The sequence below is a fragment of the Nesoenas mayeri genome (genome assembly GCF_963082525.1).
Source record: "Nesoenas mayeri genome assembly, chromosome: 3".
Taxonomy (NCBI): Eukaryota; Metazoa; Chordata; class Aves; order Columbiformes; family Columbidae; genus Nesoenas; species Nesoenas mayeri.
In genome coordinates this window covers 34,044,632-34,188,810 of record NC_137544.1, presented here as the reverse complement: position 1 = coordinate 34,188,810, position 144,179 = coordinate 34,044,632, and the positions used below count along the sequence as shown (strand labels likewise).

Sequence of the window (144,179 nt, the reverse complement as noted above, 5' to 3'; positions counted from 1 at the left end):
TATAGTGTGTGGCTCGGGGTGAGGCAGTGTGTGAAATACTCTGACTTTTGCAGTGGGGAAGCTAAACCATACTAATGACCACTTCTCTCTTTAAAATCTTTAACCTACATGAATTATCTACAGTCCTAGCTTTCTTTGCAGAATCCTTGATTACATTTCTGGTTATCATGAGTCCTCCATCCTGCATATCTCTTAGCCAAGTAAATTTATTTTGTTTAAAAGAAAGAGGTAGCAACAACCACAAGGAAATAAAATTGCCACTTTGTTACCAGACTGCTGATCGTGAGGACTTGGCAAGAGGAAAATTAAGAACCTGCATAACCAGAAAGGCTGAACAATGGTTTTCCCTTGCTATATCAGAAAAAAATTATCAGAATTATTTTGAGGACAGTGTTAAAATCAGTAAGAAACAGAAAGAAAATGAAGGACAAAATTTAAGCACCTCAAATAGTGCTTCTGCTTTGTTTTTGTTTTCTGTCCTTTGTATTGACTACCATTTTCATTAATGTGAGACAGCAGTAGCTAGGACACTTATTGAAGACTGCTCAGGGGATCTTTAAATTTATGTTTGCAAGAACAGAAAATTGAAGCAAATGAAATATGGTTTGTATGAGAGATATTCTGGATGGAAATAAACACATATTGTATTCCCAGTACCTAGGTGACTCAGTTACATTTAAAGACATAGAGAAAAGAGATCCATAATGCAAGGAAATAAGAAACAGAAGCCAAAGGAGAAAAAAGGAAAAGAAATAACCTCAAAATCTGATACCGTTCCATGCCTACCATCAGTTTATTTAGCTTTACAAATGACAATTTTGACCTGATTGTTAACTTTCCCAACAATTTGAAATGTGTGTCATAGTTTTTCTGTAGTTGTATAAACTGCCAATAAATCAAGAAACTATGTCAAGGCAAATTGCTGCATTTGTATTAGGTAGTTTATTTCACTTGCTTTAGTCCAAATAACTTTCGAGTATGCTGACATGAAATATAAATTTAATTTACAGTCTTTTGCATTTCTAATGAATGGGAAATCTTAAACAGGGTGCAACAGTTTTAAATATTTATAAAAACTCATAGGATTGTGAAGATATTGAATATCATAATTTGCCTCATACATAAGCATGACAGTAAAAAGATAGGGAAAAAAGTAAAAGACTCCTACCTCAGGGCTTTATTACTAAAGGCTGTCTGAAAGCAGTTTTAATATCAGACAAAAAACAATTTATCAGAAAGGCACCTGTAAGTTTTTGGAAGTGAGGACATGCAGGCAACAAAGGATCTACAAGCTCAGGCTGTCTGCAGGGACCCCACATTACATCTCAGACTCACAGCTAAGAGCTGGGTGCCTGAGGGTCTCCTGGAGAAGAGTGAGCTCTGGGCATCTACTTTTCAGAGAACTGTGGTCTGGGACATAAAGTTGCACCTCAAGGGCTGCTCATTGCCCAAATCAGGGCAATTAAAGTGGCAATGTTTTGTTCATGCCCTAAAAAACAAACCACTCCTGACTGTCCACCTGGAACTGTGCTGGACTAACTTCTCCTTGAGCTTTGCTTTGGACAGTTTTCTATCAGCTGTGCTATATGCAGTTTCTGGTTGTAATGACAGCCCTGGAGTGGGTATGACTTGAGTTATTTACATATGCTTGTATGTTTGTGTGTATATAGTTCATGACTTCTGCATAGCTTTGCCATGAGACCACCTTTAAGCATCTTGCTCCCAATTGCCTGGTGAAGACCTGCTTTTGTTGAGGTGGGCTCTTTGGAAAACGGTGGTGGCTTTTGATCTCAGCAGACTGCTGGGATGCTCTGGTATCAGTATTCAAAGTAGCAAAAAAACCCCCAATTTGAATAATAGGAAACTGCAGTGAACCAGATGAGTGAAGAGATTTTACTTCCTCTCTCCCTTAGAAGCAAGGTTAGAAATGGTGCAAATGGGCACTCTCCTCAGGAGCCAGTACTGTTGTTATCTCAGGAACAGACCTGTTACCTGACATCTTAGGGAAATATTAAAGCTGAACAATATATTGTGTTTGTTTGTTTGTTTGTTTGTTTTTTCCCTCCCTTTATGACAGAATCTGCAAATAGCAAGGTTTTGTACCCTAAACAGTATACTCTTAGGGAAAATAAGCAATTTTGATTTGGAGCTGACCATACTTCCAGAATGTGAGCGTAGTCAAATCACATAGGCTGATTACTTCCCCCTGCTACACTTGGTAGGCATGGAGACATTCCCAAGCATTTAAGTACATTCACTATATTATTAATTTAAGTAGTAATACCATTTTCTCCAGTTGTAGGGTGACTTTGTTAGGGAAATATTGGAGAAGCAGGCTGCCCGACATCCTTCTTATCTTTTCAGTGGAAAGCAATTCTCAATTCCTTTAAATCTTTTGGAAAAACTAAATTACAATTCTCCTGGCTCCCTTCTTTAAGAGATGAGAGGCTGATTTGGGCATTAAGGGTGAAATGACAGCTTCATGCAGCCTAATAGGAATGAGAAGAGGAACAGAATATGTTTGGGTCCTCTTTCTGTATCTTGTGCTGAACTCAGTGAATAGATGTCTGTATAGACCAGTGAGATACTCCTGCATCCCACTAACATCTGCTAACGTGCCTGGTTCCTATGCTCAGTCTAATGCTTTGTGAATTCAGGAACTAGTGAAAATCAACAAAAATAAATAAATTTAAAAAAAAAGGGGGGGGGGGGGTGCAGTTACACTTTTACCCTTACTTAACAATAGTAATAATAATACAAGACTGACTGCTCTGAGTCAGATCAATGGTGCACCTAGTCCAGTACCCAACAGTAAATGTCATTTTACCTGTGTAAGACCAAAGGAGGAGTACAATTATAGTGTCTTTATGTACTAGGGTACTGAAACGAAATTTAGTAAAAAGAATGGCTAAAGATGATTCAAACTTCTGTTCTGCATCTCACAATGTTGCTAATGTGCAAGTACAGTGAAGGCACAGTCAAAAAACCCAAGGAAGTGGACTGAAACAGACATAAGAAATAGGCCTTCAGCTAGTGATAAAAAGCAAATCAGTGCTCCCTTCCCCCCAAAAAACCCCACAAAACAAAACAAACAAAAAAATCTCCTGTCAACTAAACACAAAAAACCATAAATAAACCCCAAACAAACCATACAACAACAACAAAAAAGACAACCAAAACCAGACAATGAACCAACCAATCAAAAAAACCCCAACAAAACAAACCCAACAAAACCCCAAACACCGAAGACAAAGAAATCCAAATCAGAAAAGGTCATTTATATGACAAATCCAAGGAACAATTGGTATTTCTTAAGACCAGGATTCCCATCAATATTATACCTCCAAGATACAAGTTCCCTAGACTTCTTGACAAAAGAAGAGCAAGAGAAGAAGTGTTAAGAGCTTGTTTTCTCATTGATGACACAATTATCAATTGTTTTATTCAGCTCTTAACTTACCTAAGGCAGTTAAACATGATATAAGAGTACAGAAGATGTTGCAGCGCGCAGGAACATGTCTCAGGATGAGGAGGAGAGAGAGGAGGCACTTGGAACTATGTTTTTCCTCTAACAGATCTTGTTGTAGTTCAGTAACAACTGGGAGTTCCATGTTTTGTAGCATTACTTGTGGGCTAAGAAGAAAAATAGTAAAAGGCAAGGACGTGTTTACCACTAGTCCATTAGTGAGCTGCAGCACTGGTTACACACTGCCTGACTGAGCCCGGGGCAACATAAAAATAATTAACCATTGTGTTCAGAACCAGGGCATGGCCGATGCAGGTTGGGGTCAGGGGTCTGCCCAGGGTAGGCATGAAACACTCAAAATCACTCCAGGGAAGCTCTAGATCCCCAAACATCTGTCTCATCCCTTTGGGGATTTGTTAAGCCTTTGCTAACTTTAAATACAATGCCTAGAAAAAAAAAAATAGGCAAGATTATATTTTCTTTTATCCTGGCAGTATGGCAACTGACCCAGCAGGACCATAAAAAGCCAGCTAAATAAACAGAAATGCTGCTGCCAGTCTAACATGTTTAGAGATTTTAATTGCAAGTAAAAAAAACAGTACAAACCGTTACACGAGCAGTGGAGTTTGGCTGACAGAAATAAAAGGAAAATTTATCACCTGGCATAACATTTAAAGGAGGACAGAGATAACAAACGTTTTTCTTCATGTTCTTTACCACCACATCATTGATCTGTTCCAAAAATAGTGAACAATATGAATCTTTTACAATATCATTGCTGTGGCTTCTTTCTCAGTGGAAACTTAACTTGAGGTTTCTGAAGAGAAGCCAATATATGACCTGAAGCATTTCTGTGCTTTGCCATTTTTTATCAGTCTTCACAAACAGAGCTTTTAAACTTCAGCAATGTGAAGTATCACTCAGATATCCAATTTGTCACTCAACAAATAAAAATGACACAGAAGAACACAATGCAGTACTCAAAAAGTCTACATCTTAAAGTTGATTCAATATAGTCCTCCACAATATAAAATTCTTCTGCAATTAAAGAGAAAAATGGACCGTATCTAGAAATCAGGGGCACAGAGTGTACCGTCCACATTTCACCTGGGCAGGAAAATGGTAGATTATACTCCTCATGATAAAATTTAAAATATATGCAAGAAGTTCAGAGATACTTCCATAGACTCATCTTTTTACTTTTTTTTTTTTTTAAATACAATCTTATCACATTTAGTTTTAAATGACATAATTTTTAGTTGAAAAATACATGAAAAAGAAGAGAAACGAAATGCAATAGGACACCACTGTCTTGTGATAAGAGCTGTCACATATGAGAAAAAGACACTGCACAGACCAGAATATCAACAACCTAAACTCACAAGCAAGCCTCCAGTTGAAAAATTTTGTTTGCATTTACAATAATTTCTCATTCTTTTCCTCAATTTGTCTATGGGACAGTATTTTTGACTTGTCCATATGGAGTATAATGACACTGAGATACTTGTTAAAAAATAAGTGTGAGAAATCAAGTTTGAGTTAATAAAATGAAAACTTTGAATTTATAAAGTTCACTTCTGGTTAAATGCAAAGTACCTACCACATTCTTCAGTCTCTGGAGTCTCTGCAAGGCCTATTTCTGCACAGCGCTATGGTAGTCCAGACCAATTTAAATGAATGCAGTGAGCGTAGCAGTCCTTGGGCTACCTCGCCGAGCATCTCTGTGTTTCTCTGCCAAGAAAAACCTCACTTGAGAGGGCTGTGTGGTTTGGCACTATACAAATTTGAGTAGCTGCTTGTGGGCAGCAAACTGAAGCCAGCAACACATTTGTCTTGGAAAAATAATGTTTCCCTGGACATGTGAACTCAGAAAACACGATTGTTATGACCCCGGATTTCACTGCTTGCAGATGAGCAGCATTTCACTGCTGCAGACCTGTTAGCCAGGGGAAACGTGACTTTTAAGCAACTTGGTGCCTTATACAATTTGTATTGTGTTTGGGTGTCTTGCAGACTGCAAGACCTGGTCAGAGTTTTCTTGCAATTTGGGCAGAACAATTTGTTTACAAAGCCACTAAAGCTGCTTTCACTTCACACCAATCCATTGCCTTTTTAAAACATAATGCCCTGGGAGTTGTGCAAGCTCATATTTGCAGTCTTTTGCATACTTACTCCAAGAGAATGGATTATTTTCAGTTCCTTTTGCATTTTTCATTCTCATCTGTCTCTGTTTTTTCCCTCTGAAGGTTTTGTAGGCATATGTAACTACAGAAAAAGAAGTCAGTAGCTGAACTTTTAGGAAGACAAAAGTAATTCACAAGCCAGTACTGATGAATCACATTATTTTTTATTTATTCATTCCCCTTACTGGTCAGTAAAAGTTTCCTTTGGAATCAGGTGCTTGTCTGTGGCCTGATAATGTCTCCTGGGTTTTTGGAGCACTGTGGTGTCTCTGTCATTGACAGAACTGTCCTTCAGTGCTTCCTCACCAGGTTTCTTTTCCATCCTTTGAGGCAAATCAGCACAGTTCAATTCCATTTTAAACAGAGGAACTGGTTAACATCAGAAGAGAATCTGCCATGCTCCATTTTAGCTTCCTGGAAAACAGCTAGTAATTCAAGTCTTTCTTGCCTAGCAATCAGCAGAGACAGCCATATAAGCACTTCTTCAATTAGATGCAAACACACGCTCAAAAGTTTAAAGTCCACTGAAAAAATGACTATGAGAACAGACTTCAGAATAATAATCCTTACACTAAAGTACATAATGGTGCTGACATATGTATTCAAAGACCATTTCTGCATAAGAACAATAACTACTCAGACTGCCAGTGTAGAAAATGAATTGGACAAGATTTTGTTATTGAGTAGTGACAATTTTTTTTTTTTTCTTTTATGTCTTAAATAGCATATACTGGCTAGAACCATCATTAAAAACACGCATTTTTGAAAACCCTTAAGCCACTATTTCTAGTTATTCTCCTTGAAGATGTACTAGCTGGTAACATAGGAACTTTCATCATATATCAATTAGTTAGTGAAAGAGAAGTACTGCACATGCTAATTTACTGTTTTCATTAAATGCAGCTGATGAGCCTAATGAAATGAATATTACATCTCAGTGGATACTCAGACTCAAAGGCAAAAAGGTACCTGCAGCTACAGGAATTTTCCACACTGAATTTTGAAAGAAAAAGTAGTTCATATGGCTGATGCACTCACACACAAATCCACAGGAAATTTCCATTAAAAAATATTTAATTTCTTAAAAGGATTTATATTTGGGAGGGATACACTTTGCTTTATTGAACAGAATAAAAATACTGTGTTTCTGCTAAATTTTTCATGTACTGCTTTGTATCACTTATCCCAGAGCCTTGCTAATCACAAGGCTTTGAATTTCTCAGTTCCCACTGCCCCTGCTGTCAGGCTGTTCATTATGCAGCCATTGACAGGAAGACAACATAATGTCACAAGACATGAAAATCATACAGATTTCCCAGAAAAGGGAAACAGGAGGGCAAATACACTTCTCTTTGCTTATCACTTTTGCTTCCAGTCTGCAGGAATTAAACAGTGATGTCTGCAAAAGGACTTGAGAACTTCACTGGTATTTAAGTGGGACCTGCATACTTCGCCTAAATGGTGAATCCCCGGTGCTGTAGACTCACCTCATGGGCTCCTGAAAGCCAATGGCTGTCTGTGTTTTCAGAATAATACAACAATAAGGAATCCTTTCAACCTTTATTACTTATTTAAAATCCAACCTATTGAAATATATTTTCCTTTGTCACCTTAAGAGGCAGAGTGGTATCAGATGGAAATATATGCAGATAAGGTAATTGGTACCCAAATCCTTCTTAGCAGGTGGCCTTACGAGAAAACTTGAGTCAGGTAAGTGAGAAGGGAAGGGAAAGAATGTTAAAAAAGATAGAAATCTAAGAAAAATCTCCTTACTGCCTAACATAAGAGACAAGAGGACACATGGAAGAGGTGAATACCAGAGAGGATGGAGGAGGTTCCCAGCTCAATTTGAGGTAATACATGATTCTTGATTGCACATGAGAAATTCCAAGCTGTCACCAAAAAATCCAAACCCTTTATCCTAAAGGCAATGGTAAGATGGAGCAGCTTTGCCTAAGAGTACTAAGAGCCAGTCCAGGGAAATGAAGCTTTTACCTACAACTAATTCTTGCTTGTCAGCGATCTTCAGTGGAGACACGATTCAGACTGTTTCTGACCTATTTGAGGCATGTGCTGTAAACTGTTAGGGCTGCATGTCATCACCAGCATCTCTCCTTATCTGCACGAACGTGATCTGCAGAGGAGTCTGTATGAAAGACAGCAGCTCTGCTTCTTAACTAATGTAAATTAGTGTAGCTTCATTATCTTTATAGAGCTGTGACAAAAGTATATCAGCTGAAGATCTGGCTTATTCTGCCTTGTTCTGCTTCAAGAGAACACACTGTTTATCTCCATTTTAATGCAAAACACCCTATTAAAGCCTTCATTTTGACACACGTGGGCCGTATGAGTGAGAGAGAAAGTGGGTAAGGTTCCCAACAGTTGGCAACAAGATCCTCAACTAATGAGTAAAAAATCTGAATCACGATCCTGCTTTTTGGATGATGAGTATTTCTAGTCATTGATGTCAGTAACGCAGGTCTTGGAGAGAGGCTTGTCTGGGTAGGAGGTGTTATAGATTCTGAGCCCATCTCTGAATGACCACACAGAGAGACTCAAGCATTTAGGTCAAAGCTTTGGCCTAGACTGAGATGAGCTGCACAGCTACACCAGTTTAATACAGTGTCATGCGTTGCTGTGTAGCCGCAATATCATTCCATCCTCCTCCTGACCCACACACCTCTGCCTGTAAAGCAGGATGCTTTGCCATGAGCTAAGCTAAAAGGGTGGGCTTGGGAAATGTATTCCCAAGTGGGACCCATGTGGTGTCATGGCAACCATCAGAAAGGTTCAAAATGACAATACAACACACCAAGCCAAGTCCCTGGAAGTCCAGTGAGAAGAGTTGTGTGGTATAGTGTTCCCCCAAGGCAGTTAATTTGCCTGTGAGCCTTATACAACACACAGACGTCCCATCCTGTGCTCAGTGTTTTGTTGTAGAGACCAGGCTGGGCTGGTATGCACTGAACTAACATGCCAAGTGCCCTGGGTAAACTACCAAAAGTTTTCTTACATCTTCAGATTCCTACATACCTTTCACACATTGGCTTCAAACTCTTTTCACTTTTGAAGGAAACACTCCCTAAATTCTCCTCTCAGAACAGCTCTCAGCCCTTTCTGCTTGGGAGAGGTAATCTGCCACACCGACAGTTCACCTTTGGCATGATTTAATGTCAGCCAGCAAATAAACACCATACTGTCACTCGCTCATTCCCCTTCAGTGGCATGGGTGAGAGAATCAGAAAAGTAAAAGTGTGAAAACTCATGGGTTGAGATAAAGTTTAACAGGTAAAGCAAAAGCTGTGCACACAAGCAAAGCAAAACAAGGAATTAATTCACTACTTCTCATTGGCAGGCAGGTGTTCAGCCATCTCCAGGAAAGCCAGGCTCCATCTTGTATAATGATTACTTGGGGAAACAAAAAACATCATTCTGAAAGTTCCCATCTTCCTTCTTTTTCCCCCAGCTTTATATACAGAGAATGATGTCATGCAGTACGAAATATCTCTCTGGTCAGTTGGGATCAGTTGTCTCAGCTGTGTCTCCTTCCAGCTTTTGGTGCACCACCAGTCTACTCACTGGCTGTGTTAGGAGCCAAAAAGGCTTTGACTCAGTGTAAGCACTGTTCAGCAATAACTGAAACATCACTGTATTATCAACACTGTCTTCAGCACAAATCCAAAACATAGCCTTATGCTAGCTTCTATGAAGAAAATTAACTCTATCCAGCCAAAACCAGTACAACGTTGCAGTCCCTCCTGTGCATTTGCTGAGCCTACAGCATCATCACACTTATTTACTCCATGGGCATGGTGAAGACAAAGCAGATCTAAGAGTCAGGCTTCCCCTCTTCCAGTTTAAACAAACATTTGTTGTCCAGTGTGTTGTTTAATGTAAAAACAAACAAAAAACAATCCAAAACAAAAACACAACAAAACCCTCAGCAACAACAACCAAAACAAACCAACCAAGCAAATCCCTGCACAACCACCACCACCAAAAAACAAAAAACCAAACCCCCCCCCCCCAACTTTACAGGAAGGGTCACTTCAGGTTTACATTTTCTTCTGGAATAGTGTCAGGGAGGGTATTCCCAATGGGGCATAAATAAATGTACAGCTGGCTCAGGTGGTCTTAAATGCCCAATGCAGCCCCTTCTGTTGGGTCTGTTGTAAGCCTTAGCATGAGAACCAGCAAAACACACAGAGAAACCATCTCTTCCCCCATTGCAGAAAGCCAGGCAACAACTAATAATGCAGCACTGACACTGCATGAAGACTGAGTAAGGTTTCAATTGAGTAAAGCCTATGCTAGGATTTCAAACATCCCACACTACAGAAGGATCCAGGAATCTTGCAAAAATGACACCACCAAGTTGATCTTTTTCAGCTGTTTTTAAGCTCCCTTTCCTTATCTCCATTTTAAAGGCCAATTTCTTTATTAACATGTAAAAGCATATTTGCAAAGCTCTTATGTCTATGTCCTATTTAAGAAAACAGCTGATGGTTTGCACAGCTGATTCACAGGTTGCTGCCATTTGCAATATTCCAAATATCAATTCTCATTCAAGAAGACATATAAGAAACATAAATATATGACTAAGTGACATAAGACATTTTATACCAAAATAGTAGCATTTTCTGGATGATCTCAAACTCGATAGAAATATATACATCTAAAAGAGATTAATGTCAGCATTCTGCAGAAATGGGGACCATTGAAATATACCTGAAAGAAAATTACACACTCTACATTTGGACAAAATAATATGTATTCATTTCAGGCATTACTAATAATCTAAAATTAGGCTGTAGCCTAAGTGAATCAAATTGGAAACAGAAAATATTTCCAGTAAAACAAAAAATATTTTTGAGGTAGCCAACATGTGCAATAGAAGATTTCCTTCCAATAAAATAAATTAGTAGCAAAAATGCAGCAGAAATTTTCACAACAAGTCTCTGTAAACAGAAGAAAACAACAATTTGCTGTTCCATAGCAAAAGAAAATTCTACCAGATAGATTATCCTCAAATCTGTTGGAATCCCGTATGCTTTGTTTCGGCCCCTCAAAATGAATGACAGTATGTCATTAAGAACACACCTTCATTTGCTGAAGAAATCACAACAACAACAAAGCTGAAATAACAGTGAGCATAGCAAATATCCATATATATCTTATTTGCTTGTTCACAAACACCTCTGGAAAAGCCTCATCCACAAAAATGAAAGTATGAGGAAAAAAAGTGTTTTCTCCCCTTTATTGCATTAATGTCTGAACTTGAATTAAAGGAGATGGGTCAAACAGAGTGGCAAAATACGACAGTAACACAAAGCATAAACACAAACAAAACTAAGGTGTGCACATATTTCATTATCTCATGTACTTTGGTCTTGTACGGAAGAGCCTGGAGAAGTATGGCTGGAAGACAACCCAAATGGGCATTTGCCTGTTCTGTGGTTACTCTGGAGAGATGCTTTTCCAGCTTTTTCAGAAACATTTCAACTCCATGAGACCTGCAGCCCTTCAGGCAGCTTGTTCCAGTGGTTCACTGCATCCAGGTCCTGTTCACCACCTTGGGCTCAGAGACCACTTTATTGTCTTTCTTGAAGCAGCCTCACATACCTGCAGACCATTATCACATGTCCTATAGTCCTTTCCTACTTGGACTAAACAGTCTTCAGTTCTTTTGGTCTGTCCTTACAGACACATTCGTTAAATTTCTTATTGTTCCTTCTGCTCTTCTTTGAAGATTGTTTAGTGCAAATTGTTCATGGAAATTCTACTGAAAACCTGCAGCAGGGGCCTTGGCATTACTAAGCAGAACCAAAGAATTTGTTTGTGTGCTGGTTGTACTTACAGGTTTATCTACCCCAGAATGGTATTTCCCTTTTTTTCCAGTACCACGGACAGCTCAGGATCCCTTATAATGCCCAGATACTCCCTAGGGACCTGCTCTGTAGAAGAGAATGAAATATTTTAGTTGGAAGGACCTACAATGATCATCCAGTCCAACTGCCTGATCAAAAGTTAATGTATGTTGTTAAGGGCATTGTCCAAATGCCTCTTAAACACTGACAGCCTTGGGTCATCGACCATCTTTCTAGGAAACCTGGTCCAGTTTTTGACCACCCTTTTGGTATAGAAATGCTTCCTAATGTCCAGTATAAACCTCCCTGGTGCAGCTTTGAACCATTTCCATGCATCCTGTGACTAGATACCAGAGAGAAGAGACCAGCACTTCCCTTTCCACTTCCCATCCTCAGAAAGCTGTAAAGAGCAATGAGGTTGCCCCTCAGTCTCCTTTTCTCCAAACTAGACAAGCCCAAAGTCATCAGCCACTCTTCACAGGACATTCCTTCCAGGCCTTTCAACAGCTATGTCGCACTCCTCTGGACACAGACATGGACCTTCACATCCTTCTTAAGTTGTGCAGCCCAGAACTGCACACAGTACTCGAGCTGAGGCTGCACTAGTGCTGAATACAGTGAGATAATCACCTTTTCTGAGTGTCTGGTTCTGCTGTGTTTGATGCACTCCAGGATGTGGTTTGCCATCTTGGCTGCCAGGGCACACACAGCTGACTCATGTTGAGCTGCTGTCAACCAGCACCCCCAGATTCCTTACTGCAGGGCTGCTCTTCAGCTACTGCTGTCCCAATTTGTACTTGAGTCTAGTGTTACTCTACCCCAGATGCCAAATCCAGCTTTTGTTCTTGTTAAATTTCATGCCATTAATATTTGCCAATAATAATTGCCATTAATAATTAATAATAGTTTCTGCTGCTCCCTATCAGTTCACTTGATTATTCCTGCCTATACGTAGCACTTTGCAGTTGTCCCTATTGAATGTGCATTTTTTTTCTGATTAGTTCTCAATTTTCAACTCTTTTATATCTTGCAGCATAACTGTAGTACTTCTGCCTTTTTAGTATAAACACCCTATCCTTCACCTAGACCACCAGTGAAAACAGACTGGAATAGAGTGAATACAAAGACCTGAAGAACTGCATAAAAATATCTTCCCCTTTTGTCAAGAAACCACTGAAGAGTATTTCTTGCACATGATTTTGCTTTCAGGTTGGGGTTGTTTCCTCTAATCCAGGGGTGTCAAACTCATTTTCTCCAGGGACCACATGAACCTCACGGTTGCCTTCAAAGGGCTGAATGTAATTTTAGGACTATATAAATGTAACTACTCCTACATTAGTCCTAAAATTACATTCAGCCCTTGAAGGCAACCACAAGGTTAATGTGGCCCCTGGTGAAAATGAATTTGACATCCTTGGTCTAAACTATGATTCTGTAAGCTGTTTTGCAAATATCGTGTTAAACATTGTGAAAAGCCTTCCTAAGAACCAAGGTATACAATATTCACGGCTCCCATTCTAACCACAAATACCACTATCTCACTGTAAAGAGAATTACTTGGTTTTGTCAAGAGCAAGTTACATGTTAAGGGAGGTGGTGGTAACTTATCTCACTATAATTTTCCAGTTACTTATGAATAGGTTGCTGTATTATTTGTTCCATAGTTTTTATGGGTATTAAAGTTACACTGAGTGAGACATAGCTCTCTTGCTTCTCTTTTCACCTTTGTTCCCCTTAAAGAAAACAAGGGGAAGCTATAATGATGTTATCTATTGATGGTATTTCATCCATACTTTGTGAATTCCCAGAGGAATTCTGAGACCTTTTTAGCCAGTGCTTTTTCTATCAAAGAATGAAGTTTATCAGGTCTGGGAGAGCCAAAAATATGTTATTTATTTAAGTATCTTGTTTACTTCTGAGGCAGATTGTTTATTGCTGGTATTAAATTTGCTAATCTCTCATTCTTGCTGACTTTTCTACTGAAGACTGAAAGGTAACACTGTCTGCCTTGCTTAATAGTTAATTTAAAAAACTAAACTGTCTACAACACTTTTTATCTTTTGTAAAATGTAGTGATGGCAAATATTTCCTGAAGTTCAATTAGAAATTCAGTTTACAAAAATTCAATACTACTCATAATTGGAAAAGGTTCAGACATGCAATAGAATGTATAATTGTCTATTGTATTTCCCTTAAATCCTAGTTAACCTCTTGCTGCTTCTAAATTAGAACAAAAGCAGAGACATATAAAATGAGAGTAACCTCAGAATATCAATATAAATTGACTGAAACATGTTGTTGAGGATGCAACTTGCATGTTAAAATTACCACTTCAGTTGTTATACAGAACTTGAAAGAGAGAGATTAATTCAATAATGGTCAAGAATTTTCATCTTCTTAAATTGTTATTAAATATGCTGTTATTAAATTTTATGGAAATCTTTACTAATTATAAACAGGACTGAAAATACTGCTATGCAGATACAATTTCAGTGATAGTGAACATAGGAAAGACAAAATGATGGCTTTTCTTGCCAAAGTTGCACCGGAAAAGGGGAACTTTGACACCTTTTTGTCAGTAGAAAGTTATTAAACCTGAGGGAGAAAGCCCTAGATAAAACAAGCTTTCTGATCTGGCAGCTTCTAAAAGACAATTCACAGTTGATCTGACTCACATACTAAATAAATACAGTAGATGATTAACTCAAAGAGTAATTGCTTTTTTAAGTCTTATTTTTGAAAGAACTAACACTCCCAGATCTAAATTAAAAAGTGCTTTTAGAACTATGCAAGTTGAAAATGCTCTTTCACATTTTATGACATGGTATCCTGCTTCTCTATTTTTTACCAAGAACTCTAGAGGTAACTATTTCATATTTAGCAGAAACAGGGGAAACAGGCTACAGCTGTACAAACACTTCATCTTTTTCTCTGAAGATTTTGGGTGGTTAGTGTTAGCACTAGCTGAAAATGGCATAAAACTATTGAGGGAGAGAGAGAGAGTAGCTCCAGTTCCTCACTTTGAAGTGTCATATAAACCAGTGATGGATGAATTGCTGCAGTTACATGTCTTACACGATATTAGGTGTGAGGACTGTGGGGCTCCACAGCAGTTTGTTGAGGCACCTGCAAGGCCTCTGCATCCATCTGGATGGAAATCAGTCACCGAACAAATACTGTCCCCAGAAAACAAACAGAATGCTATCCTGCAACATTACATTATTCCTACGCTTAATACGTCAAGAGGTAAAAACAATAAGGCATGACAAAGCGCAGCACTTTAAGGAGAGTTGCAGTATGAGGGGATCTTGATAGTCAAGGTCAGCAAAGTGGAATAAAAACTTTTAAGGACACTTCACATATTCATTGAAGCTGGAAGGCTGGAGCTGCTCTACTTGCAGCCCTTGTCAAAGCTTACACTGACTGCAGTGAGCTCAGAATTAGAGTTGAAGGCCCCAGTTGAACAGAACACTCAGCCAAATCCTTAAGTGTTTTGTTGACAAGGGCTAGACTGAAGGATGTGCTTAACGTGCAGGTGCCAGTGCTCATAGAAACTAAATTGAAAATGCATATCCCACAAGGACTGCAGTGCAAAGTTTCACATTTGCTTTCTGACAGCAGTTCTGCTGGTAGAACCTTCCTGCACATGGTTTGCAGAAGGGCAATGCAAGCAGTGGTGTGATTGTGACAGGACCAATGGTGTATCATTTAAATAAGTACATAAAGCTACTTAGAATTTGCTGTGCCTACAACCCCAATTGAGAGGTATTCAATGGAATACTGGCATTGTGTGGCAAGATGAAAATGCTGTAAGTTGACTCATCCTTTTTCATTGCAGAAGCACAGAATGCTAAGGATTGGAAGGGACCTCAAGAGATCATGTAGTTCAATCCCCCTGCCGGAGCAGGAACACTTGGATGAGGCTACACAGGAATGTGTCCGGGAGGGTTTTGAATGTCTCCAGAGTAGGAGACTCCACAACCCCCCTGGGCAGCCTGTTCCAGTGTTCTGTTACCCTTACTGAGAAGAATTTTCTTCTCAAATTTAAGTGGAACCTCTTGTGTTCCAATTTGAACCCATTACCCCTTGTCCTACCATTGGTTGTCACCGAAATACAGAGCATCCTGTAGTGCAAGAAAGTGATCCTTGTCCTCAGTTTATAAACAGAGTTTGATTATGAGGAACAGATAGTTAGAAAAGGTCCTGTTTGACATAAGAGACCTGGAAGGAAAATTGATGTTAACTACGCCTCAGAAGCACAAAAGCACGTGGGCCATCTTAGCATATGGAAGGCTGTTTCAGATTCCTTATGTTCTGTATGACATGAATTGACCCAAAGGCACAACCAAGGATATGTGTTCTTAGGATGCTTAACATGCAAAGTCGACAAAAGTAAGCAGTGGTCACTTTCCTAATAATGTATAGGGCTTCTAAATAGTCACTTCTCAGTAGCCATTGGCTAAAATACAGAAAGGGTCCAGGGAGCTACAGTCAAAGGAATGTCTCCACCACCACTTGAGAACACATCTGGAATATTGTGTCCAGTTCTGGGCCCCTCAGTTCAAGAAGGACAGGGAACTGCTGGAGAGGGTCCAGCATAGGGCAACGAAGATGATGAAGGGAGTGGAGCATCTCCCTTATGAGGAAAGGCTGAGGGAGCTGGGTCTCTTTAGTTTGGAGAAGAGGAGACTAAGGGGGGACCTTATTAATGTTTATAAATATATAAAGGGTGAGTGTCATGAGGATGGAGCCAGGCTCTTCTTGGTGGCAAACAATGATAGGACAAGGGGTAATGGGATCAAGCTGGAACACAAGAGGTTCCACTTAAATTTGAGAAAAAACTTCTTCTCAGTAAGGGTAACAGAGCACTGGAACAGGCTGCCCAGGGAGATTGTGGAGTCTCCTTCTCTGGAGACATTCAAAACCTGCCTGGACATGTTCCTGTGCGACCTCATCTAGGTGTTCCTGCTCCAGCAGGGGGATTGGACTAGATGATCTTTTGAGGTCCCTTCCAGTCCCAAACAAACTGTGATACTGTGATACTGTGTAATACCTACATCACTGCACTGCAATCGGCCACCCTACTCTTTCCTTGCCTCTCTTCGCTCTCTTAAACACACAAACACAGAGCAAATCTTGGTCTCAGCATTGGCCCAAGTTGAACAAGAGAGATGTTTTCACCCAAGAGCTGGCACTGCTCAGGGTGTTAAACCACAGTCCTGGAAAGAAGGGAATTGCCTAAGACTGTTAAAGTCTAATCAAGTGGAAACCAATCTTTTCCATGGTGAGGACTCCAGCCATTAGTTTGTTATATAAAATATTGGCATCACACTACACTTGTTCTAGCACCATGTATAAGACTGAAAAGGACTTTTGTAATGGAAATGCAAAATTAAGAGGCAATTTTTAGCATCATCGTTTTTCAGCTAAGTACCAGGATTATCACATACCTTGAAGGAATTACTTTCAAGAAAGCAGCTGCCAGTAGAGGAAATCTAATAGTGCCTTAACTTGGAAGACACATGATGCCTTTCTGCACCTTGAGGGCAGTACAAGTGGTTTGAATTCATTTTTTTGTACCCATTAATTTATCTTAGATCAAAGAAGTCAGCTAGTAATATGCCTTTTGGTGCTATGTAGCAATTTCTGTATTTTTCTACTATTAGACATGATGCTATACTTAGAAAAAATACAATATATACCCTACTGATACTATAAACCTGGTGAGCCCTGATAAGAAGTATTATTGTTTCCTGTTTTTTGTCTTGGAAAGAATGAAAAGTCATTTCACATTCCTTTCTTGAAGGAATACATTTATTTCAAACCTTGAAAATACCAATTCAGAAAGAAATATTTTCACTTCAGGCTATATTCTTTAATCTGTGATGAAGTGATAAGACAGACACACACAAGTTAATATATTTGATTGTAATTAAGTCAATATTAATTTTTCAGAACTCTTGTTTAGTGACAGTACAGCTTCAACCTCACATCATGATGATAGTAAGGCAGTATATAAGCTGCCAGCAAGTTATCTTTGAAGGATTACCTATGAGAAACCAAGCTGAGGTTAAAGATCAGTATGTAGTTCCAAATTTCATCTCTCAGCTTTCTAATTTGAGTTGGGCATGGTTCTATTATTTCTCATCAGGTCTTCGCAGTAATCTCCAAAGAGCAAGCATGCCAAATTACACAGTATGACATGGCATTACTGCTGATCTAAAGATACATCAATAATAAAAGTGCAAAATAAAGTTGCCAAAGAAATGTGGCCTTCTTAGTTTTCACCACGTGATCAGTCTCCTACATAACAAATATAAACAGACCTCAAAAAGGTATGCCTTCCTGCCCCACTTAAAGTGGAGGTATTTTTCATTGTCCCCCTTCATTTTGTGATCTGATGAGCTAAATTCAAGTCATCTGAGTTAGAGTTAAAGCAGACATTGTTCTGTTAGGGGCTGACAGCCTCTTCCTTACTTTCCTGGGAGATGTATCATCATAGTGTCCAGTCTTGCCTCTTTTAAACAAAAGGTTTTTCAAGCTTTGCTTTTTAATGTAGAGACAATCCCAGTTTCATGGAAAGGTTTTAAAAGCCCTAAATGAAACAAAATCCATGTGTGAAACTTCATTACTGGCACCAAACTGAACTGCTATGAGATGGACTATTGGCTGCAGTTACTATCTTGGATCAAGCTAGTCTAATTGGAGAAAATAAGGATAAGTACTGCCAAGAAAAAGTTCATATTTGAACTGTTTTTTAACAGTTTTGTCCATCTTTAAAAGTTATTGGCATGATTGGGGTGTTTGGTATAACAAAAAAACAGTATGGATGGCTATAAAACACAGTTCAAAAGATACAACAATATAAAGCACCTTCAAAGGAGATATGAAAGGCAGAAAATCAAATTAGATGCTTATTTTTGTGTTTATCTAGGTGTTCACTAACCTACCTGAATGAGCCTGTCTGGAGTACTTGTGCAGTTGATTCAGGTTTGCCTCAGCTGCTGCTGTCAGCAGCACCAATTACAGGGATGTTTGTTTTGCTCCTACTCAACAAAACCACGATGAAGTGTAGTCTGATATGCCTCCACAACTGAAGTTGCTCATGTTTTGCTACAGTGAAATTAACAGTGTGCTTCAGCTTCTGTGAGCTGTAAGATGCATTTACCATAATAAATTTCTGATTAGATGGTCATGCATGATTAGCAAGGGTAAAGTCTGAAATATCAAACAGGGAAGGTAGTGGAGACACTTCCTTGGGAGGTGTATTTTATGTTGCTTTGTGTTAACAATTATATCCTCAGTATTTACACACCTAGTTTATCTCTACAGCTTTAATTAAACCTTTAATCTCAGTACTATTACTCAATTTCCATCTTAACCCATACTTCGTTTCTGGAAGGTTGAATGAGGACAAGGACACTGCATGGCAGCTACTTGATTCGCTTATGGCAGTGTCCTCAAAGCCATCATTTGAGACAGCCTGGTTCTTTAGTTCTTTAGTTCTTTAGCTGCCAAAAGTAGGTTTTGGCTTTTTTTTTTTTTAGAATTTGGAGACAGGCCAAACATTTGTAGAGATTCTACTGTGAGGTGGCATAGCTCTGTGGGCTGTTATCAGAAGAGCAGCTTCCTGTAGCTGCTAACACACCCATTTGTAACAGAAAATGTCCTTGCCTTCAGCTAAATCATACAGCATTGCACATTGGGAGTAAAGACAAGCCTGATGGACTTGTGCAGAAGAAGAAGAAAAAAAAGAAGAAGTAATGGAAGGAGTATTTATAGAGGATGATTTAACTTCATTTGCTTCCAAACACAAGAAAATAAGACAAGCTTATCTTGTTGGTAAAGCTAGGTCAGGGGACAATTCAGACGCTTGTCCCTGCTCAGCCTGCACCAGCACTCTGAGTGCTGGGCTGAATTAACCACGGCTTCAGTAGGAGGCTGTGGGATGCAGGGATGGAGCCTGCCTGCTGCTCACACAGTGGGATGCAGCTGCTTGGGCTGCCAACCCCCCTGCACAAATCTTCATTGGGCACTGAGATGCTCTAATGTGGGCAAAGCTCAGCCTGTTTGTAGCTAAGGTAACTCTATGGCTAGAGCTAACCTATGTGGTAATGTGGTGAGGCATTGCTATAGCTTGGAAACAAGTCAGTGGAAACCAGGAAACACAGCAGGACCAAGTGGACATTGTAGAATGCTGTAAGGACTGGGAGGGAGCCAAAGAAATGCATACTGCCCATGAATAGGCATGTTCCCCCAAATCACCAAATCAACAGGCTACACAAGACTTGAGGAATTTCAAAGGAGTAGAAAAGGTGGCAAGCCCTTGCTAGAAAGCTAACAAAGAGCAAAAGGCAGATGCACTTTTCAGACATTAAAACCTCTAGTGAAACTGTGGTGGTAAGTTCTCCATTTTCCCACAAATCTGAAATTTTAGAGGACGTAGCCGAAATGCAAACCTACACACAGCTCGGCTACAGAGAATTTTTTATCAGTTCCAGCTCTAGCAGAAAAATTTCAAAAAACACTCACAAGGAAATACTCTAAGCTGTAAGAATCAAGGATGTCATTCAAAAAGTCTCTCACCGCCAGCTCTGATGATTATCTTTTTGAGACAGGGGCAAAACACCATGGGAGCTGCTAGGGACAAAGTGTCAGGAAAGACAAAGACCTTCAGGAGAAGTTAGAGCAGGTGGATGGACTTTAAAACCATTTTCTTTCTGTTGAGGTTTAACCCAAGCTAGCAATCACAACCACGATAGCTGCTTGCTCACTCCCCCACTGCCTGCTGCAGTTACTTATTTTAATGCAGTATGTTGAAGGGATCTCCAAGCTTTACTTCTCCCTGTCACATATGTGTGACATCATTTGAGAAGAGGAGTCTGCGAGGTCTAACACCTCTGTTTTGAACTACAGCTACAACAGACCTGAAGAATCATCTCTGTTCCCACACCGTTTTGGTTATGCTGCACACCAGGTCTCCAAGGGTGATCTGAACATTTGCTTTGCCATCCAGAAAAGGAAATTATTCTCATATACAGTTTTCTTGAAAACAAAAAGAGTGGTAGAGGTGTATTGGTGAAAAATAGTTAGGAGGGATATTTTGAATGCTGATAGCTTTCAGTGAAATAGAAACCTGACAGTTCCTTTTTGGTAAATTATAGAAATCATAAAATAGTTCAGGTTGAAAGGGACCCTCAGAGACATCCAGTGTAGGTCCCAGGTGAAAATAAGTTTCATTTTAGTGTTTGATGAGGTTGTTCAAGGCCTTGTTGAGCTTGGAAAATATCTGGGGGTGTAGACACCGCAGTGTCCCTGAGCAATGTGCTCCAGTGTTTAGGCAACCCTTCTGTGAATTTTTTCCTGATATTTATCTGGAATTTGGTTGCCTTTTGTCCTTTCTTTGTGAACATCTGAGTAAGGAACACCTGCATCTGCAGGTCCTTTTCTGCAGAGCTGTTCACCAACAAGATAGTTCCCAGCCTGTACTGTTACATGGGGTTGTTCAGTCCCAAGAGAAGAACTTTGCATTTGTGTTTGCTGAGCATCATGGTGTTCCCATTGGCCAGTTTCTTACTCTGTTCAAATACCTCTGAATCACAGCTCTGTCCTACAGCACATTGAACTCTTCTGAGTTGAACACTCTGGTGTCATGCATCAAATGGATGAAGTTCTACTCCTTGCTGCTGTTCAGGTCAGTAATAAAGATGTTTGACAGTGCAATCTCCAGGACTGACCCTGTCAGGAATACTACTATCGGCTATCCATTAGGTTTCAATCCCTTGCCCACAACTCTTTGTGGCAATGGTCCAAGAAGTTTTTCACAAAACTTGTAATCCACAACTCCTCAGTTGGGCTGCAAAGAAGCTGTAGAAGACTATCAAAGTCTTGCTAAAGTACGGTAAAATGACATTCACTGCTTTCTCTTCATCCACTGTACTGGTCATTTAATTACTGGTGTCAACAAGGTTGGTTACATGTAAACTGCCCTTTTTAGATCTGATCAGGCAGTTCCGAGTTGTCTTGTCTTTCATTTGCCTGGAAACAGCTTTCAGAAGGATTTGCTCTGTAATCTTCCAATGGACTGATGTGAGGCTGAATTTTCTGTGGTTCTTTGGACTCACACTTTCCCTTTTTGAAGATGGACATAACATTTGCCTTTTTTGAGGTCCTGGGGATATCTTCTGATTGCCATGATAGAAAATGGTCTCTTGATGGCTGCTCCATCAGCATCCACAGATGCATCCTAACTTGTCATTTCTTTTGACTAAGAGAAGTGACCTGGCTAAAAGTGCTGTTGCCACACTCATTACAGTTTTTCTAGACTACACTGAACATTCATAATAGTTTTCAGGATCTGGTACAGAATCTTGCAAAATCTGTCACTATAGGAATGAAAAAAATTCCTGACTGGAATGTCAAGTGTTGAACTGACAGGTTTTTATGCATTAAGAGCAAGCTCAAGTATGGATTACTATCAACTTCTCCTGAAGAAATTGAAATCTTAGTCTTTAGTCTGCTGTTTTCCTTTCACATGTCATAACTATCAAATTTAGTAAACCTAGTTCATAAAAGTGGGACACAAAGGACAGCTAGAGTTACCCTAGAGACATACAGCAGAGACACGAGCTGGAAATGTGAGGCAAAAACCAAAAGTTGCAGGGGGTGATTTAATCATCTACTAAGATGTTACACTGACGAAGGAACATGCAGTGGTGAAAAATAAACAAAAAGTAGGAATGTATAAGACCAAATATAAGTAAAGTTACCAACTTGGAAACAAGTGATCTGCTTCTACCTATCAAGACCTGGGTGCAAAGATGAAGTGGGAAATCTGTCCTGACGATACTTTACGACATTCTTTTTTAAGAACATATAATCCCTCCAACATTATGCTTCCAGTAGGCACACACCAATTCTGAAGAAAAAAAGCAAGCAAAGTGGAAAAAAACATTCTCATTTTGTCAAGTGAAATTGAATCTTTGTCCAATTTGCCATCTTAACAGTTTGTTGGAGAGTGACTCCAGTATGAACTAGAGCAGGAAATTTGCTTGAGATATGTGGTCTCAGCATCTAACTTCCACTTTTGGTACTGGTTTTCTTTTTTTTTTTTTTCCCTTCATTGATTGGTTTTGGTGGGTTTTTGTGGTTTGTTTGTCTTTTTTTTTTTCTTATTTAAAAAAACAAGGTAGTCATCTGGAGACTAATTAACATTGCCATAGATGATAACTTAAGACCCAATACATAGAACATCTCTTTTGCTCATTGCACACAGGAAGAATTCAATATCTTGAGGGGACTGTGGCTGGGTTATGGAAGACTGTACCCTTTGTTAGCTGAGGGGAAATTTTCCCCTTTGCAATGGGGTTTTCCAAATACACTAAAGTACTGCAAATGAAAAAAAAAAAAAGACCTCCTCAGTCCTGCACACAAACTGACAAGGCTACTGCACACATACAAGCTTTCTGAGAACAAACTTGGGAAGAGTCTGTCTCAGCAGATGCACAGAGAGACACAACCTCTGGTTAGGCACAGGGTCTGAAGAGGCAGCTATCAGGCACTGAAGAGCAACCTCAGACTTTCTATTCTGTGTTAGCCACAGACCCTTACCCAGTAACACAAGCTAATTAATTTGCCTGACAATTATTAGTCATCCAGATTCCCTTTTCACACAGTATCACAGTATGTTTGGGATTGGAAGGGACCTCAAAAGATCATCTAGTCCAATCCTCCTGCTGGAGCAGGAACGCCTAGGTGAGGTCGCACAGGAACATGTCCAGGTGGGTTTTGAATGTTTCCAGCGAAGGAGACTCCACAACCCCCCTGGGCAGCCTGTTCCAGTGCTCCATCACCCTCACTGAGAAGAAGTTTCTTCTCAAATTTAAGTGGAACCTCTTGTGTTCCAGCTTGATCCCATTACCCCTTGTCCTATCATTGTTTGCCACCGAGAAGAGCCTGGCTCTATCCTCATGGCTTTTCTTTTGAAGCAGGATGACATCAGCACAGTTTAAATAAGTCAGTTCTAAAAATTTTCTTAAAACAGAAGAGGACTTCAGCTGCTGTGAAAACAATAGGTCATAAGTCAGAGAAGACAATGAACTTCATAGGAGGGAAGCCCAAATGAAATCAACACTCAGTTCAGTCTTGTGAAAAGACAAATAAGTCATTGAGCTAAGCAGATCCAACATTAACAGATGTCATTCTTTGCCTCTGATGGGAATTGTGTATTTACAGGTCTGACTTGGGTTCAGAGTGTCTGTTAGGATGAATGCAACAATCAAAAAGGGTATTGCATGACTGTGTTACAGAGCAGACAGCTCAAAACACCTTGGTCACCTCAGCACTTGGATGTCATGCTTGAAAGGGAATTCAGTACTTTTTCCTCTCTTTTTATGGCTTCCTACAGAATAACAAAAACTGCTTTATAGCATAGCACCCTAACTAGCTTTGGAGATTGATTAAATGCTTTATTACTATGTCAGCTATTAATTCGTCTCAGGTTTACCCATTCCTTTAAATGTTTCAAGTCAATAGAGATTATCTACCAGAAATCTACCAACAAATAAAGGGAAACCTGGACTCCCATCCTCACAAACATAAATACCTTATTAGAAACAGAAGCTAGGCAAACATCTCAGGTGGAATCCATTTTACCTAATCTAGACATTCAAATTAGTAGTTATGTAAGACTGCCAGAATTTCCATCCTCTGTTGTCAGTAGAAAGAAATAACAAGCAAAAACACATGTAAAACACACTAGACAAATTCCCTTTAGAGGTGCTCATTAACTAGTCATCTAGAAAACCTAGGATGACCAGAAAACTAAATGTTGTCTCAGGATATGAATCCCAGCCATAAAGGAGAAGACAACCACTGAGCAGTGCACTCTAATTATAGAGATCTTCTCTGTATTGCATACCTGAGACTGCTCTTTGTATTTGTGAGAGCTTAGCTGCAAAGAGAAGGAGGTTTCAACATCCTCCATGATTAGGATATTGAAGGATGTGTGGGACTGCAATGGAAATGGAGATTATTTCAGACAAAGATCTATTCTGGAGCTAGCAGCACTCAATGCTAAGTTATTTTTTGGAGGTGAATGGCAAAATTGGGCCTTTGTTCTTGCACGGGGCAGGTACCTTTCCTTGCCTACAGCCTGCTGCTTGTACAGGTTTGTCAAGTAACAGACATAAGAAAAAAGGGTCTCCTGAAACCAGTGAGTTTGTACCAGAGGACAAGAAAAGTAACATATAGAGATACCTTTATGAGACAGAGAAGGGACAAAGCAGCTGAAATTCCCCAGGGTTTTGCTTTGGGCATTGCTCATACTAAGAGACAGCAGTCACCTCTCCAGTGCAGCACCACAGTCATGCTCAGTCCCACCAGAAACATGGAAGGAACTTTTTGCACAGGTCCAACTTCTGAAACAGGATTCAAGATGTTCACCAGGGAGAAGACACTTTCTAAACTAGCTCATTCCTCCTCATTATCTTCAAAAGGTCTGGTCAAGATGATAAGCAAGATCATCCTCTGAAGTGAGCCAGCCTTGAAGTCTGTCAGCTTCCAGCTCCCTCCAGGCTGGTGAGGGCTGACATTTAGGAATTTAATATAAATGAGAGCCATTTACTGTCTCATAGGGAGATGCAGGCTGGTCTTTTCCACGGTAACTTAAACACTGGTAAGCACTGATAATTTTGTGCCTTTAACTTCATGTCCAGAACCCACTGACAGCTAAACTGTATCCCATCCTCAGAATTAGCACACAAAAGACAAACTATACTCAATCCCAGGGATGCCTCTAAGAATACTACACCAAGTAATCCTCCAGTTGTACAGGAGCCTCAGCAGCCACTGTCACAACATTCACTTTCCCGATCTCTGCAGCTACCTCCCGCATCTCCTGGCTTGTCCTGGCCCTTGTTTCCCTTTGCAAATGGCTGACAGGCCGTAACAAAATTGGTGCTGTTTGATCAGAACAGGGGTGTCAACTCATTTTCATGGGGGCCACATCAGCCTGCTCCTGCATTTATACGGGCCTAAAATTACATTCGGCCCTTTGAAGGCAACCGCGAGACTGATGTGGCCCCCAGTAAAAATGAGTTTGACATCCCTGGATTAGAATGTAGCTATAGAAACAGAGGATCATTTCACTTGTCAGTAGGCTGTAATTTAGAAATAAAGCTAGTAGCGTGGTCTGTACCAACCAACCAACTGACCAAACCCCCCAAAAACCAAACAAAAAAACCAAAACAAAAACAACCACAAAAAACCCCAGCACCACCATTAACAGAAAAAAGCCACCAATAATGCTGATCGGACAGTATTAACGCATTCTTTTCATACACTCTTTTGCTATTAAGCATGCTAATTTATTGTAAAATTATAATTTAAAACCTGGGCTCACACTGACCAAATTACATTCAAAACCCAGGAAAAAGACACCACACAAATTTCACAGTATCACAGTATGTTCTGGATTGGAAGGGACCTCAAAAGATCATCTAGTCCAATCCCCCTGCTGGAGCAGGAACGCCTAAGTGAGGTTGCACAGGAACATGTCCAGGTGGGTCTTGAATGTCTCCAGAGAAGGAGACTCCACAACCCCCCTGGGCAGCCTGTTCCAGTGCTCTGTTACCCTTACTGAGAAGAAGTTTTTTCTCAAAGAAGAAGAAGAAGTTTTTTCTCAATTTCTATCTAAATTATTGGTATTGTTTTCATGGCATCCAAGAAACAAAATTTGTAAAGAAAAGGTAAGAAAATAATTAATTTTTAACACCTCAAAGTAAATACTTAACCTTTACACACATGATTTTACAAAAACAGATCATGCTATCAAATTTTGAACTTGAATAAGTGCCAATTCTCTGTCTAGATGACACCAGCAAGTTGTTTACCATGCTTGCTTTAAAAAAAATGTTTTAACATCTATTTGAAATAGACAAAAAAGTAATAAATTTCAAGATTAAGTTTCCATCAGAAGTTACAAGGCTTGAATGCTTTGCAGAAATCACATTCCCTCTTAATCTCTTGCTTTCCATTACAGCATTTTCAGATTGTTCCCTTTTTTTTTTTTTTTTAACAAAACATGAAGAAACCCACTGGTGCCACCAGGAAACCAGCAGGAAAGGAATTTCCCTGGTTGCTACAAGAAATGCACACTAAGATCAGAAGCCAAAGTCTAAAACAAAACTGCAAACCATTTTTAATAGTAATAACTAATTGTTGCAGTTCTACTCCAACATACAAATGACATTGGCCATTTAACACAACTTTGCTTCTGACTCAGAAGCTCAGCTATGAGACCAGTTGGTTATAACACCCAACAATTGCAATGTAATGCAATTTCGGGAAATATCAGGCAATTTCTCTCCAGCCAAGAAGCCCATCATGTATCCCACCTCAAGCTGTGCTTGCGAGATCCCCTGTAAACAGAATTTAGCCTGGGGCATATCTGCATCCAAAAGGCTGTGCAGACATCTGAAGCTTAGTGATACAGGCGTGCTGTCCTAGTGGGGTTCAGCTGTCACACAGACTTAAGTGGGGCTGTGAAGCCTGTCATGTGCAGTGAAATGACTTCAGCACAACATAGGAACATTTTCAGTGCCACTATTGTGAGCAAGCACTGATTTATATTACTTTTCTTTTTTTTTACCCAGGTAATTCATCCATTTGAATTACTATTTCGTTCTAAGAAAGCAGGCACTTGTTCATGGTGAACAAGGGTGACAGAATACAAGTTTTTTTCTAATAATGCTGAAGTGAAAGGACTTAAGCATCTTTTTGAAGCTAAAATGGTTACTCATTAATTCAATATAGCTCTTTTAGTACACTGCATTTTTTCTGTTTGTTTATTTTTTGAAATGATAGACCACATATTAAAACTCAGAAGATTTTTAGGAACAGGTTAGAGAAACATTTTTCACAAGCTATCGGCTGAGCTTGCACCAGTGGCATCATATGACATTTGGGGAATCCTTTCAAAGCAACATCTTTTTATAAATGTACTTTGCAATTTGGCACATTTTAAATTCTTCTAGTCCTTACAAAGGATGTAGTAAAATGACTATAATCCATAAGATTACATTACAGCAACATAGGCCAGAATGTTACAAGACAATGAAACCAATAAACATGGTCTATTAGAAAAAATAGAGCTGGCCTAACAGTACAAGGAGACATTTGAATGAATAATATGATTTTGCTTTTCCTTCCAGGAAGAGTGGAATGATTAAGATGGTGTAAATTCCTTAAATATGTCAGAAAGTAAAAGGGGAAAATAAAAAAGAGTAAACAAATCCCAGAGATTTTCTAGGAAGCTACTAGAACCTTCATAATCTAAATGTAGAATGCAGTCCTGCAGTTCATTTTTGTACATAACTTGTCATACTATGTTTCTTCTCAGTTGTGTATTAATTCTCCACTATTTTGTGGATGCATCTCTTCAAGAAGGAGACAGACTACCTTAGTGCATTTCCCTGGATCCCTGCCAGATCATCTCAACCTCATCTCAGGTCTTCAGGTCAAAAACCCCATACATCAATACTACTTCTGGTCCATGGCCTGATCGTGTCTAAAATGCAAGTTTCAATTGAATGAATAATGAATTAACCTTTAGGCAGCTTCTCCTTGTTCAGGAATCAGAGCTTTGATCTTGGACTGTAGATACGTGAAACCAAAAAATCCAGTCACAATTTCTTTACAATATTTTTAGATGCTTTTATTCTCACTGGAGGACATTTTATATCCTTCTTCAAAATGACACACTGGCTATTTCTTTCAGCCGGGACACAAGATGTCTTGAGAGTCTTCTACAAGCCAAGATGGCTCACAATCACAAGTATTGGGTCACAATTTAAAAAATTTTATTTAGAGCTTCTTGATAAACAACATCAAATCTGATGGTCTAATCTCTAATCTGGTGACAAAACAGCTAGAAAAGATTCATACCCTGTATGATGCTTTCAATGACAGCTTGCAATAGTTGAGCACAACTTGCGACTTGAAACCACCTCTATATTGCCTTTAATTTCCTCTTGTTTGTGTCAAATCAACAGTAACATGCTTTAAAATAGTTCCCTAATAACTAGTTGATAGAAACTTAAGTGAAAGTGTCCAATTGTCCCTTTTGATCAAGATCAGAATAAAACATCATACCTGTAAGTTCTCAGATAAGAAAACTGGGATCAGAATGACTTGCAATCATTAACAAAACAATAAATAGGCTAACCAAGCTGACAGAAAAAAGACTATGAGGGAGGGAAAGAGGAAACATGTCTCAGTGACAGTCCTTCACATAAACAATATCTGGTTTGACCAAGACCCTCTGGGATGCTCTCTGCCATGTGCAAGGCCAATTATCCTTACATCTTCCTAACCATTGCTTCATGACTATTCATGTGAGAGCACAAAATATTTATGTAAGCATCATGTTTTTCAAGTCTTGTTACATGATTTTTGGTCCACAGAATCCTTTGTAGGCTGCATAAACTCTGTGTGCAAGAAAGCTTTAGCAGGAATTGGAGTTTGCATGCAGCTATACAATATATGCTCCTCTTCTTCCTTACAAACAGTCAGAACTATTTGCACTCTTTCCCATAACACCTTTGATGAATTTAGATGACAAACACCACCAAATGGTGCATTTCAATAATAGATTGATTGCTTCATTTAAAGGGATACTGAACTGGTTCCTCACCTGGTGAAAGTCATGTTACTATCTGGCACATGGTTAACAAATCCTAGAATATAACGTACAAATCCCCTTAATATAAACAAGCAGTGCAGGTGTGCATATAAAGTGTGTACAACTAATTTTTTAATGTAGTATCTTTAATAAGCAGCATTCTTTTTTTACTGGGTCACTCCAGCTGAAAAGCCTAACAATGAGAAGCACTTCTAATACTTTTGTATGTATCTATGACAAAGGCTGAAACTCAATATTAAACACATGCCTTGCTGTTATTTTATTTTTCCTCTTGGTAATATACATGCTGGGTTACAGGGAAAATGAAATTTAAGGTTAAAAAAAAAAATGTCATCTACAACTCTACTGCCCAAACACTTCCACTTTTAACCACATGACTCCATTTTATCAAATGTTCTTTCATTCCTATTTTAAAAAAGATTTTAACTGCTAATATTATTCTAGTTTGATTATGACACATTGTCTGAAAATGCTGATTGGTGTGCTAGAGATTTAACTGTCAGAGGGAGGGTATAGTTGATATTTTATCAGTTTAATCAAGGAGGAGCCTACTCCATTTCAAAAGCAAACATTTATGTCCCAAAAAAACTGAAGGACTTGGATTTTTAATTGACACTGTGTAAGACTTATACCAGTATTTGCAACATGATCATTCTGAATTCACCAAGTAAATTAGTCTTTTTGCTAACATCCATTCTTTCCATCTAAACATCGACTTGCCTGTTAGCTGATCTTATTTTTTAGAGAAATGACATTGTACAAAGAATATAATAACTTTCTTCTGTCAACCCGTCTCTATTAATATGAATAACCAATGACAACTCATTATACTCAGTACAGGAAACACACTTTGTATTTTATTTGCCTGGACTCCTTGTAGCAGTGTGGTACAGATGCTCCTTTAGAATTACCCAGCTGTGGCTGTTACATGGTCAGATGCTGTTTGCTTGGTATTATCAGTATTAACACACACAGCTGGTATTCCTCCTACTCTGTAATGGGCTTTTTTGATGTACACCATATGCCAATTAACATCTCATAAATTACCTTGTTATTGTCAATCTGTATTCACCATTTGGACTTAATCTTTTAATATTATACATTCCCAGCAAAGAGGGTTTGGGTCGGCAGAGCCACTCTGCTGTGATTACATCTGGTGGACCCTGTAGAATGGTGCTGCTTCCAGAAAGGAGTGGCTGCCATAGCTGCCATGATAACCATTGTGGTCTCAGGCAATGAATTTCCTAGTTCTTTCAGTTTTAAAAGGCATAAAAGACACAACTCTACCCTGTCTACTGTAACCTCTAAACTGGTGGTTAAGATAATCTTATGAAGGACTACAGCCAGGAATATGGGGGCTAAGAATAATACTGAACCCAAGGCTTCTTTCTTTGAATATTCAGCATTTTGAATGTGCATAAGAAGTAGGCAACACCACCATATAGCTATCCTTCAAAAGAAAAGTCAAAACCTTGCACCACTGTTAATAAATATTCATAGACACACCCTGAGGAGATGGCTACTCACAGGATAACCAGACCAGGGAGAAGGGCCTCTGCATAGGTGTTTGTAAGTAGCCTGCTCTGGAACATCAAGGTGGGACTTTGACAACTTCAATCCTCTTCCAGCCCTCCTGGATGGCCAGTTTAAAACAACCTCTTGCTCTGTGCTTTAGCCATTTGGGTCTCATTCTGACATGCAAGACAGTTCTCACACAATGAGGAACAAAATCCAAATTACAGCATTACAGTATCTAAACATAGCACATCAATATTTAAGTACTTTATTGGGTTCGTTCCTAATTTAGAGACAACTGGCCTAAAGAGAACTGATTCTACTTCTGGTATAATGCTATCAGCTTCCACAGAAAACAGCTGTTCCATTTTATTCCAGTCATCTCCAAATTTTTCCTAAATAGCTATGTAATTCCTAGATCCTTTTGTCATCTCATATCAGATGTTGGTGAATGAAGAAACAGCTGTGATGGCTAGTTGTCTTTGCATTTAGCACGTACACCAGACGTCGAGAAAACACTCTCTTTAACATGCAATGCAAAAGATAATGCAAATTACTAGTGCTGCTGAGGCTGCAAAAACTCTTAGTGACTAGTACACTGGAGAGTGGTGGTATAAAGGGGTTGGACAAATTAAACCCCCTGGGGGAAAATCTGGATTCCTGTTTTGTTCCAATTATTCTGCCTGAAACTTCAAAGAGAAGAAAAAGGAACCCTCAGACTCCACAATCAGTCAAGATAGAGTTATTTAGTTTAGCATAAGGGTGCTTGGAGTCTTGCAAGTGCTGGTGTAGAACAGCTGTCATATACCTGAGGGGTCCCTTCTCACTTCCTTAAAAAACAGGAACACAGGTTCAAGACCCTGTTCAAGTTGTGGATCCCAAAGCAATGAATGAGGCAGGAGGGTGGGTCTTTCAGTTTTTTAGCTGCATTTCCCTCTTTGTTTTATGTAGTTGTGCTCTCCTGTAACTCTTGGTGACTCCACACCCCACCTGCCTCAATTTTAAAAGTATATTCCCCTTGCACTGCATATGTGATCTAGCTATCTAAATCTAGATCTGTTTTGAGTGGCGAGAATGCATGGAAACAATACTGTTTTAATGTCATATTTTATAGGCTGATGTACTCTGTTATATCTTCTTCCCCACTAAGCTCTGCTCTTGTTTGTGCTTCTCAGATGGACGAACTAGAGGGCTAGTGAGTCAGCATCTTGATTAGACTGAATCTCAGACTCTGACTTTTTTCTCAGAGACCTGAAAAGGAAAACTTTGAGAGGCTTTCATAGCTAACAAATGCTTTTCCTTCATATCATTTTCACTGTGAGGAAGCCTATCCCCACCCTTGAAACCCTACTACAATTCATTCCTGCATTCCTATTGTCTGCTTTAACTGTCTCCTTGAACACTTTCAGACTTAAAGTCCTTCTCATCTTGACTGTTGCACGTCCTCTCTTAAAGCCTTCCAAGTACACCGCATGTCAAGTGGCATATATTCTATAATCCATAAGCTTCACCTTATCAATCACTTCCCTTAGCCTTTGTGTTATTTTTAAATGAAATTAAAACTTTTCCTCCTTCTCTTAAGGATCCCCAGTAGACTCTCTCACCTCTCTTCTACATTCTCCTCCATGCTTATTCTACACATCTGATCTTGGACTCCCCTCCATCTGTCCTACTTGCCCCATACTGTATATCCTGAAGACTTTCTTCCTATGTAAACCTCTGGTTTAGATTAGAAAACTGCTTTACAATTTAACCTTTGACAGTGAAACAAATTTTACTTTCCCTTTTGTGTTTTTTCATGCAAGTCCCCTCTCACTAAGCTCATTCCTGAAAGTTTCCGCTGTCAACTCAGAAGCTATTAAATTCCATCCTCTATTCTGCTCTTTGCTGTATCCATATACTGCTGGAACATTTCTGCTGGCATAAGAGTCCTACGCAGCACACTAATGTGCGTTGCTGTATGCATACAACACAAGGGCATGATGAGAAAAAAAGTCCATAACAAAACACGTACTTCTTTCTTATTGCTCAGATAATTTTGTCTGATTTTCTCTTCCGCATTAGCCAGAGTGAAAAATGTCTACATATTTCTGCAGAAAAAAAAAAAGCTACAGTGTTTTCATACCCAGAAAGTGTACTTCTCTGCAGCAACCCTTTCTTTTTACAGAAGTGCAATCTGTTTACTTTATTAGGCTTCCACAATATACTACATGGTGTACCCAGTATTGTTTTAGAACTCACCAGAGAGCCAATGTGAAAGTCCTTTGGCTCCAATGACTATTTCTTAACCCATTTCCCCCTTTATTGAGAGTTTTAGTGAGAGTTTGGGATATGCAATAAACATAAAGTGGGTCTTTCACAGCACAGCGATTTTGCACCTTAAAAATCTGGCTGAACTGGTAAACATAATTCAGTAAGCTCTTGTGCATGTACATTTCACTGTAACTTGCATGCATGCATCATTATTGAATCTCAGTATTTTCATTACCACATAGGGCAATATTTCTCTTATTAAACCATGTCTTTTTATGATTTAGAATACAAAATAAGCACCATTTATATATTTGTTGACTCCTGTGAAGACAGAATTAAAATAAAAAGCAGAGAAAATATTATCCAAGGAAACTGAGCTGTAATAGCTCTATTGTAGAAAGTACTTTAGTGTTAAGGTCTGTGGTATAAAGGACGAATAGATTTCAGTGGCATTTTAAAATATAAAATTGTTTATCCTGTGGGACGGTTCTTTTTTATTATTTCATCTTTGATTTTGTTTTAAGGATAGAATAAGAATGGTGAGAGATAATTACTGCCCAAGTGCTCTGCTTTTGTGAAATTAGTATCTGACTGCGTTTCTCTCTTGGGTGTCAATTCATTATTGTGTCACATAGGGACAAAATACCCCAGCTCAGACAAATATTAGACTCATTTAAGCCACGTATAATCAACTGCCTCCTGTGACTAACTAGTGGTCTTTGGAGATGTTTTCCGGAACAGTCCATTCAGAGCCACTGCAAAACCTCTGTAAGCATAGATTAGAGGGAAAAAATAATAAAAAAAAAAAATCAACATCAGGTTTTTTGACAGTAACAGCAGATGCCATGTAGGGCAGGGCAGCCCAATTCAAGGGGTGGTGGCAGAGTAGCTCTTGCTGACTCAGCAGCAGGGGTTCAAACCAAGCTGGCAGGCTGAGCTGCCTGCTGCCTCCTTGGCCAGAGACAGCTCATCTCACAGCAGGGGCAGCAGGAAGGTGCACGCACGGACCATCAGATTAGTGCACAACAACCTGAAACCTCTGTTTCTTCTACTATCAAACAGTTGGTTCTTTACATCTTTTTCTTGGCTCAGAAGATGGTAACTGGTAGTGGTGATTTGCTGCAGCTTCTGGTGCTTGACAAGCTGTGGATGAGTTTGTAGCCAGTTGTGAGAGAGCTACTGCTTCTTCATGTTCAATATAGGCTACAACCACCTCTATTTTTCTCTTCCTACAAATTGCTGCAGCACTACCATCTCCACTACCTCCAAAATTATCCCTTCTTAATTTTTAAACCACAACTTCCACAGAGGCATTAATGATAGCTGGGAAACAGAAAACGACATATATGCTGACTCCATGGCACTGAATCACAAACAAAACACAAACTTACCTAAACAGGAGCATTTAAAGTTTGAGAATACAGGTACCTACATGATGCATGCAGTCGGTACATAACTAAGACTATTGAAATGGGTTTTCAGTGATTATGAATTCCTAAAGAATCCTACTAAAAGTTTTGAAACAAAGACATAACACTCACTTGCTTTCCTTTGTAAAGTTGATCATATTTTATCTTTGCCATTTTATATTAGACATCTTACATCAAAAAGGCAAACTGATACAGTTTGTGATGAGGCAGAAAAGTTAAATGAAATTAAATGAAAAAACCAATTTTCCCTATTGAAAGCCCCATAATTAACATAATGGAGATAATGAAGTACATGGATTTTTTTTTCAATTATAGTACACTGTTGGAATGTAACAAAGGCAGAGATATCTAGGAGTGCTGCCAAGATTCTGCATTGTATGAAAATTGTTGTTGGTTTTGTTTGTTTGTTTTTATTACTTCCCCTTCCTCCCATAGTATTCAACTTATTTATTGAACAGCAAGGCAGTTTTCCAGGTGAGAAGAGTACTAGGTACATACTTACTATAAGACTGTAGATGATATTGTCATTAGCCATGAATTCACTTCTGAAGCAAAACAACTTAAGCTACTTGTCAGGTATGAGTCTGTCCAATTCTGAACTTGTAGGCTGCTGCAATTTGTGACAATAGTCACAAAAACTGTGGCTCTTGCAAGGAACATGAATAAAAGCTTAATCAATATTTTTGTTTTCAATGTTTTTTAACATTCACACTTACGTGAAGTGTAATTTAAAGATTTTGTGCTTTTGTTTCTTATTTCAATGAATTCACCAACAGAATGGCTTCCTTGTAAAATGCTAACACCATTTTGGCAATATTCTAAAGCACTTCATGAGTAATATTTTATAGAATAATTAGAAAAGCCTGTTTGTTCTACAAAACCTTTTTACTGCAGAAGGAAGGCAAATTGGTTAAGGTTTTGTGATTGCTGCCATTAAGCTTTTTCCTGTCAAAATAAATCCTGCTAAAGAAAATACGTCGGTCTTTCAATGCGGACAAGTTGTGCTTCAATAATCACAACACATCCCAAGTGGCACATGATGGAAATGTTCGGAACCAAAAATTACCCAAACTTTTTGAAGATTACCATTTTCGCTAGGTTTACTACATAAAAGATTAAGTAGTAAAATGATGTTGATAGGTGTATTTTTCTAAGACTCGTAAGAAAAAGGTTTTTGAAAGAGGCTTTTCTTACTTCAGACTGAATTTTCAGAACCTATTTCAATATTATCAAGAAAAATAAAAATCCCACACTGCTTAGCCAGTGGAGGATCTGATTCCCAGCAATGACAAAAAAGGGAAAGTTAGAATTTAGGAATGAACACATATGCTGATTATTACTGCTACATCAATAATCTTTAAATCTTACATTTATATCCTATTTTTAAATTCAGATGTTCATTTTGGTACCTGAAAGGAAAAAAAAAAAAAAATTATCTTTCTTTTATGAGTTTAACCACATAAAGTAATTTCAAACCTAGTTTAGTAAGAGCAAATTTATGCAATTTAAATACAGTTTAAACCATGTGATCTGTTGCAAGCTTTTGAAGTTATATGTGTGTTTATGTAAAAATTATTCCAAATCCCTCAACTATCACACTATTAGAGAAACTTAATGCCTTACAGTGTCTCCAGGGAACACTTAGTTATTGCCTCCAACTAAATAACCATACTTATTCTTACAGAATACCCTGTACCAGTACACTCCTTCCTTTCCCAGGGCATGATTTTTTGTCTCAGCCTACTGAAGGTCTTTGTTTTCAATTAGATGGGCATTTGTGGTCTCTACTATTAATATTCTTTTGTATTTTCTGAGGCCCTTGACAAGTTGCAGTGATGCGTTTCCTCTTTATGCACACCTTGCTGACTGGTAGTGAGAAAGGCAGGGTTGCCCCTTCTTAGCCTTCATGATCAGAGCTCTGCTTAAAATACATCTTCACCAGATGGTAAGAGAAGACAAGATATACTTCTCATTTCTTATTTCACACAGAACATGAAATATATTGTTACTACTATTTTAATTACATGCTGTATGGGGATATAGCAGAAGATTTGGCGAGGAGATTAGTTAAATGTAAATACGCTCAAGTGACTTGCACCAGTCTGTAGAAAAAGCACATAGATCACACTAATTGTTTTACTGACCTTGTGTGCTTGATGAGTAGAACCTCTGTGTTAGATAACATAGGCCTGTGAGAAACTCTAGGCACCTTATCACTATGTCTGAGATTCCTGCTTGGTTGTGAGAAAGAGCGGGAGGCTGCGCCTGCCTGAAGCCTTGAAATACAGGAGAGCTCAGCAGGCCCACTGATCTTCCAGCAGGGCTGAACTGACCAGCACCTGTGTCCCCACTGGTGTCACCTCTGCCTGGGAGCTCAGGTGTGGCTTTGGAGATCCCCCAGTAGAGAGGTAACTAAAATAAAACTTGCTCTTTGCAATGCATTCGTGGCCTCTGGCTTTTCTTGTGACGTGCCTGCATACGTGTACACACATGCCCTCCTATAACAGGTTATAACCAACCAAAGAAAACACCTACAAAAATTCCCAGTACTTTAGATTCCCATATTTTTTCATAAATATCTTGGAGAATAATTGAAATATTACCAAGAAAATAGCAAGGCTGAAAAAGACTATACAATTGATACAAGAGTAAAGGATCAAGGCACACACTAAAATAAAATTGTGATCTCTCATTTATACCAAAATTCTATTGCACGCATAATTTCATGAAAATCCTATTTAATCTCACTGTATTTTTATGCATTCAGTAAATCTATCATGGAAAGGCAATAAATCTGAACATTTTACCTGAATATTTCCAGTAAACTGGTCACATATAGTCAAGAGTAATATACTTAGACATCATCGCAGAATTGTTTCAATGCTCAATATTGTGTCAGGCCAGGTCTCCAAATTAATTTGTTTTCTTAGAGGTAAAACGTATATAGTTCAGAGTTTCTCAAAGAGTGTAAACAAGCAAATATGCTTGCATAATGGCAAGAAAAATGTAGTTAGTGTATTTATCAGTTTGGACTCCCATGATGTTTCTTTAAAGTAAAAACCACATCTATTGACAACAGCTCTTTCCAAATTAACACCATTGCAAAATGGTAATTAGGAACAGCATTATCTTTTTTGAACTCTGTGTAGTAAAAGAAGCATAGCTATGTGCAATCCAAATAAGCCACCAATGGCTGGGCAAAAGAAAATTACATTGGACTAAAAGGATTTCCACTGAAGCTTGCTCTCTAGATCAGTCTTATTTGGAGGCTGGACTAGATAACATTTAAAGGTCCCTTCCAACCCAAGCTATTCTATGATTATTTAAGAATAAAAGTATTTTCCATAGATAATGGAAGATGATAATGAAATCAGTGGACAACAGGCACAAAGTTAGAAAGCATCGTCAAAACAGAATAATGTGCTAAAATGAGTAGAACAAAGGAGGTCATAAACTTGGGAACAATGTGTTAAAAATTGAGCTAATCAGCTGAAAGCCACAGAGCCGTGATATGTTAAAGGAGTTTGAATCTATCATATGATAAATGCCTTTTCACAATAACTTTCTGTTGGTGTTTAGATGATGTTCAGATAGGTTGAGACCAGGATATTCATAGGCAATGGCTTTCTTGCTAAATTTGAAGGACAGTCCAAATGTTAAGTGTCTTACTTCCACAGCTTCCTCAAGACACCCCACACATTATCACAGGTCACTCAGAGGACACTGGAAGACCCTGACTGACACAGAGCCATGCTCTCTCTGCTTTGTATTTAACCATCTTCCACTCAACACATGATTCTTTCTTATTTGTTTTTCATTACTGACTGTATAGCTCATTTTGAGGGGACAAAAGTAGTAATTCAGAAAAATGGCTTAAGTAAGTGAAGTTATTTGCCAAGTTATTGACAATCTTGGAGTTAATGATGTAATTTGAAAGATCAATTTTCTTCTCTGTGTAGGGATTATGATTAAAGAAAGTGAATAACAATAACAATGACTGAGGCTAAATTACTGTAAATTGTTCAGCTAATTAAAAATAAACAATATACCAAATCAAAGACTGACAATTTGCTCCTGAATTTTGAAATTAAAGTGACTGAATTAGTACAGAGCCTGACATATGAAAAACATAAGTATTTTTTTTTTAAATAAAAACCCACTCATTCATAGAGATTTTAGCAGAAGATGTATAAAATCCATTACTTCAGAAAACACAAAAGTCAAAAACCTGTCCATCCATCTTCTTCCTACCCAATAACTAATGCCCTGTCTGCCACTATGGCCTTGACTTAACAGCTGAAAAATCTGACTGTTCATTCTTAATGCAGCTCTTTGACTCAGGCTGTTAACCCAAAAGGGCAATGCAGTAGATTTTGCTGATTGCAGAGAAATAATGAGATTGAAGTAGTTTACCTTCATTCAAATCCTAAAGTCCCACTGTGACTGAGTTTTTCTCTCACCAAAATTAACAGTTGACTTTAAAGTAGAGGTAGCTATTGAAAAATTAACAAATCCAGCAACATATCTTTCATCTTAACTGATTTAAACAACAGTCTAAAATAAATTTCAAATAAATGAAAAAGGGAGTGGAGGAAGTGTTCAGGACAAGTAGATATTTGATGCCTGAGACCCTAGTTGAGCAGTGTTGTTCTTGACAGGCTTTATTAGGCACAAATGGGAGGAAGACTTCAAGGCCAAGCCAGGAGTGGAACCAATAGAGGCAGAGAACACAGGAGCTACATGCTCAAGCACAAGCAAAGTCCAAGAAAATAAGAAAAGAAGGCACCAGCCTAAAGACCAGTTCAAGAGAGGATTCAGAGACTGAGATGAAGGTTGGCCAACTTTCTAACAGTCTACATGCTACCAGGAAAGAGGTTCCATCAAAAAATAGACATGACTGCTTGAACAGGACCCAGGGATACACTGTCTGAAATAGCACCAGACAGCTTCATAGATGTGGGTAGTAAATTTACTGAGCAATTTACTGTGATTATTGCTCAGGGATTGGCACTTTAAATTATAACCTCACTCAGACTGCCTTCTATTAGTCTATCAAAATCATTGCTCCCTTAAATCAGGCTCAAGAGATACATTACCAGTGGTGCAGTCCACAGAGATGCATGTGGCCCCACTGTGAGTGCATTAATGACTCACTCAAGCACAATTCAGTTTTTATCTTTAAAGTGTCTGTAAGGAAAAGCACAGAAGTGCATAAGAACATAAATATGCTGAATAACCTTTTTTTTTATATCTTTGAGTCATTGCCTGTAGTGGGGGACACACTGTGGATGACTGGAAACTTGTTCCTGACATATAGGGCTCAGAGTCCAACCAAAAGAACCCCAGGAAGTACAGGCACAAGCTAGCCTGTGCTTATTGGTTACCCAAGGCACTGAGATACTATAATGCACAAGGTTAAAGGCAGCAGGTTAGTGTGTGTCAGTAACAGAAACACTACTGATGCCTGTGTCATGACCACCTATAACTATGTCTTGATGGAGACAGGGTGTGTATTGAATTCCAGACAGCACTGAGGATAGTCTCCATTCTGGTAGTCTCATATTGGACCTTGACACAACTCATTTATCCAGTTTAAGAGTCCCTAGCAGGAGATAATAATACATTTAGGTTTCCCAGCTACCAGTGGAAACAACCTTGGGGACTGTTTCCTGTGGTGAAAACCAAACCCCTTTCGAAGTGTCGAAGAACAAGTTCACTTTTGGGATATGACATTCTTGGTAGAACATAGATAGACTAGTTCTCTGAATTAGATATATCTCAGAAACTCCAGGAAACTACTATGTCTTGAAGACAGATTACAAATGACAGAACTCAAATCTTTTCTCCATTCCTGGTGATGCTATTAAAAGTAGAAAGACACTTAAAAATTAAATACAGTGTTGACATTTCCAGGGGCTTGAAAAATGTGCTCTCAGACTCCCTTATGTCATGAGAAAAATCCCAGAAGGGTGAAGGCTGTGATACAGCAAAAGAAAACATATATAATGCAGTCTCAGGCCATGGGATTCATGAACCAATGGGAGCATGTCTAAAAAGCCCTTGCTATTGGACTGCCCAGAGAAACAGAAGTGATGGCGATCTTCTGGTAAAAGGTCATTAAAGGGGCTCTCAGGACCTGGAACTTTGCTCATGCCCAAATAGATGACATATTCCAGAAAAGGAGCTGAAGACTTCAAGCCTTTAGCACTTTTCGGTCAGAGGACAGCTTCAGGACCTGCTTGCGCAGCAATTTTTTGAGTTTAGTCTAATTTTTCCAAGATATTCTTTGGCAAAAAGAACACATAACATGGTCACTATGTTCAGCCACTATAGACGGAGATTGGTTGTTGATGACAATGTGACACACAAAAACATAAGGTAATGAAACTTTCATGGCCAAAGCAAAACAGTAAGTGATGAAAGAAAAGCTATACTGACAAGAACACAAGTGCTGATATAAAAAATTTCATCTATCCTGAGCCACTGCTGTCAAGAGGAAATGAGAATCACCATACATTTTTGCATTATGGTCTTCCACAGAGCATTAAAGACAGGAGTATTCAAGAAAAACCTATAAATACCATGAATGTGAACAAACCTCGTGAACAAACCTTGCAAACAAACTGTCTATAACAGTTTGGCATATGCATATCCAGAAATTCAATGATTCTGGAGTGTCCACCTCACAGAACTTAAAATGACAGAAAATATCAGAAAATTGGATTTATTTTTTTTTATTATTATTATTCTGAACATGGATTAATCCATCGTATTTTCCCTCTGGACATTAACTCCTAAACTCAAATAATTTCTAAGTTTAAAAATCTGCAATAATTTTATTATTCTGACAGCTACTGTTACAATTGCTCTTCTAACTCTGGCTTATTGCTGTGTTAAACTTCATTTAAATTGAGAATTATTTATGGTAGAAACTTATCTTTTTATTATTTTGTAAATGCCACGTTCACCTGTAACACAGTCTAGTAAGAGATGACAATATAATTGAGGAGAATGAATGAGCTTTCTGAGTAAAGCAGTGTAGAAGTCTGTTACTCAAGCTATTAAGACTGCGCCAAAGCCACTGCATCCCATAATGCTCCCACCTAGTGCAGGAAAAAACATTTATAAACTGGAGTTGTGGAGGCCACCAAGATGCTCAGGGTTGGAGCACCTGTCCAGTGAGGGGCAAGTTGTTCACCCTGGCTTTGGAGGGGACCTAACGTTCTCCAGTGCCTACAGGGAGATTACCAGGGGGCCAGAGGCAGACTCTCCACAAATATACAAAGAAAGAAGATGAGAGACAACAGGTATAAGCAGAAACAAAAGAGATTAAGACCAAGTAAGGAGAAATGTTGTCAGCATGAGGTCAAACAAACAGCAGAGCATGCTGCTCAGAGAGGTCATGCAGTCTCTGCCCTTGGAGTTTTTAAAAACTCAACTAGATAAATCACCAAGCAACCTGATTTGTCCTCCTACTTGATTCTGCTTTGAGCAAGAGGTTGAACTGGACCTTTTGAGGTCCTTTCTAACTAGAATTTTCCTAGAGCTCTGAAAACCATACAGACGCCTTCTGGAGATTGACTAAAAGTCTGAGAAAGCAAGGAAATGTCACAACATAGCATTGAATACACAAGTTTAGCACGTACTACTTTTTTTACTTAACTAAAACCTAGTATATTTACTACTTATGCATGAAGTGGCATTTAAAACTGTCAGCCACCTATATGGGCTCCAATAGGTTTTCTGAGCTCTTATTTTTATTGCAGAGAAGGCTAGAAAAACAAAAGCTGAGCACACAGAAAGGCCCCACTCATAAACAACTCCATGGACATCTCATTTGTCCCTTAATCTGCCCTTCATTGCTGGCCAATTGCATTTTTCTTTATGTTTAACAAGCTCTACTTGCAAGGGTAAACAAGTTTCCTCCTAATGATGTTCTGATGGAAGAAACATAACTGCACACCATAAAATCTTAGTAGCTATTTAAATTGCTCCACAAATTATCTTTAAGTGCTGTGCATGATTTATAGTAGAAAACCATTCCTCCTTCAAACAACTAAATAGAGCTGACTGGGAACTTCCAAGAAAACATCTTTTTGGTAGAAAAATATCCACCTGAAAGATAAGTCCTTATTTCAGGGAAGGCTTAATTAAAAGAAAATAAATTTTGCTGGGAAAGGTTTTGGGTAGGAGTTTTAATCAGATATAATATACTAGTTTAATTAGATCATAATCACAGCAAGAATACTGAGGCTGTGAGAGGCAGAGAGACAGCTGATTTGTAAGCTAAGGCAGACAAAGTGACAGAGACAGGTTCAAGATCTTGCCTCATCCAGACTGCAGAAGAGTAAAAAGCTTGAGCTTGGATCTAGGTGAGAGATCTATCCTGGTTGAATCTTTACTTTTTCTACTGTACTGGAAAGAATTTAATGTAAAAGACTTATTAAAAAAAAAAAAAAAAAAAAGGCAGTAAATTATTTTTTTGTTTGCTGATGAGCCCTTTCTCCAAATAATATTTATATTGAAACAATAAGTAAACACATATACTTGCACAGTTACAGCAGTTCGCACACCCCTGATTACCTCAGCATTTTATAACAGTAAATGAAGTGGCAATTTCAGGGCAGAGCAGCATCATTTTTAGACAGATTACTGCTGAAACTAGAAATATGAGAAGATTAACATTTTAGAAAGTGAAAGCTGTTTCTCTACATTAATTAGGCCATAATTTATTGAGTAGGAAATAGAAAACAGTGAGGTATTAGAAAAAGCTTTTAGAAAGAGATAAACTTTGTAGCTGTTACATCAGAGGATTATATTCTGATATAATTACAGCTTATTTATTTAGAGAGTTGTATATTAACAGGTTCCAATTCATTAATAAATAACATTTGTTTCTATAGACTTAGTTGTTGATGTGTCTAAAAAACTTTGAGCTGTACTTAACGGAAGCTGATCTGCTGAATGAAATCCTTAATTATTAGTACTTTATTGAGACACTTATAGTCTAAAGCTTTTTTTGAACGCAAAATACTGAAACAATTTGCTCTATATTTAAGTTGGATATAATTCTCTGAATGACACAAGTTAACTGGGATGTAAGAAACACTGACAGAGTTTTAGCTGGACATATACAAATGCTAAACCAAAAAAGATCCAAGAGATAATAGGAAGTCTAGTAATTCAAGTAAACTATGCAAACTGTATGGATGTGAGAATAAAGATTTATAGACACAAGATCAGTAATAAGTAGTATTGAAAAATCAAACTTAGATCCTTTTTTGCTGTTCTCTGCCTCACTTAGGACACAGTGACATTAGAAACCCTTCAAGTTTCAAACTGGAGACAAAGAGAAAATGACAACATATTTCAAGCAGAACTGAACAACAGCTGCTTGTAAGATTTAAAACAAAGGTAAAGTAGCAATTCAAATAATAGAAGTTTCAGTTGCTATGGCATATCAATAGCAATGTATGGTTGCATGATTTATGTACAAAATTATGGCATGTTAAAGAAATGTTTAAAATAAAAGTAATTATACAAGGAAAAATACAAGGAAAAATATGAAGTATATGTATAAATACATACGCTTATATATTTAAAAACAGAAATAAAGCAAATATATAATGTAAAAATGGAATTCTGAGGTAGGATTCAAGTAGGAAAAAAAAGGAATATGCAAAGTTTCAGAGTTTATATTTTGTGCAAAATATATATTCTCAGAGTTTCATTACAACTCTGAATTAAAGCAAATTTTGATATGTCAGCACTTTCAATCCACTCCATATTATTCTCATGCTTTACATATATTTTCTTTGAAATTGTTCACAAGTCAATTTAGTGTGCTCGTACATTTGTATTCATAAGTTATAGACTTTCTGTATTAGAGGAGGATTGTCCCTAAACTGCAAACAATCTGAAGCCTTCAATGTGTAAAAGTGGGTACTGGGTGCAGCTGGCCTCAATTTTTAGAAAGTAAAATGTAAGTTTCAAAACCTGCTTGTTTCTAAATAATAAGAATCTTATGAAGTTAGTGGGTTTTGAACAAAAAAAAAAGTCATGTAAAAAACAGATAAAAATAGAAATCGAATGACTGAAAACAAAGTTCTAATAAAAGTAAAAATACAATAGCTCCATTACAAGAAATATAGACTACTAACTCTAATGAATTCGCCTTTTACTCTCAACATTTGTAAATTACAATATCCTTCTTCTGATTTCATTCTAAGATATCAGCACTGTGAGATTAATCTTTAAAATGTTTTAAAATCTCCAGTAACATAACATTCACAATAATCACAGTTCTAAAATAATTGCTAATTAGCTTACTGAAACTGAAAAAGAAAAGCTTACTTTTACTACTTACTTTTTTCGTATTATGTTTATTTATCTTCTGGATTTCTTATACATGACTGAGTGAATCCATCTTCCCTTTCAACCCACTCTCTCCTTTAGTATTTCAGCTGTAGCTGTTTCAGGAGGCAGTCTTTATTGAAAAACAGTTATCTTCTATTGTAACATTTAAAATTATCACAGAATTTTTTATAAAAGTTTCTTTTTTCCATAGTGTACTTGGAAGTCGTATTCCCACTACAGCTGTACTTTTGAAGGTCGAAATTAGATTTGCTTCTTTTTTCTGAGTTATTTCCCCTCTCTGAGTCTTAATTCACTTACTGTCAGCTGCTCCCACGCACAGTTACTATTTCCTTCAGGATCCTAAACACTGGAGTTGATGGAAGTAGAAGATCAGTGGTGCTATCACAGATTTAAACAGGTGCTGGAGATGGAACCTGAATGCATAACAGCACCCCTGGCTTTGATGATCCCCTTCCCAAGACTGGCTCATTCTCCTCTGTCTTGGGGACGTTATACTGACTGTTATTTAAATTTTCCCTCCGAAGTTTCCCCTGGGCTCATCCCTGCTACAACTTAAGTAAGTGACGTCTGCACTACCTTAGAAACCTGAGAATTTTGCCTGCTCCAGAGAGCCAGTGTACCAGGGCAGAGAAGTTAAATCACCTAGTGCTGAAATGCCAGAATGGTCTTTGTTACCCCTTTGGCACTGGTCGTCTAACACTCCCCATGTGATTTCCTACAGCTCAGCCTGAGTGCTGGCACAAGCCAGGGACCATCCCTCAGGAGCTGCTTTGGACATGGCAACCCTAGCTAGAAGACAACAAGAATTTAAGTTGGCTTGATGGCCAGAGGAAGGCCACTGGTAGTGTGGGTAGTACAGATGCAACCTTTGAGTATTGGGCCTCACCAGGGTGGCACACATCTCACACGTCTCAGAACAGGAGCGGCAGCAGGCAGCACAGCAGGCAGGGAGTCATCTAAAGCCAACATGCTTAGCAAGGTCCTACTCACTGTTAGTCACTGTGAGAGTGACAAGAAGGATGTGTCCTAAAGGTAATGCTTTACGCAAAATGACAGAAAACTCCTTGGGAGCCACTGATTATATATTTTCTGAAAACAGTTGTCCAAAAACCTTTCTTTGAAAGTTTGAGCAAGGATCACTGATTTTCCACAGCTGGGTGAGGTACCTACCCAGATGCTGCATAAGAAGAAAGAACAAACAACCTTACTACTGCCTTCTGGGGCCACCTTTCAAAACAAGGTACTTGCAAATGTGTTTTCTGAGAAGTCATACAGTTCACATTAGCTTAGGATAATTCTTTCCACCAATGTGGTGAAGAGAGCAAACTATATAGGTATCTACCACATGAAGAAGATGAGGAAGGGGGAAAGAGAGAGAGAAAATAAGTACACAGAGAGGAAAGGAGAACCCAGGAATCAGTAGGGTTGCAGAAACACTTCTCTTTTGCCTGATTGTAGCTGAACTGACTGAAAAGGTCACCTCTCAAAATTACTTCCAGCTGCTCATGATTGCCATTTCCTGGGATCACGATGGCCTACTGAACTGCTCTTGTTCACACCCGAAATCCATCTCAGTTGAAATGAGCTACTATAAAGAGCACATTTGTGCTAGACTGACCCATTTTAGCTGAAACACTTATTTCAGTGTGATCAGAGACCAGTTAGAAGAGTTTAGCCACTTCTTCCACTGGAAAAAAAAAAATATTAATATCTAAATCTTAATGCACAAAAAACCCCCAGTAGTGTTAGTGGACTTCAGTGCCTAATGCATCCAGCACAATGCATGGTGTTTTTGTACAAGGAGCTGCAACACGCACAAGGAAGGCTGCAATCATACAAAGCAGAACAGCTACAGTCACAGCTGGAATTACTACTCTCCAAGCATAATCATATTGTCAGAAAGTGATTGTCAAATCAGCTCACAGGTTATCAACACAAATAATGCTGTCTGGGAAGACTGAATCATAAGAGACAGTCAGGAGGGTTAAATGAAAGCAAATGGAAAATATAAGGTCTGACCATGGACACAGAATATTAAATGGACATATTCCTGTTTATCAACACTTTGTACCACATTGCCAAGGCAATGTGTAAAATGATCAGGCATTCATCAGTCTGGAAATTAGTAAGATATTTGCTCACTTACTTATAATTTCTAATCTTCCTTTAAACTGTTGCTGACATGAATTCTGTCACTGAGTCTAAAAGTAGATTTAATGGTTTGGTTATGATAAGCATTTTCTTCAAAATTTATTACATCTTAAAATAATCCAGCCAGAATAAATATAGAACAAAAGAGGAAAACTATGTAGTTATCTTCATCAGTGTCGTCTATAAGGCTTTTGTCTTTTCTCCTCTTCAGAGTAGGAGTGCTATGGGAGCTTAGGGCTCATGCCTCTGCTTTTCTGTTAATCCATGCATCCTGAAGCTAAAATAAAATAACAAACCAGAAGCAGGAACAAAAAAATCCTCACCCTAAGTTACCCTGAGTAAAGAATGTAAAATCTCTTTGTTACGTCTGTGTGCTTGCAGCAACCAAAATAAAGGTGAAATGACTTGCAGAAATACAATAAGATAAGAAAATCTCAGGAATATTTCATTTTAAATGTGATCACACAATTTCAGTACTTCAGCCTTCTCATTAATTGCCAAACAGGTGTGGATAAACTTCCACTATATATGGTCTCCCTAACCAAAGCTGAAGATATGAGGGAAGGTATTACTAGTTAGAGTAGACGTGATATCTGTGTGCAGTCTGGTCACAGAATGCAACAAAGCCTTTCAGCTGTCAACATTTTCCCCTCTTAAAAATGAAAACCCTTAGTTTATTTCAAAATAACCACAAGGGCACTTTGTGTGGAACAGGATCATTAACTTGGCAGTGAAATGACTTGAGTGTAATATGCCTCTAGTACCCTTTTCAACTTTACTAGAAACTAATGAGTGAAAAAAACAGAAAGTGTCAAAAATAATTCCAGTGATATACCTGACTGGCTTGTATTTCTTTAACTTAGGTGTTTCAATTATTGCCTTAAGTGATTTTCATACTACAGCATAAATTATTTTAAGCAGATTTTCTTTCTCATTTGAAGCAAAAAGCTAGAAATGCCAAACAGAATCCTAAAGTCCATAGTCAGTTTACTTTTTACAGTTTTGGATGTCAATTTTGGTTTATATAATCATTAAGAGGAAAAAAAACCAAAGTAGAGTAGGCTGCTCAAGAACACACATTAATATCACACAGAAATGTCTGCAACAATACATTAGTCCAACAAGGAATTTGGAGTCAAGTGCTAACCACATGGAACAGGCTTTCTTTGTGCTTCTATTAGCTTCTAATACACAAGTAGACTTTTAAAGGATCAAATAGTACAATCTGTTTTCTGAATAGTAGAGCAAAACTCTGCAACAAAAACCTGCAAAAGAATCTGTTCTCTTATATTCTAATGGTTGTAGACTGACATTTAAGGTGTTACATATTTTTTTATAAATTCTCTCTACTCAGGAGAGCCTTTTACAAAAACACAAGAAGAGAAAAACAAGGTCTCCTTTGAAATAAAAGGTTTGTTTGTTGGCCTTCAAGGGTAAGTGATAATTAAAAGGAAAAATTGACAGCAAATGGGATTTTAGTAATCTCCATTGCCCAGTTACAAGGTGTTCTTTTAAATTTTTTACAAACCCACATAAAAAACTGCAACTGGCCCTGTACTTCGGAAGCAGACTATGCTTAGTGTTTTTAAGAAGACCTGTAGGGAACTGCCGTGCCAAGCGCTCTAGTGCCAGCCCTGGTGATCCAAACCACTTAGAGCAGCACACACCAGCGGTACGTGGTGCTGAGAACACGGCACTGCGCTGTGTGAATGATTTTCCCACCGCTGCTGGTAGCTCCAGCCTAATGCAAGAACCTTGCAAGGTATGACTTGGTCCTGCTGCTTGGACCATTAAAAGGATGACACACTGTTGAAGGTTTTAGAGAATTTCAATGGAGTTTGCACTTTTGGGGAGGTCTCATCAGAGTTTGTCTTTTTGTCTCCTTGATTTTCTCATTTATTTTTTTCTTTTTATTTTTTTCCTTGTATTCTGAGGACAATACAGCCTCAGAGTAAGTTCAGTGTGGAATTGGAACCGTTTTTAGGAAAGGCAACTAAAATAAATTGAAAAGTTAGCTGAAAGACTCCCCATTACCTGCAAGGCCTGAATAACCTTGATTTTTATTGGGCTTATTACCAGATGAGTAATGAGTACCAGTGAGGTACCAGTGAGGCATCCTGGTATTCTGTAAAACTCAGTGTCTGAGAACAGGTACTGAGAGTCCCCCTGTGGAAAGAGTTAATCCTGTCCTTCCTTTCTTCCCTCTCTCCCCCAAAAAAGGGGTTCAAAGTAGGTAGTCTCTAAGAAAGATAGTAAGCTGCAAGATTAATCTTTCATTCTTTCTTCTTCTGGCTCAAGGCATATTTCCTCATCTGTGGTGTGAAAGAAAATGCCCAGAATACCCAGTGGCCAAAAGTAACAACTTGCCAGAGGAAAACACAGTGAAGGGCTGTGAAGGTCAGAAATGCCCTGGTAACTTCCTCAGGTAACAAAAGAACCAGTACACAAGTGTGTTTAAAGCTTTTTGAGGATGCAAACCCTTCTTGTCAATTCTTTATGTCAAAAAATAATAGAAAACCAGGCTGATACAGTTTTTACTTGCATTCATCAGAAACATGAGGTAAATGCTTCACTAAATCAATGGAGTTCATTTATGTCAAATGAAAACAGATTGGGGTCTGTATTTCCCTTGTAATAATACCCTTGTTTTCAGTGTTTTATCTTCTTTCAGTACATAATAGTCATTTATAGGAGTTCCAAATTCTGTTGTTTTCTTCAGAGTTTTTCCTTCATAATATTCTTCTGACTGTACAAACTTGGCTGAATGTATCAGAGAGCATATTTACAAAATTTGTAGGTGCCATCATGCTGGGGACAGATACTCTTGAGGACAGAGTCAAATTTCAGTCTTCATAAGTGGGAAAGAAGGTATTCAAAGAACATAACTAAATTCAATAATGGAGACAGCAAAAAGCTGTGCTTTGACAGAGGAAACACTAGACATAGCAGCTGACAGGAGAAATGACCAAAACTCCTTGGAGTAACCACCATCAGTGCTAAAATCTGCAGTGCACATTTTCTCAGGCTGTTGTGATGGGGAAAAGGCTGGTGTGCTGCTCATGAAGCCTCACAAGCTGAGGAGTTGTATTCTGTAAGGTGCCAGGACTGACCTTCATCAAGTCACTTGTATCTCTGGCAACCTCAGGAGTCAGAAAGAAGACGGCCCTTTTGAACAACCCCAAAGACCTTGCCTTGGAACTATTTCTGTTCACTGGAGGATTTTCCTGGATGGCAGAGACTGTTTGCTCAAGTATAATATAAAAGAATTGTCTCAAACATGAGCTCAAGCCTAGTGAGCAGGTGGTATGCAAACACTGTTCTTCTCAAGGATGAGCCTCTCTTTAGTGTAACTATTTAATGGGCATAACCCTGAAGAATTTAAGATGAATTTGAAATCAGCAAGTTTAGAAGAAACCATGTTGCTTAATTAAAGCAAGGATGAAACCTAACTTTGCTTGTTCAGTTAAAGAAACAGGTGCAGACTAAGTAACTTTACTTATAAGAAAAAAGGAAAAACTAAAAGGAAACACAATTAAGGAGGGTGAAACAATTTATATAAGGAGGAGGTGATTTAAAGGAGATCTAAGTGAGGCACACCATCTGGAGGAAGATGCGAAAACTCAAATCAAGGCAATTAAGAATTGCAGAACAGAAAAAGACCCTTTCTGGCATGTGACAGAAGAAAAAAGCACAAAGCAGGAAAGTTACAAGTATGTAGCTGGGCAAAATGCCCCTGAACTCTAAAGGGAAATGTACACATACGGAAAGCTGCTCACCAAATGAAAACAAAAACTGAAGGAAAACCTAAAATTTCATCCTTTGCTTTCCCTGGTTTTGTGCTTAGCATTATGAATAATTAAAAATATTTTAAGCTTGCCCCTTTCTCATAATGAAACTGAAGCAGAGTAAGATGCTAATGTTAATGTAGACCTTCGATTGTTATCTGACTGTAGTACTTAACTACCTCTCGAGCATACCACTAAAATCTGCATAGGGACACTAAGGTATGGAAGAGATTTTTAAGGGGTATAGAATCATAGCATGGAATCATAGATCATTATATGATTCTATGATTCCAGTCTATGATCTCTCCACACATTCTGTCTCATTTTGTCACCCAGGCATACGATCTTCGCACACTCCTCTCACCCAGCACCCCCAGCAGTAGGAAAGGTTCCTGCCTCATACTTCTCCCCAGCCCATTTTTTTTAGGCTGAGCTGCTTCTCCCCTTGTTGCAGGATGCTGAAGATAAGGAGGTACTACTGTGCAAGAGCTACAAGAGGTTCTGCATGTAAATACTGTGGTTTTCATACCCTTACTCAGAAGTCACTGCTATTTTACCTCGCAGACCAGGAGAAATGCAGCATTCTCTTGTGGTCTGGAGTTCTGGAGAACATCCTGCACTTCTGTGGTATGAAACAAGTTATGAGTAGGGCTATCCACCTCCAAGAAGGTAATTTTGTTTTGGTCCACTTAGTTGTCCCTGCAGGTCAGACATACTAATGGGACTAATAAAAAAGCAGAAGCCGTAAGATTATTTTTGTTTGATGAAACAGTCATTCTAAGTGCTCTGTTCCCATACCAGCAAGAGATCTAAAGACTAAATTGCCTTGTCTAGATCAATAAAATATGAACATATATTAATCATCCTTAAGACTATGGATTTCTTAAAACAGGCTAAGCTGAACTGAATTTCAGATAAAATTATTTCATACAAATCTGATGTTAATTCTGAAATTTCAAACCTAAATTTTTGGAAATGCAAAGATAATTACATTACTGATGACTTTCAAAGTGATTTATATCATGGCATTACACAGGTGGTTTTCAATCAAATTAAGGATTTACAAAGGATGAAACTTTTAGTGATGGCAGACGCAGAAAACGAATTTGATGCTTTATTTGCCTGAATCTTAAAAGAGGTCTCCTAGGCCTTTCTGCTTAGTGAAGGTGTTACAGAGTAACTATTAGGAATAGCTGAAGATCAAGTTTGAGTTTTTCTTTGCAAGACTTCAGGCCATATATGTCCCTGGAATCAGGTGGTCTACAACAATGGGTGCTGACAGAATTGGCAAATGTCCTTGCAAAGCAAGGATAGGATGTGTCTGGACGGATGAAAACTCATGTGGGTAAAAGTGATTTGCTGGTGAAGCTCACACTGTAGTGGGTAATGGGTTGTACTTTACCTAGGTGCCTGTCACAAGTGGAGTAATCCCAGGCAGCTATCCTGGGATGTGCCCTGACACCAAATTGGGGTTCCTGGTCAATATGCTTGAGGGCAAGGCTGTCATTAGAGGGACCAATGCAGGCTGGAAGAATGGGCTGACAGAGACAATGAAATTCAGGAAGGGCAAGTGCAAAGCGTTCAGCCTGGGAAGGAAGACCCCCTTGCAGGGATACAGGCTGGGAGTGCCTGGCTGGGGAGCAGCTCTGTGGTCAAAGCCCTGGGGGGCCCTGACGGGCTGCGAGCTGAACATGAGCCTGCAGTGGCTCTGACAGCAGTGAGGGCCCACAGCGTCTGGGCTGTGTCGGCAGGAGCACTGGCCTAGGGGAGGGATCACTCCCCTATACTCAGCCCTCGTTATTCTGCACCTAGGCTATTGCTGCCCATTTTGGGCCTCCAGTAAAAAGGTGTTGATAAACCGAAGTGTGTTCAACAGGGGCCACCCAGATGGCTGGGGTTGCAGCATCTGCACTGTGAGGTAGGTTGAGTGAGCCGGGCTTGTTCAGCCTGGGAAACAGATGGCTTCAGGGGGACCCAACAGCAGCTTCTAGTGCCTATGGGGAAGGTACCAAGGAGACAAAGCCAGGCTCCTGGTGGTGGGAGGACTAAAGGCACTGAGCATAGCATGAAACAAGAGAGGTTCAGACTGTATATAAGGAAAACTTTATCACCATGAGCAAGGAGCAGAGCAGGTTATCCAGACAAGTTGTCTAGGTCTCTGTCACTGAAAGTTTTCAATACCTGACTGAATATTGAACCAACAACAGACAACTTGGTTTGACCCCACCGCTAACCTTGCTTTGAGCAGGAGGTTGAACTTGAGGTCCCCTCCAACCTGAATTCCCCTACGATCTTGTGAATGACAGCTAAATGTTGCACCACAGTAAACGATGAAGGGTTACTCTGTATCAGCTAACAATGCGTGGATAACTGAAAGAAAAAAATAAAGGTTACAGGTCTGAAACACGGTAAAATTTCACTTCCACGTTTACCAACATATACAACCATAACTACCTCAAAAAAAAAAAAAAAATCAGTAAATCACAAACAGATTATAAAAATATTCCAAATTAAGTTTACAAAAATATTCTGAGACAGTTCCCTTCAAAATCCCACCCATGTAAAATCCTTTAGTGAATAGAACAATCACTGCAGCATTAGAACAAAAATTTATTTTCCCCATAATTTTTGTATTCTCATAAAGAGAAACATTCTACCATAAAAATATTTTTAAAATATATGGAGACAGGTGCGAAACAGTCACCTGGGAAGCTAAGAATGTGGCAGAGTAACAAAATACAAAATCATAAACTGTTATTATGCTACTAATTAATAAGTACTACTAATTCAACAGTATAAATATATAACTCAACCATATGTGTGTGCATATATACATATATATAAAAGGCTGAACAATTTGCATTTGCAGAACATCAGCATTTTGCCAAAATCTAAAGTACATATACTATTTACAAAAAGGAAATCAGCAAGACAAAAGACAGACGCTGGAACTGTTACTTCTAAAACTGAGGTGAAACACTCCAGGGAGTAACGACAGGTCAGATCAAGTGTTGTTCTAGTGTTTCCTATTCTGTAGGTCTACGACGTGCTAAGGTCAGCACATGAGACTTTGAGATTATTCTTCTGACACTTTCTCTGCATCTGGGACTCATCTTTGGAGGCCAGCCATGTAAAAGTTGGGTGTCAACATACATATTTAGTAAGTACTTTAAGATTTAGTTGAAGTCCAAGCTGCAGGAAGATTTCTTCCAACTGGGTCACAAATCCTCACCTGTAACAGGTAACTCCAGAGACTGGCTCAGTCATCCTGTTTTATTTCAAAACTGAAGACAGAGACATTTACTCAAGTTATATCTAACAGTCATTGGTCAAGGGCAGAAATTGTCTGAAGAGCATGAACTTACACCTAGGATTTCCTACTCCTAAAAACAGAGAAGCTATCACAAGGGTGGGATTTAGTTCTCACATTAAGAAACTTAAATATACGTTCTTGTCAGTGAGCTACCCAAGCTCCTGCTGTCATCACCACTTGATTCAGTTGCCTAAGCAGACACATTTGGTCACAGTGCCACTATAGATGCTCCAGGCTATCAGAGGCATCTACACAAAGAGAAAAAATGTGACACAGGAATTAGAGAAGATTTGCAGTCCTTTGGGTCAACAGATGTAGATCCTGCCCAAAACATAAGGGTACTTCGTGTTTCATAGTTTAGGCATCCCAGCTGCACGGAGACATCTAAATGCACGTCTACCTCTTCGCATCTTCATCTTGAGGTGAGTCCCATCATGGTGAAAAATCTCTTCAAGAAACACAAGACAATGATATATCTAGTAACTATTTCGGTTGCAGAGGTTATTGCTCCCACCAAATCTGAGATACGGTCACTAACACGGTTCAGCTGCGCTATTTAATTTTTCACTGAAGTGGATAAGGAGAGACCAGGTGACCAGTTAAGAGCATTTTTGCAGAGAGGCCAGTTAGTGTGTGTCTAAATTGCTGCAATGGCATCAGAAGGGGAACCCTCTCTGCCCCAGAACTTTCAAGGCTGCCTGACAAACTGTTTCAAATCTCTGTCAGAGTGTAAGTACCATCTCTGGACACAACCTCCCTCTCTCTGTATGCTGTGAAAAAGACTTCAAAAGTCGTATCTCAAGTCAGCAGTTACTTCAAAACTTATCAAGGATGCATGTGTTTCCCAAAACACCCATTGCTATAGAGCTTACTGGTGAGAAAATGCTACAATTTGCAAATAAGAAAATATGTGTCCTTTTGTGCCTAAGTTGCTTTACTAATAACAAAAATATTTTTTGCCAATAGATCAGCAAATATGCAGTGGTGTGCAATCTAGTGTTGAAACTTTTCTTTAGAACAGGAGTCATGAAACAATACACAATTTTGCCATTATGCAGATTTCAGTATCCTCCTGTGTTTTGTGTCTTTTCTTTAAAAAACGCTTCTGAAATAATTTTTGGTTTTGAAAATTAAAATTATCATTTAGATACCAATCAGTTTTGTTTATTCCTTTCCTTATTTTTTTTTTGTAATCATGCTTTCAGTGCTGCAGAGGGAGGTGGAAGAACTGATACTCTACCTTAAAGAAACAAACACATAAGGAAAGCAGTAACAAAAAGGGCACAGTAGTTCCTCAGTGGCTACCAAAATTACATACTTATTTAACTTTATTTTCTTTAATTTGGCTAAACTTATCTGATATTCTAATGTAAATACTCAGGAACACTTGTTTTGCAAATCAGAAATTTCTGTTGAAAGAAAGTTTGCTACAAGAAGGCACTAAACAAATGTTACCTTATGACATATCAAGTACAAAGTTTAAGAAACAGAACAGTGGCCAGTGTGTAAATAAGTATAATAATCACTTTTTGGGGAGCCAAAGTAACTTGTTTTGTAAATATTAATATATTTTACATATATAGAAAAACAAAGGTTTATCTGAAATAAATGCATTCAAATGAACAAGACAAATTATTTAGAGTATTAAAAAAGTTGTGTTTCAGAGAATTTTTCTGACAAAAATTGATCTGATGAAACAAATGCAAGAGGAAGGAAAAGCACTAATGCCAAAAATATTTAATACTTATGGTGGATATGCACTGCTAAGAGACACAATAAAACTCAAATTATGGTTATCTATTAGGAAAAATGCCATTCATCATAATAGTTACCCTCTAAATTTATCAAAGACTGTAGATTAGTTAAGGTATTATTGGACTCACATTTTAAAGGCCTTTTACGTTTAATATTTCTGTTAAAATATGTTACATTAATTATTATACAAATATAATTCCACCGCATAGAAATAAAAATTTAAAAATCAAATAATACATAAATATACAGAGGGGATTTTATCAATATTCATTAATTTTGAACAGAGTTTAAAGTACTCATTAAAGGAGTTAAATTTATTCAGATTAGATCTTCAAAACCATTAGTCAGCTCAGACTAAATTAGGCCTACTCAGCCTACTCTGCCTACCCTTAAGCATACATGAGTAAAGCCAAGCAGTATACAACTTTCTTGCATTCATTGTAAAACTGAGCAACAGACTTTATTTTGCTCAGGTAACAATAGTTTCTGGTTTAATAAAGAGTTAAGTCTGTCCTATAAGAATTTGTAGTGATAAGTTACCAAGTTTAAAAATAAACATTTTATTTCCGCCCACCAGCCATTGTCTCTAAAGCACACAGAAGCTATACAGCTCTAAAAGGACAGACATTAGTTTCCTAACTTGGAAGCTCTACACACATCTTGACTTCAAAAGTCATAGCATTAATTTTAAATAGTACCTGAAACAACTTTCTTTGTTGCCATTTTCACTGTGTATGCAAGCGCCAACATATTGGTTTACATTATGAGAAACGGGATTTATTCAAAATGGCACCTGGATTATTACATTTTTTCCTATATAAATTGCATTATCATTGAAACTGCTGTATAGCATAGTAGTTTAAAGTAAATGCTTTCCAATAATAACAATCTTCCTGCCTGGCTCAAAATTTTTCCAATGCAATCCCACAACAAATACACTGCTAAAAAGTAGGCTGCTTGTTTTAATCAATTTGTATTTGAGCTGAGTTCAAAAGAACACTCACTCTCCATAAATATAAAGAAAACAACGGGAATTCATCTGAGAGGTGAAGAATAATTTGATCAAGGTTCCTCAGAAATTTGACTTTTTCTTCTCCATCATAGTCTGAGCTTGAAATGTTACTTTCTTCTGTCTCATTTTGAAGAAGTTGTTCCAGCATCATACACAAAGGAAAAATGTTCTCATATTGGGTAATGTCATACATGGCCTGGATCTGGGAATAAAGAAAAATTGACAGGTAAGCACAGTGTGAAACTGTTTCTACAGCCACCATCCCAGATGACATGTTACAAAATAACATTAAACTGTGCAGTAGTGGTTATATAATCAGAATGGCTATATGCTCACCATGATTACTTCTAAGAAACGTTTCCCTTTTTGTGATAACAGCCAAATAACTAACTCATACTACCAAATGAAAAGTCAACACAACCTCCTGTTCATGAGTTAGAGGGTTTTTTTCTACCTAATTATCCATAGGCTGTGACATACAACAATGATCTACAGATAAATAACAACAACAGCTTTGTTTGTTTTAGGCATATAATTTAAATCAGTGGGTTTCTGTTTTCTGAGAAATAAAATAAACACGTAAAAGAATATTTTTTTTACTCTCAGACAGTAATCTATTCAAGTGACATCTCTAGAAAGCAAATAAAAAGTCCAAGTTATCAATCTCCATGGAAAATACACGAGCTAGTACCACATATCTGAGTCAGTTAAAAAGTGGAAGAGTCATTTTGTGAAATAAGGTCAGTGACCAAATTAGAAATGCATTAAAAGCCTTACCGCTTTATCTAATATAAATTTACATGTCCTGTGTTCAGAAACTGCAATTTCAAACCAAAGCTTTCAGAACCTCTGCCATACGTAGGGAATAACTGATAAGATAAAAAATTCTGTGTCTTCCTTAACAGCAAAATCTACCAATAACATGAGATTACCTTGTTCTGAAAAAGGCTGCAATTACAGTAGCTAGATGATCACAACTAAAAGGTAAAATCATAGCTGCTATAAAATTAATTATATCTTTTAGGAAATGGACTAATACCTCTAGTGAGCCTAAACAAGTGTGTATGCCTGCGGTACAAAGCCAGATGGGTCTTGGCTTTGACATGGGTCTATGAATCAGTATCAAATCACTTTACTCACCCTAAACCTTATACCGCTAGACTTCCAAAGAGTGATATTTATTACATCATAGTTGTTTTTACATTGTAAGTAATTTTTGATTCCACTAGAATCTAACAAAAAGACAGCACTTTACCTTCCTCAGGTAAGGCTGCTACTATCAGCTGCTCAGGGACTGCTCACTTTGCCTGAGTGAGCCAGAAGATCTTAAACCTAAAATCTGTGTTGAGGCTCCCCAGGGCAATGCCTTTCAGGTAACCTCCCACCTCAGGGACACTATAGCCATCCTATTGCAAAGCCTCAATGTAGCAAAGTCATTTTGCTGAGTTTTCTAGATATCTTGAAAATTAGGTTGATTGCTGACAAATATGGTCACTAGTCTTGCATGATCTAGTTCCATCTCTCTGAAATCTGGTAAGAAAAACCTGCAGTTCAAAAGCTGCTGCCAAGAATTTGATAGACATTCATATCACAACAGACAGCAAAAAATATGAAAAGACAATTAAAAGTATACAAATACTTAATAAGTCAAATTATACCATATTGTATAATTAGGGAAAACCTTATTCTAAAGCTGAGGTTAGCAAGACAGTCTGGTTCTTCAAATACCAATCATCTGACTCTAGGACAACCTATTTTGATTATTTTGACTATTAGTGAATGCTGGTGAGAGAAATGTGTTTATTTTGCTTATTTGACTAAATTACAGCTTTCTAAGTTGAGAAAAAAACTAGTATTAATGATTACCTGAATTTCTAGGGAATAGATGATTTCAAAGGCCAATAAAGTCTGCTCTTGAGACTTTCACAGAATCACAGAATGTTAGGGATTGGAAGGGACCTCAAAATATCATCTAGTCCAATCCCCCTGCTGGAGCAGGGACACCTAGATGAGGCTACACAGGAAGGTGTCCAGGTGGGTTTTGAATGTCTCCAGTGAAGGGAGACTCCACAACCCCCCTGGGCAGCCTGTTCCAGTGTTCTGTTACCCTCACTGAGAAGAATTTTCTTCTCAAATTGAAGTGGAACCTCTTGTGTTCCAATTTGAACCCATTACCCCTTGTCCTACCGTTGGTTGTAACCGAGAAGAGCCTGGCTCCATCCTCGTGACACTCACCCTTTATATATTTGTAAACATTAATAAGGTCACCCCTCAGTCTCCTCTTCTCTAAGCTAAAGAGACCCAGCTCCCTCAGCCTTTCCTCATAAGGGAGATGCTCCACTCCTTTAATCATTTTTCAGTGAAGGAGTCATCTGACCAAACACAGGCATCAACAAGCTTAGATTGTTATCCTTGGTTTCTGTTTTAGTCAACAGAGGGAAGCAGGGGGTGGGACTCAATTGCTTGAATGTAGCTATGTATATATATTTTGTATGTCCAAGGTTACCCAAGGCACATGCATGAGTAGAGCTTTACATCAGAGTCAGCATCTGTAATCCAGCGTGGTATTAGATATCTGAGTTTTGGTGACGGAGTAGGTCCCAGGGTCTTTCAGGATGTAATTCGTCGCATTCTAAACTAGACCCTCAGAAGTAACATCTTGAAACTCTTCACTGTGATTAAGCATGATTGTGCCCAGAAAAATGACTATGAAGAAACATAAATTGAAGTTTTATGCTTTTAGTTCCTGTAATTTGGATATTAGAAGTACAATGCTACAAGCAAAAACCTTTGTTTGATTCCTAAGTGTCGACCTTGTAAATTCACTCAGATCTTCGTTTTGCATGAGGAATCAATAGAAAATGTTTTAGAAAGGCAAATTATGCCATTTCACTAATCCCCCTAACCTCAGGCTCTTCCAAGCAGTTAAGCAACTGTGTTACTTTCAGTAGGTCTTGAAAAGTGCCACTAATTGCAATTTAGTAAACTATCAAATTGATTATGGATAATAGAGACCACAAGCTAACTAATTCTCTTTCCTCTGCAAATACTACTGCACTAAAGGAAAATTATTTTAGCCACACAGAACTGACTTTGAACAGAAAGGGTAAGTCTGATGGAAAGGAGGAAGTATTTTTTTTGAGCTAATCGCTTTTCAGGAGACAAATGCACTCTGCAATATTGTTTTATAAAACCAGGAAAACAAAAATCAGTCCAGAACATTTTGTAACTTAAGGCTTGTTAAACTTTCCAACCCATTGAATAATCTGAACAAAACCTGTCTCCATTTCTTTTGTTAGATGTCTTTTGTAGACTAATTGCAATTACTAGCAATGCAAATTTATGACACAAAATTTCTGGAGACATACCTTTATTGTTACCTAATAGTGCAGTCAGATAACAGACCTATTCATCTTGCTCACCAGTGTGTAGACTATAATTCCAGAATAGATTAGTACCAGCTTTAAATAACTTCAAGACTAACTCTGTTTTTCAGAAAGAATTCTAAGATAATTACTCTTTTTACAAATCAGATGGGTGTGCAATACATATTTTGGACATTATTTTTTTGTGGGATCAGTCCTTGTCTGTTGGAGAGGGTCTGGAGAAGATCATAGGGCTGGAACAGCTCTCCTATGAGGACAGGCTGAGAGAGTTGGGGTTGTTCAGCCTGGAGAAGAGAAGGCTCAGAGGAGACCTTATTGTGGCCATTCAGTACTTAAAAGGAGCCTGTAAGAAAGATGGGGCCAGACTTTTTAGCAGGGCATATTATGACAAGATAAGGTGTAATGGTTTTAAACTAAAGGAGGGAAGATTCAGGCTATGTGAGGAAGAAATTTTTTACAACAAGGATGTTGAAACACTTGCACAGGTTACCGAGAGGTGGTAGATTCCATCCCTGGAGACATTCCAAGCCAGGCTGGATGGGGCTCTGAGTAACCTGATGTAGTTGAAGATGTCCCTGCCCATTGCAGGGGGTTGGACTAGATGACCTCTGAAGGTCCCTTGCAACCCAAACTATTCTGTGGTTCTATGATTCTTGACGATTCTTCCTCACCAAGTATTTGGAAATATGTTTCTTAGCAGTAAGATGCATTTTGCAGACACCTCAGTTTCAAATTTATCTTTTGAGATTATTTTCCTATTATGATTTCTCAATCCAAACAAACTTTTCAAAGTTAAATGCTTTTAAAAGAATGGTTAGTGATACAAGATCGAGGTTTACACAAGATGGAAAAACAAGGGGACAAGGATCTCCTGGCTGGATTTGATGATCTGCTAATCAGAAGTTACATATTTACATCTCCAGAATGCAGGAAGTGGCAAAGCTTTTCACTGAAATGAATTTTCCAAGCTTCTCCTGCATTGCAGGATGACCACCTGGAATAGCTCACATATTTACTACTTAATCTGAAAGAAGAGAAGAAGTTCTCTGTCTTCTTTACAATGCTGTCCTAAAAATCAGTACTAATATGTTAGAGGAAACTGCTCAGAAATGTAGGCAGCAATGACAGAGCGCTAAAAAGCCACCTGTGTGCCAGGTCCCTGGGACTTCATTATACCGACTCTTTGCAAAGCAACAGATCAGACAGCCCTGGACAAATTCCCAAGCCACTGCTGTCTTAGCAGACAGATTTAGAGTTGGAGTCTTCAGCAATTATGGACAAAAATTAGGGATCTGAAAACACAGAACTGAAGTAACCTTCACAGAATGGTGGATGTCACTTCTGAAGGTTATTCAACCAGACTGAGAAAAAACTCAAGTGATATTCTAAGTGCAACTTTTTGCACTTAGTGCAATTTTGCACTTAAGAGTATTTTTGTTTTCATATCTTAGTGGTGTGTGCACATTTATATAATTTATTCAAATGCTCTCAACAACAGCAATATAAAGCAAGAACGGGAGAACAAATATTAGCTTGGAATAAATTCTCTACAATTCTTAAGCCATTTACTAGCTGCAATGTGTATTTCTAGTGGTGTACTTTGTTTAGGCTGGAAATTTCACATGCAAAAGACAGACGCTTGCTTCTAAGTAGAGGCAAAAAACTTTTATTTCTTTTATGTCTAAAAGAACCTACAGAATGGAGACAATCCTTTACTAGTGCAAATACACATTAAGATGAAATGAAAGAGAGTATGTTCATGGCAACTAGTATTTGTTCCCATGCAAGACAGATGTTTCTGCAGGCTATAGCTGAAGCATCAGCAACACCTGTATGCTTTCTGGAATAAGTCAGAAACAGCTCTAACTGGGGAAATCTGCTTTTTGGTTTAGAACGGAATGTCGAAATGCTGAAATTTCTGACAAAAATAATTAAAATTAATCTAGAAGCACCATTATGTTTGATTAATGACAAAAAGCTTTCCTCCCTACAATTCAGTTAACAACTGTTTAGGCTTTTTAATCCTATGAAGATAAAAAGTTTAAATGTATATTGCAATAAATAATTATACATAACACATATATGCTATATAAAATACTGACATATTTATATTATTTGAATCAAACAAACTGGAAAGATGAGTGTTTATACACCCATGCTTTTTAGAAAGGGATAAATTTGACATCTCTAGAAGATATATCAAGTCTATAAATGGAAAGATATTTGATAGCATCACTTTTTAGAAAAAGGTTTCTAATTCATCATAATGGAAACTAAGAAAGAAGTGATTGGCTGAAAACTCCACCAACAAGGGATCAGCATTTAGTAAATTCTGTATGTTTGCAGTTTCTGTTTGTAAAGCTAAAAAAACCCCTATGTTTTCAGTAAAATCAACTCTGTTGTACTCTGTGTGTCCAATCTGAGTCAGAGGTTAAAGGAAGTATATTTCAAGATGACTGAATTGTTTCCTCAGGTGATAATACATCCTCTCTTTTTATGAACAAAGAAGATTAATTCTCACAGGCACTCCTGTTTTTGCCCCTTCATTTTTCCTTTGAGAAATCCCTAACCAGTCTACTCGTTGCTGTTCATGTCCTAAATACAATACAAATAGCTTTTTAGAGTGTGTCTTGTAGAGTTGGATAACAGGCATTTTACTTCAAAGTAACAAGGAAAGTCTTTTAACTGGATGTTTCCTAAATGTGGAAATAACCTCTGTGTGGATCATTAAAATTTACAAACCCAACAATACTCATTGCTTAAGAAACCACACAGTAGGATAAAAGATGTTATCTCTAATTGCTGTTTAGTGTTTAAATAACATGCTGATAAGCATCTCTAAAATATTTAAGGCAGGCATGCATGAAATACTTTAGCAGAAATCGTTTTGTTCTGATTTTAATACTATTAAGTTAAAAGGTAATTAGCTTACAAATTGCCATGACTCAGGATTCAGCTTTTAGGTGATTAGCATTTCTCTTTAATTGCTTTTTGTTTTGTGATTTTGAAATGCATATTCCCCTAACATTCCTCCCAATTATCATAATCCTCATTAACCACATCCATATTCACCTGCCAAGAAAGTTCAAACTGATTTACACCCCCTTTCAGTATCTAAAGCAAAATTCACACCACTTACAACTCCTTATTTAAATTTATACCACCCCCCAAAAAAAAATTTCAAGGTATTTTGATCTTTTATTCAATGACATCAGAAAAATCTAGTTGTGTCATCTTTATTCATACTATCACTTTCTTCTCAAGCAGCTCCCTAAAATTCAATGATTCTGCAAACAGATCAAGACCAAGCATGCCTGCAGAAAGGGGCAAGGAATTACTAACATTTCAGAGAAGTTAAGTTCCAGAGGAGGGACCATCAGTTAAACTCTTAGAACAAACAAATCTGCAGCTCCAGCATATGCAGTGACCACAGTTCCGAGCAACGTTTGGCCAACAGCACTTTGGATGTCCTGAGCAGCCTCATAGCAGGGAGGTTGCAGAAGCAACAGTAAGAATCTTGTGAAAACGATGTCTGCCAAGATGCCAATTCGGCATACCCTGGAAAATACTTTTGATAGCGAAGAGAATGAGTGCTTTAAATTCTGTCACCCAAGGGGAAGATGCTTATCCCTGAGACACCTGTGCATCGTGCCTCTTCCACATATTATTTAGCAGGGTCATCTGTTACGAGATCTTAATATGACACACGGAATTACAAGAAATTCCCAAGTCATTTTAAGCAATATTACTCTTATCTAGCAATATGATTCCCACAGTATACTGTAAGAAATTAAATATAGTGGCAGTAGAGCATTCAAGTTTCCATTTTGGAGTAAGAATCATAACAACTGCCTTGAAAACAACATAAGAAAGACACAGAAAGCTTTAAAAAATAAATTCTACTCCCCGTTATCCTGTTAAAGGGAGAGAAAATATGAGCCACTAAGAAATCTCATTTGGAGAGAACAACTGAAAAATGAATGTATGAACCTTCTTGGAATAATGGGAATTTATCAGCATATTTTACTCCAATCTATGAGGCATCATTTTCAACTATCACTACTGTCATATATGTTATTTTTGAAATCTATTCTACTATTAAAAAAAAAAATCAAGTCTTAAAAGCTGAAGGCTTCCTCTCCGCCCCCCCGAAAAAAATCTGAAATAAAGATTATGAAAGTATCGTACTATGGTCCTTTCAAATCAAATGGGCTACTTAAGCATATTTCTAGTTAAAAAAAAAGAGTAAAGTTCTAGACCAGACAGTGGCATGCAAATTCACTTCAGGGAAACCAGGGAAAGAAACAAACAAAAATGATTAACAATTTAACAAATCTTTTTCAGTTTTGAACACTTCAGTATTAGAGAAAGTGTGTTTGTTGGTTTTTTTTTTTTGTTACTTCCATTCCTGTAAACTCACAGGAAAACAGAACTGTAGGAGAGGAAAGAGGCTTGTCAATTCAACTCTGAAGCAAATTCCCCTGGTTTCAGCTCCCTCGAATGTGTGCTTCCCTCCAAAATGGTGTCTTACATACAATTCACAATGACTTTTGACTCCAATCAGTCATCAAAACCTGACAACAGACTGTACTGCATTGTTCTGCCTCACTTTCCACCCCATCTTCAGAGTCCTTTTGGGACTTCTATTTCTCTATCCATGTTCTGTTTAGTTTTCAGGGAGTCAAAGGGTGGGAGACAGATGATAATACAGAAGTGGTTATGAATAAGCTGCTAATTACTAGTGGAAAGCGAGACAATGACAAAGACTAAGGCTCCAGCACATAAACATCCAGATTTTATAACTAGAAGGTCAAGTATCACACCAAAGTTATTCTAACACATCAAAAAAGTCAAAAAAGGAGGAAGAATATAAACCTGTCAACCCATCATTTTCCCCATTTAGTAGCTGCTGCCCATAAGAAAAACAAGGAGTAGGACAGAAAGGAGCTCTCACATTCTTTTTTCAAGTGCTGTTTAAAGTGGTAAGGAAGGTCCTCCTGACCAAAAACCCTACGGTGCTTTGATTGTAGCTGATGTTTGAACGGGTCTTCCTAGACAGAACTTGGTTCTGTTCACAGGCAGATTTGTCTGTCCTTCAGGGTTTCCACTCAGTTCCCTGGGTCAGCCTTACACACAGCAACCTTCTGTTTTTGGCAAAAATGTGAAAGGTAACACATTCATAACATCACTTCATTGTCTGATGTGTGTTTCTTTCGTTTACCACAAGCAAGTGTAGGAGTACCATATGCAATAACTGTATCATTACAATAATAGACGTTGTTTGTTGACATAAGAAATGTCATAAACTATACAGCAATTCCAGTAATCTAAGCGAGTCTTGAAAGTAAATATCACACATATAACATTTTTATAGCTAAAGAATGACACTAAGTTATTAAAATTAAGTTTTGAGAAAAAACAACAATAAAAAGTCCTCTATTAATTAAAATCACATCAGAAAGCAATGGATTGCTGAAACATACAGCTATATTAGTTTCAAATGATTTACTGACAGAAGTTTCCATATCTTCAGAAAACACACAGAAGTACTGAAAATAAACAGCAATCATTTTACTTAAATGGCTGTAAAAAACACAATCCTGACAGTAATGCAAGATACATCTTTATTAGTACTTAATCATGATTAATTCATTTTATAAAAGAAGCTTTTGAATATGCTTTTCAAATCATAAGGCATTTTTTTCCCTGAAAGTATGATAACCTTGCCTCACATTCAGCTTGACTTCCTAAAATCATCTCTTCCAATACTAGGGATTGAAAGCATCAAACGAAACTAGCAGGTGGCAGATGCCTGGTCTGAAATCAAATCAAAGTAGTAGGTTATCACACAACATGGATTTAAACTGCTTGCCACAGGATACTGTGAAAGCTCAACACATGCATGGGGTGAAAAGAAACAGCCATATGACAGTGATATCCACTGACACACATGTAAAACATCACCTTCCACCTTACAGCAAATTGCTGGAGACTGGGGGAATGTTCCTGGAAACTTCTCCAAACTCTTCCCTGAACCTCTGTTTTAACAACTGCCAGAAGCAGAATATTTGACCTCTGGTCCAACAGCATGGCCATTCTTGCCTTCTATCTCCAAGTCCACTTTGGTGCCCTGACCACTACGACCATTACATTCCTTCAGAGAAGAAAATGCCCATCCCTTTCCCAGGCAAACTAAAGCTTGTTTTTAGATCTGGAAGCCAGCTCTATACACACCACAAACTACTTCAGTTTCAGAGACTTCAGTCCTTCCCATAAAGCCAGAGAATCCACCACTCCAGGTTCAGAATCACAGAGAAATCTACGGAGTTTTGGACAAACTGAAAACGCATTATGTACTCAAAGCTTGTGTTTATCTGCTGCAAAAGAAAAGAGAAAATCGATGAAAAATAAGACACAATACAAATATCTAAAAAAGAGCAAGAGGAGTGATCCCAGGCACTGTCCTATGTGAGGAAAAGGACAAAGCTTGTTGGAACACAAGCCTAAGATTTGTAAGAAAAAAAGTAACATCTGCTTTCTGAATCACTTTCATCCAATAAATCAAACTCCCTGTATACTTTTCATAAAAAAGAAAGGATAATGCTAAAGAAGATAGGTTTCCTTCTTGTTCCTCTTCCATAGAGGCTGAATATTGTATAACTGTTCAAGGCAGTGTTCAACCAAACCAACCATTGCCTTTGGTTTAGAAAGCAGTGTTATTTTTATCTACTCATCCTTCCTCTTGCTTTGGAAAAAACCCTACATTTTATTGTACAGAAAAAATCTTTAGGAAAATATTTATATTGCATATTAACATAATGTTGCCACAAGCCAGTTGCCTAAAATGGGTATTTCCCTTAGCTATTACTATGAAACAAGACAGCAAAATATGGTGTTTCTATTACTTTAACATCTGCCTAAAACATATCAAAACTTCATATAAGTTAGACAAGATAGACAAGTAGTGCTACTTTCTTATTTAATTAATTTAAAACTATGTGGACTATGTATGTAGAAGAAATCTTGAGTGGATTAACAGAATTTAAGAACATGATAATGTTGTTTATTCAGCTTAAATATGTGAGAAATTACAGAAGCAAAATACTTAATTGAAAATCACACAAAATATAAATTACGTGACATGGTTTAACCCCAGCGAGCAACTAAGCATCACACAGCTGCTCACGCACTCCCCCTAGAATGGGATAGGGGCAAGAATCAGGAGAGTCAAAGTGAGAAAACAGGTGGGTTGAGATAAAAACAGTTTAAAAAGTAAAGCAAAAGTCACACACACAAGCAAAGCAAACCAAAGAATTTATTCACTGCTTCCCATGCAGCCATCTCCAGGAAAGCCGGGCTCCATCACACATAATGGTTACTTGGGAATACAAACTCCATCACTCTGAATGTCCTCCCTTTCCTCCTTCACCCAGTTTTATATGCTGAGTGTGACAGCATATGGTATGGAATATCCCTGGGGTCAGTTGGGGTCAGCTGTCTCACCTGTGTCTCCTTCCAGCTTCTTGTGCACCCCCAGCCTACTCACTAGTGGGGTGTTGTGAGGTGCAGAAAAGGCCTTGACTCAGTGTAAGCACTGCTCAGCAATAACTAAAACATCCCTGTGTTATCAACACTGTTTCCAGCACAAATCCAAAACATAGCCCCATACTAGCTACTATGAAGAGAATTAACTCTGTCCCAAACAAAATCAGAACACACTGAAGTCATAAGTACACCACAGTGTATCTAAAAGTTTATATACGTGCTGTAAAGCTTGATTTTGGAAGCAATTAGTCCTTTGACTAAAACATGACAAAACAGAAAATGGAACAGATTGCTTCCTACAATTTTTTTAGGCTTTACAGAAACTAAACGAGTATGTCTGTGAGAAAATACGGTTTCTCTTTCAAATTTTACTCCTCCATTTATTTTCCACTATACTCTTCTGGAAAACCCCAAACCAGTAGTTTTAGACATTTTCAATTTTTTTTTTTTTTTCTTTTTTCTTTCCTTCAAATGCTCCAGCAGCACAGTAGTGTAAAGACAGGTTTTTAAGAGCATCAGAGCAGCAGTTTAGAGCTTGTGAGTGTCACAATGAAACCAGTGATGGAAAGCAGTGATATACAGATCAAGATTAGCTCTCTAAAATCCATCATGCCAGGAGATACTCTAAAGACAGGTACATTTAGAAAGATCCTTTTGAAACCAAAAATCATCTGCAGCTTGTGTGAAAATCGCAGCATCCTGGAAAAACACAAAAAAGCAAAGTAAACTTGAAAGAGATTAAACTATAAACTTGCCATCAGAAGCCAACTAGATTTTCTTCCAATTTTTGAAGCAGGAAAGGTAGAAATATACAGGAAGGATTATGTACAAGAAAACGCTTATAGTTCTAAAAGCTATGATCATCTGTTCATGGAAGAATCACTGAAGAAAGATCTGTGATCTGAGCATTTTTATTATTTAGTGAAACATACCAGGTCATACCAAGCAAATGCAAGTCCAAGGGCTTCCTATACTTAAATCTGGGATAGCTTGACTCCCACTCAAGTAGTTTGGGCAAAGTCCTCTGCTATGCAAGTCATAGTCCGTGCATGGCCAAACTTGGCATCTGGATTGTTCTGAAAATCTCAAGTGCGTCAGCTGGCAATGGCACAACCGTTCTTAACTATAGGAATAGATTTTTGATAGTGCATAAGTAAGCCAGACTTTGGATGTATAGCACCACAATTTTCAGCAAGCACGCAGTCATTTACAACAGGTCTCACTCCTTGTGCTACCAGGATGACATAGAGCAATGATGAATCTGGAAACGTCAGGGTTTGAAATGACCTGGAAGAAAGCTGAAGAAAATTTACGAAGACAAGCACGTGATTTTTCACTCCTTGGTACCATTTCTTATGCCAAACCTTCAACACAGCTCAGTAAGACCACCTAGAATTGATAAGTAGTGGAGAAGTATAGACTCATTTAACCTTCATAGAATCTGTTTGAAAGATAATGTTCTGCAGTTGAGTTGGATATGTAAGAGGTGGGTACCCTAGCAAAAGTACAGATCATTTTATCAAATGGTTGTGCTAAGCCAAAGACCTAAGAACAACAAAGCTAAAAATGACCAGAAGTGCACTCTATTGCACTGAGTTCTCCCAAAAGGAGACTATTGCACCCAAACTACAGTGATCTCAAAGAAGTTTAAAGCAACTAAGTTTGAAGCAGAAGCATCAATTCAAGAAACAATTAGAAATAACAGCCCAATTGGAGTTCAAAGTACATTCAAAGTCAAAAAGATTGGAAAAAAGCCCAATGAAACAGCATTTGCATCGAGAAACCTAAAATACAGTGTTTTAGGCAAATGATTGAGGTGTCTTGTAGACCTCTTACACTATGCTGACATTAATATACCTGCAGGGACCCATATGGGACCCTGATGACAGTAAGCTGAAGTTTCCAGAAACAGATTGTAAGTCACAGGAACACAGTATGATAGCTGCATAAAAATAACGTCATGGTATCAGAAAACACAAACTAGACAGTGAACAGCAGACAACTGGAGCAACAAAACAGTGTGTTGGTCTGCGATATCACTGGAAGTCAAGAACATACTTGCACTTGATGGAACTGAATTTTGTAGAAAAAGAATTGAAATCCACTTTTCAACTAAGGTCGTTACATCCCCTAATGGCCTGAACCAGCCATAATATTAGGTGAATTACATCTGAAAACCTCTCCTTAGTCTTCCTTAGCAGTTACAACCTGCTCTCCCATCCATTTTCCCTGCTGTCCCCTCTTCTCCATCCTTATGTCTCTTCCTTTTTTCCCCTCACTCATCGCAAGAAAACAGAAAGTAAGATAAAGTTTCCCAGTGGTATGATCATGTTCTGGGTCATGAGTGAAACCACAAGAATCTTAAATACACAGGAGGTTGCTTTCATCAATCACCACAAACTATTTTGCTCTTGATGTCTCTGAATTCTGAATCTGAACAAAATACAACTTTTAAAATTTGATTTGGGCTTCCCACAAGAACATGGTGTTGAGAAAAAATAGATAAATAATAAGAAAAATCAAAGAGTAGAAAATAATGAAATCTGTAACCAAAGGAAAAGATACAAATCTCTTTACATTCTTTACAAAATTATGGATGTTTTGAAGGGGACTGGAACAGCAGAATTTAAAACACTGCAAGCTGCTTCTATAGAAGGATGCAATTAGAATATTATACTTACCTAAACAATTTCAGAGCTTAATACAGTTTTAAGAAGGTTACAGAAAACAGTCCCTAATCCACACCACCATTAAGACAGCACATGACCTTTTGTGTAAAACAAGTAGCACTGTACTAAAAGGATTAAGGAAAACGACATTCAGAGCAGATTCTCAGCGATGATTCTGTTTTTCTGCAGGCATCACAGTACTTGCTGATTACTAAATGAGCACACAGTATGCAAAATGTCAGATTTCCTGTGCAATCAGTATGCGGTGTTAGATATAGTATGATATTTATTAAAAATTTGTCCTACAAAGACTAGAAAAATTCCAGCATTTCAGAGGATGGCTAGACTTTCAGACGGATAGCTAAGTTTCAGTTTGAGACAGATTTTTTGTTTGTTTGTTTGTTTTAATTAAATAGTCTAGAACAAGAAATAAAGCATCTTCCTAATTGTGGACCAGAGGTAATAATTCAAAATATCTGCTACTCCACAATAAGCACAAGGCTATTTACAATCAGCTAATTCTATGTAATAATTATCAGTAGGCAATACATGCACGAACATAGCAACCTTTCTTTAGGTGCCGTTAGTAAGCACAATAGTATTCCTCTTTTCTCTTTGCTACTTTAAACAGATATAATGCTGTATATCTAATGCAATTTAACATAATTGCCTAATTTGCTAGGCAGGATTAAAACCACTGTGAAAGAGATTAAAACATCTTATTAACAAATCATACTGAATACACAGGCCACTCAGATCTTCAAAATAATTTCAGATGAGTGCAGGAAATAACTAACAAATGACAGGAAATCATTATGGATTGACTCATTAAAAGAAAAGGAAAGTAACAAAATCAAATCCTATCAAAATTAAGGTGCAGAGATCCTCTTTGTTATGCTGTAACTGACTGCCAGCCAGTTTCTAGTTATTAGAAGGTCTAACCTATCTGGCATAATAATCATAACATTACTAACCAGTGAAAGATATCAGCTACAAAAGAAAAGAAGATTCATTTTAATGCTCAAACTTACCTTATTAGAATAATGTCACTATCCTGAATCTGAGCTTTTGTACGTTCCATTGCTATCAGTGCTACTGTAGAGAACATGTACACTACACTAGAGGGAAAACTTCTAGGATAATACAGCAAATAAGAACAAGAGCACTGCTACAGTCTAATGGCTTTAAGGCAGCCATGCAATACATTCCTTCAAGTTTCCCTGATGACAGCAAATTAGCCAAAAAGGAACTCATGCTGTGACTGTTTCTGCTATTGAATTTAACTCATTTAAATAAAATTTGGGTTCTCCTATACTATATCAGCACAGAGCCATTGTTTTAGAAAAAGTTTTTAAGGTTTGCAGTCTGCAAACACTTAATTTCCCATTTGGTTTTGTTACAGGATGATCTCTCTTCCTTAATACTATGTATTTTATGCAGAACTTAGAATTTTTATAGGCAGCTTGATAACTAGCTGGAGAAACTGATGATGCAAATAAGTGTAACTTATTTGTAATTCTACTGTCATGCTTCCAGGTGCTATCTACAGAACTTTACTGTTTTATATTTTCATCCATCACCTAGTTCACATTCAGTAACAGAAGTGCCTCTCCCCACCCCCCAATCCAAACCACATGAAAAGTCAACCAATTTGTGTTTGGTTTCTGTTGTTGTTGGTTTGGTTTTGGTTTTTGTTTGTTTGTGGCTTTGTTTGTTTGTTTTTAATTTATCTATTCATTAGATAGGCTGAAACTCGAGAATTTTATAATGACTTTGCCAGACCTAAAATGGCCTTATTAACAGAAATATTCTGGCCAACATCTGATGACAATGGCTGTATTCTCCAAAAGGATGTACAGGGATCTTATGAGCAAATCACCCAAACTGAATGACTGTCTCAAAGACCTCAAGGATCAACCTGGGAAAAAAATGTAGACTCCTCCCAGAAGCAAACCGAGTATACACATGCTCAACTGTGAAATAATCTCTCGTATGACTTTCATGAATATGACAACTAACTTTTTGGAAGGCTGAGTTGCAGTTTTAGCCAAGTCTCTAAGGAGTATTTGAAGTGTGTTGCTTCTCCCATTCACACACTTAGTAAACAACTGAAAAGAGGAAGGATGTTTGAGAGAGTAAGAGGCAGAATCCACACACTTGTGAGAGGTCAGAATTCAAAAAAGCAAGTCAGTTGTGGCATCATGAGGAGCATCACAAGTCTGAAGACAAAGCAGCTTCTATATACTGCCAAATTCCCAAGCCACCTGATCTAAACTGAGATGGGATAAAAGAACTGAAGCAATTCCAAGGGTAATTCTCCTGATAAACTATGATCTTTGAATATCAAAAATGATAGTGATGCCAGACCAAGTATATGCATCTTCTGCAGGTGTTGAAACACGAGATTGAAGACTTCCTCCTGGATAAAGTCAATGGCTTTTGCTGCTTTTCTTTGGCTTTATTAGAGCTAACTGACAAAGTTACTAACAGTAGCAGTTGTACAAAGCTTTGTGAATTTCTTCCTAATATTGATAAAAGGTAGTAGAACTTGAAAAGGCAGCTTTCTGTGTTCTTCACTCATCAGTTGGCAATCATCATTGTTTGAAACAAACATCTTTTATTTCACAGTTCTCTTTGAACTTCATACTGCTTGACTTAAAACACAGCCTTACTGTCAATCAAAAGTGCACAACAGCCAAAAAGGAGAAATATATTCACCTATTATCAAGACTGTAATTGTAGGGAGAGTCAGACCACATTTGTACCAGAAAAAAAATAACAGATCAGGTGGGTAACTCTTAAAATATTTTTATGGAAGTAATCCACATGCATTGTTCCTAAAATTTGAAGGTTATTCTACTCATGTCTGGTCTTCCCATCCTTGCTACCAGGTGCCCCATTTTCCTTCTAAAAAACTAAAACAGCTTTGGAAACACTCAAAAACACTGAGTGAGGGTTTTCAAGAAGCAATTGCAGTTTTTGAATTTTTTAGCACATTTAGGACTCCTTGTATAAATTGCAGCATGTTCTAATGACATTTTCTGAGAACAAGATAAAGGTTAGAATCACAGTATTTCCCCAATCTACTCTTCTTACTCACCCTTTAGGATCCATCAGATGTGGATCCTCAGAGAAGCACGAAGTATTGGCTGAAAATTACTGCCTCAGAGAAAAACACATCTGAAGTGGGAGCAATAGGCCAAAGCAAAAGAGTAAAGTGGAGAAGAAAAAAGATTACAGAGAATTAGCTCATATGACAAGAATTTTCATGGAATATCCCACATAGAGAGGGTAGCTAGAAAGTTTCCATGCAGGATCTGAAGATCAGGGAAGAAAATATACTAGGTATTACCTTTGAACAAATGTGTGTCTTTCTCAGAGGCAAGTTTTTCTTTACCTTCAAATTTCAATGCCATCTAGTTCTTTCATAATGATAAAGGGTAGAAAAATACTTAGTTTATCTTTTTTTGTATCATACACTGGTTTATACTTCTGTTGTAATTTTGATTTGTTTCCTCTTTAAATCACAGTCTTTCTCTCAGAATAAATGACTTCATAAGTTTCTACATCTGTTGGTTTTATCCAAACCCCTTCTATTCTGTTATCTATTTTCTGAGAAGACATTATGACATGACCAAATCTGCTACAACTCATCACCTATATCTTGACAGGTTTATCTCATAATCCTAATAATACTTTAGAACAGTTGCTCTGCATGGAAATAATAGCTAAGAATCTATTTTCTGTACTTGATAAATGATGTGAAATTAAATTTAAAGAACTCACTCTTAAGGGTTAAACAAAATAATCATTCCTTACAATTATGAATAAAAATTACACTAACTGCAATCTTCAAAATTTAGATCTACAATAGGCAGCACCAGCTTGCTACACTAATTGATGAAAGAATAATGACAAAATACTCAGAGTGATTTTTAATTTGCTGCTCTTGCATGCAGTATGATTAATCTTAGGATTTAAAACTGTACTTAATTGCATATTAAGAGATGGCAATATGTGCAACTAGGTTTTCTTAATACCACTGCATGTCATATTCCATATTGAAAACAATCTACACTGGCTCACCTATAAAATGAACTCATAACAAAGGCCTACTTTATGCAAACTACCACATTAATATTCTACTGAGACTGCAATTGCCATTCTACTATTTTTTATAATATTCATGTTTGTAAGCAGTTTTGAATAGCAGTCAATGACTTGTTCTTTTGGAATGCCACCCTTGCATTTTATATTACAAACCTTTGAGAAGACAGTCACTGACTGGGGGGAAAAATTCCAGAGGAACACAGGTACATTTTTTAGGTGTATTTTGACTTTGTGCAAGTCTTTTTGAAAAAGTTAACTAATTCAACTACAGCGATTATGCCAGTAGCTGCAGTATTTGCTACAGACAATCACGTTCAGAATCGCTTTAGGAAGATGCAGCATGATAGTAGCAACACTAAACATACTGACACAGATGCTTAAAAGACTAATGCAAATCTGATAGCCTATTGTCAGGAGGAACTCTGGATGTTAATGGTGTGTGTAAGTAAACAAAAGGAAAGATGAGTAAATGTAATACAAATATAAATGACCTATAAGCATAAGGGTAATACTTAAATGTAGCTTTGATGTGAAACAGTGATTTAGCAAGACTGGAAAAACATAATGTGTCAGACAAGAGTCACCCTATGCTGCTAATCCTTGTATGTTGTCCAAGTGTTGTGGAAAGTGACACAAGTGACAAGTGTTTTCTATGAATCACATTCCCTGTTTAGTCCCAAACTGTTTTTGATGTGCTTGTTAATCAAATGTGAATATTATATAAGCGGTATTTCAAGTAGTATAATAGAGAATTTAGTAAGCTGTGAAGAACACTGCAATCTGTTAGTCTAAATCACTGATTAGGCTGTACATATCTATAATTTCCCAAGAAAGTAATTCCCTGTGAGAAAATGGAATATCAGAAGCAATGGTACACACTGACTTCATTTAAAAGGACATATGCAAATCTCCTTCCCATTTCCAACTTGACATAAAAGATTCAGGTGCTTAAACTAAGGAAACCACTTTGGGTTTATAAATTGCAACCCTACAGGTAAGTTGCACAAAAAAATAAAATTTAAGAAAAAACAATGTATTTAACTTTTCCTACTTCTTAGAATAGCTATCTCCCACCCATTGTATCCAATTGCTGTCAAGTCTATTCTGAAATATTCACCTCTTTCCCAGCACTGTACCAGGAGCTTGCTAAAAGATTTCACACTGGGAACTAGGCACAAATTGTGTGGTTTTTTTCAGTTATGTCCCTCTGTGAATTAGCACTTAGTCTTACAGTTCATAGAATTTATGTTTGTTTGTTTGTTTTTTTAAATCAAGAACATACAAGATAAAATTATAAATATTTTAAAACCGTAAGATTAATAGTAGTTTAGCTGTAAACATAATCAAAACTAAGAAGCTCTGAAACTAGGAAAATCAACGTCTTAGAGCAAATCATGCAGTGAAATGACAGGGAACATTTATTAAAAATGCAAAGTTGACAGAGCTGCAAAAAGCTGTGAGAAAAGCAGCAAAACCTGGCTGACAGCAAAATGCCAAATGGACAGTGACAGTGACTCATCAGCCCACCCTGAAAAAAGAATTCCAAGTTCTTGGTGATCATATATCTGAAAGTATTAAATAATGTAGTATGATGATTTTACAGAGCCTTCAATTTTAAATCTAGAGGGGACCACAAAGACCACACTGCTTGATTTGAAAGTTCAAATAAAAAAATCATGTATTTTTCCCAGAAAATTAATTTAATTGTCTTTCAGAAAGATAAATAGCTTTATCTTAAAGATGATAAACTATGAATGCCATTATTTTTCCTTGTAAGCTGAATTTTTTAAGTATCAGCATTACAAAGTATGCTGATGTAAAAATGAACCCATTAGAAGAAAATGTGAAAGCACTGATTAAACATTAAATAATCTATATGTAGGGAACAGAAGAGGAGGCAACTAATGGCACCGAAAGTAAGGTAAGGTAAAAAACTATAGCACAAGTAAATTATGACAAAAGCTAAAGGGATCACAAAATATAGGTAGTAGAGGTAAAGAAAAAAAGTAATAACTTTAAAATGTGTTAGGAAAAAAGTAAAACCACAGAAAATTAGTAGTTATGCAAAGCAGTTATGAAAAGAAACCAGAAATAGTCAAGAGTGGTTTCTCCTCCAATTCTAAAGTGGAAGAAGAAAAGGACATTTCTATTCCATATGATATTGTGACCGGAACTGAAAAAGTGGAGACATGAAACATCATCTGCAATAGCCTAACACTTTATTAAGAGAAGGTATCAAGTTCTTTCCAGGGAACCTTTGTAGTATTTCTCACAATTAATATATGTCAAGACCCATATTAAAATATCAAACGTGTATATTAAGCCCTAGATTACTGCTTAGAAGATCTATTTCAACACGATATTTCATTTGCCAAAAAGGCAATGGGGCCTGTCTGCTATGGAATTTCCTTTACGCTTGTACAGTTATTAATTAACTGGAGCACAGTTCTGTCCTCTATGTTCATGCTGAATATTACAGAAACACAAAGTTTCCTGTTCAAAAAGTGTTGTGTTCAATACAAACATAACATTTAATAGTTTGGACTGCAAATAAGGCGTATCAAAGGAAGGAGACCTTTCTTCTACACCACAAAGATCTTGGCACCAACAGATATTTGATTAAATCACAAAATCATAGTTTAATTTTTATAGTTAATTAATTTTAAAATAACATGAAGAAGGGAAAAGTAAAATTTATTATTATGGCTAATCATTTCAGGGACTATAATTATTTCTAAAATAGTATTTGTAAGATGTCAATTTATTTTAAGTATCACAGTTCACTGCCTATGTTCCTGAGTACAATTGGCAGCTAATAAAACTCATCTATGTTTTATTTATTAACTTAGCAGAGAGACGTGCACTTACTAGATTTCACATTAATTGCAGTATTTCCCTACAGCAACAAAGCCCTTAAGGTCTTGTTAGAAATATGTCAACTGCAACTGGCTGCCTATATCTGAGTTCGTTTTTCAGATGCAACGCTTTTACATTTAACTATTCAGGTTTCTGAAAAAAAAATAGTTTTTCATTTGCCAATGACAGAAACAGTTACAATTTGATAAGAAATGTTTTCATTGCTGCTCTTGCAGACCATTAATATACCACAAGGACAATTAAATCAATATGCCTCAACACGGAAAAAAAATCCCGTGCTGTCCCACAGGACCCGAGACTCATGGGGTGCCAAGCTCATACAGAAAAGCAAGACCCACCCCCCCCACACCCTGTTGCTTTGCCTGTCACCAGAAAGAACAAAAGATTTGCCCTGGTATGTATGAAATGTATTTTTCATCTTTGGTATGGTTAGTACAGCTTATTTTGGCTACATCTTTTGGGGTGTTACATTCAAACCATAAATTTTCTTCCCCATTCCAACACTGTCAAGAAGGAATAAATCTGAATTGCTGGACCAGTTCAAATACCTTATTGTTTGTAACCTGATAATCCCTAAAAATCTCCACTCAATTTCTTCTTTGAATTTCTTCAGCTGCAATTTAAAACTGTTCAAACACGAGGAATCAAAGAAAGCAAATACAGATGACATGAAAGTTATTGCAAAATAGTAGAGACAACTTACACTATTAAGGTTTGTTCTTCTCTCTTTAAACAAGACATTTGTATCTGTTACTGAATATGTATTACTGTAACTGTTGCCTTTTTAAAAGAATCATAACAGAAGTGGCCCATAAGTTTGAAAATGCAAACACAGTACTTCAGGTCTGCTAAATATGGTACTTACTCCCTGTGAATAAAGAGACAGATGTAGAGAACCATATTTCAGAGCATCATGTAGGAGAGACAAGCATGGCAGACATCACTGATAAGTGCAAGTAGCATTATTTAAGAGTTCACGTTTCACAAACAACATTTGATCAAATCATGCCTTACATGCAGTCACAATTACTGAATACAAAACATGGATTGTGTGAAGTAGAAGAAAAAATTATAAATCCTAGATAATAGGAAACTCAATTATACTTGTGTAAACAAAATCTCAATTCTCGTTTTAAACACTTCTTCAATTACTTTAAAAGTACCCAAACAAGTACTGAAATTCAGCACTCGTATAATACTATCATATTTTATGTCCAAAGGTTTAATGCAATTTGACTGAAAAATTGAGTCCTCTAGCCATTCCAACAGGCTCTGGATGTGTTTTTTGAGTTAAAACAGGACTAGCAGCACACAGAATGCTATCAGACCACAACACATTCAAGACTGGATAATTCCAAACTACCTTAACTGATAATGAAAATTTCGGAGTATTCTAGGCCTTTATAATGCTTCTTTCAAATGAGTTCTAGTAAAAATGTTGTTTCCACCAGATTTTTTTTTTCAAATATTTTAATAAATACATAATTAATAACAAGAAACCACAATATTTAGTTAATACTATCAATTCAGGTTGATTCAACATGAAACCAGTTGCTTGAACAATTGCTTACTCTTCATTCATAATTTACCGAGCTTACTATGTATCTTTACATATAGCACTATAGAACCTTATGCAGCTGTACTACCATTTTGTCTTATTCTATCAGGCTTGATCAGGACTTCTTTTTTTCTTAAACTATTACTTAATTCTAGGCAATAAAGTTCAGATAGAGGGCAAAAAATCACAAGCTATTATTAAATAAGGAAGAGAAGAATAATTGTAAAAAATGAAGAGAATCAATAACAGCTTTCAGTACCTCTGGAAAAATTTATTGCCTGTACAGAAAGGAGCTTGAACTAAATGACTCCATCTGACCTCAGAATCTATGAATCAGTAATATAATTTTACTTTCAAATGCATTTAAAATTGTTTGCAGGGAAGTTAAGATGTATGTTCTAAAATTGAAATGTATGCTAAAATACATTTTGAAGAACAGCTCTTATGATAAATAGAAATATTTAAAAATGAGCAAAAGGGCTCTTGAATATTATTAATTTTGTCATTAGCATAAACCAACCCAGAACTATACATATTATTTGAAATGCTATTCAAGTGAATACAGCTGTAAGCAACTCATTATTCATATCCTTATACAAATGTACAGCACCACTGTAATGGAGCACAATTCTGTAAGTTCTTGATCAAAGGTGCAGTCCAGTCTTCAGCTGCATTTTTCTCTCACTTTCCAAGACCTCTCTTAAAATTATCATTTTCTCCATCTTTATAGATAAAATATATTATACACAGGTGTTACAGTGAATACTGACTATAAGCAGGGACATCAAAAGTAATCTGCCTAAGAAATATAGAATTCACAGGACTCCAAATGCGAAAACCCCAAGAGGCTTCCTCTGACGCAAACCAGTCACTTCTGCGCAAAACACCACCCATTAGAAATCCCTGCCAGGACACATCTAATCTACATTCTGAATTTTTATTACTTCCTGAAGAAGAGAGTTTTAACCTTCTGCACTTTGAAATCTTGACTGTGGAACGTGTTAGTAATTTTCTAAAATGAGTTGAATTTTGTAAATTTTCTGTAAAACCTCTTTCCTGACCTACCAGCATTAATTATTAAATCCTCATTATGCCAATCCCACAAAACTAGCATCTGCACATTTAATTAAAATAGCACTTCAATTTCTTCCAAAACTCAGGAGCAGAATAAAACTGCAGTGGAGTTTTGCCTCCTTCTTCCTTCCTTGAACATAATTATCGATGTTAATAGAATATATAAATAGGAGAGTAGATTTATGGCTGAAAAAGTTCATTAAGTGTTCTAGTCTCAGTGTTCACCCTGAGACTTTAGGTCGGTCACCCCAAAAGATGCTCATCATGAACACACCTGAATATCTTAATTAAAAGAAGTTTGATATGTAACATTGATCACCAAATACATTTATTCTTGTTCACTCCAGGAGTCAGAAGGACTACTCCTTGCACAACAACTTTTCATGGTTTGGAAAGCTATTACAACTGCTCTTCCCTCTCACTCCTCTCTTTTCTATATTATTTTATGGAAACTCAAATTTTGTCAACAATATCTTAAAACATATTGAACATGCACACAAAGAATCCCATGCAAATTCCCTACCAGACATGAAAATGCCCTATAATATGACTTGCTGTTGTTTTAAATAGATCAAAAACTTTACAAACAAAAACAAAACAAAAATTACCAATAAACATTATTTCTAGTAAACATTATATATTCGTGAAATTTTGATCTACTGGCTCTCTATAGCACAACATGCCTAGTTATATACTACCATACTTGTAATGAATGTTGGCCAACATTCCACACTCCCCATCATAAAGCACCTTTTACAGTTTGGTCTTTTTGGCAACACTATTTAAGGATAATGGACACATTTTGAAACAATATTATTAAGTCTTCCATAATTTCAAAAGTTACATATTTAAGATGACTAGTATAGCAAATATATAGATAGATGACTACATTTTAAAGATGCCATATAGCAAATAACAATACTACTATGTAAAAAAGAGAATTCTGTAAGAAGTTTAATCTCTATGTGCCCTTCTAAAAACATTATGGGAGCAGAAACTCTCATCCTTTTCATTAAACCATGCACAAGGAAAGTCTTAGCAGCTTTATACTTTCCCTTAACGTTAATTTCCTCCACTTTTTCTACAGTGGTATCTACATTCCAGAAAAACAGACTGGCATAGTTTAGAAGGAACTGCCTTTCATATAATTAATTCATTTTATAGGTGTAAACTGCTGATTCATTAAACTCATACACTAATCAAAGCACACCTTCTTCTAAGCTAAGTAGTGCTGAACGACTCTTGAGCAACCACCGTGTAGAATGAACTAGCGGGACATATTGCAAAGGCTGTCAGAGGATTCATTAGCAGAATCAGGAAACACTGAGGAAAATCAGGTGTATGATTCAGACTATGTTCTTTAATATTGCATATTAATTGTCTCATTTATTTTATATAGTTTCTTAATGTACTACTAGCCACCTGCTTTTTATTAGGAATGGCAATTTTAAATTAATACAACGACATTATAAGCATAATTTGACAATCTGATGCCTACAGTTTTAATTATGTGATCACTTGCTATGGTTGTGGGTGTGGGTTTTTTTTTTTGCAAGGGTACTTGCTTCTGTTATTGTAGAGGATGGATGATGCTGAATTAGAAGAAAAAGTATTCAGTACTTTTTCTATCCTTGTTATATGCCTGGACTTAAAATGTGTAGCATTCAGTTTCTGCTCTGAATACAGAATTATTACTACTTTTTTTTTTTTTTAAATGACAATCATTGCTGTAATTCTACGCATACTACCAATATCAGTTTAAGTTCACAATCACTTCTAGAGAAAGGTTATGCTTTCATCCTTTTACAAAAGAATCTTTTAACAATTAAAGTAGCCACTCATACCAATCTTGGCTGACTAGGATATGATCTTACAATGCCCGCGTTATACAGAACTGCATAATTCAAAGCACAGCTCCCACTGGCTTCTGTGAAAGCTGTGGATGTTATGCCTTTCTCTTTAAACTTGTACACGTGAACTCACAGAAGCAAAAATAAAATGAAAAGTACATACAAAAATGGTGAGGCAGACATCTACAGAAAAAGGTTTCAGTCTGCGCGGTTGACATTTGCCAAAATTTACAAACAAATGAAAACAAGCTCTTATGACAAAAACCACTAATATTCAACATCTACCTGATCTACAATGCGGGTGAATTTTGTTGTATGAAAGTTGTTTCTTTTGTCTTGTTACTGAGACAGGTAAGTATTCTTTTCATAGGATATATCTGAAAATTTATTCTGTTTTCACCAGACGGTAAAATACCATCTTCCAACAATCTATTTACTTGACAGAAGCTCAACGCACTACTCACATTTTGCTGTCCATTTTGGAAATGCCAACTGGAATCGTACACCATTTACTTTTGCAAATAAAAAAACCAAAACAGTAAATATCTAGAATTACTTCTTATTTTTAATGAGAAAGAGTCTTCAATCTTAAAAGCTCCTTGTCTCCTTTAGCCCCAGATGTCTGGTGCTGCCTCCTCCTGGCTTCTCAGCTAAGAGTCTGTGAAAGACAGACAGGAATTGATAGGTAACCAGGGCTGCCAGAAGTAAAAGGAAGATACCTGTGATGAGGTTGAGGTGACTGGAAGGGAGGTGTGATAACATCAATGATCTAGCAGTAATACAATGGTACCAGACAGAAAAGACTTGACAATGAGAATTTGAGGTATCTGGATGGACACAGAAGTGAGGTTAAACACAGTGGAGGAACCACCATGCTGATGACACTCTTGCTAGTGGCAAGAACTACTCTAGATGTAAAACAAGTTCCCAGTAATCCTTGGTGGTTTCCCCATTCCCTCTGCATTGCTAAACCAGCAGTACTGTACCTGCCCCAGCAGCAGAAGGAACGTATGATCTCTAACATGAGTGGACACAAAGGTTTGTCAAGCTTCCCAACTAATCTACACATCCTGATATAAAACAAAACAGGTCCTAAAATACCCACATACTAAGGTTTCTAGAGAAATAATTTTGCTTTCTAGTTCAACGCACCTACTAAAGCAGGTTCACCTAGAGCAGATCGCACAAAAATGCATCCAGGCAGGTTTTGAATGCTCAGGTTTCCTTGCTCAAGTTATTAAAGACCCTTCTTAAAAATCAGACAAGTTCTAAATGACAACAATTTTTAGGACAGCAACCCATCAGCATCTCTATTTCGTTCATTAAAATAATAAAAGAATAACAACAGCAAAGATATGGAATGTACTTGAATATACTTTATTCTAGCTCTTATTTATGGTCCTTCTGAAATATCTTTTATCTCTGCAAGACTAATGGCTAACTTAGTAGGTAATGGCCTATCCTCCAGAACAGAGCTCAGCCTCTGTTTCACCTTCTTACGCGTTATGTCTATGCAAAGGTTTTCTAGAGGGTGTTCAAGAAAAATAAGGAGTTTCAGAGCATGTCTCAATACTCACCTTATGTTCCCACAAACTCTGTGGGCTTCCTTATGAATTAGTGTCTTCATATAATGATGATAATCGTCATCTTCACTGGTTTGTAACTCCGAGACCATTACTGAAGCTCCTATAAACTTTCCTGAAGAGGGTTACTCCTTGGTACGTAGAGAAGTGACTTGCCTCTATAGGACTTAACACTTCTCTCAGGAACTCAACTAATTTGCAACTATAATCTCACCTATTGCTTGAAAATTTATGAAAATCAAAAAGCTAGATTGCCACCTTGAGCATCAGGAGAGCAGACTTTGGTCTCTTCAGGAATTTATTTGTGAAAATCGAACATGCTATGGCCCTCGAGAGAAGGGTCTGGGAGAGTTCGTTGATTTTCAAGGATCACCTCCTTCAAGCTCAAGAACAGTTTACTTAATGTACAGAGATACAAAAGTGTTGGGAGGCCTGCATGGATGAACAAGGACCTCCTGGCAAAAATAAAAAGGAAGGCTACAACAGGCTCAGGTCAATTGGGAGGAAGCACTTCTCAAGTTGACTCTGCCAAGGAATGTGAAGTGCATCAAGACAGATTTCTACAGGTATATGAGCAGCAAAATGAAGATGAGGAAAAATGTGGCAAGGAAACTGATGACAAAGAACACAGTGCTCTCCTTGCCTTGATCTTTACTGGTAAAACCAGCCTTGCCAAATCCCATGTCCCTGAGACCAGTGGAAAAGTCTGGCATAAGAAACACTTACAAGCAATGGAGAAAAATCAGGTTAAAGAAACTGGAAACACAGAAGTCCATGGGACCTGGCAGCATGCATCTGTGACTGCTGAGGAAGCTGGCCAATGTCATGGCCAGGACACTCAATCATCTTTGGACACTCATGGCAATCAGGAGAGGTTCCTGAGGACTGGAAGAAAACAGAAGTGACTCTGTCTTCAAGAAGGAGCACACAGGGGAATACAGGTACTCACCATAGATTTACAGGCTTGGTAAGTGGACAGTGAGGTGAACTGATATCCGCCTGAACTGCTGGTCTCAGAGTGTTGTGATCAGAGGTATAAAAGCCATCTGGAGGCCACTCACTGAGGGGGCACCCCAGGGGCTGACACTGGCACCAGTACTGTTGAACAACTTCATGAACAGCCTGGACAATGAGAGTTTTGTATCATCTCTAAACTCAGCAAGTTTGGAGATGATACAAAAACAGGAGGAGTGATGGACACACCACAGGTTTGTACTACCATTCAGATGGACCTTAACAGGCTGGAAAAACTTGCCAAAAGGAATCTTGAGTTGCCACAAAGGGAGATGCAAAATCTTACCCCTGGGGAGGAATAACCCTATGCACAGTACAGGCCGGTGGCTGACAGCTGCAAGGCAACTGGGCGGAGAAGAATCTGGGGGCCCTGGAAGATAGCAAGCTGAACAGGAATCGACACTGAGTCCTTGTGATGAAGGTGGCCAACTGTATCCTTGGCTGCCTGAGGGGAAGTGTTGTTGCCAGGAAACTGAGGGAGGTGATCCCTCCCATCTGGTCAGCACTACTTTTTTTTTAAGACAATACACCTAGAGGTTTAATTGTGCTTTACCAACTCAGTTCAGGGATTGACAGATGCCAGGAAATTCAAAATATGCAACCTAAGTCTTCAAAGGCCGCACTGTAATTATGCAGCCTGGGATGTCATTGTTTTCAAAAAAGCAGAAATGCACACACACTTTTTTTTTTTTCCCTTCTATATTTCCTATTTTCTTGATGTATGCCTTTAACTCAATTTATTTCTCCCTATGTGTATCATTATTAGAAGCAAGTGAAAGGAATCTATTCTTACTTAATAGAAAGTTAAACTTGGAGTGGATTCAATAACATTATTTCCTAGGTTTAATTCTGTAATGCCAGTGCTACATGTGTTTCAAATGTTTACTTCAGCAGGAAAGAAGTAATTCCACAAGATATGCAATACAGATTGTGCTGCCATAAATTATTCTGTGACTGTGTATGTGTGCACATGTGTTTACAATTGTGGTTCAGCCCAGCAAACGTATCTTGGACTTGGATGAAATACAGGCAACAAGACTGCAACCAACAATGTCTTAATCTTAAATCTAATCAAGCCATATAAATCATATCCTGCCCAAGCATACTTCAACTTTTCTTTCTGGAATACCTTCAACTTTAGCAAAACATTCTCTGCTGCACAAATCCTGGACATCTGAGCTTTGGTCTCTGCCTTAACACCAATTCAGCAACTCACGTCACTAACACTCAGATCCAAACATGCTCAGTTGCTGCTTGCTTTCTGTCAACCTAACAATGAACAGGAGGTGCTGCCGACATTAGTCCTGAAATCTTCCTTCCCCCTCCGGACACAGCATTAATAGTAGTTTGCTGCCCTGTCAGATCAAGCCTTAACTAGCCACATAAGCGCTGTCACCCAAAATCTAAGCTAAATTTAAGATAAGCTATGAAACCAGATTTAACCCACTGCAGATCTCAGCCGTGTAAACCATAGTCCCAACCTTAGCTACAAAACAAACTCCAGGTAGCCAACCCTTTCATCCCAGATGTAAACCTACTCTATTAATCACTTGTACATCATCTGCATGTTTCAGAGCCAAACATGGGACAGCAGCTACTTTCTGGGTGTGGTGGCATTCGCTATAGCTCATAAGGAAAAGTATGGCTTACCAAAGAAGAACATGCCGAGAACATCAGCAGTTTTTCTATGCTTGATGACATACCATGAGACACTGCAGAAGATATGGCACTGTGCATGTGCTTAATGGTTATAACATCTCACAGTGAGCTAGATAATGAGTTTTTAAAAGTACTTTAACATTTTAGAAAGCACTGAACAAACATCAGTTAATCTTCCTGGTACTGTGATTTAAAGTAGTGACAGTTATGCATAAGCTCTATAGGTAGATAAACACAGCTTCAAAGGTATTTTTAGCAAAAAAACCCCAAACCAATAAACGAGGTTCCAGTGGGGCAAGCTGATGTTCTAAGTAATTTTGTACAGGACTGTCCCACAGGCTTCGAGAGGGGCAGGTGAGTGGGAAGCTAAGAAATCCAAATACATTAATGTGTCCTGTAAAATGAGAAGGATATTGTGAAAGAAAGATGAAGTGATGATTTCAGCAGTATCCACTATCATTCCATAGTTTGCATTTACATTTTTTATACTTAACTAGGCTCTTATTCAAAGTCAGTTTTAATTATCAACTGTAATTACTCTTCCAAACAGAAATCCATTATATCACTAATCTCTAGTTAGAAATTCTGGGGCTACAACTCTTTACTTTTCCACTTTATGAAGATATGAAATACTAAAGCATCAAATAAACTGCAAAGCTAGTTAGTGAAGCTGTACTAAAAGTACTTCGTAATGAAGGCTTTAAACAATTCTCCAAGAGAAGAAAGAAAATCAGAGGGTATATTTGTAACAAAATGTTACCTTGCCTGTAAACTGAACTTTTAAGAGTACATGTGGTATATATGCTAATTCACATATACAACTCCAATATCCAAAAGCACTGAAGAAGGAGTGCTTAACTTTCTGTAACATCATTCCATTTTGCAAATCACAGTCAGTAAGCAAGAATGCACCGTGAAGAAAAGAAGTTAAAAGGAACATTAAAACTACCTATTCGGAGACATAGATTAAGAAATAATCAAGTGGTCTTCCAGACTAGCAGGTATACTACATATGCCACAAAAATCAGATACTTTTCCCTTATTCACATTCTGCTTTCAAGCATGCAAAAGGATTAACTGAGCTGTAAAAAAAGCAATAGCAAAAGGACAGAATTAACACAGAGAATAAGGAAGTTAAAGCAGCTTTCATTGCACTTGTTTTTTATTGTATCAAGAATTCAAATAGGTTTGTTGTTTTTTTTTAAGGCTGCATTTCATGCATGATTCGTGACAAAAATATTTCCAGGAATATTACTTATTTACTTGTTCAAGTATGATATAATCTGATTTCTGTAATTAAGTACTTTGTCAGTATTATGTTTCCATTAATAAGATGATTCACCATTTTTAAGAGTAATAATTCCGTAGTCAACAGTAATATAGAGTTCTCCTCATGTAAACAATACTTGCTGTTTGTATTCCCAAGGACACCTGAGGTTTTCTTATTGTCATCCTCAATTTTGTCAAGCACCTAAATGCAGTCAAAGCCCTGCTACCTTTTAGCTCTGTAAGAAAACTTCTAAACTCCTTTCTCCTTAGTGCTACCGTTTTATGACAGTATGAGAGGAAAGAGAGAAACCACATGAACCATTTGTCATTTTCCAGCTCTGGCATATGCATCTTAAAATCTCATCTGTAATAGGGGATGACATATACAGCAAAAGCAGGTATACACTTCAAAGATGTATGACACACTCCCAATGTACACTGAATCTCAACTGATTCTTTCACTCCTGTTTACAGGGTAAAATTTAATGTTTTTACAAGTGTGTATCTCCAAACTAGGTCTACATCTATGAGACAAAATGCAGATCCACTGATTATCCTATCCAGCCATTGTTTCCTCTGTTACCAGTAGCATCAGCAGTCACATGAAATAAAAATTAATCTTCCATTTACCCGGAGCACTATTATGCAGTATCTTCAACAGCTCGCTATTTGAAATACGTTACAATCTGTACTTACCAGCATAATAAGGAAATAAATGACATCTTAAAAAGGATGAACAGATATGCTGATATAAGTTTAACTATTTTCACGAGGTCTACATATCATCAATCTTTTTTCTTTTACCTGGGTGAAGTATTGGTAATCTGATGCATTAGTAAATTCAACAGTAGAAACTTTTATAGTTTTTATAGCCAAACGTGTTGGATAGCCATTTTAGTACTTTGAACAACAGTGGACTGCAAAATGCATATCGCTTTTCTAGTTCAATAATATTCTCAGCTGTTTTTTTTTTCCAATTAATGATTTTAGGCATTTTCTACCATATCTGGGAAAAGCAGAACAGCTTTTTTCCTAATAAATATAAAAACTCTATTACAACACATATAAACATTATGGTTGAAGAGATTAGAGATATTGCATAAATGAAGTAGACTGCTTGGAAAGAGGAGCTTATCTGAAGAATTCTCCACATCAGACACACTAGCATTTGGAATAAAGCATATGGTGAGTACCATACCTGACCAGAGCATCCACTGGATACAGAATGTCTACATGGAGAATGGCTTATGAAGACAAACCCTGACATTAAAAGCTCAGTTCTTAGCACTTTAAAACTTTCTGTTATCTAGCTGAACATAGCTCCAGGCAAACTCAATTTTGCTGATGGATTTATTACCAATGAGCTGGTACATCCTGACATTCACAATCTAATTTGCAGGCCTGCCAGGAAAAAAAAAAAAAAAGGTTCTCCAATCTCCAGCCACAAGAATATTTCAGTCCTTCATTTGCTTCCATAAAGAAGCCCAAAGGAGGCTTTGGCTTGGTGAAGAGGGGAGCCCAGGGTGGAGCAGGCTTGCAGGCAGGACTTGTGACCCCTCAGGTGACCCAGGCTGGAGCTTCACTTTAATCACATGATGAAGTACTCAAATGAATTAAAGCAAACTAGTAATTTGCTTGAGAGTTTACTCCCATGAAATTCATCTTAACTGCGGAAAAAAAATCAGGATAACTATACTGTTTTACATGTCCCTTCCTTATTTTTATTTTCTATATTAACATATGGGAATATTTGCACAAATATTAAACAAAATTTTATTATTAATACGATAACCTAATGTGAAATATATTATAATATTAATGATTTAGTCAATTAGTGAAAAATATAAAAATCAGAGAAGTAGTATCTATTTTTCCGGTGCAGTTCATACGATACACACTGTGATAAGTAGAAAGGTTTTTGTTAAGCAGCATTTCCAGAAATAATTATCACATACAGAACGTATAAGGGTTTGTAAATGAACATAATACATCTATTTGGACTAAATGCAAAAATGCATAGACTTTAAAACCATTGACTGCACAGCAAATTAAGCAAACCAGAACTTTGACTACTTTCCCCACACAAACTGCAGCTTTTCAAAATCTTATAGTCCTACAAAATGTCAGCAACAGATACACACACAGCTTCTGTGGCTTCAAATTCAGCCACCGTTAACCTTTCACTATTACCAGAAAAAGGCCAACACTGTGATGGAGGATGAACTTTTCAAGATTATTGAGTCATTGGAGTATCCACCTAAGTGCCTGAAGCTCATTTCTTCTACTGATGGTCACTTAAATGCAAGATGTTCTAAAAAGACTCAAAAAGAAACCCCATAAGCTTTGGTAAGATTATATGAAAGTCCTGTTCGAGGCCAAGGTTTGTGGTTGCTTGATCAAGATACATTAATTTTCAAGAAGTGCTTACAATGCTGGGTGAGGAAAATATAAATACATAAATTACTATTTCAGTTAAAAAAAAAAGAGGAGAAAAGAAAAAAGGGTCTACCACATTTCAGTAGCAGAAGGCAAACTGACAACTTAGTGGGAGGAAGCAGAAGGAGAGCAGGAAACTCTCCTGATGGAAACATGGCTCTAAATTCTGGAACATGAGTGAATTAAGTTATTTTGCTGGGTGAACAGAAAAGGGTGTTTAAAGAAAAAGGGTGAAAGTGAAGCTTAAGTGTTTTGTCAGAAGATTTTTCTATGCTTCCTGTTGAACAATAATAAACATAGATTTCCACATTTGTAAAGGTGGGAGGTATTTTGAGGCTCTTGGTAGTACAAAGTCTGAAAATCAGTACTGTGGATGTACTGACAATGGCTAAGATTTGCAGCAAGCACAAATGCAAGGTAATTAAAAGTAGAGAGAGGGAGGGATGCAAGTTACAAAGACTTAACCTGGAAAAGGATTTGATCCTGAAGCTGAAAAAGTCAAATAACAAGTGCATTTTACTGTCCCAAATTTCAGGTCACATATACTAAGTATGAAAAAACAGAATAAATTCACAAGATTTTTTTTTTTTCCCCTCCGAAAAGGACAAATTTCTGTCCCTCTGGAAACTGTCTCCCATTTCCTCCCACTGCACAGATACCTTCCTTTCAGTGCTCAGTACAACTTCCTTCAGTTGCTCCAGGAAGTACAATAGAAGAATTCCATTTCTTGACAGTGTGGGAGGAGGGGGTAAGAAAATCAAACAGCTTTCCCAGAGGTTTGAAAACAAATAAGCAAACAAAGTACACATCAACTAGGGGTATCAAGCCACCTTAGTGAGACTGGCATTTAAGCAATTTATTATATCAGCAGCTTTGGTATAAGAATTGTTTAGGGACTAAATTACAAACTTCTCCATATTTGTATATTAATAGAATCTTTTACTATCTTCCCATACATATATGAATTACACAGCCAGTAATAAAATAATTTACCATTAGAAAAATCAAAAGCACTTGTGTAGTTAAAGAGAATTTTTTACAGTCAAAACCACAAGACACTGATTTCATTCCATTTTCTCAACTGCAAGTTACACAGTTTTGCAGTGTCTCTTACTATTATCTTAAAATCAAATATATGATTCTTTCCAACGTAAAGTGAAGCTAAAGAGGAGTCAAACTTCCTTTAGAAATTTTTAGAAATAAATTTTATGTACGAAATATGAAAGCAATACCTAATTACAGTATGGCAAGGTTAAGTAGTACTGTAGCAACTAACTCAGCACAGTGCAATGCTCAGTGTAAGGTTTTCTTCAGTGTGGAGCTCAGGAGAATTCTGCATTGCCACTGGTAAAAACTCTGCTGAAAGGAGGGATGACTAATTCTGTTAAAACAGGTGAGATTAAATAATGTTAAAAACAAGCAATTCATTTATACTTAAAATCCAATTGTGTTTTGTTTTGATTTTATTTTTATTATACACTTCCCTATCCTTACATTTGTTTAAAGTCTGTTCACTTTTGACTGCCATCAGTAACTCTGGTAAGATACTGGTGACTTAAAATAAGACACAGCTCATGGTCTACATTGTCCAAAACCAGCTTTTATGAAACCTTTTCTGACTATAATTCAAACATACTATAAATTTGGGTTGGAAATTACATTTTCCCTCTCCAGCAGTCCGAACAGAAAAAAACACTCCCCAAAACCATGCTTGGGCCTTTCTCCAAAAGAAAAGATGACAGTACCTGGTGAGCTTGCAAGAGCTGCTCAGCAAATTGACGTACTTCTGATAGTAGAAGGGATATTAAAGAATTTCTTAGTATGTTGTTCTTTCCCAGTAAAACCAGTGTGTGCGATACAGCATGCAGTGCCTGAAACTAAAGAGAAATAATAATAAATTAAAACTTTGAAAATACATCTCTGTCTTTTTTACCTGAAACAATTACCTTAAACAGAAATGGGATTTACATATTAAAATTTTACTGAAAAAAAAAGTAAAACTCAAAATTTTAGAGAGTTTAAAACTCTAGTAATGACATACATATGGGATATATGAGAAACTCACATCCATTACCTAGAAACTTTGCTTTCTCATAAGATTAGCACTACAGGAAACTGTCATATGAACAAATTTCTCCAAAGGTGTGAATTCCCCAGGAGGCGGCTTTTCAGCATTAGCTGTCATCATTCCCATTTGCTGTCACAGAAAGTGGAGGACTACCCTGCACATACATTAATTCTGTTTGTCACAGGTAGACAAGTGAACAAATGAATTCTTTGAAATTCAAATGCATGAGCAAGCTAAGAGCTAAACTGGAGCTTTCTGTCAATAGAGTTATCACGAATAAACTTGATTAAATGCTAACCGATAGAAGATATACTTCAATTCAAACAATTGACTTTCATATTGTTGTTTAACAAGCTGTAACTAAGGCATTTCTCTTGAACCACAGGAGGAGTGATGTGAACTTACATGAGATTGATATTAGTAATATATTATTTTTCCCACAGTCTTTTCTATTAAAAAAACGCCCCATGCAACACAGTAACAAACTGTTTTCTATGTTCCCTGAAATAGAAATGTATAGCCATTATGTAATGAAACACACTGCTCTACAAAGTAAACACATTATTTCATAAAACACTGCTAGAAGAAATTATCATTTTTATATATAAATATATCAGAGTTGTTTCAAAGAAAAAAGTAATATGCATTAAATATAACAACTCTAATTTATATTTTTATATAAATGTATGCCCCTACAATATTAATATTCAGTGACTCTTTGTAGATCAGTATTTTTGACTGACAAAAGGATACTCTGACCCCAATTTGTATGTCTAAGAATAAACACCATGTCTTAACCACTCAAAAGCAGACCATCGCATCCCATTAACAATCTAGTTTATTTCTCTAGCCAGCTCATGCGTACACACACACACACAAATAAAAATACTTGCCCACCATCTGCAAGTTGCATAAGGTAAATGCTGCAGCAAACCATTTGTAAACACACAAAAAGCAGGAATGAGATCTGGTAGTAGTCAGCATGGATTTATTAAGGGGAAACTACTCAACCAACCTGACAGCCTTCTACAGTGAAATGACTGAGTGAGTGGATGAGGGGAAAGCAGTGAGTATCATTCAACTTGACTTTATCCTGGTTTTCAACATTGTGTCCTGTAAAATCATTACAAATTTTTGGGCTATGTAAGAAGACAGCGAGGTAAACTGAAAATTTTGACTGTAAAAGCTGCTAATTAGGTAGCTTCCCACTTATAGTTACTGCTTGTCTGCCTGATCAGATGCTCAAACTCCCCTCCTAGTTGATGCAACACCTATTTACCAGCCCCTTACAGCTGAGGAGCCTGGTTATTAGCTGCCCAAGATGACACAATCTCCCATTCAGAGTGATAACAAACTTGAATAAATCTTGGCTGTTAAGCATCTCACTTCAGCACATAAACCCAAAACAAACATAAAAAGAAAACTGTCAAAGACAGACAAGTCTCATGCTCAGAATCAAATCTGCAGTCAGAGACACAAAGTAAACTCTTCATATTAAAGAGAATTCATAAATTGTACACATATAGCTTTGAAAATCTGTGAGGTAAAAATCATTCATAAATGTATACACCAAAGATTCCATAAAGCTGAAATGTGAAAGGTGAGATAAAAATAGGTTTCTGAACAATTAAAATGATATGAAAGGATAATGTAACACATGCACCTACATACGCTTTGAGGCCATATGAATTAAAATCAGACTGCCATATACTGGAAATGTATCCCTTTCCAAACAAAACAATGAGTCTTTCTCCTAAAAATAATCTAGACATTTACAATTTTGAAAGATCTTCCATAATGACTACTAAAACTGTATGACATAAATGAAGTTTGCAACACCCAGATAGCTCTGTCTTGACAGCACACATGTTCTAAAAGGGTACAACTGCTTTTAAAACATTGCTCAAGGTTTAAACAAAGCTAAAAAATATTACATTTGTTCATTGAAGTCCCCACTCATTTTTATTTATTTTTATAAATTAAGGATGGATACATATTTCTTAGTTCTATATTTTCAGAGCATAACATTAAGTATACTTGCTCATTTGCCTTTGGCAATCAAGTGAACTAGACAATCTGGACTAGGGTTTGTTTAGGTTTTTTTTCACAAAATGTGAGGCAGTCAGGAGACCCCTGAATTCCTGTTTGCTGAGTTACAGCACTCACATGGATATGAGAGGTTCCTGTTCAAATTTATGCTGTCTGAAGTCACAACAATGATCTCTGCTTAGTGCAGATACTTTAATCTTAAATGAATCAATATCCATACACACAGTGTAGCCAGCAGCCAGCTGGTATTCTGTGGCTATGGGAGCTCCTTCTTCCTCTTCACATCACACTTTTGTTGCAAATAACATGCTTCAGAAATCAGTTTCACTTCAATATGAAACAAAATGGAATATAAAGTATTTTGCATGTTTCACATAGGAGAGTGCTTTTTTTCTTTAACAGCTACTCTTGCCCCATGTCTTCCCCAGCCTTTTGTGCCTCTTTACAAAGAAAAAGTGGATAGATTGTTCCTGGGATCCACTGCACTGGGCAGCTTGCAAAATATCAAGTAGCCTTCCACAATCCTTTCTGACCAGCAGTTGCATGTAATGGCTTGAGTACATAAGGGTTTAAAAAACAAAACAAAACAAAACAAAACAAAACAACAGCAGCAAAAAAGACAAAAACAAAAAAACAACAACCAAACAAAAGCCAGCACCTACATAATATATTACATTCTTAACCTAAGCAGAAGTAAAACAAGTGTTAGTTATAATTCAAATTTAAATTTATACAGTAAGACACTTAAGTGTATGGAAATCCACCTTGATGGGATTTTAGTACACAACTTCCTAATTTTCTTGACTAGTATGATTTACCTGTTATGTTCTGGAAGTCTCAAGTATTCTATAAATAATAGCTGCAGCTACCAATAGAAGTAAAGAGAGGAAAAAAAAAAAAAGAAGGCAAAATAGACAATGCCCTTTGTAACCTGATTTCTCCATTCATGAATCACCTCTTTTGGCCTTCAAAGAACACCAACATTTTTTTTTTCTGGTAACAAACCAGTGGAAATTGGTACATGATGACTCTGCAGATGCCCTTTGAATAGATTACATTAAACAAAGTTAAATTCACTCCACCTTGAGAAGATTTTAGATAACAATTAGAAATATCTCTGTACAGATTAGATAAATTTTGCCTAATCCTTTTTCATTAACACTTCTACCCTTCATTGAGAATCGTGAAGAAATCTTATATTACGATGAAAAAAAGAGTTGTATATAACATGGTTAACATCTTTACAAACTAATGGAATTTCATTAGGCATTGGTCAATTACACAGGCAAAACTCACTGATTCAACAATTCAGAGATAGAAATTAAATAGGATTTCTTGCATCAGATGCAAGAAAGTAGTTTTTCAATGCTACCTCTTCCAAAGAGCACACTAAATGTATTTATTTACACACAAACATGATTATTTACAAACAAACATGATTATGATTCTTCTTTTTAAGGCTCTATTTGCTTACATGATTTTTACACAGTGAAACTTTTTGTTGTTGTTGTTATTAATGCTAGCAGATGAGATTTAAGTAAATAGCATCTTTCACAACATTTTTGTATCCTTTCTGGTTTGGCAAGATGTACCACTTTCTAGTTGGAATTTTATAGGAGTAGATGACAGGTGATCTTCAAATTTAAAGACTGAGCCTCTACTAAGGGAAGTAAATAGGGATTTTGTAACGACTGTACTTAGGGTACTGCTAACCGATTTATTAAGATTATGCATCTAATATAATATTTTGGTGGACCTCTTAGTATATTTTAAGAAAATAAGGAGATAACAATTAAGGTTAAAAGGTTAAAATAACACTCAGACTGTATGCATTAAATACATACAGAACAAATTCATAGCATGTAAGGAATCAATTTGTAAATAGCAAACAAAAGAACACTGCTCATGTATTGCTAATTAAGCTCTGGAAACATTCAAACTGACAGTGGTTCAAATAGCAGGCAGTTTCATTAAAAATAAAAACATAACTTCAGCTCTCAGGTCTCTCAAACGACTAAAAAAAAAGAGGACAAATATTTTAATCCCTTGGGCTTGCTTAATAGTATAGATGAAATAAAACCTATGCTCTTCAGGGATTCTCAGTTAAAAGCAGAAAATTAGATTGTAAAAATCACATGATCAGGAATAAGAAAATAATGGAGCCTAGTTCACTCTTTTGGAGGTGCATCACCTCATCCCAAACCCCAGTTTCTGTTCTCTTTCCATGTTCCTCAGAATACAGAGCAAGAATGAGCAATGAAGAGCCAACAGCTGGCAAAGATTTGTGGACTATCTGGCTGTTGTCAAACTGAACACATAATGGCAACATTCTGCTTGCTTCAAGCATACTAATTTGCTCTCTTCTCCACACACCCACCGGTTTTAAGTGGAAGGTATTTTTGACCCTCCACTTCTTTTTTTCAAGGGATTTCAAACCAGCTACTAGTTTCGTAAGTCAATAGTAGATGAAAAGACTGATAAGCAAAGCAAACAATATGCTCCTATGAGCCTTGATTCCACAGGAAACCAGGATAAAAGTCTTTATTTATGAATTATTTGTTTAGAATTCATCTATCAGAATGTGTTAGATTTTTCTTCAGTAACAGTTATGTAAAACTTGTGAGTTTAATTCACAGAATCACAGAATCATTTAGGTTGGAAAAGACCTTTAAGATCACAGAGTCTAACTGTTAACCTAGCACTGCCAAGTCCACTAGTAAACCATGTGCCTAAAATTCCCTCGAGTTGCATGATCCACACTACACCCTGCAATTACAAAAACTGCACCTTAATTTCTGTTTCAGTAGCTTACAAATTTAATGCCAAGTAACAGCGCTCTTCCAAAAGCGACTGGTGTATTTGGCAATTCAGGAGTAAGGCAAATAATTATAGAGGTATCCTCAAACTGTGAGGAATTAAAAACAAAACAGTATTTTTGCCTTTGAATTCACATCACCCTTGCCCTTTGCTCATTTAGTCCAAGTTGACTTCCACTACTAACTCAATGTCAATTGATGTAATAAAGTTCTACTTTTATACAGAGAATATTAGTATCCCTTATCATACTGTAACTTCCTTTGTTAATTTGATGGTTGTCATTTATCTCTCTTCCTGTTAATGCTGCACTATTTCTCCTATCTTTAAGCCTTGGGATTTTATACCTATTATTCAATTCTTTGCCCTGTAAACCTCATCTCAGCCCTTGCTCTGCCTTCACCCTTTCATAATCTTGTTAATGCTTTTATTCACTCCTCTAAACCTGACGTTCTCCACTAGGCCCATCAGTTAGCTTCACTGCTGTAAGCTGCTTTTTATATTACAGTATTTCAGTAACTTTTTTCTTTGCAGAATTCAAATAATCTTTTCACTTCTCTTAACTTCAGTTTCAAGTATTAGACATTGTTTATATTCTTTCTCTTTGTGAGCACACGCATGGATTAGCACTTGAAAATCAGAAACAATGACGTTAGATATGTAAAGTTCTTAAAACTCAGTTAAGAAGCCCATTAATTGTAACTATCTTTTTTTTTTTTTAAGAAGTGCTACTTTCTTATCCAATTACAAAAGATTAAAGCATTAAGAAACATATTTTTCTGTTTCATTAATATTTCTCTAGTATCAGTTCTGTAACAAATGCTTTACTGAACACCAGATAGATAAAAGCTACTAAATCTCCCACCTGCAAACACAGTTCATTTTAAAAAGAATGCTCTTGTGCTGTTCTGTCACAATGCACCTCTGGTAAACTTATGTTGCATTTTATATAATTTATCGCTAAATGCATAATTATTATTTTCTTTTAACTTTTTTTTCTAAAGCTTTGTATGTTATTGCATTAAACTGCTACCAAGCTAACTTCTTCTTAACCTTCACTTTTAAACATAAGAGCATGCTACTTTAGTGTTACTGTAACTGCAGAATTTCTATCTCCAAGTCTTTGATTCTAAACTCATAATTTCACCTTTTTTTTTTTCAGTTTCATAGCATGAAGACTTATCTTGTCTTTCCCATTTTGAATATCTTACACTCTCTTGAGTTGGATAATATATATATAAAACAATGACACCTAGTTGATGTGATGAAATACATATAACAGATCCAGTTATGAGTTTCTGTATTTTTATTAAAGAAAAAAAAAAAAGGCAAACCAAACAAACAAAACCCCAACCTAAAACTACATCACAATCTGGATATCCTTAGAAGAATTCAGGACTGCAAATCACTACACATTCAATTTAGTATTTACCTCAAAATGACAACACCCATTTCCATACAATAAACCCAAGAATCTTGTTGTGTCACCTTACTTTAATCATCTTTACAGAAAAGGCAACACTTGCCTTGATGACACACTAACACACAAGTCATCAGTTTATCTGAAGGCTAAGTACAAGAAACTGATGTATCAAGAAATCCAGGTAACTACTTAAGACACTTGGGATTCCGCTGGCAGAGTTTTCACTAATACACATACTTCAAGCAGTATTTGAACTTCTGCATCTTCTTGGGATTCATTAAGTAGGTATCTGAATATCTAAATCATCCAAGAGGCCAAATCCAGTAAATACAGTAAGACAGTATCAGTCCCAGTTAAACAAAGAGCACTCACAACAGCTGCCACTCTGAGACAACCCTGAGTGATACCGCTGCCCATTTTTACAATACCTACTGTAAATATCCTATTGCTTATGAAGAAGCAGCTCTAGATACAAAGTCTTCCCTGCCTGCGAGATTCAAATTTCTGTTAATCTTGATTCCTCCTTCTGAACTAGTCCTGGTCAGAAGCCTAGAAGACTGAAGAATGGCCTATCTGCCCATGGATGCTGAGTCACCAAGCCCCGTTAATGGATGCAGAAGACACTAAACAACAAGTGTGAGCTCACCCAGAGCAGAAGAGTTATGGATTCCAATTAGAAAAAGTCCCTGAATAAATTACTGAAAACAGGTATTCTTTAGATTTTAGGGGTTTTTTTAAACCAACAAACGAGCTGGTCATCCTTAAAGAAATTCAGGGATGTAAATCAATGTCTCATTTAAGTGTTTCAGATTTACAGACAGTCCCTGCAAATGAAAATGGATTTCAGATGCTTATTTCCCAATCTCTCACTCTTCCCTCTGCCCACAATGTGAGAGCTACTTTGAATACCACATAAAGATGCCAAGTATTTGGCAGGTATTACCTGGGAGGAACAGAGCTACCTAATGGAGGACTGTGGATTTCACTGCAGAAGTTTAGCACAAAAAAGTTAGGCAAAGAATACTCAAGTTATTTTGGAAATGGCTGTAGACAACAGGCTCTACAGAGTTTACTTTTCATTTCTATCCTATCACCATAACACAAACACATGCTCTATTTAGGCATACAAAAATATTTCCTAGAGAACCATGACTAATTTAAGCTATGAGAAAAGGTTCATTAGTAAACAGGCAAAAGAACAGAGAAACCCTAAGATTGTCATTATTAAAGTATGTACACACATTTAAAGCAATGCTTGAGGGCTCCTATCAAAAAACCCTTGGGATATATAGCAATCTTCAAAACTTAGAGGATATAAGAGGTAATTTTCCCTCCAAGACAAAAACACAAGCAAATAACAACTAAAAAAAAAAAAGAAATCACCATTTCTGTTAAAAGCAACAAACTGAATTTCTCTGTGAAGAGAAAGTTGATCCTTACAGCAAGAACCACCCAGACCTCAATCTGGAAGTGACCAGAATGGAACTAAAGAGCTAGAGTAAGTAATGATGTGATGGAAGTAAGGTGATGGAACTAAGGTGGTCATGTCATCTCTTTGAGTAACCACCGACTACGTTACACTCAAGACCAAGCCTACCTATTCCATCATTTTATTCTCCTCCTAGTGGAAATAATATGTAATACCATGAATATTAGTTAATTACTTGGATAAAAACAGGAAATGACAGTATTTACTATTAGGAAAAGAGAGGTTTGAGAAAACAGCAATACAGGCAGGTTGGAAACCATGAATAGAACTTTTTTGCTCTAATAGTAAAAAAAAAAAGCAAAAACCACCCTGCTAACATCATCCTGTAATGCGTCAATAATTGTAGCTTTAGTGTATGACATATGTCAGCTGAGGCTGACTGAGGAGGGAAGGTGGACAACAGCCTAAGAGGCAGACAAAATCTTCTTTCATTCATTCCTGTCTAGTTACTCCAATGATCCACTTTATTGAAGTAAATGAAAGTCGGTCAGTTTGGTGATTGCTTTAGACTGCAGTGATTTACAAGACAATGGATTTTGATTATAATTTGACTTAAATAGCTCTCTACATAGAAAAAAATAGATGGCTGAGAAAATTTAATTCAACAATCAAGTGACTCAAATATTGACTCTTACTAGACCATAAAATTCTGGCAACATCTTTTGATATTAGTACAAATGAACTCCTCTTCCATTAGGTAAGTAAAATTATTTGGCCAGTGAAAATACACCATGTCTCAAGAGCTGTGATATTCCTCTCGGGACTCAATTAATTTAGGAAAATAGAAGCCCACTAGTTTTATACTTGGGAGCCACCAGTGACATGAGTAACTATTATTAAATCTTCTGTGTCCCTAAGCAAGCAAGACTCTCATAAACTAAGGTAAGTACTGTCCTGGCAGTTGCTGACAAAGGACACTGCAAACTATACATGGCTGGGAGAATTTACTGTCATCCACAACTAGTTGTTGGAGCATATTTTAAATATATACTGTTGCATGTATTAAAATCATCAGAGTAAGTTTATGATTACTCTCCCCCAGGCATTTTGCAGTCATTAATGAATCAAATTAATTGTATCCTAGATAAGAAAAGATTCAAAACCCTGGTTCTCAAGAATGTGTACTTTTTCAATTGCACAAACACACTTCCATACTTTTTATTATGTAACTGCCAATGAAATTCAAACATTTCTCTCTTTCTGCTTTTCACTGTACTACATTTCAACTTGGTATTTTCAAGAACTGTGAATCCTTTCTCACACAAACATCCAGTAAAGGTATTTAACTACTACTTAGAATTCATTCGTTTGCTCTTCTACTGAATATATCATCAGTAATATTCAAAAATTTGCAAAATTCTACATAAAGATTTTTAGATGGAACATAAGACAGAGAAAAGTGAAAATGGGCAGTGAAGTCTCAAATAGGATAAGAAAGGTTCCTAGACACTATGGCCATGTCCCAGTATCCATTCAGATACTCTTAAAACAACCTCAAAACAATCATAAAGGTAGGGTGGCCAGTTTCCAAAGGGTACAATGGTAAAAAAAAAAAAAAAAAAAAAAGAGAGAAAAAAAGAGAAAAAAGAAAAGGAAGGAGGAAGGAGGAAGGAGGAAGGAGGAAGGAGGAAGGAGGAAGGAGGAAGGAGGAAGGAGGAAGGAGGAAGGAGGAAGGAGGAAGGAGGAAGGAGGAAGGAGGAAGGAGGAAGGAGGAAGGAGGAAGGAGGAAGGAGGAAGGAGGAAGGAGGAAGGAACAGCATGTAACATTTTTTTCTTCTTTGTTCGAAATGAGCAGGCAATTCATGACTCTTGACAGCATCTTTGAAGTCAGTATTGATGTTTTAAACATAGCATGATAAGAAACAACCAACCACAGTTCACTGAAACACAGCTCTTTTGCTTCTGGGTCTTGTTTGAAAGAGATTACTAGTGAGGTGCGACAGATGGACGAGGTACTTGTTGAACACGAACAAGGCACAAGAAAGCAGCCTCTCCTGAGAACCCTACACAGCTTACCTTTACTCTAGAATTCTGAAGGCAATGCAGCATTGTCTTCTGGTTTGGTGTTTTGTTTATCTACTTAAAACAAGAGGTCCAAGAAACAGACACAGGTCTCTGTACAGAACCCAGGGTCAAGGCCAGGATCTTTTGGCACACAACTGATGCATTAGCCATGTTCCAAACAACAGTATCAGCTGCACATAAAAGAAGTACAAGCAGTGAACTGAACTTCTGTCAACAATGCTGTTAAACTAATGTGACACCACTGGGGATCACATCACATAAATCCTCTGCAATGCAGCACCCTGTGATTGTATTTGACCATGACAGCTTTGAATATAGCTGAACCACACAGAAAGAAGCCAGATGTAAAAGCATTTTTCTTCTCTCTCCAAAGTAACAAATGAGACTCTGAATTCCTTAACAATAATTGTTTTAAAGTCTTGCACAGCTATATATATAACGGATGTAAATAAGACATGTATGAAGTATCTTAATTTCTGTTATAGGGATTTGACTTTAAATCTAACTCCACATACCACAAAGCTACAGCCAGCTCAAGTTCACCTCAGCAGGTTTCCAGGCAGGCTCCAGACACTGTCCATGTAAAAGGGAATTCAGTGTCCTCTCTTAGTGTCCCACTGCAATGAGCTGTGAAAAAAAATTCTATCCAAATTGCACAGCTCTAGGCAACTGAATCCAGGCAGAAAATCTGAGTACATGCCTTTGCTGGTTCCTACAACTTCCAGGGCTTTATAATTAGAAACATCTCAAAGAAAGAGATTCAGCAGTTACAGCAAGTAATTTTGCTGCTGTTTTTTTTCTTTACATCTAATGCAGAGTGAATTGTCTCTTTTCCAATTCTCAAAGGTTTTTAAAGTTATTTAATTTGCTCTGCAAAACACTGGGATTGCTTTTGAAGACAAGGCATTAAGTGTAATCCACAGCCATTTCTCTCTTTGTTCAGTTTTTGAAGGTGTTTCTCACAGCCCTTTGTTCTCCTTGACAGCTCCTGACAGTTTTATAGGTGAGGATGGCAAAGGGAAAGTTGTGTCAAACACTAAAGCCACATTGGTGGTTGGCTGTATGAATGCTTTTTGACAGTAAGTAAGGTTAGATACAACAAAATTCCTAATGTTTTTATACTGCAGGCATTTAAGCATCCTCGTGGAAGCAAAATGCATAGTTTGCCGCTCCTTCCAGATGACAGCCTTGTAATTAATGGTAATTTTATTTTAAACCTATAATCTTGATATTTCAATCACCACTTGAGTAAACAGTGATGATTAAAACTGAAGCATAATGTGTCCCTGGGAGATATTCTGGTACACAGCACATGAAGAATTAGTTATACAATTTCCACTACTAATTCTGAATTCTACATATTTATTTCCATATTCAATTCAATTTAAAGAAAAACAAAACTCTAAAAAGAATAACTCTTTATAAACATTGCAATTACTACACACAACATTTCCCCTTTTTTCCTAGAAATCTGGAAACTATCACAATTATTCCTTAATAATTGCTTTGTACTATTTTTAAACTCTTTGAATCTGTTCGATTGCAGTAAAGGCTGCCGATAAGAAGCAGCATTAATATGTTGGTGGAAGCAAGATATAAACCCGCATAAAATGCCATCTGTTTCAATGAAGTTATTCAGAGAAAATATACCACCTGTAAATTATGTGGACATACTCCATCCTTCCTGAATGACTTCTAAAAGCACTTTGAAGACTTAAAATGTCCCAACCTATGAAGATATTTTCTCTCATTTAAGATGTGACACCTCTCACTTAAGCTTTACTTTTCTTTCTGTCCTTTCCCCACGTTTCTGCAATCAACAAGTAATCCCTCTCTGGATAGCCTCTTGGTCATGCTCCTACAATTAAACTTATTGTAATTATTTCTTAACTTCCAGTTCAGGTAGAGGAGGGGAAGAACTGGAAACACTGAACATCAGCTATGAAGAAGTCCCTACTGAATGCCTGCTCAAGTTTTCTTGTTCTGTACCTTGTAATCACACACACAAAAAAGGCATCACACCTACATGACTTTCTATTCCTAATACCACACAAAATGGTATGTATACTCACATCCTTTCCAAACACTGGCCAGGGACACCTCTAATTAAAAATTAAGTACCATACCATGGTGACACTGAAATAAAAAGCATGCTGGTATTAGAGATACAAGGCTCTAATCCTGGAAAGCTACAGTATAAGAAAGTTTCCTTCTGAATGCTCTTGTTTTCCTACATCTAGCCAAAATACACGCATATCCACCCTACTCCATGCCCCCCAGTTTGGTAATAGTATTTGCTTGATATTTACATTCTGGGGCAAATACTTGCTATATAGTGAGCGGAATTCATTTTAAATTAAGACAAACGGGTACATCTGCCCACAGGCGTAGCAGATGTCTAGGATCTCATTTTGCTAAAGGCTAGAGCTCACCCTAAAACAGGGACCTAGTACCTGGTCAGCATTCTTTAGGCTCCATGGATTACATCCTCATTTACTATAATGGTAGTGGGGTTACATACATGTGGACACTAATTCGGTATATTCAAGACTCAAACAATTCCACAAACTGTTTCAAGTTACTCTAAAAGGCAGAATGAAACCTGAAAATCCTCACACAGACAATGGACTTCATTACATATGGGAAGCCTTGTGAAGACAGAGTAGGGATATTTCAGTTGAATGAGGAAACTAACAGGACCCACGCAAACTGATGAATACAGACAAAATGCAGCTCAGTCCTATCTGTTGCTTGTGCCAAGGACGTGCCATTTCTGAATTTTTCACTCATTTGCTGATTTATTGTTAAAATACAAATTTTCAAATGTCTAGTGAGTGACAGATTATCTTAAGCAAACCAAGCTAATTAATCTAAGTGCACAAGAAAGAATTAAAAAATTGTACAGTCATTGCTTTCTCAACATCTATACTATATCTTCATAGAGCAAGAGAAATGATGTGTTTTTCTCTCATGTTTTCTATAAAGTTGTTTTAATCTGCTTTTTAACAGTTTTTAGAAGTCCTGTACTCAGGAACAGACTAGAAGAACTTGAATGCATGAGCAAGAACTTCTTCAAAAGTTGTAGATCAGGGATGTCAAACTCATTGTCAGCAGGGGCCACATCAGCTTCATGGGGGCCACATCAGCCTCATGGTTGCCTTCAAAGGGCTAAATGTAATTTCAGGACTGTATAAATGTAACTGCTTCTATGTTTATACAGTCCTAAAATTACATTCATCCCTTTGAAGCCAATCACGAGGCCGATGTGGCCCCTGGTGAAATGAATCTGACACCCCTGTTTTAGAGAATTTACTGTCCATTTCACAAAAAAATAAAAAAAAAAACCACACGAATATCTGAGAAATACTCTTCAAAATGCAGTAAGATAAACTAATATTCAAAAAGTGTATTAAAATGGGAGAATTTTATGGTATATTAAAATGGTATAGGAAAGACGGAAAATGTTTTACACTTACCCTATTGACACTGCTGTTTCTTAAAATAATTTGAATTAGGCTTTTCTTAAATTCTTCCAGCTTCTTGAAACATTTCTTCAAAACATGATTAGATAATTTAGTATCAGTCACCAAACTGATCAAAACAGAAACCGCTTCTGTAACAAAATTTGAAACTGGAAATTTAGGACTGTTGTAAAAAACAGTCAGACCATCAAGCAACTGAGACAATGAATTGCATACAGTGAAAGAATCATTCTCCAGCTCTGTGAAGTCTGCTTGAAGAACTCCTCCTTCTGACAGTCTTCTTATTTCAAGTAGATGTTGCAAAAACTGCACTGGAGCAGTCAGAAATTCCTTCTTGCTAGTACAGCAAAGATTCAGTGGAGGAACCATTTCCAACCAAGGTTTAGAAGTATTGACATTTTGCTCAGATTGGTGAAAATCAGAAGCTGTGCCTAAAGAATCAAATGCATAGTCATTAGACACATCACATCCAGAGTCTTCTAGCTGGCTTGAGTAACTCACAGGGTTTACACGTTCTTGACCCAGAAGAGCTTCAGCAGAGGCATCTGGTTTTCCTGAAACACAAATGTGAAAGTTACATTTGTGTAATACTTAAACACACACTTATAGAAAGTGTTGTATTTCCTTTCTCCTTTTGCTTCCACACAAAAATCATGTAATACATATGTATGCTTGCTCCCCAAGAACTTCCCATGACTAGAATTTAGCTGTGGAAGAAGGTGACATCCTTAAATTGAAGTCAAAGCTTTCAGAAGGTACTGCCTATCTGTGAACAACATGTTCTATGCTTATAGTAATATGAACAGCAATTTTAAGTTTAGATTTCCTGATGGTTTTAAGTTTTCATATACATAATTTAAGTGGACATCACACAAACAATTTAAGTGGACATCTATACTCTCATTAATTCCCAGAGAAGGAAGCACCTGTCAATTTTGGGCCCTCCAAATATTTTCACTACTTTCACTCTCAAGAACTCAGACTGCTTTCAAAAGACAGTGAAGGTCTATTTCTATACATGAATCAGATATGATCTTCTCCTTCACGTTTAGTCTTTCTCCCCAGATCATGGAAGGAATTCTAACAGAGTCAAAGTTGAATAGAACCTTGCACTTGAGCTTTTTATTATTTAACACAGAAAAACATTCAGAATCAAAAATTTATATAGTCACCACATATCTCTCATGACATCTTCTTCAAAGACACAAGCTACATTAGAGAGGGTATGCATTGCATTCACAATAATAAATTATTTTTGTACACCACTATAGAATGTCTTTCATCCTATGTCACACATTAGATACATTTAAGTCAGCACCTCTATGCATAAAACCAGTACTAGGTGACAACAGACTCCCTCTGTGCTACATGCTACCAATGACAAAAGGTTGCAATCAAAACAAGAAAGACACATTAGAGCAGTGAAGTTGAAGACCAACACGTGTAAACATCTCAGTGCCACAAGGCAAGGCTAGAACCCCATCTGACCAACTCTTGGCTGTGCCCTGCTCACTGGGGCACAGCCACAAACTGCTTCTCTTCTCACGCCTGAAAAACATGCATAGGTTGATCGCGTTTTCCACAAGGATCCAAAGCAATATCATACTTTTCTGTTTGTATTCTGAAATGAAGAAAAAGATTTTACAGATGATTTGGCCTGATGAGAAATAAATGTGGTATTTCATGGCAAGTTAAAAAAGCATTTTTAACACAGAAAACATCACTAGGCAACAGTCTACAGAATTGTGTACACTAATGAAATACTACTCAGATAAATTTATACAGACTTCATTAAAACTACAATTTCAAATTGAATTTTGACCATTACTTCAGTCTCAGAAAACACACCAGATCATCCAATGAGGGTGCTACTACTGAGACCAAAACTGGAAATGTGGTTTATTTATTTACTGTTGAATATAAAGCCTTTAACATTCTGATACACTCAAAATTGAACAGGACTGGTACCAACAGACTCACAATGAAAGGGCTAACTGTAGGGAAATCAATTGACATTTCCAGGAGATAGGAAAAGCATGGCTTGTAAGGCCAGCCTAGCGTTTCAGATATTAACACTGCTCCCAAATGCCCTGAATATCCAAACTTGGAAAGCAAGCAATGAGGGAAAGCACAGTTCCCATGGTGTCACTAACAAAAACAAGCATCAATCTTTCATGTATTCTCTCCTTAGGGTTTTGAGCAAAAGACGTTCCAGAAGTAAAAAAATTGAAAGTCGTTTTTGGTACTGTTCAAGGAAAATAAGCCCTTCTAGGGAATCTATCTACTGTGAGTTTCACTAGGTGTATATTTTGTTCCTGTTTTTAACATGATGGGGCAATATGAAAATTGCTCATGAGAATGTAGTGCCAGGAGTCAAAAGAAGCAAAGCAAGAACTACATACCAAAAAACCCATATGTATGTTCACTGATTCCTTTCTTGAAGGAAAAAACAAAAAACAAAAAACAAACACAGAGGTGAAAGGAAGAAGAGAAGGAAATACAGAAATATCCATAGGAACCAAACTTAAGACCCCCAGCAAATAAAAGAGGTAGCATATACAATGAAACACTCCCACCAGTAGCAGACAATATTGCATTTATGCTTAGGTTCCTACTCACTGAGATATCAAATTCCTGTCCCATTATGAGATTTCAGAAAACCCTGTTACAGTAAGTCCCCAACAGCAGCATATTTCCAGTTCAACGAATAACACAAAAGGCTTTAAAAATGTTGTCATTTTTATGTTCTAGTAATTTCTGGAGAATGCGGAAGTAATCTTTTAAAAAATAAATAAATAAATCAGCCACTAGGAAATACTCATTATTTCCCTCAAAGTGTCTAGAAACAGCTTATCATTTATGTATCGAAATAATTTAAACTAATGACTTTGTACTTACTATTTAAATGAGAAAGCAGTCATAATGGTTATTAAGTTAAAATAAAATAAAAAAAGGAACAGCCTTAAGCCTGCCTCACATTAATGATAATCTTTAAACAGTAATTTCAAGAACATTTGACTCTAAATATACTGGAAGAAGAAATACAAAAATTTAATGCATATGATGAGCTATCACAAAATCTTACAATGCCTTTATTTAGGTAATGAAATACCAAGTCACAAGCAATTTTACAGCCTTCTGAAATATGTTACATCAGATTCATGAAACATTTAAACTCTTAATTCCTTTTTAGGACTTTAGCTTCTTCCTACATTAAGATCCTAAGCTGAAAATCAGAATTGTGTGCTCCCTAAACAAAGCAAGGTATAGTCACCACAAGAAGTTTGGGGTACAAAGGCTGAAAAACTGACACATATCCACCACTGCAAAAAGTGTCCTGAAAAGCAGCGGTCTTTCAAGGGACACCAAGATTTAATTCAGGGACACGAAAGGGAGAAAGAAGTGCCAGTTACTTCATCAGGACAGGAAAACACCTTCTGTCTCCCAAGTGCCTGTTGCCAGCAGGTATGGACATAAGAATTCTCAGAGCTGTGAAGAGATGAGTGACCCAGCTCCTGGTCCTACCCAGTGCAGAGTAAGAAAGGCAGTATTTGTAATATTCATATAGCAGGAGCAGGGGAGGTGGAAGATGCTTTTGCAGACACCTGTGCTGCCAGCTGCTACAGATGGGAGAGTGAATGAGGAAGGTCACACGCTGTATGTAGTTCAAAATTTAAAAACTGAAGGGTCCTCAGTCAATGAAATTGCTGCGGAATAAAAAAATGGCCTTTGAGTCTTTTGAAAAAATATACTCGAAGTTACACCACCAATAGGGACTGTAAAACAGAAAATAGGTTTGAAGGGGCCAAGTGTAAGAAACCAAGTGAAGAGATTGTTTGAGTTCTACAAATCCAAAATTACTTCAGTTTCAAGCATTAAGCATTGCTTAAATTCTCTCACTTTGTGAGCACATGCATGGATTACCCCATGAAAACCAGAAACAATGCTGTTAAACATCTACAGCTCTCTTAAAACTCAGAATTGATGGGCTCAATTCCACTTCTTTTTTTAAAAAAAAAAAAGACAATGAAAAATAAGACTAACAATAATCACAACCTGAGAAACCTGATGATACTGTGGTTCTGCTTTCTAAGTAGGTGTTCAGTCAATAACTTCTAAAAGGAGATGAAACCATATGTGAAGTTATTAATATTTTTCCTACTGTGTTCTCTTCTCCACTTCTGCATTTTTCAGGACTCTTTGTTATTCTTCATTAAATCTTCATTGATTGGTTTGTGTCCTGGTTTTGTTAAACCTTTTAAACCTTGACAGTCTGTTACAAGTGCAATTTCCATTAACGAAGAATAAAGTCTATTCTCATCTTAAAAAAAAAAAATATTATCTCCTTATTCACATTGACTGTTTTCTTTACCTTTTCTTTATAGGCTTATTGTGTAAGACTGTCTCTATTCTTCTGTTTTCATCACTAACCAAGCTGGCTGGTTGAAAAAAAAAATTCTCCCTTATGAACTTCTATCTGTTTAGCACACCATTGTTGTCCTGATCTGGAAACGATGCAGACTTCTGTATATATCAGAGCAAAGAAATATTGTCTCACATATTTGAGCATTTTGAAATAAAAATGAAAAAACAATAAAAAGCTCCCAGGATTCTCCAAATGAAGAAGTTTTAGAAACTGTGTATGCCATACATCTGCATTTCCATGGAAAAGAAAGCTCTTCTGTTTAAAGCTTAGATATTTCATGCTGACATACTTTGTCCCATTCAGGAACAAATTCACAGAAATGAATACGGGACTGAGTATCTAAAATTCCCAAATTAATTGTTCAATGTCAGGAATGAAAATGTTTTTCACAAAGCCTAAAAGCATATACATCAATTTGTTAGGGGTTTTGCTTACATAAAGAATCTAAACATTTAGAATTCAACGAGAATTGTGAAGGATTTTGATGATATAGACATCCATTTTTAGGGGATTTCTGCAGAAGACAGCATAAATCTTCTGTAGTTCAAGTCAAATGAAGAATACTTGCAGCAAAGATATGGAAGGATCAATCATCAGATGATGAACAAAGATTTGGTTCAGTCAGTGCTCCTTAAGCAGCTTTCATGACAAAAGACCTAACCTATACTTTACAATATTGACCATCTCAATGAGATGACTGAAATTTGAGTTCTAAGCCAGATAGCAGATATTTCAATATATTAAGTGAATTAATGTCCTGCACAAGTGATTCTAGGTGGCCCTGCTTGACAAGAAGGTTGGACAAGATGACCTCCAACCCCAACCATTCTGTGAGTCTGACTGATTCTTAGCCCACTACAGTAGACTTAGAGGCAAGAGGATCCTTTATTGCCATGGCTACATTTCTTAACTAGTTTTTATCATATACATTCAGTTTTCCCCAAAACTATCATTCTGTTACCCAGAAGAAAGGAAAGGATCTACACTAAATTATGAATTTCACTTGCTTTTATGAACCTTATTCCTAAAAACTGTGTGTCTTATCAGGAACTAGATCTATACCAGGAATTTATAAAAACAAACAGCTTCTGTTACTGGGACAATTGGCTTGTTTTTGCCTCTGAATGGGTTTCTTATACAGAAATCTGGGAGAAAACAGGATGCTTCTTGGGTCTCTTTGCCCCAAATCTGTGCTTAGAACAGCTGTAGCAATGCCATTTGATCAGACAGACAGCATCTGCTTTCAAAGGCAGAAAGTTTCCACAACCAAAACAGACCTGTTTTCCATGGAAGGAGTTGTACTCTGAGATTTCAATGAATCATTACGCTCCAGCTGGTGCTTTTTCCAGATTGCAAATTAACTTATTTAATTATCCTGAAAAGGCTTCAGCTTTCATAAAGTTCTCCGTTGTGTCACTACAATTATGGGGAACAGATTTATCTCATCATCATATTCCAAGAGCCATATTCCCACATATCTGTGCTAAATATATTTTAACCCTGTTTTTGTCATCTCATGTATCTGTTCTCAATTCTCTGCTCCCCTCCTAAAAAACAAACAAACAAACAAACAACTTTTTCAGTTGCAAGACATTACTAGCAATGCTGCCTACTTGCATTAGCGCCATTGGTAGAGGCATGGGAGTACACTAGTACACTTAAGATGTCAAATGACAGTTCACTTTTGAAGTACTGTCTGACACCATCATGCCTTAGAAAAGATGCTGAGATGACAGCTAGACTAGGCTGCCCTTATGGATCTGTATGGAGAGAAGGGCACCTTTTCGGAGGGGGATGAGGGGGCAGAGGGAGGGAAGAAGAATCTCTCTATGCAGAAATATCACATCCCTAAGCACCAGACAAAAATAATCAGATCTGTTTTCCATGGCGACATCAAACAAAGTGTTGACTGCTGCCCAATGGGGAATCCTCTCACCTTGGAAAAAGGAAGGTAGAAAAGCCAGAACATGCCCCCTCAGAGGCTGACAGTTCCCCTGCAACTGTCCTTCTTTTGCATTCCTTGTTTCCTGCCAAATACCAAGGTGCAAAAAGTTGTGAGAGGACACAGCAAACTATAAAAGCAGCTCACTCAAACATATTGACCTGAAGAAATAGCTTTTACATAAACATACCACGTTAACTCGGAAATTCTAGTCTATATTCCTCTACCTTACTACCATGCTGTAGGAACTGAAATCTTTGCTAAGTGCCATTGAGGGCAGCTATAAACATTTCACACCATTTCATCTTCTTTCTGTGGAGGGAAGTAATTTCTCCTAATAGACTAGTATGTTTTTATCATTATTATTCAGCCTGATTTGGACTGCTGCTACCACCATTAACAAGAAAGACTCCCTTAAAAGGCTCCAGATAAAATATTCACTAGGGAATATGCATATGTTTTGACCTGATCTTTCTGAATAATGTGATTGGTTTCTCCCTGAAAATGAGCTTAAAAAAAAAAAAAATAAAAAAAATCTTATCAATATGTTTTCCCACCGCTCTTTTTAAAGTAAGGAGGCAGAGGAAACATCACAAGCTAGGTTATTTAAAACATGGTGGAAACTTTTGCTCTTTCAGAGGTTTGAAATCAAATTATTCAGAAAATATTTTGACAGGCTATCACTCTTCCTGCTCTCATTGAAGCAGGACTTATCTGACCCCCTTCCTTTGGTAACCAAGGAAATGCTGGGGCTTTAAGCTGAACACCCAGAGTTTCTGCCTCTCCTGGCGGAGCAAGAAACACCTGAATCATGACTTAAAGGGAACTGGAAAAGGAAGAGGTGGCTGAATTCTGTGGCCCAAAACATGGCTGCTGGTAACCTGGAGTTGTATATCATTTATAATCAGTTTTACTTCAGCCAATGAGCTGGTTGGTTCCAATTCTATACGATTCTGCTTTCACAGCAAGTCTAGTCTCCTTTCTTCTTCCTGGAAGCTCAAAGTGTCTTCATTCATACTAACCTATAAAGGAAATTGCTCCCCTTTTCCACATGTACAACTAAATGCCTCAAGAAACACACTAAGTTAAGAAGTGAAGCAGGTCATACAAAATTCTTTTTGTCTCTGGCTGTTGCTCCCTAAAGAGATATAAGTTGCTTCAAATGTCTTGACACAGGAAGTAGAATTTAGGGAACAGTATCCTGAAAAATCAACACAGCCTCAGGACACAGTTATAAAAATCAGACATTCATGTTAATCACAATCTGACTCAAGAGTTCAGCGTCTTCCTAAACGCACAGACACACTATGGTAGTTCTACTGTAAATAATCTATAAAGGAAGAATAAACCAATTCTAAAAAAGCAGGGGGGGGAATAATCTGTTGTTTTTTTTGTTTTTTTTTTTTTTTAATTAGAGGAACAAGCAGTTCAGTAAATTCCTATCCGCTGCATAAGAAGGGAATATGCTAATACAAACCAAGATTGAAGGTGAAGCTAGGGAAGAGAGAATACATATTCAACAGAAGTTCAGGTAAAAATATACCCTCAACAACTGATTTGAAACCCTTCAAGAGTAGGAGTCTAAAGCAGCCAAGGCAATAAACATCTATCCTTGAAATTGTCATTCCTAAAACACAACTTGGCAAAAAAAGGTAGAGTATTCCATTAATGCCTTCTTAGGTTGGAGTAACAGCTGCAGGCTTTTCAGATCTCTTTAACAGAAGCTGCCAAGAAACAATATGATTGTTGATTTGATGAGCTGGTAATAGCTGAGGAATTTGTCTTAGAGGACAGGTGCTTCAATCCATGAATCTACCAGTTCATCAATGCTTTGTAAGACCCTTTGTATTTTCATGTAGCTCCAAGGCGAACTGATAACAGAATGCTCAAATATTTTATATTGTTGTTCTTGGAATAACAAGTTTCTCTCTTCCTCTCTGTGAAATTTCAGTCTGAATCAAAGAAAGGCAAGAAACTTTGATTAATATTATTTTTTTTTTCTACCCATGGGGATAGTTGCCAGGACAATACTGGCAAGTTGAAAAATAATGAACAGACAACTACAAAAATACATGCTTGTCCTCTTCCTCGGATGGCTGACATACAGCCAAAAGCACCAGCAGGGAAAAGGAATACCAGTGCCCTTGTATTCAGAAAGACAGCTGCACTTTAAGTCAAATAAGGAATTTCCAGACACAGTACAGTCAGTGAATATATACCACAGCAATTTTATAAACAGCACATTAAACTGTAACAACCCATACCATCAAAGAGTTTACCTGCAGCAAAGCACACTCCTTCTCCTCAGTGGGAAAACCCAAACTTTTTTTAGGGTCTCTGTGTACAAAGAACTAGTCAGGTAGGACAAAAATAATTTTGATGAACTATCTGTAAAAATCAATACTTCTTTCTCCTTCATGTGCTTGTTCATCTATACTGTGTGCAACTTTACATGGAAAAGGAAAACAGGCATCACAGCTTCAAAGAGCTCCCAAATTTCTCACAACAGAGAAATAAAACTCCATGGGCAGTCTCTAATAATTCCTGAAGCTTCTGAAAGACCTACTATTATTATTACTATTACAAACAGCAGGTGGGAGAGGGAAGCTCTCACATTGTGAGTGCAGAGCAGGGAAGATACAGCTGCAAAGTGAACCTTGGCTGAAGGACTTGAGCCCTTCAGCTCCCAATAGGCATCAGCAGACACAAATGCAGTATCCTTGCTGCATGAGATTTTTCCAGTGATAGATTTTGTGAAACCCTGGTATTCTTGCAACTATAGAGTTGTTAAGCAGAATACAAAAAAGCCAAAGAGAAGCTGAAGGTTTGAATTCTTATAAGAGGTTGCATTGTTTTAAGCAGAACATCAACTCCAAAAATGAAGCTGGAGAAACAAGTTGAGGGAAGAAAATTATACACAATATTTGTAAATTACTCGGCCCTAAGAACAATCCTAGTTATCCTCAGCCCTAAAGAGAACTTCTCTGGTGTGATATTAGGTACTAAACTTGGGCAATATACAATCAATAACAAAGCATAACAATGGCTTGGTGAATCTATAGGAGTTTTCAGATGAACAGGATGTATCACCACTTATACCACTTTTCCTCTGAACTTAGATTCAAGCTCCTTGTGCCTTCCTACCTCAGGAGCTGACACCATTTAGCCTTTAATATCCATGGACTTGAAAAAAAATCTCAAAAGTGGCACAACACACAAGAGAGGATTTTTTCTTCTTCCCAGAGCAGAAGATGTCCCCTGTTTCAGGCAGGCTTTGCTTCTATCACCATCTTCCTTTAAATGTCAAATATGGGGTTTCTGCTTTTAATATATATATCATCAACTGGATCACCAGAAGAGTGCACAGATCTCACCAACAGACATCCTGCCAGGTATCAATAATGATCTTTCCTTACTCAAAATCAAGAGACTGAGCATTTGTCTCTAAAGTAACTGTAGCCACAAATGCTCACTCAGCAATTACATCTATCTGATGAAGAACATCTTTACAAAATAATATATGGTTCAAATCCATTATCAGAAGAGTTCACATGTCATACCAAGGTTTAAAAAACAAACAAAGAAAAACAGCCCAAAGAAAGAAATGTCACAAAAAATGGCCAACTCAAAGTTAGAGCTCAAAAGTGTCCTTTCAATGTTAAGGAAACTTGTATGAAGAAATAGAAATTACAATATTGTTGAGATTTTCCATACATTTTTGCTCTCTTACACTCAAGGAGTTAAGAGAAACTGAAGGGGAAGACTATGCTCTACGCCTCTTGGACAGCATGTGATGCAGATGGGGCTGAGGTGATCTCCCATAGATATTTAATACGTCAAAAGGCTTTCTGGCAGATTTATCAACAGTGTAATCATTATCATAAACAAATATTGGAACAGAAAAGAAGCTACACAGCAGTCCTTCAAATTAGTAGGGTGTTGATTTTGTACTCTGGAGAACCTGAAGGAATGTAGAAAGATTGCAAATACCACATACTCATCTCTACTATTTATGTTTCCATTAGCTAAACACAAACTGAAATTAAAGTTTGGCTTCACTGAAATGAGACTTGGTCAACTATCCAAAATATGTTTGAACAGGTTGCTGAGGCCCCAAAAAATAAATCTATGAAGAGTAGGTTAGCGATTTGTGAATCATGGATTTTTTTTCTAAGCCTGTCAGCCTATTGTTGTAGAATTGAGAGGGATGTCAATTGTGGACAATTCACCATATCCATATTAGTGAACACTGCAATGGGTCAAGTGAACCACAAACTGTAGAGTAAGTGTGCTATTTCCCTGTACAGAAAATGAAGAAAATTTAGTGCAGCTGTAAGACATCTAAAATTAGACTAGATCTATCACATTTTAGGTCAGTAAACACATCTCACTGTTACTAGGGCAAGGAAAATTAGCATCCTTTGGAAGAGGTGTTATTCACCAGGGACAGGTGCTTTTCTCTGCCTGTCTCACAACTAAAAGAGTTTACTTTGGCAAGTGACATAACAATATTGCTCAGTTCCACAGCTTGTGATAAAAATTAGCCTTGGAATACAGAAGTTGCAGATGAATTGATTTCCTTTCTAGCACCTTGATATGTTCTGCTTAATCCAGAATTAGAACATCCTCTCTAGATATTAGATGTTAATAAATCTTTCCTCATCATATGCAATCAGTTCTTCACAACATTAAGACACCTGTTGCAAACAGCAGCTCAAAACTTTTTCTCTTAAACTTCATGCTTGGAATAGGTTGCAGAGAACAGACACACAAACAATAACTAAGTATGAACAGTCATTAAATAATTTCCCTAGAGAAAAAGGTCCATTTAAAAAAAAAAAAAAATCATTAGGGCTCCTAGCTAAAATTTAATACATTCCCCCTCTCAGTCAAAGTTAGGACCCAGAAAACTTTTCACAAGGCAATAAAGAAACTACCAGATACTGTTTCAGTACAAAAGCATTCCAGTAGAGCTTCATCGAGTTGTCTGTCAGGGCATCTTCTAAAAATCTCAAGTCATAAAGCAACTAGCTATACATTTTGATTTTACAGCTCCCATCAACAGTGAACTGTCTCTCTCCTTTAGCCCAGAGCATTTTGACCTCCATCTCCCAGGGGAACTATCTCCCCAGAGGCATCCTGTACTGCCTGATTTCCAAGCTCATCCTGTGTCATCGATCTCTCAGAGAATGACTTACTGAACATGAGCAAGTGAGAGAAACAGCGCTGTTTGAGATAACTTTTTTTCTTCCATATTCTTTAACTAACAGCCTTCCTGAATCCTAGAATATCACACTCACAGTATTTTATCATATGTCATAGTAAACATCCACAGGACTTGCAGTTTAAATACATTAACAGAAATAGCAGCCATGCAGTCCTTTGCCTGCCCAGCCTTCCTGTTATACACATTAGGGATTCATGCTTTCAACAGATTAGGCTTAAATTCTGATTTGAAGCATCTTCAAAGTGGTAAAAAAAAAAAAAAAAAAAAAAAAAATCTCAGTATGTCTTTCAGATATATTCCAAATATAAATACAGTACATCAATATTCCTACAAACTAATATCCCTGAGGTTACAGAGTAACATTTTGTGTCAGCAATTTTGTGTGGAATTATTCCATATGATACATATTGATTCTGAAGGTTAAAAATGTAACTTTTGAGTAAGCATCAAATTCTCAAACTCAATTCCATTGCAAATGTATTCAGGGCTTTGGGAAAAATAGAAAGCTGTACACTGAAGACTCTTGTATCCAGGTACAAGAAATGGTGCAGGCAACGTATAAGCTGCTTCCTTGCTACTGCATCATAGTCAGAAATTGTTTCAGAAGCTTACCGTTTTCCAAGCAGAATCTTGGACAGACCTTGTTCAAAAGAAGTTCCTGACGTAATCGAAGAACTTCAGCTTCCAGCACTTCAACTTTCGATTTCCATCCAAAATCTCGTTCAGATACAGTTTTGGCAAGGTGCTCAGTGTATTCTTTGCAACTCTTCCCTGGTGGTTTCGAGCGGATAATTGCAAAAGCCAATGCCAGTTTTGATATTTTCAAATACCAAACTTGATTTTCTCTTCCACCTTTGATTTCTGTTATATTAGAAAAACAGAAAACAAAAAAGTAACTTAACTAAGACCCTATTAAGCTAATTATGCACAGTATTTTCTTGGTCTTGAAAACTATTCAACGAGACCAATTATTTTATTTCTAGTGCATGCCTAGATAATCAAGAAAAAGAGTAGAAATATAAGCATTTGTGTACAATGTGAGAATAAAATATACATGACCTGCACTTCAGCTATAACAGGCGGTGTTTGAGAATAATTGTGGAAATAGCAAGCATTTCAAATAGGCTTATCCGAGCAAAAATTTAAACGCAAATGTTATCTTCACTAAAACAAAGATGAAAACACTAAAAATAGTAAACTAAAAAAAAAACCAAAAAACAAACCCTGACTACTCTGCCCCACAAAAAAATCCTAAACCCATGACTGAAGAATGCATATGGGGTTATTTATACATAAACACAACATGTACAATTTCTTCAAAGTGTACCAAAAAGTGCCAGTGCTCAAAAGATAAGACTTGTTAGTTTCTAGTTTCAGATACCTGGCATTGCTGCACTTGCAGTTCTAAGTCTACATTAAGGCTCAAGCCTGCAGAAAGGTCTATGCAGACAGCTTCAGAGGGATACAAGTGGCTAGTAAGATAACTGAAGAAGACAGTTTTATCAGCTCTGTTACAAACATTTAGGACTGGGTAAAAGGCATCATAGGACTCAGAAGAACAAAAGATTTATCTAGATGATTATGTCATGGGTAACAGCACAGAACCCAGGAACAGAAAAGGAAAACACGAAATTAAAAATATCTAATAATATCCAGCCTAATTAGCATAGGGGTTTTTTTCATAATTCCACACCACTTTCATCTAGTAGTTCACTGTATTTCTTTACTTGAAAAAATATTACTTCCGGAAAAAATAATAATAACAAAAAGACCCGAAACAAAACAAAAACATCACTTCCTATGCCTTGACATCTGGCCTCGGCCTTGAGATCTAAAAATTGTTCATCATACTGTTTTTTCTTGTTAACCAAGAAAACTGCAGGCTAAGCACTATATTAAGTTGTGGTGAGTCTGAACAAGGTATTTTGCATTATGTTTTCACCACATCACTTGCTGTCACTGAGCTGATTTCTTCCTTTGGTTCTCCCCAGATTTGCACAGTATGTCATAAATCATGACACGTTTATTTATCCACTGAGGCACTTACAGCAAGATCTGCCTTTAAAATATTTTTTTCACCTTTCAAATACTTCTGAAATGCACAAACAATTTCTGCACATTCCTTGCATAGGGGCCATTCAGACACACTGGTCACTTACACTTTGAAATGTACAGAACACAAGGCATTCACCTCCCCACAGCTGTGCTTTGAGCTACTGCTCTCCACTTGAAACACTACATTCCTTCCTTGTGTCAGGGTAAAAGCACCTAGTCTAAGCCACCAGTGCAGTCCTAAAGCTAATGAAAGAGTAAGCCTTTAGAAACTGAACTATGCTATCTATATCCACTGCTTAAAGCAGTTATGCGTTACATAAATGGTCCTTTTTGCAAAATTTTTTACTTGTAAAAATGTATTTTGTACAACTTTTCTATTCATATCAAAGAATTCCAATGAAAAAGCAGAAGTTAATTCTCTCAACCTCAAAGGATCAGCATCTCTGTGGGACAACAAACTGATGCAAGACTCTTGTTTGTCTTGTACATCAAAGGAAATGTTTTACAAATACAGAACCATACAAGTAATTGAACTGCCTTCAAAGCTGTGAATAAAGGGAAATAGATGGAACCACACTGAAAGAAAAATAAGTAGTAACAGTAAAGTATCCAAAAAATCTTCAGCTTTGAACCTGAAAGGTGCTCCCCAACTTACCTCATCTTCTTACTAGAAGTTTCACCCAGGTATCACTCAAACAATGTCAGTCAAGTTTCATTCTTTGTAAGTGCCTTTGCAGAGCAGAGCCACAAATTAAAGCAGGCAGAAACATGTCTTACAAATGGCTTTCACTGCTAGTTTATTATTTTGGTATCTCCAGAGACTACTTTGCAAAAGCTTTCTAATTCACCTCCTTCATAACAGGATAAATAAAGATTTGCTTTGTGCTTCATAAAATGCTTTGTCAGTACAGCATCTTCCTTTAAACTACATTCAGAGAAGCTGCAGAAGGACCAACATTCCAGCATATGTCAGGAGATGGTATTTAATTTCAGCATTTCACAAATGCTCAGATGCTTTTTATCATTAAAGAGCCACCATCAATGCCTTCTTTTCTATCATGCTGTGTTTATTTCTACTCACATGACATACTATTACACAGAAAAGTCAAAGTTAGCTGTTTGATCACTGAGATTTAACACATCTCGGCCCACAACTTTAAATCAAATTATTTAGAGTCAAAAAAATCCCTAATAAAAATAATAAGTAGACAAGCATTACAAGGAACTGGAATGGGAATAGTTGAAATTCGATTTCTACAGCTCAAGGAAATTTAGAAGTGTGAAGTGCTACTTTACTAGTGTTTTTTCACCACTTATTGCCAAACTAAAGAGAGTAACTTTTCTACTTTGTTTTAAATGGAACTACTGTATTTTAACCAGAGCAAAAACCTTAGTGTACATGCTGATAATACTACACAGAGAAGCAAAAGGTTCCTTCACTCTCAACATGACAAAATTTTATTCCCTACAGGAGATGTATCCCTAATAGATTACAAAAACCATGGTATCTTACCTAATTTTGCTTTAAATCAAAATCTTAAACACCATCTCACCTCAACACTTAGCAAACAGGTAATGAAACCTGGATTTTGAGGGAGGCCCTCTTCTCTTTAACTTCTTGTATAGACTCATTTCTACAGTAATAGTGCTTTACACTGAATGAGTTTAATGACATACTCTGCAGAAAAAGAATCACTCCTTTTTTGGAATAATAACAAGTAGCATAGATCACAAAGGTGGTTCTACAGTCAGAGAATGTTTTGGACAAGTAATTCTCTTGGAATCTCAATCTCTTGTTTAAAACCAGGTAATTAATGACAAATGGTGATATACCTGCATGTATTTCCAGAAACAGTGGATTCCATAAAGTTTTTAAAGAAAATATACTGCTCTTTCACCAGCTTTCTATTACCATCACTATCACCATGTCTCTTCTCTTCTATGATCATGAAAAGAGAAGTTTGTGGAATGAAAAGCAGAAGTTTTAAGAGCTGATACAAGTTTTTCACAGTTCCCTAAAAGGACAACTACTCTCTCAGAAACCACTGTATAAAGTCTCCTAGAAAACAACACACTGGATGATGTTGCTAGAACTATGGGGATGATGGCCAACTGTGCATTAGTAAAAACTGCACAACAATGTGTTGCTGTCAGGAAGTGCTGTACCCAAGACCACCAAATGCAAATGCATTCCACTAAAAGCATATTGGCAGTTACAGAGTTTTATCAATAACATTTTTGCTTATATCAGCACAGAAACGACACCAGTGGTTAGGGGGAAAGAGGTTTCGAACTAAACCAGAAATTTTCCTTGATTAGGAATAGTACCAGGACAAGAGCAGAAAGAAGTCACTCGTTTGACCCTTGCTGCTAATGCCAAAATAAAGTGCAACAGGAACTGGGAGGATCAAGAATTATCCACCGAAACACATCTGGTACTGAAGTTATTCAGCAAGAATAACTACTTACTAACACAGTTCCATTTGTGTGTTTACTCAGTGTTAAGGGAACCAGTAACCTCTCGAAAGCTCTGCCAGAAGCAGGGTGCAGCACCCTAACAACCGACAAGGTGAAAAATGTCCTGTGCAACCTCCTCAATCCACAGTCTGGTACGGGAAGTGCACTCAGAGGACAGGATCAGCCAAAATCACTGTCAAACAGGGCTGGATCTCCAGGTTTCCAACATGAGAAAGAGACTCCTTGCCTCTCTCCAGCCTTCGAACACTCTTGCAGGGAGAGGGTACTGGGGACCCACAGCCCCACCAAGGTCCTGGCCATGGAAAGCTGCTGAGTAATCATTCAGCTGCTGAAATAATTATAAAAGAAGTCATGAACTGCCCTGTACTGCTCTGTGTTAGACAACCAAGGGGAACTAAGAGGTGGTATAAGATCATTTGAGGACCTTAGATGTAAACAGGAAATGGAATAACAGAAAGAACTGGGGTAAATGTGATTCATAAACATTACCCTACTCTACCAACGTGCCAGCCCACTGTTTTGCAACTGCATTTGATGCAGCAGCTCACACTACATCACTAACTATAGCAAGATACCTTTCTGGTTAGTCTCACCTTATTTTTCAGGCTTTCTGCAACATGTGAAGATGAAATAACTCCCACTAATTAGAAAGAAACCCCACTATTTTCAGATTATTACCTTTTTTATTTCTTTCTGAGTCAGAAACTTCATACATTCAACCCCATTCAAAGGTCAAAGCTTTCATATTACTGTTTAAAAAACCCTAAACTATTTATTCAAATCATTCATTGTCATTAAAAACTGAAAACATCCACGAAAGCCATGAAATATGCATCTAAACTTAAACCATTCATTATAGTCCCTTTAGCAAGCTATAAAATCTTCTATTTCCAGAAAATCTGCAACGCCACAAAAGGGCTGTTTATGCATCTTGCTAGTTAGTGGTACCCACTTTCATACTGATAACACATTGTCAAAGTCTGGAAGTCAAGGTCAAACATCTTCAAGAAGCAAAGACAATTCCCTGAGCCCACTACTGGCACAAAAGCACCCCTTCTGCCTCTAGCACTCTGTTAGCTGTCAGAAGATGCTTTTCCACCTTTTATCTCTTCACTGCTTTTTTAGCACTGCTAACTACGCACAACCAAACAGCTCAGCCCAGGAATGCACAGCAGTTGCCTTCAGTGCTGCACACAACACCAAATTAAGTCCCAAGAGGAAAAAATACTCCTGGATGCTATTTGGGTTTTTCTACCTCGTGCCAGAATTGAACTAGTGGCAACAACAGGCTGACAGGGATAACAGTAATTTTCTGTCTTTAACAGAAGTGCGGGGATGATGTCTTCATTATTCTTTGCATTAGTGTACATGAACGAGAGGAACCAGTCTCTCAAACAGTATTCCAGAAAGTGGTACAGTTAAGTCTGCAGTCAGATCAAAATTCTACCTGAGGAAAAAACCACAGTGATCTTGGGCTGAGCCCACCCCAGCTCCTGGGCTCACGACCATTGGTGTCTCTCAGCCAGCTCTGTATTTCTCATGTGCGGCACCCAGCCATCAGCCATGAGCTTACGCAGGTGAATCCTCAGCTCTAGAGCATTTAAGAAGTCTTTTAGAGGTGTTTATGGGTAAGGGAGGTGAATAACTTTGGATAATTTACCTTTCTGAGTGCTACATACTGTTTTCTGACACCTTGGAAACAGAGAGTGGCAGTCACAGAGCGGCAGGGGGAAAGGGGTTAAGTTATACTGTGATTTAAAATTATAAGGCATCTCAAAATAAAACCAAAACCCAAACTTGCTTGAAATAATTCAGTGTTTGAGTAATACCCATTTATGTCACAGAATTGCATACCTTAGGCATGATCTCTAAGTTTGCCCATGAAATTCGTGGGCAAATGTCATAGACAAAACCTTATTGCTTACAACAGGACATTTTTTTTGTTTTTCTGATCATTATAATTTAAAATTGAACATTTTAAAAATTAATTAAGACACAAAATAGACTGTGATTCATTTAACTTCCAGGCCATTCAAGTGCTTAGTTTCCTTCACATTTGAAATAGATGGGAAATATAAAAAGATTTGTCAGGACAGAAACAAATTGCCACTCACCACCTCTACACAGCTAAAAATCTTCAGACAGTCCTAAATAATAGTGTGTAACAAATAACCAAAAAATGGTTTTCCTTCTAAATTTAAGTGTATGGTCTGTCTTTAAAGGCACAAACGTAATAGGAGAAAAGTGTTTTGTTGCCCTGATTTTTACTTTAACTAGTCTGTCAATTACACACTGCAGATTGAGGCAAAAAAATTACCCACATCTTTGTAACCTCATTCTGCATTATACAATAGCAACCAAGACACTGACTCATTATAACAAAGCACAAAATGAAATGCAAAATGCTGCGAGTGCGCTAGTGGAACTGGGCTGAGCTGCAGACACATAAGGCCACAACATTAAGCAACAATGAAATAAACCTGATTTAATTGGTATGCCTAACATAATACTGTCTTTTGTGTATATAATAAATAATGATAATGGGACAGCCACGTAATCAAGATGAACTAAAGTATGTCTTGTGTTCCAATTAAGGAGTTTTCATTGTAAAAATGTATATTACACCAAGGCTACTCTACATTGTCATTTTTAAACAGCACATACAGAGAATACACAAAGTTATGTAATGTGGACATACTTTCTGAGGGAAAAACTTGGTTTTACTACCACAAGCCTAAAAAATTCCTCCAGCATAGTTTTTTATATGGACTCAAGATACTGAAGTGATACTGAAAATAATAAATATGTAAAATACATTATGCCAAAAACACAAGGAAACTTGATTTGAATGTAACATGATTTATTTCTTCAAATAAGTTAACTTTTTAATAATTTTAGCTTCTAAAATCAAGTCATATAAATTCTCCAAAACCAAATAACATCAGCAAATTGAAAAAATATTTTAGAGCCTTTTAACATTCCTCAATTATAACAATTTCACAGCACTTAAGAACATAAGCAAGCATAATCCCTCAGGATTTCAGTAACATTTCAGAGGTAAGATTTATCTCCTCTTGAGTACAGAAATCTGCAGTCTAGGAGGCTACAGCCGAACTAGCTGTCTAGGCTTCCTTTTTGATCAATGGGCAGAAACAGAGATTTCTAATGTTAAAAAGTGATTTATACATCTACCTTGTGATCAGGTTAAGTGATGACCAAGAAACACATTTTTACCTCCCTGAACTACAGAGGGAGTGATGATGGCCAGATCAGATGCACACACATGTACTGAGGACAGCTGCCTTCAGTGAGATGAGCTGGTGCTCCACAGGCAGTTTAAGCTGAGACCTTCAAAAAACCTTTCAAGTGCCTAGCCAACAAGAGAAATTTTGCATGACTAAAATCAGTGCCTTTTAAAATAAGTCTGTAATCCTAGATTATTTTAATATCTCTGGAAAAAAAAAAAAAAAAGAGCTTTCTAGAAGAAAACCCCAAAATCATGGGAAAATTTAGTGAGAATAACCTTGTAAGCACTTAAATGCTGCCCATGCCCAAATAAAATAGCAAATAAGTCCAAAGTAAAACACATGTGAAGCATCAAGTACGTACAGAATTAAATGAACATAAAACAATTAGTTTGGCCTTTCATAAAGCTACTGCGCACCACTCTTCAGTGAGATCATGTGAGGAAATTATTTCCTCCCAATTTAAGATACCACATGTACATCAATACTTCATAACTCTATGCTTAGATTAGCTCCAGGTTTGGACAGCTCTGGCATTTTGCTCTCTGAACAGAATCATTTGACATCAGTCCTTTTTTCTAACATGCTGTTGTACTGACATGTCTAGAAGAGAAATACCATATCAGATTTAACATACGAGAATCTCAAGTCACTCAAGAGTTCAGCTCTGTCAGTCTTCTTAAGGAAACATTACAAAGTATTGACAGCAAGGACAGCTTATGCACCACAGGAGCCTTAAAGAGATAAAAGGATTCACTTCTGCTCTATTCCCATTAGAACAGGCCAAGGAAAAAACCCTAATGTAAGCCTGAGATTACTGGTCATTTTAAATTTTGTATATGTTCTCCCTACAAACTCAAAGTTCTTCTATTTGCACTCTTTTTTCTCCTCCAAAAGTTTCTTTTTGCTGTGTCACTTACAATATCTAATGAATCTGGCACACACTACCATTACCACTACCGTGCTCCTCTTCAGTATTCTTACTACTAAAGACATGCATATATTTGCACAAAAGGGAATTTATTCTATAAATATTGCTGTTCAGAAATTAAAGTATAACTCGGTGGTGTAAATTCATCTGTTTTTATGTTGGCACAGACTTCTTCCCCTACCAAACAAAACAGTGATCATTTAATCAGCTGGGTGTAAATCCATTTCGTTTGGAAACCGAGGATATACCTATTAGTTTTATGAGCCAGGCCATTACAGTCAGAGCCTTAGTCATTTACAAAGTTTCATATGTGCTAATAATAATAATAATTACATAAAGTGTAAATTTACAGCTGGCCTTTTGGACTGTGGAAAAAAAACACCTGTCTTTATATACTGCCAAGTTGCAACATGAACGCAGCTGTATCTCCCAAGTTTGACCTATGACAGTGACTGCACTAGTTCTTAAATGAAGAATTTCAAAGCAAAGTTCCAAAAGAGGCAATCATAACATAACTATAACCACAACTAAATACATAATGCTTAAATATTAATTTATGAAGCACTGGAAGTTGTAAAAGACAGTGAATATTCACAGTCAAGTCCATGTACAAGTATCTTTTACACTTTATTAAGCTCAATTGCTAGTTTATTCAAATCAAGATAGTAACTGGAAAATAAGTCAAAGTTAATCATTACTTTCTTCAGTCAGTCATTGATAAAAATGTAGGAGACTGATCACCATGATTTCTAAATTCCTAAGGACAGGGTGCTCAGAAACAATCATTTCAATTCCCTGACATTAGAAATAAGCAGTTTCAGGTAGTCTTTGGTAACTCTTTTCCGTTGTAGCTGTATATTTAATGCAACCTTATTTTAACAAGCAGATCACTAACAACATTAACTGAATTCCAGCACCTATCCCATACAATTTAGCAACAATACAGCATTCTTACTTGTGATTTGAGTGAAATGCGCAAAACTTCAGAGTTGCAATGTATTAGAAGAGAAAATCAAGTATCTGAATGCATGTAGGCATAAGTCATTCATAGCTTATCTTTTCCATTAATAATACAAAGTAAGAGATGCAACTTCCACATGAAGGCTGCCATTTCCTTCCAAATAAATCAATTTAGCCGAACCCTTCTTCAGGAAAGCACTCCTGGAAGACCCAGGACTGGCCAGTGAGGCCCCTGGCATGCAGAACCAGCCGCGGCGGCCTGACCCAGCCCGCTGCTCTCCATGCATCCGCCTCTGCTGGCCCTGACAACCCTCAGGCCTCCCGCCAAACATGTGGGGTTACAAGCACGAAGGGTGTCCCCAAAAGCGGTGACACCCGCGGTCGGAGGCCCACTGACACCGCGCCAGGGCGGCGAGCAGGGGAACCTCCCCAGGCCACCGCCTCCCTCCTGCCCGGAGCCCTCGCCCGGCCTCCCTTACAGCCTCCCCGGGAAGGCCTGAGGGCCTGGGACCCCAACCCACCTGCAGCGGCAGCCCCGCCACAGGGGCGGCTCCCCGGCTCCATGGCGAGGGGCAGCGCCCGCCCGCCCTCGCTTGGGCCCCGCGCTGCCCCTGGCGGGCGGCGGCTCCGCCCGGGGCTGAGGGGCCGCGCCCGGCGGGCGGGACCGGAGCTGCGCGCCGTGCTGGGTCCGGCCCGCCGCTGGCGTGGGCTCGGCCGCCGCGCAGAGGCGCTCCAGCGGGAGGTGTTGAGTGAGGGCGCCCCTCGCCCCACTCGTGTTTATCGCGACCAAACAGGGGTGTCTCCTGCGGGTGTTGCTGGAGCCCACTGGCTCATGCTGTGGGCCTTTCCTGAGGCCAGGTGTGGGGTGAGAGAGAATGATGGCGGCCACCTTGCTGCGAAGACAGGGACCACCGTAGTCTGGAAGGCAAAGAAACGGGGAGTAGGGGAGCCCTGCGGGACGTGTCCAAATTAGAAAGGCCGGAAGGGAGGGGAGCGCATTAATAATACCTCATATTATTAATGGCAAAGATAAGCTGTGGCAGGTGCAGGGCACGCGTGGGGCTGCGCAGGGTCGAGGTGACACTTCCATTAAGAGCTCACTGTCACCTGAAAGGATCCACCACATTTGTACACTGATGGATGGATGGTCTCGAGCCCATGTAGTTCTTACTACTATAAATAAATTGCATGGAGGTCTCTCGAGTGATTTTGTCAATTGATTTTGGTCTCCTTAAACATTTCTTGTGTTCAGATATCCTAAGGGCGATTAAGATCATAAAACCTCAAAACTACTTAAGAGCAGATTGGAAATAAAAGCTGCCTTTTAGCTGAAACACAGTGATGAAAGCTCACCAGTTAACTTAAGAAATTATTTTTCTATGTCAAATTACATTATTTACACAAACTGTGCTGTGAAGGCTGTGTTAAGACTTTCTTGGCCAGAAATGGAGTCTCTTCAGTTGAGGAGGGTCAGGAGGGAGGACAGGATGAGAGATAAGAAATGAGTAATGAAGTCAGATGCATTCCATACATACAGGTTTATCACAATACATTAAATTCTTAAGTAGACAAGAACAGATCTTTTTAAACATAGAAGTACTAAGATGTGAAAAACAATATATACTTTTAAAATTCTCATATCTATTTTTTGTTCTTGGATAATCTAAATAGCTATATTTTAACATGTCAAATTAATTTATTAAAAAACCTAACTTTTTAATCAATAAACATGGTGGTGGACTTCTGAGCTAATGTCCTTATTTTTTTTAATTTGAAAAATAAATTTACCATCCCAACTACAGAAAACTGTTAACACATTGGAACTTTCATTTTAGACTTCAAATGATAAAAATAAATTAGACTGAATAATTTAGAGACTATTTTCATTCTGACAGCACTACTTACTTCTCAGTGAAACCCAGGGGAAAAATAAGAAAACATTCTCCAGCCTTTAATTATGGGGACATATCAGCAGCTAGGCTTTGTTTACCATTTTCTATGCATCTTTTGTGCATAAAAGTGATGCAGATGCTTTGTAAAGTGGACAGTCATTATGTAGATTGGAATGTCCACATTTTCACATTATCTTTTCAACTGCGACTGAAATAAAAGATTCAGAGACATCAGTGTGTTCACTTCAAAACCTGGGGTTTATATACAGAGATCTGAATCTAAGAAGCAGAATTAGGCAGAGACAACATTATTAACATTACTGTTCTAAAAAAGAAATTGGCTCTGCTTTCTGTGAGAGTACCAGCCCTACTCTCAATTGTAGGCTTACTAAGAGGCACCTGACAATCCTGAGACCTTCTGCTATTAAACAGCTGCCTGGATGGGTGTTTTTCACTTGAGTATTTTGTACTTAAACATCTAAAAGCTTCATTAATTTAGTTTTACAAGCACAGCACAGCATGGCTTTTGATGTTGTTGGTTTTTGTTGTTATTTTTTTGTGTGTTGTGTTTGGTTGGTCGGTTTTTGATTTGGTTTGGTTTGATTTGGTTTTTCACCAATTTGGAGCACTAGCTTCATTAGTAGTTAAAGAGAATGTGTCTCAAATTTATAAACTTATTGTATGCAACTTTCAGAATACCCACCAAGGTACACCTTTTTACAGTTTTTATGTTTGCCTTTAAAATAAATTGAAATATACTAATATATTTTCTGAAAAATGCAAAAAAGCTGATTTTTCCCCCTGCCTTAACAGAGCATCTCTACAGACTTTATTATTCATCCAAAAGCAGCAAAATCTGGGCATAATCAACTGCAAATTCACTGAGAGCTGTGATTCTGTTCTATTGAGGAACACTTTTTGAAAATAGATTATAGAACTTTTATTAATTTTATGCGCTGAATATTCCCAGTGATTACATAATCTAACATTACCTTTTCAGAAATTAAAAACATGTGTGCACATGCGTTCATGCACATGTACAAATTAATGTTATATCCAATAAATAAAAAATAAGATACAATTCCCATTTTGATATCCAAATGCAGGATGATTAGCGATGTATGTAATCTCAAGTGAACCAACAGTAAAATCAAGCTTTGATTTGAAATAAGCAGTTTGTAGATCATGAAGGAAGCTGATTCTACCAGTTGCAGATGAATTCTTTTGATCTCTGTTTCTGAAGATGCCTTTTGATCTCAAAAACAGTCAAAGGGTATATTCATGGCAAAAGGTCATACAAAATAATTAGCTGCTTTTATTAATAATTCAACATAAAAGCAGTGCAGGTGTTTAATCAGGTTAGAGGTCATGAATTCTCAGTATTTAACAAATTCACATGCTGAATAATTACAGACAAGTCAGTGGTCAACTCGGAATAAACACCAAAAACACAGGCTTCAATCATTAAAGGTAAATGGATTGCATTGCTGTCAGGCATGCGGGCCCTGCTCTTACTGGATGCCAATAGTATCAACAAAAAAATTGAGCGAACACAGAAAGACCTTTTCATTCGGAGAACTACAGTCTGTCAGAATTCCTCAGACATCTTTATATTTTAATGCATCTCAGTTTACACGAGAGCTGGATGTGTCTGAAGACACGTGAAATACACCGTCTCATCTGTTATAGTTTGCAGTTTTGTTTAGCTGATGTGCAGCAAGAGCTACACAGTCTTGAGAAGAGTGTGTGAAAATCATGAGCAGGAATGTCAATGTCTTCTCATTTGAGTCTTCATCCTTCTGTGTCACCGTGCTATCTTTTATTTAAAATAAAAAATTTGGCATCAGGATTCTTCATTACTCAGCATGATGCTCTATTCAAAATAGATTATAACGTGTTAGTGATGGCTCTATTTCATTTGTAATTCTGAATGCAGAAATATAGCTCAAGTAGTCTCTTTGATCATAATCTGCAATTCTAAACAAATCATCTGATTTAGGATGTTCAGGGAGTTATGCAATGACTTCTTTGTGACTGTTCAGAAAAAAAAGCCTTACCATCAGGAAAAAAAGATAACATGTCAGCATCTGATGCTACAAAAACCTCGCTCTACAAAAGCAATAAAAAAGTTAGACCTAATATGAGGAGAACAGGGAGACAAGCAAAACTTGCTACTGTTAAAGGCAACATACCATCAGTTATGATCATATGGTCTGTTATGAACAGACACTTTACAGTGCTTTTCTAAAATGTTATCACTTACATAAAGTTTATGAAGACAGATTCCATTCTTTTCTATACATTATTTTCTAAAGAAAGAGAAAACCTTTCCTTCAAATAATTTCATGATCTGGAAAAGAATACTAAGAGTTTCCCACACCACCAGGTAAGAAAATGAGTAAAAGCATGTTAGCAAATAATCAGAGAAAGGAAGAGGTAATTTCTGCCAAAGAGCTATCCTAGGATTTACAAAATTCAGATTGCACTTCTACACACGGGGCTAGAATCAAAGAGCATCTGAGCAGTCCTCCCTAACTGCCTCATAATACAGAAAATGGAGTGCATTAAAATATCTACATTACTCTCATTTAATCCTGAGGCATTTTTATTAGCATTCCTCTTTGCGAACATTGGGTATCAACTGAATCATGGGTTGCAATGCCCATTTCTTTCTATTGACTCGAATGGGTCTGGCATAAGTTCTGATGAAACGGGCTTTACCTCTTGGATCATACTCAGTTGTGCTTCACACACACAAAATGCAAGATGTTAACCCACTGAAGACACAGTGGTTGTGCTAATGCTCCTGGCATCTCACCTGTCTAACCAGTACCTTGTGCAGACCTTGAAGGACACAGAGTAAATTCTTTTTTCTAGGGGGAATTTGCATCTTGTTTTCCAGAGGAGCTTTGCAGCCAGCAATCACAGAGGTGTTCTGGAAGAGGTCTGTCTCAGTTCCTTTTGCTAAAAGTGTTCCACTTTGGATAGAATAATTAAATACTCTTGAGGCTACAGGAAGCTTTAATCTGGTGAAAGAGCAGTTACCTGGCAGGAAGATGAGGGCTCCAGTTTTGATCTCTGTTCCAGGTAATCTTGATTTCTCTACAGCAGAAACTGGAATTTGCCCAAGTTTCAGGTGAGAAACCAAATTACCTTTATGTGAGGGGTCATATACATCATGTAATATACTGTCTAGGCCCAAGATTCATTCCTTTGATGGAAGACCTGTAATAGCAATGTTGGTCTTGATGACAGTTGTACTTCAAGTAGGATGTAGGACTGACTAGACATTCAAACCAAACCAAACCAAACCAAAAGCAAAACAGAGTGCTCTGCCCCTACCTTTTCCACAACCGCCTGAAGATAGCCTATAATCTAGTAAACAGGGCTGCAGGGTGAGAGAGGTAGGCTTGAACACTGACTCAAAAGTGACTGGAGTGTGTGTGCCACATTGTGGGGGAGCCCACTGGACACTGAGTTATTGGGCAGAAGCTGATTAAAGTAGCTACTATCTGTGTTTTCTGAAAAATGTGACTATTTCAGAACTTAAATCAGGAAAGGTCTTGGAGGCTGTAACCTGTATGTGGACATACATGCTCTAATCTACATTGGAGGAAATTGCACATGGTCTGGTGGTCTTACACATGGATAAGAATTTTGACAATTTTGACTCCCTCAAGAAGCTGCTCACTTGGCATCTGCCTCTGTCACTCTTCCCATTAACTGTATCAGGATCCTTGCAGCAGTGCTGACAAGTCTCCTGCTAAAAAGTATCCCCAGTTTTTATACTGCGTAGCAACACAAAAGTTATTTTCTGGACCTAACAGCCATATCTGTGCTATATTGTGGCACTTCTTGAGACCTAAAGGAGATCCAGGTCATACACTGTGTAATACTGGTCTGGCTTCACCACACAGCTGGTGTCAAGCACAAGGAAGCCCTGTGTATTAGGGAATCCACACCGATTGACCAGGCACTAAAGTTTTCTTCCTCCTTTGGTCCACAAAGGACAATGTAGACACTTTCTCATTTTGGGGAAGCTTATATTGTTTACACACACTCACCTGCACAAAAAAAGCGCACACATAACTAGTGATTAACAGGCCTGTTCTTATAGAGTGAGTCTAGTTTAGTCTTCAAAACCAGGGTCACTTATCCCCTCAACAAGGACTGGAATGTACTGCTCTCATAGGTGAGGAGAGGGAGGGCCATCTGCTCAGCCAGATAACTTGTCACCATTTCATTCACTTAAAAAGAGTTTTGTCAGTTTACTCTAATTGTAAATGCATCCCACTGACTTTAACCAGCTTAAAACATTAGTTCAATCATTTTTCCTGGTGTGGAATGTAGGCTTCAGGTTAAATAATTAAAAATGTAGATTCTTGGAGCCCAGAATTCCTTCTATCTAGCAATATAGAAAGGAGATCAGCTAATGAAAAAAACACCCCTCAGAAAAATTTAAATAGATTAGACTAGAAAAAGTGAATTTCTAACGCAATATGTAGTATCAATAGAATAGGTCATATATAGAGGCATACACACATAAATATATACTTACACATTTAGATGGATAGATAGATAGACAGACAGACACACAGATAGATACAAATGATGAAGTGAAACTGGTAAAGAGGCACAGAAAGTACTTTTTATTATCTGTCTAATATGTTTCAACCACAGCAACTGGCTTCCAAAGATAAAACACTTTGTCTCCTCCACACACAACTTTCCCTCCCTTGGAAAAATGCCATGACATGTCCTAGTTCAGTGGTTACTGAGCTTTACCTCTGAAGGGTTGAACATAATTTTAACAGATCAAGGGAGCTGCAATCAATACTGTATCTACTTTGAAACTCATCCTGTGCTTCCTGGGGCTCCTGGAGCCCATCAGGGACAGGCAGTGGATCTGACATAAATCGTTTCTTCCAGCAGCTGAGCCATTGCTGCAGAGAAGAGCATCTGCTTACAGCACAAGAGGGTCACATTACCATGGTTCCCATGTCTGAAATAAAATGGTGGTGATATACAAATGTGAGCATCAGTAGATACAAATGTAGATGCCATTTAAAACTTGCATGGCATGACTGGAATGAGACAAATTATAAATTCAAATAAAATCCGTACAAGTTATGTCTTGATGCAGCTGTCCAGAAATCTGAAGGTCTGTATGTGAGCCTCAGGTTGTGGATTAGAACCACAAAGGCTGGACTGTGAATATTTTAAGGGGAGAAAATCACACATGCCCATAAGTCTCCACAAATGTCCATTCCATAGGAGGATTTCAGAGGCAATCACCCATCTGCCAAAGTGTGTATGCTGTCTTTAATCATATTTCTGCATATTGAGGGAAATCATAAGAAGAAAATACAAAAAAGAAACCAAACCAAACCAAACCAAGCAAACAAGATTGCCAACTGTGTTTCTCAAGTAATGATAAGAAAACAAATGATTGGCAGGAATTAGATGTGATGAAGATGAATTTAAATTTTATGATATATGTGATTTTGGAACTTCACTGAGTTGTCATGAGTTATGAAATCACTAAGATGCCCATCAGAGGTGAGGATGGTTCATTTAAATCCATGAAAATGACTGTGTGAGTGTAGTTCATAAAATGAGTTAAATTTAATTTAGTTCTAACTAAATTCTATTTAGTTTACTTCTAACTAAATTCCAGACTTACGTAAAAATAATTCATTATTTGATTTTTCAGTTATGATATGTAAAATCAATGCACAGTTTTTCATTTCAACTGTAATATTTGGTTGCTCTTCACTGTAAGACTGAATGGTTGTATAACTTGAGTTATAACTTGAGGATTTGAGGAACAATGAAAGAAAGAGCAGCAAGTCAGTGGAGTGAAATTCTTATGTAGGTTACATGGATAATTCACATCCGAGAATAAAGAAATCTGAGTACTGTGGAGTACATATAATACTTGATACATGTACTATATATGTAATGTCCTTAAGGTCTATAAGAAAGTTAAACTGAAGTTTAATCATAAGTTTTGCTCTGATCTGTGAGATCCTCACATGAAATTGGATGAAGATATGTATTTATGGAGATAATCCTCCCTGTATTCCCATGCACCTTGCCTTTGGAGTGGAGTTATTTTCCAATAGCTTTTATAATTTTCCTAACTTCTTCAACTCTGCTATTTTATTCATGCTTTATTGCCACATTTTACACACAGATACGTGCATGACTTCATTGAGAGTCATGCACATATGCACATATTTCTCTCTGGGGAAAATGTGGCCTTTAATAAATATGCAATGTGATACAGTTGTGATTGAGGTAGGCAGTTTTAAGATGCATAACTTGATTATTTTAAAAACACATTTCTTCAAACATGCCAAAGACAGGTATCTGTCAAGCTAAAAGTTACATTAATTGGAGTGTAAAAGGGCAACCTAAACATTTTTCAAATTATGCAGAAGGGTATTTACTCATTATCCATAACTCAGAACCAGCCAGACTGGATCTTTACCACACTTTCATAGTGGTTCGTATTGGAGTAGAGAACAAACATGAACAATATTAACACAACAGATCATGTTGTTAGACCTCTAAATGTCATAATAGAAATACCTCTCAACCATAACTATGGCCATTGCAGGGGAGAAGCCATGCAAAGTGAACAAAATACATTTTCCTCTTTTTTTCCGCTTTTGAAATGTTTATTTAGGTAGCGCTCAGAACACTATTCCTTGCTATTAAGTGTATTCAAGAAATAATGCTTTAAATGCTCCAGACTGCTCAGAGTTTTGAAGTACTGACAAAGTTCAAAGAAACCTATGTTGCCACTGGTGTTTCCTCATAAGCTAAGAATCCTTCTCCTCCTCAGAAGTAATTACTTCTGTGCTTGTTTTCAGGGCTAGAAATTGTTCTGCCAATATTCACGAAGACTGGCTTGCCCTCACTATTTTTATTTTATTTGTGGAAAATGGATCAGATAGACTGTCTCAATGCTCAAGGAGTTTAGCTCAGTTAAAAGTCAATAGCAAGCCAAAGAGATGATCCCAGTGTCCCACTGATCATTCCATAGACTGTCAGTCAATACAATTTCACCTGGGACTCCATACCTGATAAGTCCAGCAGCAAGTAACACCAGGGATGGAAGCATACATCAGTTGAAAACATAAGTGCTGCAGTGAGTGAGAACAAGGGCTCATCTAGCCCAGTTTTCTCTCTCCTACAGCAGCAGTGGGAGAGGCTGTTAGAATATTATTTAGAGGTTGCTCACTGGCATGTTTTCTCCATAGTGTGTTTCTTTTAAGCTCGTAGACACTATTGAGTCCTTCATTACTGCCATAGCTGAGCATCCTTCTATTTTTCTCAACATCTTTATGGTAAGACAGTGCCATTGTTTAAACTCTATTGAACAGAGTGACACAGTGAATCAACCACAGAGTGTAAAACTAAACTTTCAGCTCCAGCTGCTTTACTAGCACCCTATCTAATAAAGACAGTTATCCTATTTGACCTATGTGATTAACAAAGATATTAATTAGCAACTGATTTGGACAGAAATCTTGCCAACTCTTTTTAACCTATTTGCTTTGAGAGATGTTCATTTGTTTAACCTTCTTCAGTGCATATTTATTTCCAAGATCATCCACTTTCTTAATTGTTATATTCAAAGCAAAAATGCAAATTATACAGATAGTGTTTACTCTTCTAGGTAATGGTTTTTAACCAGAACTCATTTCAAATGTTACTGATCATATTCAAGATTACTTCAACTAATCTTCCATAGGAAACAGGTCACCTATTAGCCATTAGACACTCTGTTAGCAGCTGAAATATGTCAATTGGAGAAGATAGCAAAATCATTTAAATTTAGATGGTGAGATGAAGAAACTCTTCAGTAAAGAATAAAGGAAGAGTTTAGCAAAGCTGACAGAAAACTTGAAGCAAAAAAGAATATGGAGGCATCAAGGGGAAGTTGGTTTCCATTAATATCTGCCTTTCAAAAGTAGCTACTTTCCCTTTATATTGCCCTCAAAGCTCGTTAGTTGTAGTCTACATTTTACAGGACTTTACTTCACTCCTTTCCTGGGAGATTTATTTCAATGGGTTGATATTATGCAGTGTTTTTCTCCTTTTTTTTTTGGTGAAATCACATCTGTAAGTCATGCTGAGGCTATATACAACATCACTCTTTGTATTTTCCCAAGACACTAGTGCAACAGAGACATTAACTCAGTTTTCAAAAACTGAATGCTTAGATAAATCGTTTATATTTGAAATAAAGTTTTAGCATGTGTCCAAACTGCTGTTCCACAGTCCTAAATTCTTCACACATTTGCAGGACAAAGTACTTGCGTTTTGTAAGGCAACACCCAAATAAAGATACTATTACATCATCTGTAACTGAAAAAGTTGCTACAGAGTACTGTGTAAAATATCATCCCATACTGATTTTCTATGGTTAAATTATGGTTTCTGGAGTTATATGCAGTAAGCTTGCACCATGAGCCTGAGAAAGCCCCCATGAAATATCTAAGTAGCTCACAAAAACCTCATGAAATCCTGTCAAATATATGAAAACCTAAAAGGGTCATTCAAATGTCCCTGAAGGAATTCAAAGATGGTATAAATGTCCTTGAAAATAAAACTTTATAATTGAAAATCTGACAGGTCCTTCACTATAAAATAATAAATGCACCTCAAATCAAACTTTTACAAGGGCTTAGACAGCAAGTTTTCAAAGCAGATCCTTGAAAGGAAATGTTGAGTTATTAATATCAGAAAATTGTGAGCAATGGATTGTTAGGTGACTAAAACAGTTCAAGCTAAAAAGAAAAGAAGATTAAAATGTGGATTGGTATTTTCTGTTTAAAACAATGAAATGAAAAGCTCTTAAAATAATTTTGTGCATCCAAAAAACTCACAGGGGAAACCTGTGAATTGGAAATTATTCCAGCTTCTTCATTTTTTTTTCCCCATATGATAGAGGCTAATGGGTAGTGTTGACTTTTAATTTTTAGGATTACTTCCTAGAAGATAAAGTGTCTTGCACAGTGGTTAGATGCTGCTTTTTGGTGAGAGCACATTGAAAGATGCCCTAAAAATGTCTAGGCGTTAAAAAAAAAACCAAAAAAGGAAACAGTATTCTGCTTAGTAGCCAACTCTCTAATACCCCAGTTGTAAATATGAGAAAAGTTACATTGTTACAGAAGTTACAGAGGTAATTACACCTTTGATTCTGACAGATGTTAAAAGTATCTGGTAGCACCTCATTTTAAAGTATTTTTTACATCTTTTCAAACAGGTCATCTTCTTCTGATGTCTTATATGAAAAACAAGCAAACAAACAAAAACCAAACCCAAACAAAACAAAAAAAACCCTGAAAGCCTCATAAGTAAGTGTCTCTTTGTTTAACTATTTACTAATAATAATAACAACTGAAACTAACACCAAGGCTCAGAAACTGGATAGAAAGAAATGTTGAAACTTTCTGTGTAGGAACTGGAAACAAGAATCAAGAATGATTACAATTCCTTTTATTAGTGTAAGGAATGTTTAACGACGAACTGTTGTTTTCACATAACTGAGGACCTGGCGCCTGATCCCAGTGCGAGGAAGGACCGAGAGACATCAGACTATGAATTCTTAATGTAAAACACAGTCTCTTCCCGGAATATATACTGATACCTGTATATACCTGTATTTACAAGTTAATTTAGGGGGAAGTGTAGCCAAAGTACCAGGAAACCATATTGACAAAGGGAAGGGGTTTGTATGCGTCGGGGCAGTCTGTAAACCCTGAAGTACCCAATCAGTGGGGAACAGAGGAGGGAAATTGCCGCCGTGATTTTGGGGGGATATAAGCAGGGGCTTTTGCCCTATTAGGTGTGCCTACCTTTAGGTAGAACACCTGGTGTTGCAATACCATTATTAAAAAAATTGCTTTGCCGAGAGATCCTGCCTGAGCCTACTATATTTGCAAAATAATTGTTTCCTACATTAGTTTTCTTGATGCAATTCTCTACACAGTATGTTTAAGCACAAAAATAAGCTGCATTGGTATGACTGAGCTAATTAAAAAAAATATATATTTTTTTATATATACGTTTTTAAGATCAAAGCAAGTGTCTTTTCTTTAAAAAAAAAAAAAAAAATGCTGCAAAGACATACACCCAAATAACCAGTGAGGTGATAAACAGCTGAGCCTGCTTTTTTGATACCATTTTCTAGGAAGGTGATCTTCAATCACTTCAATCATAGATCAATGAATAAAAAGGAAGAAAGTAATTTCTCTGTTGATCAGCACCCGCTATTTTACTTGTTTGCCCAAGTCTGCTACCAGTCTCTCTGAGACTGAAATCCTGAAGGAACACCAATGATACAGACTGGTTTTGACTTCATTTCTGTCTGGGTTTAGACCCACAAATGTTGGCAGATGGAGGACAAGTTTTAGATCTCTTCAGTTGCTCTATAGTTAGTAATAGCATGAGCAAGATATTGCTAGCCATCTTCATTAAACTCCCCTTAAACAAATTCCTTCCAAAATCTTCATTACAAGGATCAGCCAGGAATCCTCTGTGAAATTGACAGAGAAGGGATGGAATGAGCATTCATAAATCTGAGAAGTAATATGAAAATTGGGATGTTTTTACTGATGCTTTGGAGGCAATGCAAACTTCTCATTTGGATTCCTATTGGCACAGTCAGTCTTCCTTTTGCTTCCTTTAAGGTAAGAGATTAATGGGAAAAAAAAGGACACAGAACAATTGGAAAAGTGCTTAAACTGACAATCCAAGTGTCATGTAGGTTGACTCCTCCAGGCAGTAACTACATGCTCCTGTGATCCTTCAATGTGTGGACGAGCCTCTCTGCCTCCAAACAGTTCAGTGAGAACCACAGGATGCTTTGGATCTGTTTCATAGCTTTCTGTGCTGGAAGAGAACAGTAACATGCATTAAAAGTGACCTTTGTTGGTGAATTGGATAAATTTTACTAGTGTAATCAACTGAATTTAGCAGTACAAGTACAGTAGCTCTGTTTAATAGATAGAGGTAAGAACTTCACAGCTAAACACAACAGGCCACTGAGGTGCTAAAGCTTCTGCCAGGTTTAGATAGAGTTTTGTATAAACTCTAAAGCACAAACTGAAGAAAGATTTCAGGATTTGATTTATTTTACCTGTTAATATCCCACTCCCTTTCCTTTTGCCCTTGCTCTCCCTATGAACAAAATCTTTGCCAGTTCAGGTCAAGTTTTCTGACAATTACCTTTCCAAGGACTAACAAGCAAACAAAAGAAACATCAACAAGCCATGCAGAGGCTTTCAGGAAGTCAGTTAGGAGCTTGAAATTCTGCCTGAAAAGAGTTTTCCCTTTCTCATTGAACTCATTGCTTCCTTTTTTTGATAACTCTTCCTCTGCCCTGCAAATGAAACATCGAGTCCTGTCTTAATAGAGAGAGTGGATGGATGAAACCTTTTCATACTGGAAATAATCTCTACACTTCTAGTCAAACTCTTTTTATCCCAGGTGGATTCTGCATATGACTGATTTTTGCCATACAGAATTAAAAGTAAACAGACACTGATAGATATTGGCTTTCCATCATCTGAACTGTCAGCTGCCATACATTAAGAAGTTATCTATGCCTTTAATTGTGAGAAGGAGAGGGATTTAGAGCTTGCAGGAGTGTAATTGTTTCACAGTAAATCTATAGATAAGCCCTTCGTCCTTACTGCCCACACAGAGTTCCACTGAGTTTAAAATATTAAATTGTCCCATTCCCTTCTACTCTGGTGCCTAAAGCAAGATCTATTATCCTGAAGCCTTTTTTGTAGCTTAGGCTCTAATGAGATAACGATATTGCAAACCAATAACCAAAATGAGGAAATATTTAAAGGAAGCATAAGGCTGCCTTTATTACTATCATATTTCTTTACTGCATTAGCTTTGAAACATGTTTCTATGTTCTCTCTAATCCCAGTCTTAGTGATAAAAGTTTTGATAACTGATAAGTTTCTTATGTGATGTGTTCCTGGAAAGAAGGTGTAAGTTTGTGGGCAAGGGCAAGGGAGAAGAGGATCTTTATCTTTCAGTGTGCCAGAGGTTGCAGATTTTTCCTTTCAATATACTTAATCAGATAAAACAGGCTTGGTTTGATGTCTAAATCTGAAACTTTGGTGAATTGCTTATTTCTGGTTATGAATGCATTAGAATTCAAGTGAGAAAATAGCTTAAGAAAAGCAGGTAAATGGTCCTGTGATTAAATAAATATCTGCAGTCCCTCTGGGCTTGTCTTTGTTTCTTTTGAGCTCCAGCAATCTTTTCTTGCTCGAGCAGTGAGGATACCAGAATATATGCCCATTTAGCAGAAGTACTTGTGTAAATGAGCTAATGAACAGTCACTGTTGCTTGTATTCCCCAGCCTGCCTAAGAAGACAAGTGATTTTGATTACTGGTATTATTAATAAAAGAGGAATGCACACCAGAAAAATGTCTCTGTTTATCCATTCTCTCTTCATGGACAATAATTGACACTACAATGACATTTCTCGTGGTTGCAATATAAAGCGATTTCTCATTTAGGGTTAGTCCAATTGCATGTTTCGAATCAGTGGGTGTTGCAGGGGAATCACGGTATAAGAGACAAACTCTGCTTGCACCAGCCCCAGGTAGAACTTGCTGTTCCTGTCCTACCTCTCTAAACAAGCAAGATAAGCCACATCATGTCAGTCATATCCTCAGAGACTTCATGTGACATGAGTCACCAGGTCAGGGGATGCATAGATGTGGATGGAACTGCAGCTCATCTCCGAATGGGCTTCTTGCTTCAAGGACCAGATAAGCCTGGGCATCACCAATGAAAGCTGGTACAGATTCCAAGTAACCTAATGCCTATTCTATACCCTTTGTCACACAAGGAAACCAGTTATCCCAGTGTGAGTGGTATTTGGCATTTTTACAGAGATACAGTTTATTTTTGCCTTGAATTCCATTTTCTATTCCTATAGCTCTCTTTCTTTGTATTTATTTCCTGAAAACAAACTTCTTAACACATACAAAGAGGCATATTGAAAAATAACATGTTTGATAAATTATAGGAATAAAAGATTTTCACATTGTGCAACTTCTTTTAAAATGAGAGGGTGCAGTAATAGCGTTTGGCTTGGTATTTCTTCCAACAAAGAGGCAATCTCCTTTCACAGCTACCTTATAGGACAGGATGATGTTAAGGGAATACGTAGTTATTTGTGGGATTTGTTGTGCTTGACACCTATCTTTACATTTTAATTGAGTTAATAGATTTCTGCTTTCTGTTCTGTGTATATTTCAATAACCATTTAGTGCTAAAATTTTCAGGGAGAACTTCAAGTAGCTCAGAGTAGCATTTTGTATGCTGAACAGTGATGAACAGAAAACACAATTCCCTTTCTTTTCCCTTCCTATTTTCCTAAGCTGACGGAATGGAGTGTATACTATTGCAAAACCAGCAGAAATGTCAAAGTCAGGATGTGATCCCAGTATTCTTTATGAATGATACAATCATAAAACTCGATGAGTGTATAAACCTAAGCAGAAAAATGAGAAGACTTTGACAATAGCATTTGAGATTGGCATAACTCCATATTTACTGGCCTCTATCCAAGCAATTTTTGTGTGCTTAAGCAAGTATTCATAATGACACTATATTTTAAAGAGAATAGAGTTTATATTATTCTGTGGGTACTTGGCTACAGAGAACAGAAATGTATATCTGCATAGTGAGAAAACAGGTAAATGGAAGTTCAATAAAGCATTAAATGATATTGCTAATGGCAACCACAAACTCAGGTGGTCAAAAAAGAAGGGAACTGACCACTGGCATTGTTAAACAGCACATAAGTGTATAATATTAATCGTGAAACACTGACTTGTGGACTGGCCAGTAAATGGCATAAATTACTTAAGAACCTTTAACATTAAAGTGTTCAATGATTTATGTTACGTGCAATATGCAGCATAGCACATCCTATTGCAATACTTAATATGTCATATGTAACCGTCTATCCAGGTGGTTGTTGTTACTAAATTTTCCAAGCTCCTGGTTGGTATGTAAGAGAATAAAATTCCATCTTCTCATACAATTCAAGGAAACAAAATGAAAATTTGAAGCTACATGGAAACAAGTTGCTATTTTGATGTTGGAATTTCTCCTCTAACAGTCTACCTAGAGCCAAGAGTTTTCTCAATCAGACACCAGGACTGCTGGTTACAACTAGTTGCCAAGAAGCTGACAAACAAAAAAGCAGATAGTTTCTGATAGTTATTAACTTTATTCACTAAGCTTATTATTAACTTAGCTTAATAGCTTTTCAGTTTTATTGGTCACTACCAAGTCAGTTAATTGAGGAAAAAAGACTTTTAGAAGAAATCCAATTTTCCAAGAATTTTGGGGACTTTTGGACATTTCAGTAACTTCATTGATATTTAATTTGTTTGTATCAATCAGTAATATTACTGTACCTTGATTCTTGCCTCTGATCTGAAAATGTTTATAAGCAGATAAAAGAAAATCTTCAGATTCTTTGATTTTTTGCTCACAAGTAACTGAAGTCTAAACTGATGAAGCTGCCTAGTTACTGAAGTGGTATGTAACTGCGGATATTAATGCCTCCAAGACTTTGGTTTAAATCTAGTATTCACCTACAGCAATTAAAAACTAATTAATGATAGATAGGAGAGCTGTATCAGTCATGTCACTGGTTGCAGGAAGAGGAACATTTTAAAAAATATACCTTCACCTTCTCAGTTCACTATGGGAATTTACATGTTCTTATGTCAAACAGTCTCATTTTAGTTTTCACTGTAGATGTTAGGGGTCTGATGTTGCGTACAAATTAGAGCACATGTGTGTGGATATGTGTGTGTATACACATGTGCAAATGCAGACAATTCATTTTGCATTTTCTGGCACAGATGCAATGTAAGAAAGGAATTTTGTATCAAATGACAAGTCGTTTCTGTAATAAAAATACAGAAAAATTACTGGAGCAGAAACAATTAGGGATGAGTTTTGCAACATGATGAAAACTCTTATTCTGATGCATCGGACTGATGGTCTACTTAGAGTAGCATATGTCTCATATGAGTTTGCTAAGCTAGAGCTTGAAACTGCAGTTCACAGGATCAGGCAAATCCCAGGGAGATTCTGCCGACAAAGATTTGACTCTTATAAAAATTGATAATGTATATTCTGAAATCTTTGTCAGTTGAACATTTTTACAGCAATAATCTTCTTGCAACTGGAATCAATATAATCATGTTGCCTCAGAAGACAGTACAAGGATATGGAAGTATTTGACCTGGAGAGGCATTTTTCCTCATTTCAATATGTCCCAGTTTTGTTAAAAAATAAGTTTCTATTTTAGTGAATTTGCCTGTCAGCTAGAGCTTTCATATTAGCTGCATTTTCCTGGAAAACCAGATACATGTTTTGGTAAACATAGCAATGGAATGCGAAGTTATTGATAAGCATGGATGCACCTCTTGCGAGAGGGGCAAGGAGAAACAAGTGACAAAGAAACTGACCAATGGAATATAAAATTCCATTCACGTGAATACTTCATATAAAAGTGGGAGATCATGAGGATCTCTTCCCTTTTCGCTTTTGCTTTCGGCCAAGATTAGGAGAGGACCTTGCGAGTCCATCCACAAAACACAAAGGGGGAGGCAGAGTTGATCTGCTAAGGATTTTAAGGAGAAACTATGGAGTTGTTTATTTCCCCCCTCCCCTCCTGATCTAGAGAAAGACCTTATTTTCTCCCTTCACTCTTAAGTTCTTTGTTCATGTGCAGAAGGTTACTCAGTCTAACATACTAGG

At 37.3% G+C, this 144,179-nt stretch overlaps 1 protein-coding gene across 1 annotated transcript; it reads right to left on the bottom strand.

Moving 5' to 3' along the window:
- Positions 1-56,758: 56,758 nt before the first annotated feature.
- Positions 56,759-126,739, bottom strand: MEI4 (meiotic double-stranded break formation protein 4; the record flags this gene model as incomplete). Its single annotated transcript, XM_080341401.1, has 5 exons — positions 56,759-57,010; positions 91,584-91,715; positions 105,183-105,742; positions 117,396-117,644; positions 126,634-126,739. 5 exons carry the CDS (start codon positions 126,737-126,739, stop codon positions 56,759-56,761), a joined length of 1,299 nt encoding a protein of 432 aa, XP_080197527.1.
- Between the last annotated feature and the right edge of the window lie 17,440 nt (positions 126,740-144,179).